Source organism: Oncorhynchus mykiss, chromosome 12 (assembly GCF_057628025.1).
Source record: "Oncorhynchus mykiss isolate SJ-2025 chromosome 12, ASM5762802v1, whole genome shotgun sequence".
Taxonomy (NCBI): Eukaryota; Metazoa; Chordata; class Actinopteri; order Salmoniformes; family Salmonidae; genus Oncorhynchus; species Oncorhynchus mykiss.
In genome coordinates, this window is record NC_143033.1 from 78,836,999 (window position 1) to 78,980,569 (window position 143,571).

At 43.9% G+C, this 143,571-nt stretch overlaps 6 protein-coding genes and 1 pseudogene across 26 annotated transcripts; 2 read left to right on the top strand and 5 right to left on the bottom strand.

Annotated features, from left to right (window-relative positions):
• The first annotated feature begins 2,907 nt into the window (after positions 1–2,907).
• Positions 2,908–22,271, top strand: LOC110538378 (chromobox protein homolog 7). 9 transcript variants are annotated; one of them, XM_090193477.1, is made up of 6 exons: positions 2,913–3,297; positions 4,398–4,441; positions 7,276–7,341; positions 7,432–7,498; positions 19,863–20,157; positions 20,299–22,271. In XM_090193477.1, the coding sequence occupies exons 1-6, from the start codon at positions 3,229–3,231 to the stop codon at positions 20,970–20,972; spliced, it is 1,215 nt and encodes a 404-aa protein (XP_090049603.1). In that variant the 5' UTR covers positions 2,913–3,228; the 3' UTR covers positions 20,973–22,271. The 9 variants fall into 9 exon arrangements, with proteins under 9 accessions (XP_090049606.1, XP_090049603.1, XP_090049604.1 ...); XM_090193478.1 differs by having other exon boundaries at positions 2,924–3,297; positions 19,845–20,110; XM_021625158.3 differs by having other exon boundaries at positions 2,924–3,297; positions 19,863–20,175.
• A 1,605-nt stretch (positions 22,272–23,876) lies between these two features.
• On the bottom strand, positions 23,877–59,074 carry LOC110538375 (histone acetyltransferase p300). Of its 11 annotated transcripts, none has more exons than XM_090193470.1 (29): positions 56,807–59,074; positions 52,818–53,428; positions 51,306–51,482; positions 50,472–50,757; positions 50,044–50,157; positions 49,662–49,877; positions 49,379–49,481; positions 47,150–47,284; positions 46,815–46,932; positions 46,478–46,661; positions 42,299–42,376; positions 40,486–40,571; positions 40,211–40,351; positions 39,632–40,111; positions 39,118–39,348; positions 38,763–38,955; positions 38,371–38,489; positions 35,756–35,995; positions 35,504–35,592; positions 33,901–33,981; positions 33,323–33,379; positions 32,958–33,035; positions 32,591–32,667; positions 30,966–31,116; positions 29,432–29,692; positions 29,039–29,204; positions 28,726–28,893; positions 28,334–28,498; positions 23,877–28,237 (listed from the first exon to the last, which is right to left on the bottom strand). In XM_090193470.1, exons 1-29 carry the CDS (start codon positions 56,898–56,900, stop codon positions 25,052–25,054), a joined length of 8,085 nt encoding a protein of 2,694 aa, XP_090049596.1. In that variant the 5' UTR covers positions 56,901–59,074; the 3' UTR covers positions 23,877–25,051. The 11 variants fall into 11 exon arrangements, with proteins under 11 accessions (XP_090049596.1, XP_090049594.1, XP_090049587.1 ...); XM_090193468.1 differs by having other exon boundaries at positions 28,720–28,893; XM_090193461.1 differs by having other exon boundaries at positions 28,720–28,893; positions 33,901–34,011; positions 38,338–38,489.
• Positions 59,075–59,355: 281 nt separating this feature from the next.
• Positions 59,356–68,609, bottom strand: LOC110538376 (xaa-Pro aminopeptidase 3). The gene is made up of 10 exons (XM_021625151.3): positions 68,297–68,609; positions 67,719–67,841; positions 67,108–67,515; positions 66,707–66,891; positions 66,570–66,632; positions 66,334–66,447; positions 64,484–64,569; positions 64,200–64,383; positions 61,606–61,726; positions 59,356–61,203 (listed from the first exon to the last, which is right to left on the bottom strand). The coding sequence occupies exons 1-10, from the start codon at positions 68,367–68,369 to the stop codon at positions 61,031–61,033; spliced, it is 1,530 nt and encodes a 509-aa protein (XP_021480826.1). The 5' UTR covers positions 68,370–68,609; the 3' UTR covers positions 59,356–61,030.
• Positions 68,505–75,518, top strand: LOC110538377 (hsc70-interacting protein). The gene is made up of 13 exons (XM_036938445.2): positions 68,505–68,906; positions 69,223–69,357; positions 69,796–69,844; positions 69,937–70,021; positions 72,033–72,106; positions 72,293–72,359; positions 72,477–72,561; positions 72,661–72,771; positions 73,575–73,677; positions 73,790–73,906; positions 73,991–74,042; positions 74,265–74,509; positions 74,612–75,518. The coding sequence occupies exons 2-13, from the start codon at positions 69,248–69,250 to the stop codon at positions 74,741–74,743; spliced, it is 1,230 nt and encodes a 409-aa protein (XP_036794340.2). The 5' UTR covers positions 68,505–68,906; positions 69,223–69,247; the 3' UTR covers positions 74,744–75,518.
• A 16,499-nt stretch (positions 75,519–92,017) lies between these two features.
• On the bottom strand, positions 92,018–95,556 carry rbx1 (ring-box 1). Of its 2 annotated transcripts, XM_090191339.1 has the most exons (6): positions 95,533–95,556; positions 94,906–94,996; positions 94,159–94,237; positions 94,013–94,083; positions 92,467–92,552; positions 92,018–92,242 (listed from the first exon to the last, which is right to left on the bottom strand). In XM_090191339.1, the coding sequence occupies exons 2-6, from the start codon at positions 94,981–94,983 to the stop codon at positions 92,230–92,232; spliced, it is 327 nt and encodes a 108-aa protein (XP_090047465.1). In that variant the 5' UTR covers positions 94,984–94,996; positions 95,533–95,556; the 3' UTR covers positions 92,018–92,229.
• An 11,870-nt stretch (positions 95,557–107,426) lies between these two features.
• Positions 107,427–113,224, bottom strand: LOC110538966 (uncharacterized; annotated as a pseudogene).
• A 106-nt stretch (positions 113,225–113,330) lies between these two features.
• LOC110538374 (ran GTPase-activating protein 1) lies at positions 113,331–118,903 on the bottom strand. 2 transcript variants are annotated; one of them, XM_021625148.3, is made up of 15 exons: positions 118,748–118,903; positions 117,930–118,049; positions 117,395–117,522; positions 117,098–117,157; positions 116,816–116,995; positions 116,433–116,567; positions 116,022–116,180; positions 115,785–115,898; positions 115,566–115,665; positions 115,350–115,434; positions 114,964–115,234; positions 114,719–114,824; positions 114,498–114,586; positions 114,281–114,402; positions 113,331–114,051 (listed from the first exon to the last, which is right to left on the bottom strand). In XM_021625148.3, the coding sequence occupies exons 2-15, from the start codon at positions 118,039–118,041 to the stop codon at positions 113,970–113,972; spliced, it is 1,743 nt and encodes a 580-aa protein (XP_021480823.3). In that variant the 5' UTR covers positions 118,042–118,049; positions 118,748–118,903; the 3' UTR covers positions 113,331–113,969. The 2 variants fall into 2 exon arrangements, with proteins under 2 accessions (XP_021480823.3, XP_021480824.3); XM_021625149.3 differs by having other exon boundaries at positions 114,243–114,402.
• Positions 118,904–143,571: the final 24,668 nt, after the last annotated feature.

The following is a 143,571-nucleotide window of genomic DNA, read 5'->3' on the forward strand; positions in this document are numbered from 1 at the left end:
GAAAGAGGAGTGGGAGGCCCCGGTGCACAACTGAGCAAGAGGACAAGTACATTACAGTGTCTAGTTTCAGAAACAGATGCTTCACAAGTCCTAAACTGGCAGCTTCATTAAATAGTACCCGCAAAACACCCGTCTCAAAGTCAACAGTGAAGAGGCAACTACGGGATGCTGGCCTTCTAGGCAGAGTTCCTCTGTCCAGTGTCTGTGTTCTTTTGCCAATCTTAATATTTTCTTTTATTGGCCCGTCTGAGATATGGCTTTTTCTTTGCAACTCTGCCTAGAAGGCCAGCATCCCGGAGTCGCCTCTTCACTGTTGACGTTGAGACTGGTGTTTTGTGGGTACTATTTAATGATTTATGTATTATTTATTTATTCAGCACTTTTGAAATGTACAGTGACAGAATTCAGAACATGGGCCGTTCTTACAGTATTCCAAGTCAGGGGGCATATAAGCAGACAATGAAAGCTCTTACAATATTTGATGATGACATTTCTCTAAAACATGTGTATGTGCATGTACATGTGCACCAACAGATCAGAACAGTAGGCTAAATTATGAGAGGAAAAGTGGCCAAATTATTAGGGTGAGGCACATAGTCTACTAACAGCTTACTACACAACATACGCTTAGAATTATTTATTCGCTACAGTATACATATATCCCTGGCATATTACATCATTTATGCAGCAGCATACAATAAAAAAAATGTCTCACCTTGTTGTGCTGTGCTCACTTGAACAGGAAGGTGGCGCGGCAGTCCTTCGTGGGCAAATTTTATCATCAAAGTCTGGCATTCTCTGGATTTATGGTGCTTTCAAGACAACTGGGAACTCGGAAAAAAGCGAGGTCTAATCATGACGTTAGTGATCTTCAGGGCGGAGCTCTAGAAAGAGGCCTGAGTTCCCGACTTGGAATTCTGAGTTGGATGACCGTTCAAAATGTATTTTACCAGTCAGAGCCTGTTTTTTTTACGAGTTCCCAGTTGTCTTAAACTCACTGAAGTCTGAGATTTCCCAGTTCAGAGTTTCCAGTTGTTTTGAAAGAGGCAGAAGTCATGCTGGATTGACAGCATGGCCAATGTTGAATGTTTATCCTTTTAAGCTTGGAAAAGAGACCCTTAAACCTAGACTTGGATCACACATCCACCCCTGAATAGCATGCTAGTGATTGCTTTGCAATGCTTGCAGTTAGCCACCGATTCCTTCCAAACCACTCATTGTTGAATTTGCGATTTCCAACTTGTTGTGTATTGTTTATGTCCAATGGCCGATGAGCACCAATACGTATTATCTATCATTTCTCTTCATAATTTCTCTTCGTATGACAAGAATTGAAAAGGATTTGCCAGTAGATTGTCGACTTAATTCATGATGATGACTGCTAGCTTGCTAGCTAAGATTTTTTAAATATGATGTAGACATTATCAGTCCAATCAAAGCTACTGTAGATATAACGTGATTTGACGTAATTTTATCTGTGGCCAATAACCTTGAGACTTCTTGGAAGGGCACTTCTAATGTAACTCTATGGCAGCACCCAAGGGGCTTGAATTTTTGAGTTCTCCCTGTAGATTTTGCAAAACAGGCACACACAAAAAAAAAAATAGAGGGCCTGTCCGGAATGGCGGGTCACCACTGTGTGTTGTACATGGCGAAATGAAATAAACATTCTATCAAATTACCCTACAATAAGAGTGTGGTTGGGGCAAGTCTGTGTATGCAGATTTGTGTTAGCAATTAAATGATTATTTAATGAGGCTATACATATTTTGGTTGAAAAACATCATCCTATTTCCTTTAGAAACCATTGTCGTTTTTCCAATCTTGTACTTATCTTGTTTGGTTTTCGGGTTACATGTACTGTAGAAGAAATATGTCTTCTTTTAGTTATTTTAGAAGCCCCTTGCTGTGTAATTAATGGCCGGAGTGCCATATTTGGAACCATTTTTGCATACAGCTGGAGGTGTAGACATTCCCCAGCCAAACTGCAGAAGGCTTTCATTTCCAATTCAGATTCTGATCTTTCCTGTCCTTTCAACTGTTACATAAAACTCTACTGTCCCAGTCCCAGATTCTTGCAATATACTATATAATTGCCTAACCATCACACAAATAGGTGCACAGACACCTTCTGGATATCAGATCCCCAATTATTTTAAGAGATTTAAAGCATGTTATCTGTTGGTTCAATGTTGAGATGAGCCTATGTTTCATGCCATCTGTTGTGTAGATCAAGTTACAGTTTATGCATCAATTCCATATGAATAGGGAAACAAAATAGGTGCTAAAATTATTAAATGAGATGGTGCCTATCTTTCCTATTAATTCGGGATAGAGGCACGTAGCTTGATAACAGATAGCCTAGCATTACATGGGACCTGGAACTATTTTGACATTAGAAAATTCTCCTTGATATTTTAACAAGATGGAAAACAATCATGTGCCAAAAATTCGACAGATGTTCCTCAATGGTATTTAAAGAAAACAACCCATAAAACACATTTAAGAGTTTATAGAATAATACTCATATTCTTGAAATACTGTGTTTTGCAACAGTGAAAGACCCAGGCGTGCTATTGACAAGATAGTCGAGTGACCACTCCAACAATGGAAATACATGTCCTCTAAGATGGAAGGCAGCGGGAGGAGGCGCGATCAGGTGGGGCCATTCTAGCCAATGAGAGGGCAGATACGCGTCTGAACAAGAGGCACAACTTCAATATAAAGTAATTTTTTAAAAGTTGACGGAATATCACGTGTGTCCACTTATATCAGTGCATTTGCAACAACTTAACCATTACGAAAGTTAAATTATATCAAATAATCCTCACGTAGCAATTTAGCAAAAAATACTCACTTCGTGGTCTGATTTTCGTGGGACAGATTTTGAGCGAAGTAAACCCTCTCGCTTAGCCTCTTCTTCTCTGTCCATTATTGGGGACTCGGCGCATCGTACCAGAGTCAGAGGGAGCGCGCTTGACTGAAGCACGCGCCAGGCAGTGATGTGTCGCAGATTTTTAAAACTCAATAAGAGAACCTAAAATACCGCTCAACTATCTAATACTTGCATGTGAGTAAGTGATAAAGACTCCAAGAATAGAACATGGTTGTAGAGTAGGTAAAAAGCTTGTTTTAGCCGCTGCAGTGAGTTTGGGGGATTTGTCTTGGAAAGAACGAGAAACATTCCGCGTTCCCTGTTTTGAGCGTGCGACTAGCAGCCTAGGAGCGATGGAACTGTCATCTATAGGCGAACAAGTGTTTGCAGTTGAATCAATAACCAAGAAGAGAGTCAGAAAGGTAAGCAATGTAGCCGTGCTTCCGAATAGAAATGTAGTCTACCTATCATTGGTGTCTTATGGTTTTAACAGCCAATGTTCTACCTGTACTCTTACAGAGTCTATATCAGCCATTACACAAAAGTATTGCTACGCACTTTCCGTAGTTTACGCAATATATTAAAATTGTCATTCTGTTGCGTGAAAGCTGCTAATTATAACACGCAAAAAGTTGATAATAGATTCTGCACCGAATGTTGCCTGTTGGCTACATCATTTTGAATAAAGAGATTGTGGAATCTTTTCGTTTTCCTTGGTTTGTGTATGTTGTATGTTCTGAAAATAGACTACTACCTCAAGTAGTAAAATGTAGAAGGGGTGTGTTTACCAAAATCGGGTCTCCATCGTGGGGTATCACTGGTGGGATTGTCCGCGCGGCCAATGTGTGTGAGCTACGCAGTTTTTTTGTACGTTACGCCAACAGGAGGAGAACAGAGGACGGGATGATGGATTGGGGTATCTGCGTGAGAACAAAAACTGCTGCGTAATGTTACACCTCGCATGATCCATTCAATATAGTCCAATTATGTTGTTGTAGTATGAGCATCACAATGAGCCTATGTTTTTGTTTTTTATGGTATGAATCTTACTATTAATTTACTTATGCTTTAATGTGGTAAAGTTGGTTTGAAAATTGAAGATTATAATACAGTAATGTTTAATTCTATGTATTGAGTATTCTATACACGCACGCCGTACAATTATATTTTGTCAATGGGTGGTCCAAAGCGGAGACCTTCGATGTGCAGCACGTTGCGCAATACAAGTTGTTTACATGTAAAGTCCTACCTATTTCCATCGCTTTTTGACGTTCAATAAAACTATTTTACATAAAAACCCATCCATGTGCGATGACGTCATCACAATAGTAGAGTTCGAGGCCTTTACATTGACGTCATCTCGTACAATCTCCATTTGAAAATTAAAAATTACCCCAATGATCTCGACACCGAGCCTTTAAAGCGACAGTCATCTTTTTATGCTCCATGAACTACGGTGCAAAGAGTACTAATTGTGTTATTTGCTCTCTTGCTAAATGTGCCTTTCTCTTTTGCTTCTTAGGGTAATGTGGAATACTTATTGAAGTGGCAGGGATGGCCACCAAAGTAAGTATTCTTCTTATTAATTAGTGAATGCATTACAAATGTTTATGAGTCATGTATGTATGACTGATATTTTATCCTCCCACTGACCTGGGTACATATAGTGCCATCAGAAATGATTTACACCCATTGACTTTTTCCATACTTTGCTGTGTTACAGCCTGAATTTAAAAAAAAAAATGTTTGTTCACAATACCCCATAATATCAAAGTAGAATTATCTTTTTTAGAAAAGTTTACAAATGAATTAAAAATGAAAAGCGCAAATGTATTGTGCCAATAAGTATTCAACCCTTTTGTTATGGCAAGCCTAAATAAGTAAACATTTGCTTTACATGTCACATAATGAGTTGCTTGGACTCACTCTGTGTGCAATAATAGTGTTGAACATAATTTTTTGTATTACTACCTCATCTTTGTACTGCACACATACAGTTAGTTATCTGTAAGGTCCCTCCGGTGAGCAGTGAATGTCAAACACAGATTAAACCACAAAGACCAGGGAAGTTTTCCAATGCCTCGCCAAGAAGGGCCCCTATTGGTAGATGGGTAAACAAAAAATGTAGGTGTCCTTCCTAACTTAGTTGTTGGAGAGGAAGGAAACCGCTCAGGGATTTCACCATGATGCCAATGGTGACTTTAAAACATTTTAATGGCTGTGATAGGAGAACTAAGGATGGATCCACAACGTTGTAGTTACTCCACAATACTAACCTAATTGACAGAGTGAAAAGAAGGAAGCCTGTACAGAATAAAAAATATTCCATAACATGCATCCTGTTTGCAACAAGGCACTAAAGTAAAACTGCAAAAAATGTGGCAAAGCAATTAACTTTTTGTCTGGAATACGAAGTGTTATGTTTGGGAAAAATCCAATACAACACATTAATGAGTACAACTCTCCTAATTTCAAGCATGGTGGTGGCTGCATCATGTTATGTGTATGCTTGTAATCGTTAAGGACTGGGGAGTTTTTCAGGATTAAAAAAATGGAATGGAGCTAAGCACATGCAAAATCCTTGAGGAAAAGCTGGTTCAGTCTGCTTTCCACCAGACACTGGGAGATGAATTCACCTTTCAGCAAGACAATAACCTAAAACACAAGGCCAGTGGCCTTAAGTTTTGACTTAAATCTATTGCAAGATCTGAAAATGGTTGTCTAGCCATGATCAATAACCAATTTAACAGAATTTAAATAATTTTGAAAACAATAATGGGCAAATTTTGCATAATCCAGGTGTGGAAAGAGAAAGAATCACAGCTGAAATCGCTGCCAAAGGTGATTCTAACATGTATTGACTCAGGGGATTGAATACCTATGTAAATTAAAATGTCTAAAAACATGTTTTGTAGGGTATTGTGTGTAGATGGGTGAGAAAATATATTTAATCCATTTTGAATTCAGGCTGTAACACAACAAAATGTGGAATAAGTCAACGGGTGTGAATACTTTCTGAAGGCACTGTAATGTTCCCTCTGCTTCTGATGTCTTAGTAAAAACCTCATATCATTGGTTAAAGTGCATCTTATATTTAACACCCCTAATTCCGATTTCCTTAATCAAGGAAGTACACTGACAGGAGAACTGGCAACCACCGTACGCCATTTGGTGCATTTTCGTAATGTGAAGAGTCCGTCCAGATCCAGCGTTAATCCGATTCCGCACGCATCTAAAACTGAAGGGTACCCTTGTTTACCAACACTTTCAATAGAAATAGAGGGGTATACTACGACGCTAGCTAGATCTACTCAGGATTTTCCAAAGCTAGCTAGCTTCACTAAGCTTCACATTCCAGCTCAGGCTTCATCCATGTTACGACCATGCATTTAGATTCTTCAGCTGCCGCTAACTCCAGCCAGGTTTGTAACTGCGCTTGCATGTCGCACGTGACTAGTCGAACGCCGAAATCTTCATTGATAAAATGCTGAAACAGGAATCCATCAGCAAGTCTGTGCCACATTTGACGTTTTTGCTGAAATTAAAGAACTTATCCTGCAAATTCAGCAGGCTATGGTGTGAAATAGGTTATTAGAAGTGGTGTCTTTTATTACACAATTGTTAATGCGGTCTTTGTGTGCACGAGCACCTTTTTTCCCCCCACACCTATCGATAAAATTATTGTATTAAGTCATGTGAAAATTGTACTGTGTGTGACGTTTCAAATTCTCACTACACATTACTAAATGTGTAGTGAGATACTGTAGGGTATTTGAATATTATTAACACAATAAAAAAAATTATCAGTCCTCTTAAATGGTTTCGGAGAATGAAGAGGATGATGACTTGCTCTTTGCGAGAGGGAGGGAATCTGATTTGATTGGTCCTCAACTCTCAGCTCAAGCACTTCATTTAGGATAAAGTGAAGTTAGCCTGCCCCAGAGCAGGTTAGAGCTAAAGTATTCGTTGCCATATAAATTTACCTGGCTAAAAGGTGAGCCACCTTCGTGTCAACAGTTATCGAGAGTTGAACTCAGAATTGACCAAAGTTAGCTCGCTAACTCCTCTATCCCGCTTAGCAGTATACCCCTCAGGAGTCAAGACAAGTGGGGAAACCATAACAAATTCCAGAACGACTCACTTGCGCAATAGAGGTTGACATTTAAATGTGTCTGGTGATTGATTTGGTGTATTTGTAATGATATCTATTGACAATTTACAATCTGCCAGGGTTTTAAAAGGTAAGGTATAACCGCTAGCAGTCGCTATACATAAATTAATTGAAAGTTCACATATGATTCTATAACAACTCCTGTCATTGTACCTCCTTGCCTTATTCAAGGGATCATGCCATGATGGTCCTGCATAAACAGTGCTTATAGAGCGTGATTGTTTTACAGGTATAGCACCTGGGAACCAGAGGACCACATACTGGACCCACGCCTGGTGCTGGCTTATGAAGAGAAGTGAGTAGTACTGAGAGTGCTGTTAGTATGAATACTGCATACTACTTTTGCTCCAGCCATTGCAATTTCATATTCTCTGTGTCTTATCAGGGAGGAGAAGGACCGAGCCCTGGCATACCGCAGGAAAGGACTCAGACCACGGAGACTCGTCTTGCGGGTACAGCGCTTACCTTTCTCCTTGTCCAGAACATCCACTTTCTTAATCCATTTTTATGTCCCTTACATTAACATAGCAATTACAAAAATGACTAAACTTAACTTAATATACTTTTATCTTAAGCCTGCGTCACACAAAGCAATTTATGTGTCATCTCAAGTAACTTTGCTGATACATGAAGCAGTTCAAACGCAATTGAAATTGCATGCAATGTCCAATCTTGTCATCACGGTTGCATAAATTATTTGATAATCCAAATGTTTACTAATTGTAAGAACATCGATATACAGTGCATTCGGAAAGTATTCAGATCCCTTGACTTTTTCAACATTTTGTTACGTTACAGCCTTATTCTAAAATTGATTAAATAAAAACATTTCCTAATCAATCTAAACACATACCCCATAATGACAAAGCGAAAACAGGTTTTTAGAAATGTTTGCAAATGTAATAAAAAACAGATACCTTATTTACGTAAGTATTCAGACCCTTTGCTATGAGACTAGACATTTTGCTCAGGTGCATCCTGTTTCCATTGATCATCCGTGCTAGACATTTTGCTCAGGTGCATCCTGTTTCCATTGATCATCCGTGAGAGGTTTCTACAACTTGATTGGAGTCCACCTGTGGTAAATTCAATTGATGGGATATGATTTGGAAAGGCACACACCTGTCTATATAAGGTCCCACAGTTGACAGTGCATGTCAGAGCAAAAACCAAGCCATGAGGCAAAGTTCTGGAGAAGGGTACACAAAAAAATGTCTGCAGCATTGAAGGTCCCCAAGAACACAGTGGCTTCCATTATTCTTAAATGGAAGAAGTTGGAACCACCAAGACTCTTCCTCGAGCTGGCCGCAAAGCCAAACTGAGCAATCGGGGGAGAAGGTCCTTGGTCAGAGAGGTGACCAAGAAGCCGATGGTCACTCTGACAGAGCTCCAGAGTTCCTCTGTGGAGATGGGAGAACCTTACAGAAGGACAACCATCTCTGCAGCACAATCAGGCCTTTATGGTAGAGTGGCCAGATGGAAGCCACTCCTCAGTAAATGGCACAGCCCACTTGGAGTTTGCCAAAAGGCACCTAAAGGACTTTCAGACCATGAGAAGCAAGATTCTCTGGTCTGATGAAACCAAGATTGAACTCTTTGGCCTGAATTCCAAGCGTCACGTCTGGAGGAAACCTGGCACCATCCCTACGGTGAAGCATGAATGTGGCAGCATCATGCTGTGGGGATGTTTTTCAGTGGCTGTGGGGATGTTTTTCAGTGTAGCGACTCTCCCCATCCAACCTGACAGAGCTTGAGAGGATCTGCAGAGAAGAATGGGAGAAACTCCCCAAATACAGGTGTGCCAAGCTTGTAGTGCCATACCCAAGAAGACTTGAGGCTGTAATCGCTGCCAAATTAAAGGATCTGAATACTTATGCAAATGTTATATTCCCAAAAACCTGTTTTTGCTTTCTCATTATGGTGTATTGTGTGTAGATTGATAAGGGGGAAAAAACTATTTAATACATTTTAGAATAACGCTGTAACGTAACAAAATGTGGAAAAAGTCAAGAGGTCTGAATACTTTCTGAATGCACTGTATATTTACAGCCCTCTTTTACCCAATAAAACGAAATGTGCAACGTTGATTCAAAGTCTCTGAGGTGACCAGGACATGGGTGTGTCCTAACAGGGTGAGGAGACAAAGTAGCCAGTGGTGGTTGTAGTTCTGGGGCAGCCACCATAAACAATCACATACAGCAAGTTTTACCATCCAGGGGTTCCTCTTGTTTGCCATAAATGGCATATTTTCTTTATAGGTATGTTGGAATTACTGCACAGTTTTCCAGACCAATGCATATGTCACCCCAGCATGAGAGCTCGTTCTTTACGATTCAGCCCATTTCAGGTGTCACATGGGCTGGCCAGCCATGGTTGTTAGCTAAATAGGTATGAAGGCAATGCACGCCATCAATTTCCAGACAGCATGTTGGCTGTTGAATGGCCTCCTGACATGAGGCAGTCCAGTTCCATGGTGTCTCTGTCTCTAGTAACTGCCTGAGAAGAGGACGGATGGTGGAGTGGGCCTATCAGTGCAATTCCTATGACATGCCCACTAAGTTGATGGCATTTCTTGTCAATGAGTGTCAGGTTGTGTTGGCTCATTGTAGTGAACCTTATGTGCTTGTGACGTGTGGTTGCATCCTCCCCATACACCATGATGTCAAAAAGTCAACATATACGGCAACTCCGGGGCAGACAGCCAGGATGGTGGACATGATTGTCTGGAAGAAGCAGCTCAACCTGAACAGTATAAGAGTGCACTGGAACATCCCAATGTGCATCACAAATGCAGTGAGCCAGAGGAAGGTTTTGTTCGATTCGAATTTTGCTAGACAGCCATTTTCAAGTCTTGCTATAGATTTTCAAGCTGATTTAAGCAAAAACTGAAACTAGGCCAATGAGGAACATTCAGTATTTTCTTGGTAAGGCTCGTCCAAACTGGCATCAAATCACCTCTATCACCTGTGGCTGGATACGCCACTCCGCAGACTGAGGCTATCCTCTCGACAATACAGTGCCTTGCGAAAGTATTCGGCCCCCTTGAACTTTGCGACCTTTTGCCACATTTCAGGCTTCAAACATACTTTGACTTGGCCATTCTAACACCTGGATATGTTTATTTTTGAACCATTCCATTGTAGATTTTGCTTTATGTTTTGGATCATTGTCTTGTTGGAAGACAAATCTCCGTCCCAGTCTCAGGTCTTTTGCAGACTCCATCAGGTTTTCTTCCAGAATGGTCCTGTATTTGGCTCCATCCATCTTCCCATCAATTTTAACCATCTTCCCTGTCCCTGCTGAAGAAAAGCAGGCCCAAACCATGATGCTGCCACCACCATGTTTGACAGTGGGGATGGTGTGTTCAGCTGTGTTGCTTTTATGCCAAACATAACGTTTTGCATTGTTGCCAAAAAGTTCAATTTTGGTTTCATCTGACCAGAGCACCTTCTTCCACATGTTTGGTGTGTCTCCCAGGTGGCTTGTGGCAAACTTTAAACGACACTTTTTATGGATATCTTTAAGAAATGGCTTTCTTCTTGCCACTCTTCCATAAAGGCCAGATTTGTGCAATATACGACTGATTGTTGTCCTATGGACAGAGTCTCCCACCTCAGCTGTAGATCTCTGCAGTTCATCCAGAGTGATCATGGGCCTCTTGGCTGCATCTCTGATCAGTCTTCTCCTTGTATGAGCTGAAAGTTTAGAGGGACGGCCAGGTCTTGGTAGATTTGCAGTGGTCTGATACTCCTTCCATTTCAATATTATCGCTTGCACAGTGCTCCTTGGGATGTTTAAAGCTTGGGAAATCTTTTTGTATCCAAATCCGGCTTTAAACTTCTTCACAACAGTATCTCGGACCTGCCTGGTGTGTTCCTTGTTCTTCATGATGCTCTCTGCGCTTTTGACGGACCTCTGAGACTATCACAGTGCAGGTGCATTTATACGGAGACTTGATTACACACAGGTGGATTGTATTTATCATCATTAGTCATTTAGGTCAACATTGGATCATTCAGAGATCCTCACTGAACTTCTGGAGAGAGTTTGCTGCATTGAAAGTAAAGGGGCTGAATAATTTTGCACACCCAATTTTTCAGTTTTTGATTTGTTAAAAAAGTTTGAAATATCCAATAAATGTCGTTCCACTTCATGATTGTGTCCCATTTGTTGTTTATTCTTCACAAAAAAATACAGTTTTATATCTTTATGTTTGAAGCCTGAAATGTGGCAAAAGGTCGCAAAGTTCAAGGGGGCCGAATACTTTTGCAAGGCACTGTAGGTCGGCACCTAGATTCAACTGGCCTGGAATGTGCGCTGCTGACAGTGAGCGCAGGTGTGTGTGTGTGTGTGTGCCCACAGATGATCCGTGATGCCACTTGTCTGAGCGGACTCCGCCCTGGCGATTGACGTACGTGATCGAGGTTGAGTTGTTGGAATGAATCAGAACGTGATTCATTCCGAAAAACACATTTTGCCTCTCTCCTGGGGGCAAAATGTAATAGAACCAGCCGAATCGCTTCCAGCTCCAAAACATTTACATAAAGATTTGTGTTCTTCCCACTGACTGTTCGTTATGCGTCCATCGTAAACTGCACCCCCATCCCTTCAGGGAGGTGTCGGTCTTTATGACAACCTGCAAGACTACTGGACCCAGCTGGACCCCAGCTGAGAGTATCCTTGGGATTTGCCAGAAGGATAGGCTTTGGTGACATTGCCACGTAATGGTTATCATTCGATAACGGTCTCTGTTCGGATGAATGCGTTGGCTTATAAACCATTGTTGGATAGGTCTCATGCGTAATAGGCCAAGTGGTAAAACTGCTGATGCCACAACCATCAGCCCCTGTAAAACCATAACCCGGCAAGCCCTGAAAGTACGGCTCCGGTGGAGTGTGCATGCTGCAGTCAGAATGCACCTCTGTCTGGTGACTGTTAGACGTGAGTTCAGTTCCAAGCCTAAGAAGCTTGTCTGTTGGTGAAGAGTGAGAGAACTCTTTTCACAGTTTATCAGGAAAACCAGATTGTGGATATGATTTATCACTATCCTGGTGTGTGTCTCGACCAATTCTCTCGACTTCGCTATTATAAGACAGTCGTCTAGATAGCACAATATCCGTATCCTGTCTGTCTGACTACTTTGAATAGACAGTGTGTTAACATGCGAAAAGTTTTTGTAATGATTTATTCAACAACCTCAAATCTAAGATCAGTCTCATGCCACTGTCTTTCTTGGCACACGAAAATATGGCTGATAATGATCCGTCATTTTGTCTGCTTCCATAACTGGGCGAATAGCTCCTTTTCCTACAAGGTTATTTCCTGTTCTAGAATAGGGGCCGCTTGAGCTGAAACTGTCGTGGGCGTGACACCAGCAAACTGCAACGCGTAACCCTTCCAAATTGTATTCATTACCCAAGGGGAAGCTGTGCATTCGTGTTTCCATACACTCAGTCTGCTGGACAGGGCAGGGCTGTCATTTGATTTGGAATAGCTAACTGGGCTACAGGCAGAGGCTGCTGTGCAGTTTGACGATTTATATTTTGGACTGTTTAGCCAAGTCACAGGCAGAGGCTGCTGTATGACTGGAAACTGTGTGTCTCTGTGAAACCTAACTGTCCCAGCCCTATGTTTTGCCTTGTGCTCATAGAATCTTTGTCTAAGGCCATGGCGCTCATAAGAACGAGTGGAAAGGAGAATGGATGGGAGACACAGGAGTGTGTACACTTAGTGTGCGCTGGAGGGATGTGTGGAAGTGTGTGTCTTGTGTGCACATATACCGGGCGGCTTTTGCTGGCAGTCCGCAATGTGTAGCTAGTCTTCTCTTTCATGTTGCTACCAGGCGTGGAGCAGGATTCTCTGACTGTAGAATACAACACAAAGTCCCTCACAGGAAGGCTCACAGGCCCTCAGTGGTTTATCCACTCTGTACGCCTGGGCAGCGTGCTGTTGCTGAGGGCGGAAAGGATTGCAGTTCGAGCCTCTCGCACCAGCGTGGGACACCTCAGGCGTCTGAGTGGGTCTGTCCTGGGCCTGGGAACCACTCACAGAGCAATGGCGAGCCTCCCCTGTCTTGGTCGAGGCTGGTTGGGATGGGGCAGGGAAAGGAGCCCGGGGCCTGAGTGGCATGATAGCCTTGAAGGCTGCAGAGCCCTTCTGTTGCTGCTCAAACTTGTGTGTGATGGTCTCCACGATAGGCCTGAATAGCCCAAATACTGTGACAGGAGCATTCAGCAGCACGTTCTTCTCCCTTTCTGACATTTGGGTGAGGTTGAGCCACAAGTGACGGTGTATCATGACCAAGAATCCTATGATTCTGCCCGTGTCCTGGGCAGCACACCTCGTCATGTGTAGAGTGAAGTCTGTCGCCTTCTTGAGCTCAACGTACATCTCTGGAGTAGCCTGCCGTTCCATGTCCCGGAGGAGCTGGGCCTGGTAGGCCTGGAGGATGGCCATGGTGTTCAACATGGCTGCTGACTTGGCCGGCTGCCTTGTAAGACTTCTCCGCCAGGCAAGCGATAATACGTCATACTCTGGATGGTAGCTGCGGCTTCACTGCCGCAGAGGCTACTGAGAGGTGTGAGGCTATGTTTTCTTTGAGCAGGGGCATGGACAGATACCCCAGCTTGGGCTCTGTCGATCCTGGACCATGAGTTGAAGCTCTGGATGGAAGAGCGTATCTGTTGTGGCTTCTCCCAGGATCGCCTCACCTCATTCCTGACATCTGAGAACAGGGGAGGGTCTAGGGCGGGGCTGGGTATCTGGCCAGAGACTGGGTGACTGACTGTGGGAAGTAAGCCCCTGCCAACATGGTTTCAGGGGCTGGTTGTGGATAGGCCTAGCTTAGTCCTAGCTTAGTCACAGCCCTGCACAGGACCTCCATGAACTCCTTGTTGTAAGGGTCCTTGTCAGAGATCGGAGGGGCAGCCGGCGTCTCCTCATTGTCCTCTTCCTCTATGTCTCTTCCTCACTCTGAGCCCTTTCATCTGAGCCAGGATCTCCATAGGCGTCCCATTGGCTGGCATGGAAGTCTCTCAGCTCCCGGTGTGCCGCATCCTCGAAATAAGCAGCAGGTTCGGGAAGGGCAGAGGTGTGGAGACTGTCGAGTATTGGAGAGCTACACCTCACCTCCTCGTCTGTAGGCTCCCGGGAGCTATACGGGACGAGCTGTGTGGTGGAGAGCTAGAGACCAGCTGCACTTGATGATGGAGGGAAGACAGAGGAACCCCGGAGCAGTGGATACATAAGAAGGGGTCCGTAAGAGCCAGCTCCGTGCTCTGGTCCAAGCAATTGGGCGCAGTCTCTGTGACGTCCCTCCCCGACATGTGTGCCTTGCACTTGAAGCACTATTTTATCCCGGGAGGGAACGACATCTCTGCCTGAGGAGAAAAAATAATTGAAAAACCTGATGGAATCCCTCTGGTACCTTCACTCAAAGCTTACGAACACTCTTTGAGTGTGATTGGGAAGGCGATTATTTAATAATTACCTCAGAATTTTTGGTCTCCTGCAAGTGCGACGCATTAGCTAGCTAGCTAGAAGGACCACTAGCAAAGAGTGGCTAGCAAGCTAGCTGACTCAGGCTACTAAATGGACAAACGGACCGATGTTGAAAGAATCTAAAGAAAAAAATATATATATACAGTACCAGTCAAAAGTTTGGACATTCAAGGGCTTTTCTTTATTTTGACTATTTTCTACATTGTAGAATAATAGTGAAGACATCAAAACTATGACATAACACATATGGAATCATGTAGCAACCAACAAAGTGTTAAACAAATCAAAATATAATTTTGATTCTGCAAAGTAGCCACCCTTTGCCTTGATGACAGCTTTGCACACTCTTGTTATTCTTTCCACCAGCTTCACCTGGAATGCTTTTCCAACAGTCTTGAAGGATTTCCCACATATGCTGAGCACTTGTTGGCTGCTTTTCCGTAACTCTGCAGTCCAACTCATCCCAAACCAACTCAATTGAGTTGAGGTTGGTTGATTGTGGAGACCAGGTCATCTGATGCAGCCCTCCATCACTCTCCTTCTTGGTCAAATAGCCCTTACACAGCCTGGAGGTGTGTTGGGTCATTGTCCTGTTGAAAAACAAATCATAGTTCCACTAAGCGCAAACCAGATGGGATGGCGTATCGCTGCAGAATGCTGTGGTAGCCATGCTAGTTAAGTGTGCCTTGAATTCTAAATAAATCACAGACAGTGTCACCAGCAATGCACCATCACACCACCTCCTCCATGCTTCACAGTGGGCACCACACATGTGGAGATCATCCGTTCACCTACTCTGCGTCTCACAAAGCCATGGCGGTTGGAACAAAAAATGTGTACTCATCAGGCCAAAGTACAGATTTCCACTTGTCTAATGTCCATTGCTCGTGTTTCTTTACCCAAGCAAGTCTCTTCTTATTGGTGTCCTTTAGTAGTGGTTTCTTTGCAGCAATTCACCGATGAAGGCCTGATCCACACAGTCTCTTCTGAACAGTTAATGTTGAGATGTGTCTGTTACTTGAAACATTTATTTGGGCTGCAATCTGAGGTGCAGTTAACTCTAATGACCTTATCCTCTGAAGCAGGGGTAACTCTGAGTCTTCCTTTCCTGTGACGTGTCCTCATGAGAGCCAGTTTCATCATAGCGCTTGATGGTTTTTGTAATTGCACTTGAAGAAACTTTCAATGTTCTTGAAATGTTCCGCATTGACTGACCTTCATGTCTTAAAGTAATGATGGACTGTCATTTCTGCTTGCTTATTTGAGCTGTTCTTTACAAAAAATGGACTTGGTCTTTTAGCAAATAGGGCTATCATATGTATACCACCCCTACCTTGTCACAACACAAATGATTGGAAAGAAATTCCATAAATTAACTTCTAACAAGGCACACCTGTTAATTGAAATGCATTCCAGGTGACAACCCCATGAAGCTGGTTGAGAGAATGCCAAGACTGTGTGCAAAACTGTTATCAAGGCAAAAGGTGGATACTTTGAGGAATCTGAAATATAAAATATATTTTAATTTCTTTAACACATTTTTGTTTACTATATGATTCCATATGTGTTATTTCATAGTTTTGATGTCTTCACTATTATTCTACAATGTAGAAAATAGTAAAAATAAAGAAAAATTCTTGAATGAGTAGGTGTGCCCAAACTTTTGACTGGTACTGTATGTTCTTCGCCATTTGCTCGAAGTTGTAGGGCGTCTGAAATTGCTCAGTTTAGACGAAAAATAAGTACAGATGAATTTACAGATGATAAGAATGGTGGCTTTGATAAACAACAGTGGCTGAATAAAGCAAGAGTGACACTCTCCGACAGGGCAGTGCATATTATACCCTTGTGGGAGGGGCCAATCACTGCCTGCCGTGGCAAAGACAGGACTTCGGTGGTTTCATAGTTGAATATGATTCAGTGGTGCTGTCTTACCACTTATAGCATAGTTAAGAACTCGATTTCAAGATTAAGTGAAACTCAAACTGTTTTACATTCACCATTGGCCTCATGGTGAAATCCCTGAGCGGTTTCCTTCCCCTCCGGCAACTGAGTTAGGAAGGACTACTCTTCTCTTTGTAGTGACTGGGTGTGTTGATACACCATACACAATTTTTACCCATCTACCAATAGGTGCCCTTATTTGCGAGGCATTGGAAAACATCATTGGTCTTTGTGGTTGAATAGTTGTTTGAAATTGGATTTGGAGGCAAATCTAGGGGGGCTCCCTAACATAATTGCAAGAGTAGGGTCTGAATTCATTCCTCATTCATAGTTGATATTTCCGCCTATTGTACCTGTGATATTTCCTAAATGCTTTAAGATGTCCTAATGTTTTTTTGTTGTATGTAGGGCAGATAATTGACTGCTCATATTCCAAATGTTAGCAATATCAGAGCTTGCAATATTGGATTAAATGAGTTTATGTGGCCCACCACCCCTCCAGCCAGTCATTATTCTGTACTGTTTGAGTTTAGGGGTCCCAAATTATAAATTTAACTACTTTTGCAGTAAAATATTTGTACACAACCATCCATTTCATATACAGTGTCTTCAAAATGTATTCAGACCCCTTGACTTTTTCCACATTTTGTTAGGTTACAGCCTTATTCTAAAATTGATTACATTGTTTTCCCCCCCTCATCAATCACATACATTACTCCATAATGACAAAGAAAAAATTGATTTTTAGACATTTTTGCTAATACGAAAATAGTATTCAGACCCTTTACTCAGTACTTTGTTGAAGCACCTTTGGCAGAGATTACAGCCTCGATTCTTCTTGGTTATGACGCTACAAGCTTGGCACCATCTAGCATCACTACTCTGGATGGTTCTGACTTAGAATATGTGGACAATTACAAATACCTAGGTGTCTGGTTAGACTGTAAACTCTCCTTCCAGACTCACATCAAGCATCTCCAATCCAAAATTAAATCTAGAATCGACTTCCTATTTCGCAAGCAAAGCATCCTTCATTCATGCTGCCAAACATACCCTTGTAAAACTGACCATCCTACCAATCCTTGACTTCGGCGATGTAATTTACAAAATATTTTCCAACACTCTACTCAGCAAATTGGATGCAGTCTATCACAGTGCCATCTGTTTTGTCACCACAGCCCTATATACTACCCACCTGTATGCTCTCGTTGGCTGGCCCATATTCGTCGCCAAACCCATTGGCTCCAGGTCATCTATAAGTCTTTGCTAGGTAAAGCCCCGCCTTATCTCAGCTCACTGGTCACCATAGCAGCACACACCCGTAGCACGCTCTCCAGCAGGTATATTTCACTGGTCACCCCCAAAGCCAACTCCCCCTTTGGCTGCCTTTCCTTCCAGTTCTCTGCTGCCAACGACTGGAACGAATTGCAAAAATCACTGAAGCTGGAGACTCATATCCTCCTCACTAACTTTAAGCATCAGCTGTCAGAGCAGCTTGCAGATCATTGCACCTGTACATAGCCCATCTTTAAATAGCCCACCCAACTACCTCATACCCATATTTTATTTATTTTTTGCTCCTTTGCACCCCAGTATCTCTACTTGCACATTCATCTTCTGCACAGCTATCACTCCAGTGTTTAATTGCTAAATTGTAATTATTTTGCCATTATGGCCTATTTATTGCCTTACCTCCCTAATCTTACTTCATTTGCACACACTATATAGACTTCTATTGTGTTATTGACTGTACGTTTGTTTATTCCATGTATAACTGTGTTGTTTGTGTCGCACTGCTTTGTTTTATCTTTATCTTTTTTATCCATAAAAAATAAATAAAAACATTTGGGGAATTTCTCCCATTCTTCTCTGCAGATCCTCTCAAGCTCTGTCAGGTTGGATGTGGAGCATTGCTACACAGATATTTTCAGGTGTCTCCAGAGATGTTCGATCGGGTTCAAGTCCGGGCTCTGGCTGAAACATTGAGACTTGTCCCGAAGCCAATCCTGAGTTGTCTTGGCTGTGTGCTTAAGGTCATTGTCCTGTTGGAAGATGAACGTTTGCCCAAGTCTGAGGTCCTGACTATTCTGTTTTCATCAAGGATATCTCTGTGCTCCATTCATCTTTCCCTTGATCCTGACTAGTCTCCCAGACCCTGCCGCTGAAAAACTTTGCCACAGCATGATGCTGCCACCATGCTTCACCGTAGGGATGGTGCCAGGTTTCCTCCAGACGTGACGCTTGGCATTCAGGCCAAAGAGTTCAATTTTGGTTTCATCAGACCAGAGAATCTTGTTTCCCATGGTCTGAGAGTCTTTAGGTGCCTTTTGGCAAACTTCAAGTGGGCTTACATGTGCCTTTTACTGAGGATGGTTGTCCTTCCGAAAGGTTCTCCCATCTCCACAGAGGAACGCTAGAGCTCTGTCAGAGTAACTATCTGGTTCTTGGTCACCTCTCTGACCAAGGACCTTCTCCCCCGATTGCTCAGTTTGGCCAGGCGGCCAGCTCTAGAAAGAGTCTTGGTGGTTCTAAACTTCTTCCATTTAAGAATGATGGAGGCCACTGTGTTCTTGGGGACCTTCAATTTTGGTACCCTTCCCCAGATCTGTTCCTCGACACAACCCTGTCTCAGAGCTCTATGGACAATTCCTTCTACCTCATGACTTGGATTTTGCTCTGACATGCACTGTCAATTCTGGGACCTTTATATAGACAGGTGTGGGCCTTTCCAAATCATGTCCAATCAATTGAATTTACCACAGGTGGACTCCAATGACGTAGAAACATCTCATGGATGATCAATGGAAACAGAATGCACCTGAGCTCAATATCGAGCCTGATAGCAAAGGGTCTGAATACTTTAGCAAATTTTTGCAAATACCATATTTACAAACACCTGTTTTCCCTTTGTCATTATTGGGTGTAGATTGCTGAGGATTTTTTTTCTTTCATCTATTTTAGAACAAGGCTGTAACAAAATGTGGAAGAAGTCAAGGGGTCTAAATACTTATCGAAGGCACTGTGTGGGAGACCTTAGAGATATGGAAAAACATGGTTGTGCTTTGTTATACCTCGGGTAGCGGTATCTCAAAGACTAAATCCCTTTTTGAAGATTGGCCATTAACGTACTGGGTTGGAGTTCCAAACGGAACAATATGACCACTCATGTAAACTTTTTTCTGCGCCCTGATTGGACATTGCATACATTCAGTTGCGTGACAGGATTGATTTCTATCTCTTGCGTTGCAACTAAGTTGCTGGCAACTTTTGGGGTGACACACAGCATCATAAATGCCACTTTGTTGCAATCAACAGAAATTGCGTCCAGATTGCTTCGTGTGACATCGGCTTTAGTCTTCTCTTCTCCTACAGAATATCTATGCCATGGACCTCCGTAGTGCACACAAAGTCCCAGATACCCCTCGTCTGCGCCTCTCCCTTACGCGCTCCATGGGTTCCGAGCTGGACCAAGGCAGTCTGCCATACAGGGCGGGGGAGGGAGGGAGCGTCTACCGCCGCCTGGCAAGACGCAAGAACAAGCAGAGGGTGTCCAAACCTGTGTCTGACAACAATTCCCTCCAACCACTGACCCGCATACAGGACCCCATGGAGCATGAATGGCAAGGCGCAGAGGAGAGACCGGAATCAGAGTTAACAACAGACACACGTGAAAACAGTCAATTCAGTTTGTTTTCTATCAAACATTTAATGAAATATTTGATCATCTATTTTTTATCTCGGTTTGAAGGTCAGGATTGGTCCTATTTGTGGTATATTGATCTCATTTCCTGTCTCTTTCTCTCTTAAGGGCATAGCCGGTCAGAGTGCAGCTCTCCCATGATGGAGCAGGAAGTGGAGGAGCCGACTGACAGAGTGGAGAGTTGTGGTTCCGCACTGGGATCTGGAGATGAGACATTGGGGGGTGGGGCCTTGTTGAGGGTGACAGGGGCATGGTACAGGTCAGAGGGTAGGACCTCTGAAACTGGACAGGAACAAATAGATAGGACTGACCAATCAGAGAGATGTGTTTCTGCAGAGGGACCAAAAGACAACATTAGCAATAGGTTGGTGGACAGTGCCACCGAAGTGGAATTGGGGACAGATACCTTGATTGACAAGGTAGAAAGGTTAGGCACAGATAATGTTATTGAGAGGGTAGAGGAGTTGGGGACAGATTATTTTATTGACAGGGTAGAGGAGATGGGGGGACATATTTTGATTGACAGGGATAGCACTTCAGTGGTGGATGTTGGAGATGAAACCGTGGCTGATGGTTCAGTGGTCTGTACCGATGTTGAGGTTGCAGAGGAAGTGGTGGAGAATGACACAAAACAGCAAGGTGAAGAGGTTGTGACACAGTGTCCAGACAGTAGTGGCGCAGAAGTGAATCCTGGCAAAGTGATTGTGACCGATGTGACTATCAACTCTTTGACCGTAACTTTCAAAGAGGCCTTGGCAGCTGAAGGGTTTTTTAAGAGCTGAAGGACAGAGTTCTGAGAGAGGATTAGAGATCATGTGAGGTTATACATGAAATGCAGCCCATATGTTGAATTTACCACTTTGGAACATGTTTAGATAAACAACCACAATATAATTTGTCATTAAAGATGTTTACAAAGCCTATGAAAATAAATTGATACCAATTACTAGGGTTTTGGTGAGGTATTGTACCTTAGAGAATTGGGTGGTAATTTTCACATTGTGTTTGGTTCTGGAAAGAAGATTAGTAAGAGAGGATGAGGGAGAGAGCAGTTGACTCCTGAATGTCATATTTATAACATTACTACTTCTCCAACGTCTCTTATTCCAGGAGGCTCATTTCGGTTGCTCTTTTTTCTAACGCTTTTGTATTGTCGTCTGTCTTCCTCAGTATTAACAGTAAGTTGTGCATGTCCTGTATGTCATGCACACCCTTGTCCTCCATTCAATTTGTTAGTTTGATTTCTATAACAAAGAAATAGAAAGGAGAGAAGGAATGCCTGGAGGGATAGAAGTTTAAGCATTTAAAGATGAAGGCTGGCTGCGTTGAAGTATTGTTTTTCTTTATTTTACTTCTCAAATTAAAAGAGCCTACCTGAATCTATTTTTGTATTACCATTTGATAGTCCACCCCTCTTGCTAAAGCCTTTGTGCATTTCTAAAGAGGGGATATCAGTTTACACCACTCATTCCCAAATGTGTTTTTTAGGTCTCATTTCATTTACTCCTTTTTCTAACGCTTTTGTATAAAGTCGACTGTCTTCCTCAGTATTTACAGTAAGTTCTGCATGTCTCCTGTCAATCACGCACAGCCTTGTCCTTCATTTCATTTAATATGTTTATTCCTATGACAAAAATAGAAAGGAAAGAAGGAATTCCTAAAAGGATAGAAGTTCAGCATTTCAAGATGAAGACTGGCTACGTTGAAGTATTGTTTTTACTTCCAGGTAAAAAAAAAAAAAAAAGGCATATTCTTTTATTACCAATTGATAGTCCACCCCTCTCACGAAGCCTTTGTGCATTTCTAAAGAGGAGATATCAGTTTACACCATTGTTGCAGTAGGAAATGTGCAAATTGAAGCAAATGTTCTCGGTTGTATTTATCGCATGTCACATGTAAAAGCTAAATTAAATGTCACGTGTTGAAAAAAATGTATCTTTGGTCACAATGACATGTCAAATGTCTTCTCTATACCATATGCCTAGAAATACAGTGTAAAATCTACTTGTGTTTGAGATTCATATAAACAGGATGGATATTACCTCAACATTTTAGCATGGAATAAAACATGTTAGCAGTAACAGAAGTGTCCTCACTGGTCCATTTTAGCAGCCGTTTTGGAAATGCATTTGCAGCAACTTGTGCCTCTTATCACCACTAGGGGTCAGTCTCCTCAGGGAACCATGTACAGTGGGCAGAACAAGTATTTGATACACTGCCGATTTTGCAGGTTTTCCTACTTACAAAGCATGTAGAGGTTTGTCATTTTTATCATAGGTACACCTCAACTGTGAGACAAAATCTAAAACAAAAATCCAGAAAATCACATTGTATGATTAAGTAATTAATTTACATTTTATTGCATGACATACGTATTTGATACATCAGAAAAGCAGAACTTAATATTTGGTACAGAAACCGTTGTTTGCAATTACAGAGATCATACGTTTCCTGTAGTTCTTGACCAGGTTTGCACACACTGCAGCAGGGATTTTGGCCCACTCCTCCATACAGACCTTCTCCAGATCCTTCAGGTTTCGGGGCTGTCACTGGGCAATACGGACTTTCAGCTCCCTCCAAAGATTTTCTATTGGGTTCAGGTCTGGAGACTGGCTAGGCCACTCCAGGACCTTGAGATGCTTCTTACGGAGCCACTCCTTAGTTGCCCTGGCTGTGTGTTTCGGGTCATTGTCATGCTGGAAGACCCAGCCACGACCCATCTTCAATGCTCTTACTGAGGGAAGGAGGTTGTTGGCCAAGATCTCGAGATACATGGCCCCATCCATTCTCCTAAGGTGTAGTCGTCCTGTCTCCTTTGCAGAAAAGCATCCCCAAAGAATGATGTTTCCATCTCCATGCTTCACGGTTGGGATGGTGTTCTTGGGGTTGTACTCATCCTTCTTCTTCCTCCAAACACAGCGAGTGGAGTTTAGACCAAAAAGCTCTATTTTTGTCTCATCAGACCACATGACTTTCTCCCATTCCTCCTCTGGATAATCCAGATGGTCATTGGCAAACTTCAGACGGGCCTGGACATGCACTGGCTTGAGCAGGGGGACCTTGCGTGCGCTGCAGGATTTCAATCGAGGGCGGCGTAGTGTGTTACTAATAGTTTTCTTTGAGACTGTGGTCCCAGCTCTCTTCAGGTCATTGATTACTGCCGTGTAGTTCTGGCCTGATCTCTCACCTTCCTCATGATCATTGATGCCCCACAAGGTGAGATCTTGCATGGAGCCCCACAGCTCCCTGGTCTTGGCCATTGTGGAGAGGTTGGAGTCTGTTTGATTGAGTGTGTGGACAGGTGTCTTTTATACAGGTAATGAGTTCAAACAGGTGCGGTTAATACAGGTAATGAGTGGAGAACAGGAGGGCTTCTAACAGGTCTGTGAGAGCCGGAATTCTTACTGGTTGGTAGGTGATCAAATAGTTATGTCATGCAATAAAATGCAAATTAATTAAAAATCATAGTGATTTTCTGAATTTTTGTTTTAGATTCCATCTCTCACAGTTGAAGTGTACCTATGATAAATATTACAGACCTCTACATGCTTTGTTAGTAGGAAAACCTGCAAAATCGGCAGTGTATCAAATACTTGTTCTCCCCACTGTATTTAGGTCGATCCCCCCCACCCCAAAATAACATGCACTCTTAATTTGACTAGCTACAATAAAAAAATATTCAGCACATCATTCATTTTCATTTTATTATAAAAAACAGTATTTGAGTCCACAGTTCTTTGTACAGTAAAAAATATTAAATTAAACTCTCAAAGTTCTGAGCAGAAAGATAAATTGGGGTTGGGAGGAGGGACAGCAATTATTTTGGGGCAGGAGAAGGGGACCAGTGCATTGGGCTCTTGAGCTGCTGGGGTTAAGTCCAGAGGGAAAAGTAAGGGTGAGGCAGAGTGTGACTGGTCACAACTCTCCCCTTCCTCAGTTCTATGCAGCACAGTTCATTTGGATCCATTCCCTCTGTTTTACAAGAACCGTAATGTCCTATGCACTGGCGGACCCCCCCCCCCCCATACCTCATGTACTCTAAACTTTACAGGCATATAGGTATGTGCCCCCCACCTCCAATACTAAGTGTCTTACAGGAGTGCTCACACATGAGGGTGAGGGAGGGCATGTGTGTTCAGTGAGAGGGATGGCCCTTCCAGTATTGATGTCCAATGGCTAGGCATTTCAAATGTAGTCTCCATTGGCCACTGAAACTTGCAGCAGGCCCTCATCCACAAAAACACTCATTTTCTTCCAGATTGAAAGCCCAACCCAGACATCAGTGAAATGAAATAACCCCACCCCCATTTCAATAACAAAAATATATTCTATGTGAATTGTAGCAGTCTTCGGGTATATGCCAACAAACCATTAAAAAACAAAAATAAATAAAGTAAACCCAAACTTAAAAGAAAGATATGCATGATGTTTGGATTTATAATAATATTAATCCAAATCACTCTGCTAAACTGATTTATGGATAAATTACAATAAGTCCATTGCATTAAATCATTTGCTCTTACATTTTTATTTTGTATTTTTTTTTTTTTTTTAATCTTAAACATTTCTTAAAAAGGCAAATACTCCCATAGTCCCAAACCCCAAAAATATTACCTGCGTCGTATTCTCTAAGGGAGATACCATCCCCCTATTTGTACACAATTGGCAAAAAATATATTAACAGCAATAACTTACCATTCATTTATTAATTAATCGACGTGTTGATTTATAGTTGCATCTCCCATAGGAAGTTCACTTCAATGTATTTTTTATTGAAAACATTAAATAATATTAATAGTAAAAAAAAAAAAAAAGAAAAGGCTAACACTGTCCCAGGTGCAGTCCCGAAAGCACGGCGAGGCTACATGTCTAAAGTGTTATGATTAATGTTCTGCCCAAGGTCCTGGCTGTTCCCAGACAGCATGTCAGGTCCTCCAGGCCCATGGAGACCACCCATCCCACTGAGTTGAGACAGCATGGCATTCTGGTCTGACCCAAAGTGGTCCATTGAGTTCTGCTGCTGAGGCGGCTGTTGAGAGGGGACCACCATACCAGGGTGGTGCTGGGGTAGCTGGCCCGGGTGCGGGGAGCCTGTCTGGGTCTGTGGGGAGATATGGTGAGGGGAAGGCTGGGGCTGCATGCGCGGGGAGGGGCTAGAGTGTGGTGGCTGGGACTGGGGTCGCGGGGAGGGCTGTGGCGAGCGCACTTGGTTGCTGAGGGACGTAGACAGCGTCTGGCCCTGCAGGTGAGGGGACTGGGCCATCTGCTGCTGGGGGCTCATGGGGCTGCTGTGCTGGGCCGGAGAGCCCCCACCCAGGTGCTGCTGCTGTTGTTGAAGCAGCCTCTGGTGCAGTGCCTGCTGGAGCAGAGCCTGGGAGGACTGCGGCTGGGGGGCGCACTGCGGGGGCTGGGGCTGCTGAGGGGGGCCGCCTACTCCAGGACCCGGACCCCCCTCAGCCCCCTGGTGGCCCACCATGGCATTCTGGTGTTGTTGCTGCTGCTGCTGCTGCATCTGAAGTTGGTGCTGATGCTGGAGCCTCTGCTGGAGCACTGCAGCAGCCTGCTGCTGGGCCACCGTGCTGGGGTAACCCTGCTGCTGCTGCTGCTGCTGCCCTGGCTGGGCTCCAGGCTGCTGCTGCAGTCCAGACTGGCCCTGACCAGGCTGCTGGGGGGCCATGCCCGGCTGGCCCATGTAGCCCTGCTGCTGGAACTGGGCATGGTTCCCAATCTGTTGCTGCTGCTGTTGCTGTTGTAGTTGGAGATGTCTCCTCATAAGGAGCTCTCTGAACTGGGGATTTATGTTGGCCATGTTAGGTGCCTGCTGGCCTGGCATCCCTCCTTGCTGATGCTGTTGATGCTGCTGAAGTGCTGCCACCTGTTGCTGCTGCAAACTACTAAGCAAAGGACGCTGCTGCTGCGGTTGCTGTTGTTGTTGCTGCTGCTGCTGCTGTTGTAGCTGCTGTAGCTGGGTCATGGTGGGCATGTTGACTCCCTGACCCATGTGCATACCTGGCTGACCAGCCACAGCATTCACATTGACCTGTTGGCCACCCATACCTCCTGGAACTCTGCCTGGACCTGGCCCGCCAGGGGCTCCTGGGGGTCCTGGGCCCCCCTTATACTTGGAGGCTCTCTGCTTGATAAAGGCAGCCATTAGCTGAGGGTTTGAGCGGAGGATGTTGAGCACCTGCTGTTGCTGCTCGGGTGAGCTGGGGGAGCGAAGGGTACGCAGCAGTTCCTGAAGGGCAGCCTGCGGGAGGTTCCCACCCCCAGCCGCACCACCTTGCTGCACCATACCAATCAACCCACCAGGTCCCTGAGCCTGCTGCCGCTGCTGAGGCGCCACCATGCCTGGATGTCCCATCATGGCTTGCCTCTGTTGGGGTGGCATTCCCTGGCCGGCCCACTGTTGCTGGGGGTTCTGAAGCGGGGGACCAACCCTCTGCTGCTGCACCTGTGGAGGCAGCTGGCCCTGGGGGTTAGGCTGCTGGGGCTGCTGCTGCATGGGGCCAGGGCCCACCATCATACCTGGAGGACCCTGCTGCTGCTGCTGCTGTTGTTGCTGCAGCTGCTCCATGTGAGCCCTGGCAGCAGCCTGAGCCTGGGGAGGCAGCCCCTGGGCCCCCACCATGCCCACCCCAGGGTGGGCCATGCCCATCTGGACCTGGGGCTGTTGGTGGTGAGGGTGCGGAGGCATCATGCCAGCTGCCTGCGCCGCCTGCCTCTGGAGGGACATCTTCCTTTGGGCGTCTGCCACTTGTTGAATCTTCATGGCGATCTCCACAGCCGCTGGAGGAGGCCCTGAAGGAGGTTGCTGCTGCTGCTGGGGCATAGAAGGCTGGCCAGGGTTGGGCTGCTGTTGTGGTGGTTGCTGCTGAGGTGGTGTGGCTGGTCCCAGGCCCGGTTTGCCTTGGGACGGAGGGTGCGGTGAGGAGCCTGGAGGCCTGTTGGTGTAAGGGGACAGGCTGTTGGGGTGTTGCTGGAGCTGTTGAGTGTTTGAGGCTTGGGACTGCTGCTGGACCTGAGGAACCATCTGCTGTTGCTGGGGGGAGTTCATCATCCCCCCTCCTCCAGGCATCTGCTGAAACTGGTGGTGAAGCTGGTGGTGCTGCTGAGGCATCCCACCTTGCTGCAAAGTTCCTCCACCACCCATCCCTGGCTGGGGCCCAGGAGGCATATTGGGCTGGGTGGGTGTCTGTGGTGTTGGGGGCTGGGTGCCTCCTGATGTGGGTGTACTGGGTGCTGTGGTGCCATTGTTACCTGGTGATGGCAGCCCCCCAGGAGGTCCTCCTCCACCGCAGGCAGGCTGGCCCACCCTTTGCATACTGGCCATCCTTCTCCGAAGCATCTGAGCCTGCTGGAGACGGTGCTGGAGTTGCTGCTGGCGGAGCTTGTGCTTGATGTTGAGGCAGAAGGGTACGGGGCACTTGTTCTCCTGGCAGTGTTTGGCATGGTAGCAGCACAGAGCAATGAGTTGCTTGCAGATGGGGCAGCCACCATTGGTCTTGCGCTTGCATCCCTTGGTGTGTTGCACCACACGTTTCATCTTCTGGCAGGACGGCAGGGAGCAGTTGGCATTGCGGCATTGGCAGGCGTGGACCAGGGACTGAATGCAGCGCTGAATGCTGAGGCGGCGGGAGTCCCCGGGGCTCTGAGTGGCAGCGGCCGCTGCGTTGTTGCTCTCGTCGTCCAGGCCCAGGCCCAGCTTCTCCATCTTGTGTTCATGGCCCTTAGTGTTATAGCAGGTGATACACAGGTCGTAGTCCTCGCAGACGGTGCAGTGGAAGCGTGTCTCCACGCTGGCCTTGCACTCGTTGCAGGTGTAGACGAAGCGGTCCTGGCTCTGATTGTGTAGCTCCACCAGCATGCACATGGAGCTCCACTTGGCTCTCCTCAGGGAGGAGAACTCCAGGTGCTTGTCCCGGGCCAGCGTCAGGAAGGCGTCACGCCCATCCATCAGGTCGCAGGCCATTAGGGGGTCCGGGTCCGTGATGGGGGGCAGGGAGTTGGCAGTGGGGCCAGCGATGAGACGGATCACAAAGAACACCTGTATGGGGCAGAGAAGAAAGGATGAGCACTGGGACTGAGAATATGTGTTTGTGTGTGTGGCTTTTGTTTAGAAGATGGCGACAGCATCAAATACCTCCTTGTGTTTCTCCATACAAGCGTAAAGCTTCTGGGAGAGGTCATTGGACACATTGGGCATCCCTGGTTTCTTCTTATTGGCTCGGATCAGGCTGCTGTTCTTGTTCTTGCTCGTCTTCTTACTGTTCTTCTTTTTGGCATTCTTGCTGTCACTTTTCGGGGCCTATGTGTGGAGAACACCAGATTAACGCCAATACATTCCATTAAAGCACTGAATCTGAAGCAGCCTCGAAATTGACCCAATTAGCAATGGTTCAATGTCTATCTTCTAAGCAATACTTAACATCTACTCCTATCATGTTATTATTGAGGACAACCAATATCCCACACCATGTAGCATATTCACAAAAACACTCCTCTCTTCTGTTGTATTGAAGTCCTTACACTCACATCTACGCTCTCGCTGGAGGTGCTGTTTTCCTCCCTCTTCCTCTCCTCCTCCTCCTGCTCCAGCTCCTTGATGCTCTCCTCCAGCACGTTGGGCCAGAAGTCCCCCTCAAAGTATGGTAGTTCGTTGGCACTGGTGAGACGGTCCTCTGTGGCCTGCTTGAAGACATCCTGAAACAGAGCACGAATAAGATGTGTCAAGGGGGGGGGGGGGGGGGGCGACTCCATGCATACAATTACCTCAGAAGAAAGCAGTTGGATTTCTGCCTGGCACAGCCTGTGCTATGTCTGACAAAACAAAACTGATTGTAGTCACCTTGTAGTCATGTACAATGCGCTCAACTACGGCCTTGTCCAGCATCTTCTTGTACCACTCCTGTAGACGCTTGGGCTTGGGGATCTTCTGGTCCACAGGATGACAGTGGAAGATGTAGTCGTCCCCTTCACTTGGGGGACAAGCCCAGATGTGCCCCGTTGTAAACCTGCCATGGGAGAGGTAGGGTTGAAGAATCAGAACAGCAACTGGAAAGAGTGAATCTTATTAGAACAGTAAAGTAGAATGAAATCTGCAACCGACCCTTTAGAGATTTAGTACATATCATTACACTATGTTTAGAGTGATGAGGTCAAGTCATGTTCTCAGGAATCTATGCCCACTAATAGGTTGAGCTTAGTTATAAAAAAATAAAAAAAGGGCCTGGTCTCTTACCCCAACTTCTTGACGTACTCCAGGTACCCTATGAGTATCTCATGGTAGACACCTGTGCGGAGGTGTCGAGGTTGGAAGAAGTGCACGCTGTCCAGGTAAGAGATATACACGCGTCTCTGGTTGGGCGGAGGGCTGTCTGAACCGTACTCCTGCACATGCATGCCGAAGAAGCAGACGTCAGCCCCGTCTATGTCCTCGAACGCAAACAGCGCCTTTGTCCTGTAGGGAAAGGACTCGGACATCTCCCCGGTGTCCACAAACCTGTATCAGTTAAAAGGAGAGCGTAAGTAGACACAAACCTGTATCAGTTAAAGGAGAGCGTAAGTAGACACAAACCTGTATCAGTTAAAGGAGAGCGTAAGTAGACACAAACCTGTATCAGTTAAAAGGAGAGCGTAAGTAGACACAAACCTGTATCAGTTAAAGGAGAGAGTAAGTAGACACAAACCTGTATCAGTTAAAGGAGAGCGTAAGTAGACACAAACCTGTATCAGTTAAAGGAGAGAGTAAGTAGACACAAACCTGTATCAGTTAAGAGGAGAGCGTAAGTAGACACAAACCTGTATCAGTTAAAGGAGAGCGTAAGTAGACACAAACCTATATCAGTTAAAAGGAGAGCGTAAGTAGACACAAACCTGTATCAGTTAAAAGGAGAGCGTAAGTAGACACAAACCTGTATCAGTTAAAGGAGAGCGTAAGTAGACACAAACCTGTATCAGTTAAAGGAGAGCGTAAGTAGACACAAACCTGTATCAGTTAAAGGAGAGCGTAAGTAGACACACCCACACAAACCTGTATCAGTTAAAGGAGAGCGTAAGTAGACACAAACCTGTATCAGTTAAAGGAGAGCATAAGTAGACACAAACCTGTATCAGTTAAAGGAGAGCGTAAGTAGACACAAACCTGTATCAGTTAAAGGAGAGCGTAAGTAGACACAAACCTATATCAGTTAAAAGGAGAGCGTAAGTAGACACAAACCTGTATCAGTTAAAGGAGAGCGTAAGTAGACACAAACCTGTATCAGTTAAAGGAGAGCATAAGTAGACACAAACCTGTATCAGTTAAAAGGAGAGCGTAAGTAGACACAAACCTGTATCAGTTAAAGGAGAGCGTAAGTAGACACACCCACACAAACCTGTATCAGTTAAAGGAGAGCGTAAGTAGACACAAACCTGTATCAGTTAAAGGAGAGCGTAAGTAGACACAAACCTGTATCAGTTAAAGGAGAGCATAAGTAGACACACCCACACAAACCTGTATCAGTTAAAGGACAGCATAAGTAGACACACCCACACAAACCTGTATCAGTTAAAGGAGAGCATAAGTAGACACACCCACACAAACACTGTATAGGCGCTGTCCCACGAGAACAGATAACGTTGTTAGGATAAGTCTAACTCTCCAGTCTACAATGGGACTAATTGAAATCCCACATGAACCGTGAGTCCATTTACGCTAGGATCAATTTGACATCTTCCTCGGTAGTGTATATTTGACTCCATATTAAAGGATCACTACCCCTCAAGACTCTCACCTGGACTTCATGCCTGGCTTGACCTCCACCACCTTGTCGGAGACATGGACCACACGGATAGTGACGTCACCAGACTCTGGATGGTTCTGCCGCCTGAGGTAGTCATTCACTCGCCCCTCTAGGAAGCTGCCCAACTTAGTTTGAGGTAGCCCTGTGAAAATTAAGTAGGGGAAGAATAGAATGGGAGAGGGAGGGAGAAAGAGGAGGAATGATGGAGGACGGAAGGAAGAGAGGAAATGGGTGATAGAGATTAGAGGAAAGGTCACATGGTTTCGGTAAAAGCCAACCCAGTCTGGGGTGGTAGGTGGGTGTATAGGGGTTATGTCTGTTAAGTAGCTCAGAGCAGAGAACTTCACTAGTGACATTAAAGACGGAAGAACCACTGGGCTCTAATCTGACAGTTAAAAAATGTTTTTATAAAAGGGCAAGTCAGAAGCATACAAACTCAACCCCTGACTGCTTCTAGTGTTTCAGAGTACTCTGGAGTCAGTCTAAGGCAACAAAAATGCCCTGATAGCTTTGTCAATTTGGCAACTAACAACATATGAGACTAATCGACTTGGACTGATCCTCTGAACACTCAATAAACCAAAAGAGATGACAAGGTGTAAACTAGATCTGACACCATATAAGGACATTTCCTCTTCTTCCATTCAATACATATTTCATTGAGATCCTTGTATGAGTCTAGGCCAGTTGGTCCTTTTAATTTGCACGCCTGCTCGCCTACCTGTGGCTCCCTAAAAACGTTGCCTTCATTGAGGGTGTGGAGAATGGGATGGGGGAGGTAAGAATTTCCACACGTGGAAGGATTTTAGGCTCGCAAAAACAGGACAACTGTCAAAAAGTTGTGGGGAAAAGCGTGAGTATCGATGCCATTGCAAACTGAAAACAATTCACCCAAAATATGATGATTTCTGGACAGTGGACACCCACTGAGGAAAAAAAGATGACATAAATAAGGCTCCAACAATAAAAAATAAATAAAAAGGAGGTCCATGACTGCCTCGGTGACACATAAACCTTAAAAACAGCAAACAGTAAACCGAGAAACCCTAAATGACAATGTTTTGCCATGGCCAGTGTGTACAGGCCTGGGATAAGAGTGAAATCGAACCAGAAAAAGCTGCAGCGGACTGGCAGCGGCAACTATTGTCTGAGGACTGGCTTCTGAAATACAAAAATAGGGTTGGTTACATATAACATTTTCATTGGGGAGGGAGGGGGAGATACAAAAGGGTTGGGTCATGGAAATGGAAAAAGGTAGAATGTGTGTTAACTGGAACACTCGTCCTCTCGAGTAGTGTATCAGTGCGTAGGGAATTAAACCAGACTGCCTCGGAGGAAATAAGAAAATTATTTGGAATACACAGTGCACCAAATCATAAATTTAAACGATTTGAAGGGGGAAAAAGTCAATTGTGTCTTCACATGAAAGTACGGTGTTATACTTGTGGGATGTGTGTTTAGGAAATTAGCATGTGTCAGTAACAGCACCAAAGGAGAAGAGGGATAAAGAGAACACCGAAAAGAAACGGCTGAGTGACTGGAGAGGGGAGGGGAGACACAGACTGACACCCCAGATGAAGATGACGGTAGATGAGCAACCCCCTTTTTATACTTACTCCACTTACTTCTGGCCGCGTATTTGTTCTCTTTCCGCGTCTTATTGGCCTTCTTAAGGCAGCTGTCACATACAAAGCTGTGGAGAGGAAAAGGAACACACTTTATTTCATTACTTCAAATACATCAATACATGCATTTGTTATTTACCATTTCTCAGTGGCCTTCAGCTTCACTTCTTTGCCCTACTGAATAAGTTGTCTGCAATGAATGTTGTATGGTATTGCTGAGGGTCATGATGGCAAACGGGCAACACAACCACGGTAAGATTGAACCTGGAACTGCACCTTGGAATAAAGTGGGCGGTTTCACAGTTCTAACAGTCTCATTAACATAAGATGTACAGAATGTGTATGCAAGTTGGCTCACCCTGCCGGCCATATGGTGTCATTATGCAGGACACAGATTTGGTGCATTTTACGCCCGCAGTCGGTACATTCCACAAGCCTACAGAAAAGAGAGAGGTGGACAGAGAGAGTCACAGGTTATTGATACCATGTGTCACACATGGAAAAAGTCATTATCTTCTCAACAGGAGGTTCAACTAGCAGAACAGTTCAAACACAAAAGCCATGACAATAACCTAGAGTAACTGACTAAAGCACAGTAAAGATGAAATATTACAGTTAACAAATATTTCACAGTATCTAAAGTTTCTGCAAATGTACCACATGGAAAACGTATGGTTTGACACCAAGCACAGATCAAATGTAAAGGGGAAAAAGAGTAGGTACCATTCTGGGTCGAGCGTGTCATTCTTCTTCCTCTGAAACTGATCTTTGCTGATGGACCTGTGAAGAGGAGGGAGAGAGGCCCACGAGTGTGGGAGGTAAGAACAGACTCAAGCCAATCACTGGGCCAGAAATGCAATGTACTATATTACAGCCACAAAGAAGTCACAAGCAATAAGAGCAGGCTCTGGCTTTATACAGGCTAGGATTCAGACATTTTGAAAACATCATCTAACACTTTTGGAACATTAGGAGCCCTCAGTATGTTGGGGTTTTGGCTGAAGAGAGAAGAGGCAGAAATCAAGTAAAAGGATGGAGACGGCAGTTGAGGTGAACTGCCTTAAGAGGTAGAGGAGAGAGAAATGCATTTGATCTTTATTTTAAGTTGACCATTTCACTAAGGGAGAGACTGAAAAGGTATTCAGTGATGGGGAGAAAGAGAAGTCCCATTGAAGAGCTTAAACATTTCTCAAACGCATTGATAAATCAAGGGAACCAAACAATATTTACATGTCATCAAAATGAGCAATAGAAGAACCATGTCAGTATTAACATGGTGGGGGGGGGGGGCTGGTACTCACGTCTGAGGCTGAGAAGGATCATCCCCCAGGGACACGCACTCGCCCTGGATTTCGTTGAAACACTTCTCACAGAAGTGGTACCTGTCAGCAAGAAGCCCAAATTGTGGTGAACTAGACCATTCGCCAACCGCACAGCCAATCACAGAGAAGGCACGAGGAAGCAGTCACCAATCAGGCAGGGCAGGACAGGCCAGGAGAAGAGCAGAGGGCAAGGTCGTCGCCAGGTAGCAGCCAATCATGATGCAGGGTTTTTGTGTGGGCAGGTGTTTTGATTTTGCGGTTAAATTTTGGAGTGGATGATTGGTCACACCAAAGCAGGCCAATGCAGACATCACAAGCGTTAAAAAAGGAGGGAGAGAAGGGAAGAGATGGGGGAAGGGAGGGCAAAATGAATATTAAAAAAGCGTGAAATAAATCGTTACAGGTCAGACGAGGACGATGGAGGGATGAATAGGATGGGAAGAGTGAGGAACATGTAGAACATAACATCAACGAGGACAGAGATCCAATGCAAAGCACAGATTAGTGTCAGTCAGTGAGTGGACGAAAACATAATTAAAGGGATACTCCGAGATTTTGGGAGCGAGGCCCTTTATCTACTTCCCTAGAATCTGATGAACTGGTCGAACATTTTTATGCCTCAGTGTGTTTAAGAAAGTTAACTAGCGAAAATGCTAACTAGCGTTAACACAATGACTGGAAGACTATGGGTAATTGTGCTAATGCTAGTTAGCATTGCCACATGAAACTACCTCTCTTCCTTCATACTCGACAGACAAATTTAATCCACAAGTTAATTTGCCAAAATCCCAAAGTATCCCTTTAAGTTAACACAGTAACAAAGGGGGGGCTCAAAAAACAGTGTGGCTGAGGAAAAGCAAGTGGTAGTGCAACAGCGACCCATCATCCTTCTGCTCCATTTATAAAGAGGGTTCCTTTCTTGTGTTGGAGGGGAATTATCATACATGTAGTGAGGTTGTTAATACTATGTTGCCCTAACGTAACTACACTATAGTGATTCTGTCCTCACGGTGAAATGAATCAAGCCAATCAGCTCCACAGCTTTGTTCACTGAAATGTTCTGCAGATCAAAGTGTTCACTGCAGCAATATCGCCCTGCGTCTTATTTGAAGTATTGTGTCCAAAAGCAATTATCTATCCATTTGCCAAATATCAGTTTGATTCAATTCCTTACCTGTAATTAATCAATACATTTCTCTATATATTCTAAGTAGACTAGTGAAAACATGTAGATTTCAAAATAATCTCAAGACAGGGAACCCACTTTGTAAATGTCAAAAGTGAAAATTAAATTGGTGAAGGATGAAGATGAAAATGGTGGCAGGGTGTAACCATTTAAAGCCAATTAAAACTCATCTGTGATTGAACAATGCTATATTGCAGAGAATATCAGCATGCACAATAACATCACAATAAGACAATCACTCAAGTAGATTTGTGAAATGTGGATTTATATAAAATATGTAGAAAACATGACTTGTGTATGTGTGTGTGTGAGCGAGAACGCTTGAGGGTATGAATGACCCTGTTCCTTTCAGTGTCTGGGTATGTGAGTTTGTTTGTGCTTCTGTACGCCCCTTACCTGTTCTGGTAGCTAAAATAAGCAGCGTCGCGCGGGATGGTGCATAACTGTTTCCCATAGCAGCATAGTGTTTGGGGGGAAAACTCAAGCTGCAAACATAAGAGGACATAGTAAGAGATAGTCTATGTACTGAAAAATACTTAACCAGGAAGCCAATTATTTTGTACGATAGTATGTTTAACAGGCAGTGGTAAGGAGAGAAGGTGAAAGCTGTGCTGTCTTCAATGACTGATGTTACACACATCCACTCACCTTCCTCCCGCAGCAGTAGCCAAGGCCCTGCATGACCGGGTCGATTTCAGCTTCGAACACCTCGGCCAGCTTGGAGCAGTACTTGTACACGCGGGACGTCTTGCGGTTGTACAGCCAGGCGTTGTTAAACATGAGCCAGATGTCATCCACATATTGCCAGGGCTCCTGGTACTGTCCCGTGTCCAGCTTACGCTTTATCGTCGACAGGTCTATGGGGTTCTTTACAATGTCAAAGTAGTCCTGGAGACCAAGACCAAGTCCAGGTGTCAACAAGGTTACAGTTCAGTCCGGAAAGGAAGGTGGGGAGAAAAGGGATGTGGTCATTGATGCAGGGGGGGTAGAGAAGACCATGGTTGTCATCATCATCATCATCATTGTAGTTGTTGTTGAAGTAGCAGAAGTTGTGGTGGACATCCAGGTGGAACCAGAGCAGGGGAGAGAAGAGGGTGCAGGGGACAATGTTGATGGCTGCAGAGAGGTTCACATGCAGACAGAGAGACATGACAGCTTCTCCCCTTCACCACTCAAACTTTGCACCATTTCTACATTAAAATGGGGAACAGGCCAAGGAAGGACACTGGGGTGGCCAGGCTTGTCCCCTCCCATTCTGCCCAAAATCAAACTTCTCCTCAAATCAAGACTAGATTAGTACTCTGAAGGCAGACCAACTTTTACATCCAACAGTTATCAGAAATGACAGGAAAAGCACCTGTTGTGCACTGTAAATTTGTGTTTGTTTTTCAAGCAGTGAGACGGTTCCAGAGCAACCGCTTTCTCCTCTACAGACTCTCCTGAAGGAGAACATTTTCAGGGCATGAGTCAGGGTGCAAAGCTGAGGTGAACAGAGCAGTAACATCAGTCAGTCAGGCAGTAACAACACACACGCTGGTAAACTGGCAGCATGGAGGTTGGCAACACGGCAGTCAAAGCCAAGAGCACTGAGACAAAGGGGCAAAGCCAAGGATCTCTCTCCGTCTCCAGGGAAACACAAACAGGAAATGAGACCCTTCACTTTGACAAATAAAGGACACAGCAGCCTGTGATGCATGAACACATGGCACAAAGTATGCTGCATTCCATTAATCTGAGCTCAATTACAACAACTAGGAGTGTTGTTTCTACAAGTGTATTGGAAATTGAGGTGTGATAATCCCATTGTGGATGGATAAATCCCTGCACTTATAAAAGTGTGGTATTGCTAGTTATTAAAGCATGTTAAAAGTATTTGAGCAGTTTCTGAGCCTGGTTGTGTGTTCATGTTGAATACCCAGGTGGTGTTCTGGGGTCAGGTGCATCACTGGGGCTATTGAGGGTTACTGAGGAGAAGCGTGCCAATGACCTCTGAGAATAGAGTAAGTGTGCCCTAGCACTGCTTGAGGAGAATTAAAACTATGGTGAGGACCATACGATATTAAATCCCCCTCTCAGGCTGCATTTACAGTCAGCCTATAGTTCTGATCTTTTTCTACTAATTGGTCTTTTGACCAATCAGATGAGCTCCTCTGCCAATAATTGGGGGAAAAAGATCAGAATTGGGCTGCCTGTGTACATGCAGCCTCAATGGCGTACAAACAATTATTGTAATTAGTGCCAGACATTGCCTGGGTATCTCTTCACGGGTGTTCAATAAGAGGTCTGAGATATTTGATTTGCTAGCTATTAGCATTATCTGAGATACACTACTGCTACATACAGGCATTGGCACAACTCTTCACATAACTCACAATCAACTTCAACAATACTTATTACTGGCGAGGAACTGTCTAGAAAGCTTCTATGAATAGGCATATGTGGGAGAAAAAAAAATGCAATTGAAAGAATAAAAGTAATGGGCTATGAACATTTTTGGCTAGTAAATTTCCCTTTTAGGGCATGTTACTTTAAACGCAGAACGGTGATGTGCCACTGATAAAATGGCTGCTTATTTTCGGCCTTTTGAAGTCTGATAAAAGGCAAAAACACAAGCCGCCATTAACAAGGCCCAGGGGTCTAACATTCATGGCCAGGGCCAAACCACCTCTCAAGTGTTGATTTTAATCAAAACTGACCGGTAGAAACCAATCCAAAAATATTTTTGTTAAATTCTAACAGACAGAAAGGTTTAAATTTGCATCTCTTAAATGTTACTGACAGACTTATTGATTTCTGCTAACTTGGTTTACAAGCAAAACAATTTTTAAAAAAATGTACATAGCATTGATGTTTTTTTTTTTGTGGTGTAAGAGAATTCGAGAGAAGCAAGCATGAGCTGACACACGCACACACGCACACCTACCCAAGAACCTACAGTAAAAACCAACTGACCTACGTTTGATGTATAGTATACTCTACCTGAGCAGAGACATAACACTAAAATTCAGGATTGAGACAGCTTTCTCTAACACACACACAGTATCACTACAACTCCCCTAGCCAACAGTCACTCCCTCAACCCACTCTTGCACACATGTGGCAGTGGTAAGGATGAAGAGAGGGATGAAAGAAAAAGGAAAATGAAAAAGGAATGAGAGAAAAATGAACTAAAAAGAACGGTAAGAACGTTTTTAGAGGGAAGCAAAATGGAAGCCAGCGCAGTCCCTTACCAGGTTAGTTTTGTTACTAGTTCGAATACGTACGGGTATTCCCAGTAACTGGGGGTCCACCGGTTGGCGGAAGGGCAGAGACTCAGGGTCTTGGCGGTACAAGGCCTCCAGGGTGGGCATCAGAGCCTGACGCAGCTCCTCAGGCTTAAAGACTGGGGTAGTGGAAAGAGGAGGAGAGAGGGAGCGACAGAGGAGAGGAAGTGGGGATGTTGGCAGTGCAAGTAGTGGAAAAGGAGGAGCAAGAAAGATGTGACATTTTTTTTGTTGATTTAGGCTGTTTATCGGTGAATACACACGTCGCTTCAAAGATTCATAGCCCAGATCTATACACCATGTCTAGGTGAGAAACAAATGTTGAGGTACATTACTCCAGGTACATTACTCCTATGAAGAAGAGAGGAAAGAGTAAGGGGTGGGGGTCTTACTTTTCCTCTTGTTTTGAGCGCTGGCGGGGGAGCTGTGCGTGCCCGATGCCCCCGACCTTTCCTCTTCGTCTTTGGGCTCAGTCTTCACCTCTGGCTTCCTGTCTCTGTCCTCCATCTTCGGCGTTGCTACCGATGACGATGTGTCCATAGGCTCGCCCTTACAGCCGTCGCCTGAAGGCTTCTCCTTCTTAATCTGAGAGGGGACATCATGTTCAATATCCTATACACATTTCCAGACATCATCCTGAATGTAATAAAATCTGTTAGCTGTGTGTAAAATAATCTTCACCACGCTGGCTAGCTAGCACTGTCTTTTGCTTTTGGACCCCTGCCTTAGAAAAACTGGAAGCCTCACCTCAGGTTTCTCCTCTGACTTGATGTCTGCCTGTCCCTTGCCCATCTTCCCAGAGGCCTTCCCCTCACCCTGGTCCTCGGCATCCTCATCGTCCTGCTGTTTCACCTCCATCTTGGGCTCAGCTGGGGCAGGGGCGTCAGACGAGGTCAGCTGGGAGCTAGGGTCCACGCTGCTCACCGAGGCCGGAGTGGAAGCCTGGCCGTCTGCCGTCAGTGAAGACTTCTGAGACAGCTGGGAGGACAGAGAGAGAAAAGTTAATGGAAAGGAAATGAATAACAGAACCAGCCAAGAAAGATAATGAAAAGAGTGAACAGGCAAAGACGTAGACGCACAAGGAACAGAGGGCAAGAGAACGGCTAAGGTGTCTGTCCAGGCAACGAGGGAAATCTCAGAAACGTGACGGTATATGGGAGGTATAGCCAGAGATCAGGGATCAGCTTAGAAATCCAAAGAAAATAACTTCTGACAACCACAAGGAGTTGGGTTAGTGAGACTATGGGGGAAAACTACTCACTGGAGTTCGCGGAAGCTGGGTTGGCACATGGGCATTCTGGGTAGGCACAGACTGAGCCAGACTGAGGACTCCAGAAGCTCCACCACCGTTTGTCTGCTGTTGGAGCTGACTGGGCTTCTCCGAGTTCATTCCTTGCCCCATTGGCTGTGACGATGCTAGCTGCTGCTGCGGGAGCGGAGCGGCAACCTGGGGCGGGTTGGGCGTGTGAGGCTGGGGGGTTTGCGAGCCTGGCAGACCAGGCGGCGTCTGATGAGGGGTTGGCGTGAGGCTGCGTGCCGGGGAGGGGGAGTTCTGTCGGATGGGGGGGCAGTGCAGGTGTGAGTTGAGCTGAGAGGAGTTTGGCAGTTGCAGGTTGGAAGGAGGGCCTCCACCTACACTGCCTGGCCCCATAGAGCCCTGGGAGGGCCCTGATCCTGCCACTGAGCCTGGCTGGGCTGCAGGGCTGCTGACCGGGAGCGTGGGCGGCGTGGGCATCTGGGCCTGCTGGAAAACACCATGGAGGAGACGGTTAGAGTCTATAGCCAACAACTACTTTACTGTCACCCTTTACTTATAGCATCGGTTCCAGTATCTATTTACCTGTGCCACGCCTCCTTGTGGCCCTGGATGGTTCATGCCGACTGTGCCAGCCCCGAGGCCAGGACTGGACCCAGGAAACTGACCAGGAGGGAGGTACTGGGCCACGTTGGGCTGCCCCATCCGCGTTGGCCCCATACCCATCTGAGTGAGACCGAACAAGATAAATTACTCAATTTTGTTCTAATGAGACCATGGTTAAAATATAATACATTTCTATCAATATTGAATGCAGTTAAACTTAATTTGGATATTTGTAATGAGAGATGGCGACGAACCTGATTTAGAGGTCCACCAAGTGGGAGGGGAGGCGTTGACCTCTGACCTAATGACTGCATACCCATTTGTCCAAACTGATTCATCCCTGAGACAGACGAGAGAGAGCAAACCAGTAACACACATTAGCCACCATTATATGTCCACCCTTCAGACTGGTTTGGTTTGTGCCAAGCAGCAAACTAAGCTGAGCATATACAGTTGAAGTCGAAAGTTTACATACACTTTGGTTGGAGTCATTAAAACATGTTTTTCAACCACTCCACAAATTTCTTGTAAGCAAACTAGTTTTGGCAAGTAGGTTAGGACATCTACTTAGTGCATGACATGTAATTTTTCCAACAATTGTTCACAAACAGATTATTTCACTGTATCACAATTCCAGTGGGTCAGAAGTTTACATACACTAAGTTGACTGTGCCTTGAAACAGCTTGGAAAATTCCAGAAAATTATGTCATGGCTTTAGAAGCTTCTGATAGGCTAATTGACATAATTTGAGTCAATTGGAGGTGTACCTGTGGATGTATTTCAAGGCCTACCTACCTTCAAACTCAGTGCCTCTTTGCTTGATCATGGGAAAATCAAAAAGAAGTCAGCCAAGACCTCAGAAAAAAAATGTAGAACACCACAAGTCTGGTTCATCCTTGGGAGCAATTTCCAAATGCCTGAAGGTACCACGTTCATCTGTACAAACAATGGTACACAAGTATAAACACCATGGGACCACGCAGCAGTCATACCGCTCAGGAAGGAGACGCGTTCTGTCTCCTAGAGATGAACGTACTTTAGTGCGAAAAGTGCAAATCAATCCCAGAACAACAGCAAAGAACCTTGTGAAGATGCTGGAGGAAACCAGAACAAAAGTATCTATATCCACAGTAAAACGAGTCCTATATCAACAGAACCTGAAAGGCCGCTCAGCAAGGAAGAAGCCACTGCTCCAAAACCTCCATAAAAAAACCCAGACTACGGTTTGCAACTACACATGGGGACAAAGATCGTACTTTTTGGAGAAATGTCATCTGGTCTGATGAAACAAAAATAGAACTGTTTGGCCATAATGACCATCATTATGTTTGGAGGAAAAAGGGGGATGATTGCAAGCTGAAGAACACCATCCCAACCGTGAAGGACGGGGGTGGCAAAATGTTGTGGAGGTGTTTGCTGCAGGAGGGACTGGTGCACTTCACAAAATAGATGGCATCATGAGGGAAGAAAATTATGTGGATATATTGAAGCAACATCTCAAGACATCAGTCAGGAAGTTAAAGCTTGGTCGCAAAAGGGTCTTCCAAATGGATGACCCCAAGCAAACTTCTAAAGTTGTGGCAAAATGGCTTAAGGACAACAAAGTCAAGGTATTGGAGTGGCCATCACAAAGCCCTGACCTCAATCCTATAGAAAATGTGTGGGCAGAACTGAAAAGGCGTGTGTGAGCAAGGAGGCCTACAAACCTGACTCAGTTACACCAGCTCTGTCAGGAGGAATGGGCCAAAATTCACCCAACTTATTGTGGGAAACTTGTGGAAGGCTACCTGAAACATTAAACAATTTAAAGGCAATGCTACCAAATACTAATTTGGTGTATGTAAACTTCTGACCCACTGTGAATGTGATGAAAGAAATAAAAGCTGAAATCATTCTCTACTATTATTCTGACATTTCACATTCTTAAAATAAAGTGGTGATCCTAACTGATCTAAGACAGGGAATTTTTACTAGGATTAAATGCCAGGAATTGTGAAAAACTGAGTTTAAATGTACTTAGCTAAGGTGGAAGTAAACTTCCGACTTCAACTGTAGGAACAACTTACCTGCAGGGTTCTGCATCCTGTTCATCATCAGATTGGGTCCGGTGGGTCGAACCATGGAGGGGTCAGCATGAGAACCATCTGAGAGTGAAGAGAAACACATTCATTAGCTTTGCATCTATGGCTTCAGTAACCAGGTTTCCATCCAACCATTGCATGCGGATGAATTAACTGACGGCCTGATGGAAACAGGAAATGTGTCGGTAAAATATCCTCATTTCCAAAAACAAAATACGCTAGACAAGGGTGGATAACTGATTAAGCGACAATTCCGGTAGAAATATTGATATAATAACCATCATATCGAAGTAATCTCAGAGTAACGCAATGATATGTTACATTGTAGGCCTACCAGCACAACACGACGTGAAAAAGCATGAGTTTATATGCAGATTAAACAAGCTATGATCAACTTCACATGGTGGTTAAATGCACGGTGATCTTGCAAGTTTCCCCAAAATATTGACGGTAGGCCATTATTTGAATGTTGGTGACAAGATGATTGGTGCTTGGCTGCCAATTAACAAATAAAAGGATCTTGTTCTTATTCATATCATATAACCCACCCTGTCCACTTTACCAGCATACTTGTGTAATTAACAATTTCTGTGACAAACCCATCAGTAGAGTTGAAAATGTGATTGAAACACATTGAACTTCTGTTATTAGTTACCGTACCTGAGAATTAACCGCAAAAGTACATTTTATATGCATTCTGTCATTACACATACAATTTCATGCAGCTTAAAAGCTATTTGTCACATGTGCAGAATACAATGGGTGTAGACTTTACAGTGAAATGATTGTTTTCAAGCCCTTCCCAATGAAGCGGTTTAAAAAAAACAGAGAAATCAACTAAAAAAAACAAACAAGAGGAATAAAATAAGTTTGATGGACACAAACCTCTGCTGGGAGAATGCTAATTTAGTTTTTATGCTGATTTTTGAAGTCTTGAAAATCTGTTGCCCATTGGATGGAAATCTAGCTATTGAAGTAAATAGAGCCAGGCAATTGGGATCAAGCAGTGCAAATCACACCTATGTTGAAAGAGAGTAGCGACAGCTGAAGTCGGAAGTTTACATACACTTTCGTTGGAGTAATTAAAACTCGTTTTTCAACCACTCCACAAATTTCTTGTTAACAAACTATAGTTTTGGCAAGTCGGTTAGGACAATTTTTCCACCAATTGTTTACAGACAGATTATTTCACTGTATCACAATTCCAGTGGGTCAGAAGTTTACATACACAAAGTTGACTGTGTCTTTAAACAGCTTGTAAAATTCCAGAAAATGGTGTCATGGATTTAGAAGCTTCTGATAGGCTAATTGACAACATTTCAGTCAATTGGAGGTGTACCTGTGGATGTAATTCAAGGCCTACCTTCAAACTCAGTGCCTCTTTGCTTGACATCATGGGAAAATCAAAAGAAATCAGCAAAAAGAATTGTAGACCTCCACAAGTCTGGTTCATCCTTGGGAGCAATTTCCAAACGCCTGAAGGTACCATGCTCATCTGTACAAACAATAGTACCCAAGTATAAACACCATAGGACCATGCAGCCGTCATACTGCTCAGGAAGGAGACGCGTTCTGTCTCCTAGAGATGAACGCACTTTAGTGCGGAAAGTGAAAATTAATCCCAGACCAGCAGCAAAGGACCTTGTGAAGATGCTGGAGGAAACAGGTACAAAAGTATCTATATCCACTGTAAAACGAGTCCTATATTGACATAACCTGAAAGGCCACTCAGCAAGGAAGAAGCCACTGAGCTAAAACCACCATTAAGAAAAAGCCAGACTATGGTTTGCAACTGCACATGGGGACAAAGATCGTACTTTTTGGAGAAATGTCCTCTGGTCTGATGAAACAAAAATAGAACTGTTTGGCCATAATGACCATCGTTATGTTTGGAGGAAAAAGGGGGAGGCTTGCAGGTTGAAGAACACCATCCCAACCGTGAAGGACGGGGGTGGCAGCATTGTGTTGTGGGGGTGCTTTTCTGCAGGAGGGACTGGTGCACTTCACAAAATAGATGGCATCATGAGGACGGAAAATTATGTAGATACATTGAAGCAACATCTCAAGAAATCAGTAAGGAAGTTAAAGCTTGGTCGCAAATGGGTCTTCCAAATGGACAATGACCCCAAGCAAACTTCCAAAGTTGTGACAAAATGGCGTAAGGACAACAAAATCAAGGTATTGGAGTGGCCATCACAAAGCCCTGAGCTCAATCCTATAGAACATTTGTGGGCAGAACTGAAAAAGCGTGTGCGAGCTAGGAGGCCTACAAACCGGAAACTTGTGGAAGGCTACCTGAAACGTTTGACCCAAGTTAAACAATTTAAAGGCAATGCTACCAAATACTAATTGAGTATGTAAACTTCTGACTCACTGGGAATGTGATGAAAGAAATAAAAGCTGAAATAAATAATTTTCTACTATTATTCTGACATTTCACATTCTTAAAATAAAGTGGTGATCCTAACTGACCTAAGACACTGACTTTTTACTAGGATTATATGTCAGGAATTGTCAAAAACTGAGGTTAAATGTATTTGGCTAAGGTATACAGTGCCTTGCGAAAGTATTCGCCCCCCTTGAACTTTGCGACCTTTTGCCACATTTCAGGCTTCAAACAAAGATATAAAACTGTATTTTTTTGTGAAGAATCAACAACAAGTGGGACACAATCATGAAGTGGAACGACATTTATTGGATATTTCAAACTTTTTTAACAAATCAAAAACTGAAAAATTGGGCGTGCAAATTTATTCAGCCCCTTTACTTTCAGTGCAGCAAACTCTCTCCAGAAGTTCAGTGAGGATCTCTGAATGATCCAATGTTGACCTAAATGACTAATGATGATAAATACAATCCACCGGTGTGTAATCACGTCTCCGTATAAATGCACCTGCACTGTGATAGTCTCAGAGGTCCGTTAAAAGCGCAGAGAGCATCATGAAGAACAAGGAACACACCAGGCAGGTCCGAGATACTGTTGTGAAGAAGTATTGAAATGGAAGGAGTATCAGACCACTGCAAATCTAGCAAGACCTGGCCGTCCCTCTAAAGTTTCAGCTCATACAAGGAGAAGACTGATCAGAGATGCAGCCAAGAGGCCCATGATCACTCTGGATGAACTGCAGAGATCTACAGCTGAGGTGGGAGACTCTGTCCATAGGACAACAATCAGTCGTATATTGCACAAATCTGGCCTTTATGGAAGAGTGGCAAGAAGAAAGCCATTTCTTAAAGATATCCATAAAAAGTGTTGTTTAAAGTTTGCCACAAGCCACCTGGGAGACACACCAAACATGTGGAAGAAGGTGCTCTGGTCAGATGAAACCAAAATTGAACTTTTTGGCAACAATGCAAAACGTTATGTTTGGCGTAAAAGCAACACAGCTGAACACACCATCCCCACTGTCAAACATGGTGGTGGCAGTATCATGGTTTGGGCCTGCTTTTCTTCAGCAGGGACAGGGAAGATGGTTAAAATTGATGGGAAGATGGATGGAGCCAAATACAGGACCATTCTGGAAGAAAACCTGATGGAGTCTGCAAAAGACCTGAGACTGGGACAGAGATTTGTCTTCCAACAAGACAATGATTCAAAACATAAAGCAAAATCTACAATGGAATGGTTCAAAAATAACCATATCCAGGTGTTAGAATGGCCAAGTCAAAGTCCAGACCTGAATCCAATCGAGAATCTGTGGAAAGAACTGAAAACTGCTGTTCACAAATGCTCTCCATCCAACCTCACTGAGCTCGAGCTGTTTTGCAAGGAGGAATGGGAAAAAATGTCAAGTCTCTCGATGTGCAAAACTGATAGAGACATACCCCAAGTGACTTACAGCTGTAATCGCAGCAAAAGGTGGCGCTACAAAGTATTAACTTAAGGGGGCTGAATAATTTTGCACGCCCAATTTTTCAGTTTTTGATTTGTTAAAAAAGTTTGAAATATCCAATAAATGTCATTCCACTTCATGATTGTGTCCCACTTGTTGTTGATTCTTCACAAAAAAACACAGTTTTATATCTTTATGTTTGAAGCCTGAAATGTGGCAAAAGGTCGCAAAGTTCAAGGGGGCCGAATACTTTCGCAAGGCACTGTATGTAAACTTCTGACTTCAACTGTATGTTGTCAAATGTGTGTGTGTGTTTAAAGTGTCTACTCACTGGACGGCTGTCCGGGGGCCAGAGGTGACTGGCCCATGCCAAGGGGTCCCTGTGGCAGGCCTGAGGGGGGCATGCCGGGTTGCGTGGGCATCATGCCCTGCTTCTGTAACCGCGTCCGCCGCTTCTCCTCCAGTTCCTTCTGGATTTTATAGATCTTCTCAGCCAGGAGGTGGTAGTACTCCGCCTGGTAGCGATTTAGGAAATTCAGTAAATGTATATACACCCTCTAGTCCGCCATTACTTGTTGTGGTCAGTTATTGAATACGGTGATTTAAACTTTCTGGTATACTACTGTAATACCAGTCTTCACCCACAACATTGAGGAGTCAGTTCTCACCCTGCTGTTGGCCGACTCGTACATGTCCCCCTCTACTTTACGAGCGTAAGCCACCAGGTTCTCCATCCGCCGGTCCTTCAGCGCAGCCGGGTCCGGGGTGGGGAAGATGGCCTGCACACTGCTCACCCAGCAGACGGATAAAGAGATACAGAGAGATAAGCCAAAAGACACTGACAGCCTGCAATGAACCATAATTGTGTGGTGTGGGTGCAGTCCAGAGTCACATATACAGAGTACCCGTCTAATAGCAACAGCAGATAAAACACTTTTTAGTTTAAACTGCAATGGCCTACGTGTCCCCCTCTGTGACTCTGGTGCAGTCAGGGCAGACTCACAGCTTGTGGACGAGGTGGTTGCGCAGGTCCTGAGTGATGTCCTCGTGCCAGTTCTTCCTCATGCCCGCGGCTGAGGGAGGGGTCGCCATGGGCATGGAGCCCAGGCTGCCCACCCCGCTGCCGTCGTTCATCAAACTGAGAGACGACGAGAGAGGGAAGGAAACGACAAGCTGGAAGTCATAATTTTGCTCAAGGTAGTCAATGAAGTAACTTTGTGAACTTGTGAGTGTGTTGCTGTGTAAAATAATGTTTTTAGTCTTTAGAGCTGGCAGGACCATAAAAATCAGTATTGAATTCCAGAGATAGTGAGTTCTTACCTCGATTAACCTGTACCCCTGCACATTGACTCAGTACCGGTACCCCCTGTATACAGCCTCATTATTGTTACAGTGCCTTGCGAAAGTATTCGGCCCCCTTGAACTTTGCGACCTTTTGCCACATTTCAGGCTTTAAACATAAAGATATAAAACTGTATTTTTTTGTGAAGAATCAACAACAAGTGGGACACAATCATGAAGTGGAACGATATTTATTGGATATTTCAAACTTTTTTAACAAATCAAAAACTGAAAAATTGGGCGTGCAAAATTATTCAGCCCCTTTACTTTCAGTGCAGCAAACTCTCTCCAGAAGTTCAGTGAGGATCTCTGAATGATCCAATGTTGACCTAAAAGACTAATGACGATAAATACAATCCACCTGTGTGTAATCAAGTCTCCGTATAAATGCACCTGCACTGTGATAGTCTCAGAGGTCCATTAAAAGCGCAGAGAACATCATGAAGAACAAGGAACACACCAGGCAGGTCCGAGATACTGTTGTGAAGAAGTTTAAAGCCGGATTTGGATACAAAAAGATTTCCCAAGCTTTAAACATCCCAAGGAGCACTGTGCAAGCGATAATATTGAAATGGAAGGAGTATCAGACCACTGCAAATCTACCAAGACCTGGCCGTCCCTCTAAACTTTCAGCTCATACAAGGAGAAGACTGATCAGAGATGCAGCCAAGAGGCCCATGATCACTCTGGATGAACTACAGAGATCTACAGCTGAGGTGGGAGACTCTGTCCATAGGACAACAATCAGTTGTATATTGCACAAATCTGGCCTTTATGGAAGAGTGGCAAGAAGAAAGCCATTTCTTAAAGATATCCATAAAAAGTGTTGTTTAAAGTTTGCCACAAGCCACCTGGGAGACACACCAAACATGTGGAAGAAGGTGCTCTGGTCAGATGAAACCAAAATTGAACTTTTTGGCAACAATGCAAAACGTTATGTTTGGCGTAAAAGCAACACAGCTGAACACACCATCCCCACTGTCAAACATGGTGGTGGCAGCATCATGGTTTGGGCCTGCTTTTCTTCAGCAGGGACAGGGAAGATGGTTAAAATTGATGGGAAGATGGATGGAGCCAAATACAGGACCATTCTGGAAGAAAACCTGATGGAGTCTGCAAAAGACCTGAGACTGGGACGGAGATTTGTCTTCCAACAAGACAATGATCCAAAACATAAAGCAAAATCTACAATGGAATGGTTCAAAAATAAACATATCCAGGTGTTAGAATGGCCAAGTCAAAGTCCAGACCTGAATCCAATCGAGAATCTGTGGAAAGAACTGAAAACTGCTGTTCACAAATGCTCTCCATCCAACCTCACTGAGCTTGAGCTGTTTTGCAAGGAGGAATGGGAAAAAGAATTCAGTCTCTCGATGTGCAAAACTGATAGAGACATACCCAAGCGACTTACAGCTGTAATCGCAGCAAAAGGTGGCGCTACAAAGTATTAACTTAAGGGGGCTGAATAATTTTGCACGCCCAATATTTCAGTTATTGATTTGTTCAAAATGTTTGAAATATCCAATAAATGTCATTCCACTTCATGATTGTGTCCCACTTGTTGTTGATTCTTCACAAAAAAATACAGTTTTATATCTTTATGTTTGAAGCCTGAAATGTGGCAAAAGGTCGCAAAGTTCAAGGGGACCGAATACTTTCGCAAGGCACTGTATGTATATGTCTAGTTACTTTTTGATTGATTCAATTATTATTTATTATTTTACTTAAGTTAATTTAGTAAATATTTTCTTAATTCTATTTCTTGAACTGCATTATTGGTTAAGTGCTTGTAAGTAAGCATTTCATGTTAAGGTCTACCTACACCTGCTGTATTTGGCACGTGACAAATAACATTTGATTTCAGGGGGAGGGTATGAGTGTGTTGTTGTACCTTTGCACATTCATATTGTTGTGAAGCATGGCGTCTGGTAGCAGGTTGGATTGATTGGGGGGCTGCACCCCCACCCCTCCATTCATCCCCATGGGGTTCCCTCCTACAGGGGCAGATAAGGTTCAAAGCAGTTCCTTTCCTCGGAATCACAAACATTCACTTTAAAAATGTTCTCCTGCTCAATCAATGACTAAACTAAGAAGTCTGCTACACTGCCCCTGGTCGTTGTTCATTTTTCCTCCTCTTCACCAACACTGTTGTTGACGAGCCAATGCCCACTCACCCATGGCGTTTAACGACCGCATGCCAGGCTGGTTGGACTGCGGCGGTTGCTGAGGCATCTGGTTGCCCTGGTAGGTGAGGCCCAGGGCGGCATAGGCCCTCTCAATGGAGCTGGGGTCGATCTGGCTGGGTGGGGTGAGGTTAGGGGTGCTGGGCTGACCCCCTGGCACTGCCCCTAATGAGTTGCCCAGGCCAACCCCAGCACTGCTTAGTAAAGCTGTGGAGATGGAGGGAGAGGGAAAAGAAGTGAGAATGAGAGATAATCAACTTGCCATGATCGATGACGGGAACAGATGCTGAACAGGTAGCCATCTTGGTTCAAACACACGTAGTACATCACAATGCAGAGGACGGACACATAGCTCAATACAAACCACACTCACACTGCTGGTTCCTTTTGTCTCCAGCGTTCTTTAGCGGCAGGCAGACAGGACAGTCGTGCCGAGTACAGTTCTTCCAGTGAGAGATGATCTGTCGTGACGAGGCACAGTGTGCCACTGAGGGGGAAGAGAGAGAAAGAAGGAGAGAAAGTGAGACAACTGACAGCGCAACACAATGACCGTGTCCCAGTAGAGACCTAATGTCAGCAATAAGGCGGGAAATCTAACTGTAAAAACAAAGGAACCCCCAGAGCATGATTGGCCTGATTGTTGAAAAGCAACCTACAGAAACATGAATGAAATGAAGCTCAAACCAAGATGAAGGATGCATCTCAATAGTCTAAAGTAGCTTCCTCTAAGGAGAGAGTGGAAGCCACTTCAGAATATTAACAAACCAAGAATAACAGTATTGAAAAGGACTACCAACTCACCCTGGCAGGACTTGCCAGCCTGGCAGTGGGTCATGTGGTTGAGGACGTTCTTCATGGTGCGGCAGTGGGGCAGGCTGCACTGGCGCACCTCCCCGTTGGCCTGCTCCCGCCGCTGGCACTTGTGGGCGTGGAGCAGGAGCACCAGCTGCTGCTGTATCAGCTTGCGCTTCTCCGGGTCGGCAGTGGGAGGCGCTGCCCCCGGACCTGTTGCCACAGTACCAAGGCCAGCCTGGGCCCCGGCTCCAACCACCGACACTGGCCCTACTGCAGAGGTCTGCTGTGAGGCCTGATGACACAGAGTGAAAAGAGAGTGCGTTAACCAGAGGGGATAGGGGGATGTAGAAGGAAGATGGCTGGGATAGAGGGGCTGTATGGAGGATTAAAGACAAGGGAGGGCCTTTAAAAAGGGAGATCAAGTTGACAAGGTGGGATTGGCCGAACTAAGGGCAGTGGGTTGTGAGTTGATTACCACTTAAGTCCAGAGGGTCTTTAATCTAGTATTTTAGTAGGACTGACAACACCAATATCACAATGTTTTTTCCATGGCAAAAATGAAAACACAAAGCAGACCAAACTCTTTAGTTCTTTAAAAACCTGCTGTATGTAAAATAGTGTGTTATAGCTTGGGAAACAAATAACTGTGACTCTGGATGACAACATAATGACACTTGTTTCCAACACTAGGGCTGTTAGCCTAAAGAAGTTAAATCCACTTCATGTTTTGTTTCCTTGCCACGACACGTATTGCAATACTAGTATTGTCTCGGGCCCTATATTTTTCACTAAAATAAGAGGAACAGAAAAAGATAGAAGACTGAAGGAGCATGCCCTCACCATCCCAGCCATGCCCTGTATAGGCGGTGTCTTCTTGTCCAGGTTGAACTGGGCCAGGCTGTTGGCCAGACCAGCCTTGTTCTGGTGCTGTGGGCCCAGCCCAGCACCACCCAGAACCTGGCCTGCTAACTGACCGTACGGACCACCATAGGGGCCCGCATTAGCCATCATATTAATCTGAGAGAGAGACGGGGGCAGAGGAAGAGATGGGGAGAAATTAAGGGAATGTTATGTGAGTGAGATCTAGTTTACACATGTTCCTGGTTTTCTTTACTGGACAAAAATAGAGCAGATTAAACGACACTAATGAAGCTTCATTAACTTTAAAATCACTAGCAACCTGAGATAAGTTGTTGACAGATAGAGTTCAATCTCTGGACCATTAGGCATTACACTGCTTTGAGCAGTAGTCAGTCTTGTTCACAGAGGTTGTTAAGAAAGCATTAACGCTGACATACTTACAAAAACATAATTCAACAAATAGCTTGAATTGTCCTAGCCTTTTCACACAAACACCAAGCTCTGTTGAAGACAATAGTGATCTAGGGGTGACAATGAGAGAACAGCTGCTTGCTAAGGGGGAGAAAGACCAAATCAGCTCTTGCTCCAGCAGCTTTCCATCATCTGTTAACCCTTATCCTTACAAAATATCATCAGCCTAAAGGAATGTAATCAACTACTTCCAACAAAAGACAGATACGGCCAACAGATAAATAAGCTGGTCACTGCTCAGCTGGGTCCCATCAGGATCGTTCTGGATGGAACTTTACGGCTGTAAGTCTGCACCCTTCTTACTCCCCACTGTTTTAGACTTTAGACACCTTATGGAAACGCATGTAGACACTCCCCATCTGACAATGAACATCTATGTTCTTAGCTGCCCAAACACTAAAAGAGAACATGCACTGATGGTTTGTGCTTTTAGCCTCAGCCAGTCTACAGCTCTGGAGGTGTTAAGCAAAGCAACATCAGCCTGAACATGACAGCATCCACTGCACCCAGCAATCCCCGGCCCTCGTGAAAACAGCTCTGACAACTGATTGGATTGTCATATATACAGCACCAACAAACAAGCATTTAAACTGAAAAGCACCAACATACTGATCCAATTATTTTCATAGCAATGTGAAGTGCGTATTTAAAATTAGCCTATGGCAACATGATAGCTGGGATACACAATAACAGGGTAAAGGTTGATGAATCTGCTCTGCTGCCGTCAGACATACTTGATCAGTTCCGAAAGAGGCACTTCACGGTTCACACACTAAATACTCTTCTCCATTCTGGTCAATTAATGTTCATTCAGAGCAATCTTGAAACCATCTAATGACATATTAAACATAGCATCTCACTGTTGTCTGGTGTCAAGACAGCTAGCATAGCCAGATGCACTGAACACCAAGACCAGCACAGAGCTAAAGTGCAGTAACGTCAATATGTGTAAAAGAGGATCCTGCTCCTATAGATATTTATGAACACAAGTCCATCTACAAAACAATTAGCAGGTCTTACCTTGTTCAGTGCTCCAGGTTGCTGTGGCCTCATCCCAGCCTGCCCCCCTGCCCCCAATTGCTGCCCCCCTGTCCCCATTTGCTGCCCCCCCTGCTGCTGCAGGGTTTCTGCCAGCAGGTTACTGTTACTTCCCATGCCCGGGTTGACCTGGTAACCCATTCGGGGCGAGCCATTCATCACCTGGCCTCCCATCATGCCCTGGGGCGTGGGCCCTTGCTGCTGTCCATTGCCCTTCTGGGCCCCCATCATGGCCCTGTTCAGTCCACCCACCATACCCGCCTGCTGCATCATGCCAGCCTGCTGGGGTGAGGGGTGCTGCCCCTGGGGACCCATACTCTGGGGCCCAGGGGAGGCATTCATGCTGCCCAGGAGTCCCATGGAGCCACCGGGGCTGTTGGTGGCTCCCTGTTGACCCGAGGGTGGCAGCGCTCCAGCCCGGAGAAGCTCCGAGAGCTGTTTGTGTTTGGCAGCAGCGTCCTGGCCTCCTCCCATTCCTCCTCCCAGGCTGGTGTGCAGCTGGCTGAGGTCCCCTCCGTTGACCAGGCCCAGCTCCGACGAGTTGATGAGCTCATCAGGTAGGTCGTGCTCCAGGTCAAAGAGTGAACCGAAATCTGGGAGGGTGTAAGAGGAGGAAAAAGAGGGCAGGGTAAGTGGGATATCCTGAGGTGTACATTGAGAGCAGTAGCAAATAAATGCACTTGTGCCCCTTGACATTGCAAGCTCACTAACAAAGCTCTAACCTCCTTCAAAATGTAGGTGCAGCAATAATTCATTCTGGAAAGAGAAATAACTAAATCTAAAAAGAACCAACTAAATGAATCCCTTCTCTATCTGGACCCCAACGGCGTCTGCATACTATGTTCCGTTTTCTCCTAGCAAAACTTGGTTAGGTGAGATGAACGTCTGTGCCTCGCATACTCCCTTAAAAGATATTTGCTTAAAAGACATTAGCCAGTATACACTTCCTCAAAATGGCCTGAATTCATTTAAGATATCGCAAGAAATCTGTAATTCACTTTGATGTTTTTGCTGAGGTGGTCTTAGTCATGCAATTTTACATCTAACTAAGATGTTTGTTGCAGTATTTCGCAAGTGAAAAAACATGCATGAAAACAATTAGTCTCTCGTTTAATGACAAACACTTTATTGAAGAATCCTTACGGTTGACCAATCAGCGACAAAGGGGCGTAGACTTCGGTTACGGGACTTCGGCTTGCCTCATGAAAAACTGTGGTGTGCACAAACAGCTGAACAAACCCTTGCCGAACACAAAATGTCATCATAATATATGCACAAACTGTTTCAGATGGGAAGCATGAGGACGCCTTAAGTCAGTGCAGCAGCTGGCTGCAACCAATTAAATGAATCCCTCCCCTTTCTGGACCCTAAGTCAGTGCAGCGGCTGGCTGCAGCCTCCCACCAAAGAGTTTCCTCTCCTGAGCCAGTTTGTGGTTTGATGGGGTGCCAAACAGGGTGGACAGGGTAGGGTCAGAGTGCGAAGCCACAGAAGTAAACACTGACTGAACAGCAGGTGCATGTGTGTGTATAGAGGACATTTCTCTGCCTCTTCATATAGAAAGGGAAATAGCAAGAGCTAAGTTGCGAGACCTACTTGAATTGCCCCTGTCTGAGACACGTGCATTCACTTACAGTGCATGGTGGATACCAAACTAAGGCAAACCTTTGTGTCCTTTATGACTATCATATGGCAAACAAACACCTCTGGATATAGAACTTCAGAAACAGGGGGGCAAGTGGTCCATTTATGACACCAGGTTGAGGATGTACTTGGCAGAGACTTGAAACGCCTACGGCACCAGAAGCATCTCACAATCTCACCTCTTGCCATCTCTAGCTTAGAGCAGCAGCAGACTGCAGCCATCTTAAAGGGGGGGGGAAAAATCTAACATGAAACACACAAGAGCTGATCCGCTCAAATATGCAAGCATGCATCCTCAGTCAAGCTCAAGTCTCTTTTAGAGAAACAGGTGGGTGTGTTGATATTTCTACACTATCCTCCAAGTTGCAGTGACTATAGCACAGGCAACACTCAAATTGTTCTTCTGCACGGCATGGATACAACATCCGTACGTGTAGTTTAAGAGGAGCTACATACAGACGTTGAACCCCGTCAGTCTCAAACAAGAAAGAGAGCCTTCTCAATTACCTCATATCTCCCGACTCTTACTAAAATGAAGCTCTAGGCTAATCCCCCCCACCATGACCAATGAGACACATGGTAAGTTGTGTACACTTGTGTCTGGGGGATGATGAATGACAGAAACTACCTCTAAAGAAGTGATTTTGCAAATGCTTGGTTGTGCAAACACAAGATTCAGTCCAGCACCAACGCCTCAGACTCCCATCACAATGCGAGGCAACAGACAGCAGAGGTTTACTGGACTGACATCACCATTTTCACAGCCCAACCGATTGATCCTTCACAGGGTGAAAAGTATTCTTTTTTTTGGGAAAGGAGGGGGGGTTGCATGTTGCATTTGCTCTTCCCTTTCCAAACAGAATCAACTTTTCACCACAGAGTGGTTTGTTAGACCTGTGCAGAGCCTTTCTTAGAATTCCAGTAATGACTCAGTTGGTACAACAGAACTTGGATGACACTTAAATCAGAGCTGTATGTTGAGAGAACATGCATGTACAAGGCATATGATTGTGTAATGGCGACTTGGTTGAGCTAGTACAGTACAGATTCTGATCTTTTGCCGAATTGTGTCCATAGTGCTCCAAAAAAGTTACATCTCGACTTCGTGTCATGTGAGAAATTGCATTGAAACGAAAGCTACAATTTATGGAGGGACCTAATTTGGGCAATCCCGAACTGTTTAATTTGTGAATAAAAGCATCCTGATGACATACATAACATGGAGAAACAAACAAAATGGGGAATCATGGGTGCCAACTACCAGCTAATTTAGCATACCAATTGAATAAATATGAATTGCATGCGTCAGGGAGTGTTTTTCAATCTGGCCTATAATTTAAGTTTGACATTGAACTTTTACCATGTTATCAAAGTATTCAAAGGAGTTAAGATTGTAGCAGTCCTGCAAATTAGGGGCAAAAAACAACGACAGGACTCAATGGTAGGAATAACGTCCAAACAATTCAGACTTTAAAACAACGGGTATGAAAAAGCTAGACACATGCATACAAACGCATAAAATAACATTACGCTGCCACATATGTAGCGACAAAAGGCACTACAACTTTCGTCTGCTCACGAGCAACTTGACTCTCGCTATCAAGTGTAGCCACTAGACAACAATGCAGCAGTACACAATACACAGAAGTGGTGATGGCTCGGTCACAACGCTAACTAACTGCCGTAAGTATAACAACACTTCAGACACCATGTTACAGCGAAGTTGTCTGAACAGGTTCAAATAAATGAACCCCTACACCAATCCAATACTGAAAATGTACATGGTGTCACCTATCTGATAAACTAGCTACCTAAGATAAGAGCTAACGTTCAGCTAGTTAGCTACCGACACATCAAAAGCATACATCTTTATTGCTTGCACCGCTCAAGTTAAATATCTAACGTTAGCTAACTAGCTGGCTATCCATAAATGGTAGCAAGCTGCAGCTAGTTAAATAGGAGAAGTAACGTTAACTAGCTAAATTGGCTAACTAGCTACTGTAGCTACCTAATATATTCCAATACTGTGAGTTCACAACTTGCTATACGTGGACTATCCCATTGTTACAAGCGGGCATATAACTTTAAACTTTCACTTCAGACCATCACACTGGGAGGGCAATTAGCCAGTCAACTTTACTTTGACCAGTTGGGTAACAAGCAAACCTTTACTACTACCTAATTGGTAGCTAACGTTGGCATCACAACTTGGCCGATGATGGATGAGGCTCATTCTTGTGAACTTAGTAAAACAAGCAGGTTAACTTGCTAGGTAATATAACATCCCTGAACAGCTAGGTAGGACTGTTATAGCATTTAAAATGTTTACCGTTTCCATCACTGGCGGAGACTGAGAGAGCAGGGGATGATAGTTTAGGCCTCTTGGCTGAAGGCGGGCCGGACTCCAGAACATTATCGGCCATATTTTTTCAAGAATTAAAAAATAGCTATATATCCACAAAGGATTGGCTTATTCCCTGGTTTGTGTCTGAGTTCTTTCAAACTTCCCTTCTGTAAATGTTTGTGATTCTTCCCCCACCGTTTAGGGACGGTAGGGGAAAGGAGGCAATTGCGATACTCTTCCTTTCAGGGTTCCCACTCTCGATCTATGCTTAGCCGTCGCTATCAATCCCCCTCCCCTGTCGGAGATGTTGTTCCTTTATAGATTTCTCCGAGTTTAGAAGGAGGGAAGGTAGAGTCGATGAAAAAGACAAGCAAGTATGCCTTCGACAATCTCATTTAGCCTCTTTGGCGTCGGAAAAATTGTCCCAAGACCTGTCCTCCATGGCAGCATCAGTCTTTTCCGCCATAGTCGCCGGCGAAATCGAGTGTTTAATTCAAGAGCACTCCACTGAGGGGTCGTGTCCAGGGAAGCAAAATGGGAAACGCGATAAAGACCGCAAGCAAACCGGACCCCAGTGGTACCTTTGGGGGCCTCGTCTCATGCAACAGTTATGAGGGACCCGAAAACGGATAAATCTTCCACTTTGTCTGAATTGCCATTGCAGTCAATGCAATTTGATCCCAACATTACCACAAAGTAATGAGTTGTCAAAGAATACAATTATGGCGTTAGGTCCTTAGTTTAATAAAAAAAAACACGGATGAATGTGTCCGACAGTGACAGAATATCAAAATCATCCCCATACGTAAATTGGGATCGTCAAGAAACAAGAACTGGATAGGCTTATCTATATTTGGGGCTATGAAACCGGGATACCCAGTCCCAATGAGTGATAGTGGTTTAAGATGCATTTAAAGCATGGGTTAAAAACCTCATTCAACATTGAAAACAATTCGCATTGTCTTTTAGATAAATACCATTGTATAGGGGTGCAATTCAGATCTGAAAAAATAATACAGTGAAGCTGACTGATCAAGTTCTGTTCTCCAATAGACTGTACTACACCTATGGGCTCCTATTCGATCAATTAATTCCATGCATTTAATACATTTCCCTTACCATCTACTTGTAGTCTACATCGTGTCATTAGTTTGTTATTTTTTCCAATTCAGTGCCTTGCATTGACAAACTAACGGACATGTGAATGCACATTTGGATGTTGCAACCTTTGCGCGATTATGCCAATTACATGCAATGAGGTTAAATTTAAGCAATACAATTTTGAGCAATTAGTTTGTGTTCTGACAAATAATTTAGGCTAAATTCTGAGATTTGATGTTGCAAAAATCGTTTGAGTTATAGCCCAGTGTGCCAATTAATGTCCTATCAAATTGATTCAATTAGTCCTAGTTTTATTTTGCAGAGGACGTTTGGTTTACTTGCCCAAGTGTTGAGATTTAAAGCTTACCCAAGAAAGCTCTTCAAAGGTAATCATATAACCTACTGCAATAAGATCACCATTGATTAGAAATATGAAATTGGTTGATAAATATAAGAAATCGGTCACTGCGTATACTGATTTAGGTTGCAATGTATGTGAAGAAAAAAATCCCGACCAAGAACAAGAGAACACAGCGATGAGCGAAAATCTGATAAAGCGAGGGGGTCGCTACAATATTATGGCTATTTTAGAAAAGTGTCAAGCTTCGTCCATAAAATAATGATAGCAACACCCCCAAACATATGTGGTCCACCAAATCCTTTGAGTCTTTGTGGTGGTAAATGCCCCCCTTCACGATTATCCTAATTTATATTTTCCTTTAAACCTTCCTTTTTACTCCCCCCTCAAATACCCAATATACAATTATCGGTATATTTGTCTATGCGGGCATTTTTTCATCTGTGGCGATGGGTAAATTATGATTTTTTTTCATGTTGTATTTTTCTTTCGCTCGCAGGTTTTTTCTTCGTTAAATATATTGCCTTCTTCCGCCTCTCCTCTCCACTCCGTAAAAACACCCCTTCCTTGGATTTTCAGAGAATTTCCTTTTTTCACTCCCTCAGTCTTCTTCTGCCTTATCTTTTATTTTTACTTTCTTCCCTCTTTTCGCACCGACACGACATTGCCACTCTTTCACCGGCGGGTCTCGGAGTCGCTATTATCGGTGCTGAAGTCGCTTTCTTTCTCGGTATCTCCTGCCTCTCTCCGTCTGTCCGCACAAACAAAATGGCGGCTTGTTGTTTCTACTCCTCTGATACGGGGGAGGGTTGAGGTACAGCAACATTAGGCGTGAAGGGGGTTGGTACTCGGGTTTGCCCGGAAAATCCTTTCGTATTTTTTCGGAGCGGCAATCCTAGTGCTATCATCTGTAGAGGGAAGTCGTGTTCCACCAACATATCAGAATATATTTAAGAGGGCGCTTCGCTTCTATCGATACAAATAAGATTATCATTGCGGCAAACGATGCTCATATAGGCTATATCAGGTGTCTCATTTAGGTAGATTTAGGACCACCTGTTACAAATAATAGAACTGAATATTCTGTTATAACAGCATTTTCAATTAGACATGACTACGTATAAAAACACACACACAAATATACATTTTGTTTTCATCAATAAACTCATCTCAAAGCCCAATATTCCTAATAAATGAGACAATTCTTGCACAATAGAGCCATTATCCAATGCTCTCCTATCCAGCAAGGAACCTGTGAATTGTATTAGTTTGTGAGAACAGACATTTTCTATTTTTATAATAGAAAAGACAATGAAAACATTACCACATTCAGATCCATGAGGAATAATCAAGCAGTCCTCCAGAAACCCATATAAATAATTGGGAAAACAAGTGATGCTAGTGAATACATGGTAGTGGATGTACCACAGCCTGTAGTAAATGTTTGCTGCCAGTCAAAAGATACCCTGTGTTAAAAATGTGGATTTTGTGGTGCTTATTGCCAGTTATAAACTGTGGCTCAACTCTCAAAGAAGTCTAAGAAACTGGACATTATTGTGGCTTGCAGCAGAAACGTTTTTGGGACTTAAGGATTTTATACTGAACAAAAAATATAAACGCAACATACAACAATTGCAAAGATTTCACTGAGTTACAGTACATAGAAGGAAATCAGTCAATTGAAATAAATTCATTAGGCCCTAATCTATGGATTTCACATGACGCGGCAGGGGCACAGCCGATTGGGAGCCAGGCCCACCCACTGGAGAGCCAGGCCCAGCCAATCAGAATGAGTTTTCCCCCACAAAAGGGTTTTATTACAGACAGAAATACAACCTCCCCCTTCTCAGACAATCCCCCGGCAAGAAGCCAGATGTGGAGGTCCTGGTCTGGCATTGTTAAACGTGGTCTGTGGTTGAGGCCGGTTGGATGTACTGACAAATTCTCTAAAACAACGTCGGAGGCGGCTTATGGTAGAGAAATTAACAGTAAATTCTCTGGCAACAGCTCTGTTTGGACATTCCTGCCGTGTCAGCATGCCAATTGCACACTCCCTCAACTTGAGACATCTGTGGCATTGTGTTGTGTGACAAAACTGCGCATTTTAGAGTGGTCTTTTATTGTTCCCAGCACAAAGTGCACCAGTTTAATGATCATGCTGTTTAATCAGCTTCTTGATATGCCACACCTGTCAGGTGGATTGATTATCTTTGCAAAGGAGAAATTCTCACTAACAGAGACTTAAAACACATTTGCACACAAAATTTGAGAGCAATAAGCTTTTTGTGTCTATGGAACATTTCAGTAATCTTTTTTAGCTCATGAAACATGGGACCAACACTTTAGATGTTGCGTTTATATTTTTGTTTAGTATACATCTGAAGCACTTGGAAGGGGTATTGGCGCCGGAAGACAGCCCGCCCTCCCAGGCTCCCCCTGAGCCTGTGTAGGGATCAGATTAGTTTATTTTTTTAACAGTGAAGTTGTTTGATATTTATTTTTGGTAGTTTGTTAGTTTTTGTTGGTAGTTCCATTTTTTGGGGAAACCCCGTTTCCATCCCACAGTAGGTGGCGGGATGCACATTAAATTGTGCAATCGCCAATATACTGAAGACGAACCCACTGAAATGTGACCAGTCACTCAAGAGGGATGAACACTCACTCTTGCTCACACTTAGCATTTTGAGGAGTGTATACAGTCACACTCCAGTTGGGAGCAAGGTATATACCCTCCCCATGTCTAGTCTCTCTCAGCCCCAACTCTGTGCACAGGCTCTTTCAACATCAGCAATGGTTTTGGGTGTGTCAGAGGACAGGATCAAGGGGTTTATCTCGTCTTGAATCACAACGTCGTCCTCTATTCTCACCCCAAGTCCACGGAATCGATCTGGAACCTGGTCATCGTCCTCACATATGTACAGCCCTGAAAGAGAGAGATGGACTGGAGTGTAGTCACTTGATGTACTCATGCACACACATGCATTAAACACTGGAACAGTAGTGCTTCAGTGTTTGTATAGGAATCTCTGGCTGTTTCACTGGGAAGGCTGGGTTTACACTACACAAAACATTCTCCTTAGTAAACATAAATGATGCTTGTGTAAAGTTACAAATTCTACCATGCAAACTATGTGGAGCCCACCGTGCTTGCGGTGAGTGGTGCAGTAATAAAGTGTTGCCTCTAAGGCAGAATACCCCTAGTGGAGTGTTAATCCAGCCTAAAAAGTGCACAATTTTTCAAAGTGTGTCAATCAGTTGAATATAACTAATATGAAGAACTGCGTGAGTGAGAGAGAGATTGTACCCTGGCTCATGGATACAGTACCTGGCTCTATTGTGATTGCCATTCCAGGCTGGAGGGGCTGAGAGCGGGAAAGCTCAGGGGTATCGTGTACATCCATGCCCAGGTAGTGACCAACATGGTGGGGGCAGTAGCGCCGTGCCGCCTGGAAGCAGCAATACAGGTCACTGAAGCAACAAAGTACACTGCATGCTCAAGCGCTGAACTGAATGTGACTGTTTGATAGGGTCCCTTCTTTCAGTTCTGTGTCTGCCTTTTATTTTGACATATTTGGCACATACACCGGATAGGTGCAGTGAAATGTGTTGTTTTACAGGGTCAGCCATAGTAGTACAGCACCCCAGGAGTAAATTAGGGTTAAGTGCTTTGCTCATCAAGGGCACAGTCAGATTTTCACCTTGTCGTCTCAGGTATTTGAACCAGTGACCTTTCAGTTCCTGGACTAACGCGCTGATCGCTAGGCTAACTGTCATCATGGGTAGGCCTAACACTTTATAATAACGGTCAGTAATAAACCATTTACAAACAGTTTGTTCAACATTTATTAAATCATTACTCCAACATTAGTACATCACACTACTACAACAGTGTGATTGTTCTGGAATAAAATGTTCAATATATTTCCTTAAACATCCTGTGTTGTGTTCTTATTCCTTTAACATTGACATGTTCTAGGCCAGGTTTTCCCAAACTAGGGGTCACGACCCCATGTGTGGTCACCTGATTTGTAGTGGGGTCGTGAGAGAATTCACATTTAGTTAACAGTAACAGAAACAGTAACCACCGGTATCCGCTAAATGCAGTTGTAATGAACAGAGCGGTTTCTGTTTTCTACAACCGAGTGGACAAGATTAGGCACTAAATCAGACTTGAGGGGGTGATGTTCTCTTCTACACAGAAGATCATAACATTATTGCCTGATAATCTTCTGAATTTCCCAATACCTTTCTGATGCATTTCAGTCATTTCAAACCATACCGATTGAAATACTGTCAAAAATACTGTCAGACTGATATGACTGACTGTCATAGCCCAATTTAAAAAAGTTTACATTGGCCGTTGATTACATCTTTTTTTTGTTTTTTTTTTTAACATGGTGGGGTCACTATTTATTAATTTTTTATCAAAATGGGGTCGCAGGCCAAAAGTTTGAGAACCCCTATTCTAGGCCATTTTGAGACTATCTGGTACTGCTAGAATGCCTAACATGGCAATGGCATGTCCATCTTTTGCTGAGAAATTACACGGGTCACTCTAAACATTTATAAAGAACTATAAATCGAGAAAACAAACAGATATCAATCACTTCGGTGGCATTGCTGAAAGCTCCTCCACCACGCACCAGTCTTGCTGAATGCCTTCTCTCCTACCCAGCCTCCCAACACAAGCGTCACCCAAGCAGGTGTGATACCTAGGCTACTCCTGTGGTGTGCTGCAATCCTTGTCCCCCACCTTTCGGTCACCCAGGCCTGATTATTTTGCAACCTCATAGGCCTAATATTTTAAATCGGAGTCTTAGAAAACGTATGGCTGTTTCTCACGTTGATCTGTAGGCTACAAATGAACATGTTGCTATTGTCTACCCTAGACTTACACTGAGGATGATGAATTTAGGGCCCGATGCCTCATAAATGCGGAGAGATTTGAGTGTTTTTACAATGTTGCATCCTGGGAGAAACAATACGCTTGCCCAAGTATTGCACTAAAGAACTCTGCGTGTTTTTCATGTCTCTGGAATGTACGCACCTTTTGAAATCAGTGGTGTTAAAGACTGATTCTAGTACTGTCTGAATCCAAATGTAAAATCCGAACTAGACTTGCCATTATTTTTGCTGCTTTTAAAAATGTTTATTTAACCTTTATTTTATTGGGTCGGCAGATAGCTTAGTGGTTAGAGCGTTGGACTAGTAACCGGAAGGTTGCAAGATCGAATCTCTGAGCTGTCGTTCTGCCCCTGAAAAAGGCAGTTGAAAATAAGAATTTGTTCTTAACTGACTTGCCTAGTAAAATAAATAAAATACATTTAACTAGGCAAGTCAGTTAAGAACAAATTCTTATTTAAAATGACAGCCTACCCTAACCCAGACGATGCTGGGAAAATTGTGCGCCACCCTATGGGACTCCCAATCACGGCCAGTTGTGATACAGCCGGAAATCAAACCAGTGTCACCTCTTGCACTGAGATGTGCCTTAGACCGCTGCGCCACTCGGGAGACCATTTACTGTCAGGAAATGTGCAATCAAACTCAGATCCTGACATTTCTTACCCATCTGAATTAAAAAGGTCAGCACATAAATTTAAGGATTATAAAGCACCTGAACGTTATTAGTATTAAAGTGTGATAAACAGCATTAACCTCTACTACCCTTTCCTAGCCATTGAGTCTACGTGGTTAAGTCCCCTTAAGCCACAAAATATAACCTATTACTTTCAGTTAAATATTACTATTAAAACATCTGAGTTAATAAGTGATATATTATAATTTACGTTGATGCAAAACACCCTTCAGTTATCTATGCATGCATTTGATACCATTATCAGTTAACCTGGACATGGAGTTATTTTCTCCAACCATGGAACTACTTTGAGCAGAAGGACAAAGCGACACTGAGCGTACCTTAAGTGCATCAGCATCACTGGTGGAGCCCTTCACGATACCCAGCTGTTTGAGTTGGCGTCCCAGCAGAGCCAACATGGTGCTGTATATGTGGTCCAGACTGACTCCTGGGGAGCACAGAGACAGACAGGCCTTCTGCACCTCCAACACCCCCTCATACAACTCTGCCTGGGCAGGGCTGAACCTGGGCTCAACATGCAAAAGAGAGGGGTAGAAAAGGAGACTTAAAAGAATGGAGAGAAGGAGTGAATATCCAAAATGGTATCTCTGTTGATGCAACTCACTTTCCGTTCACCGGCCAGGTGCGAGTAATATCACTGACATAACAGAAGTATTCACACCCTCCATCAAGTAGCACCATCTCCCCATTCTGAGAGAAAGAAAAGACAAGGAATTGGGAATTGGGAAGTCTTGTTTGTCTGGACACAGACAGAGAGTTACTGGTATAGATGTAGTATGTACCATCGTGGCAAAGCTGGGGTGTTAATAATTTTACTTAATTCTGACCTCAGAATTGTGGGCGCACATTCAGCAGCAACATTACATACAGTGGGGCAAAAAAGTATTTAGTCAGCCCCCAATTGTGCAAGTTCTCCCACTTAAAAAGATGAGAAAGGCCTGTAATTTTCATCATAGGTACACTTCAACTCTGACAGACAAAATGAGAAATCACATTGTAGGATTTTTAATGAATTTATTTGCAAATTATGGTGGAAAATAAGTATTTGGTCAATAACAAAAGTTTCTCAATACTTTGTTATATACCCTTTGTTGGCAATGACAGAGGTCAAACGTTTTCTGTAAGTCTTCACAAGGTTTTCACACACTGTTGCTGGTATTTTGGCCCATTCCTCCATGCAGATCTCCTCTAGAGCAGTGATGTTTTGGGGCTGTTGCTGGACAACACGGACTTTCAACTCCCTCCAAAGATTTTCTATGGGGTTGAGATCTGGAGACTGGCTAGGCCACTCCAGGACCTTGAAATGCTTCTTACGAAGCCACTCCTTTGTTGCCCGGGCGGTGTGTTTGGGATCATTGTCATGCTGAAAGACCCAGCCACGTTTCATCTTCAATGCCCTTGCTGATGGAAGGAGGTTTTCACTCAAAATCTCACGATACATGGCCCCATTCATTTTTTCCCTTTCACGGATCAGTCGTCCGTGTAAAAAACAGCCCCAAAGCATGATGTTTCCACCCCCATGCTTCACAGTAGGTATGGTGTTCTTTGGATGCAACTCAGCATTCTTTGTCCTCCAAACACGACGAGTTGAGTTTTTACCAAAAAGTAATATTTTGGTTTCATCTGACCATATGACATTCTTCCAATCTTCTTCTGGATCATCAAAATGCTCTCTAGCAAACTTCAGACGGGCCTGGACATGTACTGGCTTAAGCAGGGGGACACGTCTGGCACTGCAGGATTTGAGTCCCTGGCGGCGTAGTGTGTTACTGATGGTAGGCTTTGTTACTTTGGTCCCAGCTCTCTGCAGGTCATTCACTAGGTCCCCCCGTGTGGTTCTGGGATTTTTGCTCACCGTTCTTGTGATCATTTTGACTCCACCGGGTGAGATCTTGCGTGGAGCCTCAGATCGAGGGAGATTATCAGTGGTCTTGTATGTCTTCCATTTCCTAATAATTGCTCCCACAGTTGATTTATTCAAACCAAGCTGCTTACCTACTGCAGATTCAGTCTTCCCAGCCTGGTGCAGGTCTACAATTTTGTTTCTGGTGTCCTTTGACAGCTCTTTGGTCTTGGCCATAGTGGAGTTTGGAGTGTGACTGTTTGAGGTTGTGGACAGGTGTCTTTTATACTGATAAAAAGTTCAAACAGGTGCCATTAATACAGGTAACGAGTGGAGGACAGAGGAGCCTCTTAAATAATAAGTTACAGGTCTGTGAGAGACAGAAATCTTGCTTGTTTGTAGGTGACCAAATACTTATTTTCCACCATATTTTGCAAATAAATTCATTAAAAATCCTACAATGTGATTTTCTGGATTTTTTTTCTCATTTTGTCTGTCATAGTTGAAGTGTACCTATGATGAAAATTACAGGCCTCTCATCTTTTTAAGTGGGAGAACTTGCACAATTGGTGGCTGACTAAATACTTTGTCCCCACTATATGTCCCTTCACCTTGACAATCTGGTTGTTGTTTATGTAATGAAGTGTATTGGCTCGGTTTCCACCGGCAACCACAGGAGGATAGGCCAAGAAATTGGCTCCATGGGCACGGCACTCAAAATCAAACTAGGGTTGAGAAAGAGATTCACATTAACATTTCATCATTATCGTTGCTACCATAGGTGTTAAACCATATTTTCAATGACAACACACCATAATTATAAAGTGTCTAAAGACCTGTAACTCACCTTAGCATACAGTAGAGCTTCATCAATGTCCCCTTGAGACATACCCATAGTCTTCTTGAATGCCTGAAAGAGGGGATGCAAAGGGTTACGTGAACAGTGGAGAGTACTTCATTCATGGCGTGTGTGAGGTGACTCACCTGTGCTGTGATGCGACCAGCCTCCTTCATGAGAGCCACCTCGGCTGGGCTCTTGAGGGCCCTGAGGGAGTGTGTAAGGGGTCTGAGAGAGCGCACCATGGGCCCCCCTTCCAACAGGGGCCGAACATGGGTCTGGTGGAGCCCAGGGTGGCAGGGCTTGGAGCCATCATACCACACAGTGCTACCTGAGAGGGAACAATCAAAGTAGAATTGTTAGTGATATAGTTTGTCTAATTTCTTTACATCACTTTAAAATGGTTCAAACAGTTGCATTTGTTCGGAATTAAAATTTGATCCACAATTTGGAGCTATGTTCCTCAGGCTTTTAATCCCTAATCTTTCATCCCAAGAGTAACATTTACTCTAAAATATGTATGTTCAAATGACTTTCTCCTAGTTACCTTTAAGGCTTTTGAGTACAAGTCCCAACTCTTCTGTGCAGTGGACCCTCTCCACCCCCGTCAACGCTGCCGCCCCGTCCTTCCCTGACCTGGGCCCGTCCCACAGCTCCCTGGCCGGGTCCCTGCGGGGTACAAAGAGGATGGCTTGGTCCGGGCGGCCGGTACCACACAGAACCAGGGCGCTGTCTGGCTCAAGGATGCCTGTGAGGTAGAGGAAGTCCTGGTTCTGGTGGAAGGGGTAGGGGATGTCATTGGTCATGTAGCGGATTGGGTGGGAGAGGACTATGACGAGATGTTTGTTGGACGAAGCAGTGGGTCCCAGCCGATCTGCCTGAACCTCAATGAGAGAGGCCAGTCTTTGCCGACGGAGATCAAACTCTGTTTGGGTTAAGCCAGGGGTCACCTCACCTGTGACAGAGAGCAAGGGAAAGAAGTTATAAACTCACCCTTCAAAACTCCCTGAAGTGACTGCTCTGTACTACACAACAGTATTCATAGCCATAGTTTGTGGTTGTGAATAGGATAACAATGAGCTTTGATTTCGGATAAATGCTGTAGAGTAACTGATTGGCAGAAATGGGAAATAGCTGTATTCCCATGAGTACATAAACCATTTTTTATGAGGTGTGGATGAGTGAAGGGGCTTAGCTGGCCGAGGTATCTTGGTGGAACCTTCTGCGGTTTCCATCCTTCTGGTTTAACGGAGACATTCCGGCATGGGCACCACAGATGACCTGCAGAGAGGTTACCAGTGAGGGAAAAGTTTGCTAATAAATTCACAGTTCTTTTTCACCTAGGTCTTAAAGAATCTTCCACAATCAGCTGGCCATACAAATCTACCTTTTTAAGACCTATAATAAAAGTATGACATTATTGGGGAATAACATGCATTATGCCTTCCATCTTACCATGTGAAATTAGCTTGCATAAATCATGGGGAAGATCTCAATTGCATACTCCATGCGTCCTCTCTAAAAACCCATTGGGTGAGAAAGCAAGAGGTCCCGCCCCTCGGACCTTCTCCTCCAATAGGATTTGAGAAAAGGACGCCAGAAGTACACAATTGTGATCGTGACCCTGACTACAGTAGTTAGATAAGCTAATTTGTCTGTACAGTGGCAAGATATAAAAATGACTTTCTACCATTGTAATAAATTAAATACAAATAACCAAATATTTCACCACTCACCTTGACTCCAAAACTTTGAGTATGACACCAATTGGGTAGCGGATCTGGTCAAAATGTTAGGTGAGGGCAACATTGTTGCAACTCGGTCAGACTATCAGCGACAGTTAACTCCCATCATCATGATGTCACAAGTGGTGTCACTAAATTGTATTGAGGTATATACAATTACATCAAATATAAATACTTTAGCAGACTAAAAACCAAACATAAACTATATAACACAACTACCTCTTCATACCACAGCCAACATTTAGGAATCTGTGACTATATCATGTCGCTAAATGCGTCTGTCCGTATGCCGTGCTTGTGATGTGACAAGTTTCAACCTCCCCTGTAAAGACAATCGTTACCATTGGTGGAAGGACAATTTTACGTTTTTTGATTGGATAGCAATTATATGACCTCTTTTGTTTGCGACTTGATCCATTCACGCAGGACCTCATCGCTTGTTTTGTTTGTCATATGTTTCTATCTAATTAATGCCTGCGTTAAAGAAATCTACGGAACAACATCCCCATCGACTAGTATTTTAAAGCGATTGTTGTGGAGGCTTGATTGCACCCCCTCTACTCGAAGCTACCCGTCGTTGAAGAGCTGTCTGGGCATACAGGTAGCTAATCTAACCCTCATATGCTGTGTTTTATTGGAAATAATTAACCTTTCTGGTTTGTTTTCTCTGATTTTATCATGCATTCAAATAATCCCCACGGCATGACTAACTCGACAGAATTCCAGAATATTCTATCCTCACAATCCATGCTACATTTATGCACGTGCCTTGGGACAAACTATGTTTTCTGAGATAAAGGAGTTAGCTAGTTTACTAATAATACTAAATGAGGCTGTGCAGCACAAGTGTATGCTATCAATGCTCATATTTAACTAGCAGTTTCATTTTTACTTCCTCGTACTTTCTTGTTATGTAGCGTGTTCTGGACCTGTGAAGTGAGAATGGACCCGCGGAAAGTGCATGAGTTGAAGGCCTTCGTGAAGTTGTGCGACGAAAATCCCTCCATATTGCACCTTCCCGAGCTCGGTTTCCTCCGGGCCTGGTTGCAAGGGTCAGTTGATAATCCTTCTGTTTATCGCATAGAGTCAAGCGTGCACTTGCTCTTTATCGTTAAAATTAGCGGGCCACTATCTGTTAGGAGTCGAATCAACCCATGTTCAAAACCCGGTTTATTCCCCGGATATCAAGAGTATTAGAGTTAAATGAATGAATTAATTGTTAATGCATTTTCGTGTGATTTTTGTTGTTGCCAATTCTCCAACTACCCTGAACGAGAATGCCGCAGTCACACCCACTCGCTGCTGCTAAGTATCAGGCATATTTCTCTGTCTGATATAAATCAGTACAACGTACTTTATTAATTGAATAAAAAATAGAAATTCCTACTGTACTAAGTAATACACCAACATGTACTGGCAGCAGTTGGCAAAATTGAAATGCTTATATTGGAAAGAATGAAAAATTGAAAGAAGATATTTTTTTTTTTCAGAATGGGAGCTACAATTCCACAAGCCCCCCAAAATGACTCCTCATGCAAGGTATAAGTATGACTTGTTTCATATATCCATCCAGTTGCTATATTTGACAGCCTACCAGTACAGTTCAGCCAATAAAAATTCATTCATTTCAGGGTGGGTGTCCATGTGCTGGCTCTCCTCCCCCTGCCTCTGCTCCTGAGCCCCATGCCCCCTCTGAGAGTGAGGAGAGTGAACTAGGTATGTCCATGGCAGCTTTCTCACACCTGGCCCACACATTTTCCCACAGTCACCCATCGAGTTCATAAAGAAAATGGGTATACAGGTCAAAGGGTTATTGTCCTCTGAAAAGGAAATTATTTTTTAGACTCGCACACCATACCAATAAATCATCACCCAGACATTTAGTTCCATTCCATCTAATACATTCAGTGATACAGTGAAGACCGCAGATCAACAAACAATACGTTGCATGACCACACAGTTTGTAACGCTGCCTTATAAACTGATTGCCAAGCTCTTGAGCAGTGCTTATACAACCAGTGGCGATTACAGCATGTACATCTTGGTGGGGCAAAAAAAAGAATGTTGCTCCACTAAACGATACATTAATTGCACTATAATGGTGACAAATGATGCCCACAAACTTTTAGGGCCTACATAAAGCTGTCCCTACAGCAGTTCCAACACCTTACCACTACTACACTTGGCTATCAGCAGAGCCTTGTCTGGCAGCAAAACAGTTCATTCAGCCTAATTTACTGCCTTTTAAAAAACAGCTGATATGACTTGAGATTTGAGATGTACAAACTATGGCATAAGGGGACAAGAGGATAAGAGGTAATCGGTCATTTCGATTAAGACAATGAGCGAACCAGGACGGATGTAGTCAATATAACTATTTGTTCTGCACTTTTGAAATGTACAGTGACAGATTTCAGAACATGGGCCGTTCTTAGTGTTTTCCCTGTACACCAAATCAGAACCGTAGGATAAATAAAAGGGGCATATAAGCACACAATGAAAGCTCTTACAATATTCAATGATGACATTTTATCAAAAACAGGTTATAGGCTACATTTACACCACAGAGTCAGAACAGTAACTTCAGGTGAAATTAAGAGGTGAAAATAGACCAAATTATTACGGTGAGGCGCATGGGCTACTAACAGCTTACTACACAACATATACTTAGTATTACTTTCATAGCTACAGTATACATATCTCCCTGGCATGTTACATCATTTATGCAGCAGCATATAAGACATTTTTGGACTCCTTGTTGTGATTTGCTCACTTGAAAAGGAAGATGGTGTGGCAGTCCTTCGCAGGCAAATTTTGTCATCAAAAAAAAGACCTAGGCTGGATTTACAATTCCGATTTGGATGACCGTTCAAAACTTATTTTCCCAGTCTGAGCTCGTTTATCCCCAACTTCCCAGTTGCAATGCTTGCAGTTAGCCACTGTCACAAATTCCTTCCAAACAACTCATTGATGAATTTGCGATTTCCAACTTGTGTAATGTTTATGGCCGATGAGCACCGATACGTTTTATCTATTAAAGGTTACATATAAAAAAATATATACATTTAACTATAATTTCTCAATTTATTTTCATATGACAACAATTAAAAGTGATTTGCCAGTAGATTGTTGAATTGATGACTGCTAGCTAAGATTTTGAAAGCAAGATGTTGACATGATCAGTCCAATCAAAGCTACTGTACATAACGTGATTTGATGTCATTTTATGTGTCGACAAAGACCTTGAACCTTCTTGGAAGGGCACTACTAATGTAATTCTATGGCAGGACCAAAGGGCTTGAATTTTCTATGTCTACCCTTACTACTTGGTTGTGACGTAGTATCCCTGTGAGTGACAGAACACTGAGCCAATCACGGCGCAATGCTCCTCTATTTTCTGCATGCTTTCCCCACCGCCACAGAAAGCACTGAGCTAGGCTGAAAGACCATATTTGTATGCGGCTTTATTAACTCAATGACATATATTTATTTTTACATTGTTTGCGAACTGATATGTGACTCGTATTCATGCTAAAATTAAATTATAAAACAGGCAAGCCCACAAAAAAATGTAGGGCTCAAAACAGGTTGGCCTCTGTCCCACCTGTCCTGAATGACGGGTTGCCACTGTATACAACATACAATAACGGAATTAGAGGCGCAAGCTTTCAGTGTCTCATATCTGCTAAAATTCTGAAGTCCTTGATGGATCCCCTTGCTACTTCAGAGATCGACCAAGATGGGGTGATTGAGCCAGACACAGACGAACCTCAGGAGATGGGAGACTTTGAAAATCTGGAGGTGAGAATATTTACTCTACTGAAGACAAATACTTTATTAATATAACTTAAGGATGGGAGAGTGCATGAAGTGATTTTCATTTGGGGAGTTTCTGCAGATGAGAACTATTGAGAAATGCCAGCCAAAGCAGAAGGCAACATGGCATCTCATGTCTTGCAGGTAAATAGTGTGTTATTCTTCCTTTAGGTGACAGAGGAAATGATGGACCAGGCCAACGAGAAGAAGATGGAAGCTATCGAAGCGTTAGGAGAAGGTGGGTTGGTTGTTCTAAGGTTCTTGCATTGACCTTGCACTGACCTTGTAGTAAATCGGGAAGACATTTTAATGACCAGTGGTTATAATTATCACTTTTTGGTGCTGTCAAATACAGGTGACTTGCAAAAAGCCCTGGACCTCTTCACTGAAGCCATCAAACTCAATCCACGGGTAGCTATCATGTATGCCAAGAGGGCTAGGTGAGTCCCGCGGCTAGACTTAACAATGTCATACCACATGATGTGCTCTAGTACATGATCACGTAGTATTCATACAGAATGACGTATGTTCTTTGCCAGCGTCTACATCCGGATGCAGAAACCCAATGCAGCTAAGCGGGACTGCGACAGAGCCATTGACATCAACCCAGATTCTGCACAGCCCTACAAGTGGAGGGGGAAAGCTCACAAGTATGCTGCTAGATAGGCTGCATATTCAATCTCCTCAGACACAATGCAGTTGTATATGATTTATAAGTAATACAATATAGGGGGGTGCCAAGTAGTCGGACAAAATGAGGATCGTAAGGGATATTGGCAATTTTCTGGAAACGATTGTGATCACAGCATTTTTATTATTTGTGATTGGAAAAAATACATTTGAGTGTCAGCCACATCTTTCAAGTTAGTCAGTCATGTGCAAGGTTCTAAACTAAATAACTCAACTGGCTGGCTGTCTAAAGATAAGGCCTGGCTGTACGTTGATCATGATGTTCTGATTGGATAGAGTGAAGCTGTATTTCTCTGTCCACTCAAGTCATAATTTCACCAGATCAGTTTTTCTTGCATATTTTTCAGGCTGATCATTTAGATTGCTGCTGCCTGCTACTATGATAAATCACATGGCGAGGACATTTGCTATGAAGATGTACATAATATCTAACATGTGAGGCATGGGGGGGGGGGGGGAATATGAAACACTGATGGGCATTCTGAATGAGTGTCAGCAAACTTGGCAGCCCACTGCAAGTTGAGGACACAGACACACCGCCGCACGCTGCTCCTAATCTGCAGCTTTATTTTGCAGTGAATATGCAGGGAGGTATTTTGCCAACATCTAATAAGTCCATAGTTAAATAAAATATTAAAACACTTCTGTTTTTTCCAGTCACGAGTATCATCTGTCAATTTACAGATACGATTACGAGTATGGCCATTTTGGCACACCCCTAATACAGTACTTGGATTGAGTCTCTCTCCTTCCTGTGTGTTAGGTTGCTGGGGCACTGGGAGGAAGCAGCTAAGGACCTGGCCACTGCCTGCAAACTGGACTACGATGAGGACGCCAGCGCTATGCTGAAAGAGGTCCAGCCCAAGGTACCCAGCCCCAGCCACTAACTGTCTTTTTGAAACCAGAGCAGTTTCAAGGTTGTCTGGTCAATCAGTGTCTTCTGGTCTGACTTTCAACTTGTGCTCTTTCTCTCCTCAGGCTAACAAAATCATTGAGCACCGGCGCAAGTATGAGCGCAAGAGGGAGGAGCGAGAGATCAAGGACAGGAAGGAGAGGGTAAAGAAAGCGAGGGAAGAGCATGAGAAAGCTCAGAGGGTGAGTGTTTGGTGCAAGAACAGAGAGGAGAATAAGAATTTCAAAATAGTGTCTCAACGTAAAAATGTTTTAAACTCTGCACAGGAGGAGGAGGCTAGACAAGCAGCAGGAGGAGGTGGCTTCCCAGGTTTCCCAGGTAAGAGAGGGAATATGGGTTCATGAAATGTCTTCACGATAAGTTGATTAGCTAAATCAGGTTTGTTAGTGCAGGGCTTGAACAAAGGCCTGTAATCCCTGGCCCTGCAATTCTCCAGTACCTGGGCTGGTGACCACTGCTCTACATTATCTGACCATCACCCAAGGGTCCATTGGAGCTCTGTATTCGCATTAATCCTGGGTTCCTTGTCTCATGCTGTAGGTGCTGGCGGTTTCCCAGGGGGTGCTGGCGGTTTCCCAGGGGGTGCTGGCGGTTTCCCAGGGGGTGCTGGCGGTTTCCCAGGGGGGGCTGGCGGTTTCCCAGGGGGGGCTGGCGGTTTCCCAGGGGGGGCTGGCGGTTTCCCAGGGGGGGCTGGCGGATTCCCAGGGGGGGCTGGAGGCTCTCCTTTCGGCATGCCTGGTCTGGGAGAGCTCTTTAACGACCCAGAGGTGCTCAACGCCATGAAGGTACGATGCCCCTTAAATTGAAGTGTTTGCAGTCTTACATTTAGCCCTTGGATTCCATGTCAGTATCCATATCTAATCCCATCTCCTGTGTTTTTTCTCCAGGACCCTGAGGTGATGGCAGCTTTCCAGGATGTGGCTCAGAACCCAGCTAACATCGCCAAGTACCAGGGTAACCCCAAGGTCATGGCCCTCATCACCAAGCTGAGCGCCAAGTTCGGGAGCCCTTCGCCCTAGAGGAGAGGAGGTGAAGAAAAAAGAGGGGCAATTTAAAAAGAGGGGAGCGGGAAGAAGAACGAGTGGCAGGAGAGTAGCAAATGGATGTCAGGTGTTGGGAGAGCTAAAAAGCTTATTTGAGATTATTCCACTGTGTATGGATCAAATGGGTAATGTTGATTGGCATATGGGTAAAGAGGAGACTAGAGGCATGCAGCAAGTTTTACACTAGACAAGGGTTTGTGGAGGGGGGGGGGGGTCAACAGCAACTCTTATACTGTATGTTCTTAAATGGAGCCCACCTATTTGGGGCTGTTAGCTCTTAGTGGTTACTCAAGCCAACTCATGGATACTGATGGGAACACTACTGGTTAATGATGGGGAATCAAAACAGCCTGTCAGAGCCTTCTCATTCAGAATTCCCATCAACTCCTCTTCCCACCCACCCCCATCCCTTGTTGTTTTTTACCTGAATCTGGAATAGTCAAACAGGACTCACACATTAGACACCAGCTCAGAGGAACATTTTAGAGACATTATTATATGGAGTTGTCATCTTCTGTGTTTTCTACTGAGCCAACCAAATCAATGGCTATTTGTTTTCTATCAGGAGTGGATGTGGTAAAGCTATTTACCTCAGGTTTTCTGTTTTACTCACTTTTACTGTAACGTACATTATTTTAATGTCTGACTCTCCTTCCAAATGCAAAAAAACAAGTAATATTACTATTTTGTTTGATTTTGAAACCACAATGGAAATATCAATTCGAATCAATAAATATTTGGTTGTTGCAAATTATTTTGTCATGGTTGTTTTAATCAGATGAGTTGGTCATTAAAATGTAAGTTCCCATGATGAACACAGATCATGGCATTAGGAAAACGTTGCTTCATTTCACCAGTTCTGAATGTCCTTGGTGCATTTGTCAATTAATTCCCATCAATTTATCATTCAACAACTTGTCAAGAGGCACAAGGCGTGTACATTTTTGGCTACAATCAGTGCCTCATATCACATTTATTTGTATATATCCACCAGTGGAGGCTGGTGAGTGGAGGACGGCCAAATTAGTAGCTGGAATGGAGTAGATGAAATGTAATGTGTGGATGGAGTGTTTCATTACATTCCAGCCATTACTATGAACTGTCCTCCCTTCACCAGCCTCCACTGATATCCACTGTATGAATCGCGTTGGTTCCTATTTCAGTCATGCATTTGTTCACGTGGGTCAAACACCCTAATATATTGGTTGACAGTAGAGCCTCCCACAGTGCAGGGTATGGTAGCAGAATGATGTTGAAGAGCAACTACAGAAACTTGCAGGGATACTGTATATAATGGTGAGATAGATGGCTTGCCTCCGCCCTAACAAACATGTAGGCAGGCGCAAGTCAGACAATTGTCTCCATTATACTTCGAAAGGCAGTGGCCATCACTGGGCGCGTTTGTCATTGCTGACGATTTTAAAAGCAAGGCGTGACTGACTAATTTACAAATCACCTTGCATCATAAATAACTATTTAATGTTATTTGTAGATAAGTCCGTCGGTCACAATTTACCCATGATATATCACAGTTTTGATGCTATAGAACACGTTTCCAACCACACTTTTACGTAAAAAATAAATAAATGAAGACCGCTCTGATGGAAACGAGGTTTCGGTATAATTGTAAAAATGCTAATGATAATGTATTAGTATGACATGGTGGATCTTGTTGTGAAAATGGTGATTGAAACGCCTTTATGCGCAAATATTGATATAAAAACCATCAAAGTAAACTTGGAAACCCGATGATACGATGTGTGGTCCTCCCACTACGACCCCAGAAACCATGCAGTTTATTAGGCTAAAATGAAATAATTTATGATGAACTACAAAGGGTGATGAAAGTGCACGGTGATCTTGATGCTCCTTTCCAATAAATATTGAGGTTCTGGTGAGATGGTGATAAATGCTTGACTGCTGTTTAAAATAAAATAGTATCGCTCTTATCCAGAAACAGATCCCACCTTGTTTAGCGTATTTTTAGGTCTACATTTGGACAGTTTAACGTAACATTTTCAGTTTCCATCAGGCCTGTCATTACACTTTACTCACTTAAAGTTGTACGGAAACCTGGTTACTGGTGGGAAAATGCGCATATTTTCTTTATGCAGATTTTAGAATATAAACATTAAAATCTGTCGCCAATTTGATAGAATCCTAGCTACTGACTAATTGGGCCTTGTGGCCTCCAGCCTGTACCACAGGTGATCTCACTGCTGTGGCCGGGATTTTCCCTGGCTATTTGTCTTCCTGCTGGGGATTACCATCTGTTCTAGTACTGTCGGCTGTTCGTGCACACACTTTTTTGTTTGTTGTTGAGGCAAATCGAAGTTTGGTAGCTGAAATCTATCTGCTTCCTCTGTGATTGGTCAACAGTACTACTCAGAGTAGGACGCAATCACCTTTCACCCGGTTTAAACTACTCATACTTTCCCGGTTTAAACTACTCGGAGTAGGAGCCTGTTTGCCTCCTGAGCGTGAGCGTGAGCAAGATGCCCGCTCTGGCTGACAGCAAAATCGTCTCAAAACAAAAGTGACATAATTAAGCACATGGAGTGATGAGTAGGATTCTGTGATTTTACTCTTTTAAAAAAAACGCTTAATCTGCCATCAAAATTAAAAGTAGTTTGAAAATTCAAAATGTATTTTATGTAAAGAGATGTTTCTGGAAGATGCACCATGCTGCCTTGTTGGCAATATGACCGAGCGGGCGCAGATTACTGTTTGATTTCAAAAGTGCCTCCTCCCTCCCTGTTTCCGCCCCAATGACAGGCCATTGCCCGGTTCAACCTGGGCCAGGGTAATATAACTCCCTCAGTGGGAAATATGTACAGGAATCTTTAATGAAGTGTTTGTTGTCATTAATTCAATGAGAATACTTGTTTTCGTGCAAATGTTTCCATTTGAGAAATACTGCACCAAACATCTTAGTTAATGTAAAATTTCGCGTCTAAGACCTCTTCGGCAAAAACATCTAAACGAATTCCAGATTTCTTGATTTAGTTTAGATTAACTAATTTGAGGAAGCTATGTTATCGCAAGAGGGACACTGTAATATTGCCACTTAACAAAAACTTTAAAAAGGACTACCTTTTGAAAAGCAACGAATCCCTTTGAAAACGGCCTATGTTGCATCGAGTTGAGTCAAACAGTTATTCTAATGTCAAAATTGACTACAACGTATAAATAAAATTATTTTGGTAATAATAATTAACATCCCTGCGTCACAACGGATAAGTGAAGGTTGGGTTTTGATTTGAAGATGGCCATTTGGCCACTAACATGGCGTGAACAGCTGCAGTGATTGCTCTCTATCCAATAGTATAGACCAGGGTTTCCCACACTGTCCCCGAGACTCCAAGGGGTGAACGTTTTTTTTTTGTTGCCCTAGCACTACACAGCTGAAGGGAGTATACGTTGTCTTCGCCTAGCCGAGTTCTACTAAACTCAGCAAAAAAAGAAATGTCCTCTCACTATCAACTGCGTATATTTTCAGCAAACAACATATGTAAATATTTGTATGAACGTAACAAGATTCAACAACTGAGACATAAACTGAACAAGTTCCACAGACATGTGACTAACAGAAACGGAATAATCTGTGACTGAACAAAGGAGGGGGGGTCAAAATCAAAAGTAACAGACGTATCTGGTGTGGCCACCAGCTGCATTAAGTACTGCAGTGCATCTCCTCATGGACTGCACCATATTTGCCAGTTCTTGCTGTGAGATGTTACCCCACTCTTCCACCAAGGCACCTGCAAGTTCCCAGACATTTCTGGGGGGGAATGGCCCTAGCCCTCACCCTCCAATCCAACAGGTCCCAGATGTGCTGAATGGGATTGAGATCCGGGCTCTTTGCTGGTCATGGCAGAACACTGACATTCCTGTCTTGCAAGAAATCACGCACAGAACGAGCAGTATGGCTGGTCAATCAATCAATCAATCAAATGTATTTATAAAGCCTTTCTTACATCAGCTGATGTCACAAAGTGCTGTACAGAAACCCAGCCTAAAACCCCAAACAGCAAGCAATGCAGGTGTAGAAGCACGGTGGCTAGGAAAAACTCCCTAGAAAGGCCAGAACCTAGGAAGAAACCTAAAGAGGAACCAGGCTTTGAGGGGTGGTCAGTCTTCTTCTGGCTGTGCCGGGTGGAGATTATAACAGAACATGGCCAAGATGTTAAAATGTTCATAGATTACCAGCAGGGTCAAATAATAATAATCACAGTGGTTGTAGAGGGTGCAACAGCACCTCATGAGTAAATGTCAGTTGGCTTTTCATAGCCGATAATTCAGAGTATTTCTACCGCTCGTGCTGTCTCTAGAGAGTTGAAAATAGCAGGTCTGGGACAGGTAGCACGTCCGGTGAACAGGTCAGGGTTCCATAGCCGCAGGCAGAACAGTTGAAACTGGAGCTGCAGCACGACCAGGTGAACTGGGGCCAGCAAGGAGTCATCAAGCCAGGTAGTCCTGAGGCATGGTCCTAGGGCTCAGGTCCTCCGAGAGAGAGAGAGAAAGAAAGAAAGAAAGAAAGAAAGAAAGAAAGAAAGAGAGAAAGAGAGACAATTAGAGAGAGCATACTTAAATTCACACAGGACACTGGATAAGACAGGAGAAATACTCCAGATATAACAGACTGACCCTAGCCCCCCGACACAAACTATTGCAGCATAAATACTGGAGGCTGCGACAGGAGGGATCATTGTCTGGTGGCATTGTCATTGTCATGCTAGAAGGTTATGTCAGGATGAGCCTGCAGGAAGGGTACCAAATGAGGGAGGAGGATGTCTTCCCTGTAAACGCACAGCATTGAGTTTTCCTGCAATGACAACAAGCTCAGTCCGATGATGCTGTGACATACCGCCCCAGACCATGACAGACCCTCCACCTCCAAATCGATCCCGCTCGGTATAACGCTCATTCCTTCGACGATAAATGCAAATCCGACCATCACCTCTGGTGAGACAAGACCGCAACTCGTCAGTGAAGAGCACTTTTTGCCAGTCCTGTCTGGTCCAGCGACGGTTGGTTTGTGCCCATGGGCGACGTTGTTGCCGGTGATGTCTAGTGAGGACCTGCCTACCAATAGGCCTACAAGCCCTCAGTCCAGCCTCTCTCAGCCTATTGCGGACAGTCTGAGCACTGATGGAGGGATTGTGCATCCCTGGTGTAACTCGGGCAGTTGTTGTTGCCATCCTGTACCTGTCCTGCAGGTGTGATGTTTGGATGTACCGATCCTGTGCAAGTGTTGCTACACGTGGTCTGCCACTGCGAGGATGAGCAGCTGGATCAGCTGTCCATCCTGTCTCCCTGTAGCATTGTCTTAGGCGTCTCACAGTACGGACATTGCAATATATTGCCTTGGCTACATCTGCAGTCCTCATGCCTCTTTGCAGCATGCCTAAGGCACTTTTATGCAGAAAAGCATGGGCATCTTTCTTTTGGTGTTTTTCAGAGTCAGTAGAAAGACTTCTTTAGTGTCCTAAGTTTACATAACTGTGACCTTAATTGCCTACCGTCTGTAAGCTGTTAGTGTCTTAATGACAGTTCCATGTTCATTAATGGTTTATGGATCATTGAACAAGCATGGGAAACAGTGTTTAAACCCTTTACAATGAAGATCTGTGAAGTTATTTGGATATTTACTAATTATCTTTGAAAGACAGGGTCCTGAAAAGGGGACGTTTAATTTTTTGCTGAGTTTAGGAGCAAACCGAACCTAGTATGCGGGGCAACTTTAGTATTCCCCACTGGTCTCCCAAGACCGAGGTAAAGTTGGTTTTATATTCACACATTCGGACATTCAACAGACATTCGCCAAAAGCCATTTAAAAATGTAAAAATCAATAACTAATTCACCATTTGTCACAAAATCATAAACCTATGTATGATTTATTCTATAATTGTTGAGCATACTTTACAACCTTTGTTTTGAGGAAAAAATCCTGTTTTAATTTTATAGAAATACATTCAACAGACATTTGCCAAAAGCTATTTAAAATTTTAAAATCAATAACTAATTCACCGTTTGTCACAGAATCATCAAGCTAGATATGATTTATTCTATAAATGTCTAGCATACTTTCACAACCTTTGTTGAGGAAAATTCCAGTTTTGATTTAATAGAGGGCATGTAGTCCGTCTAGAGGGCGTGTGGTCAAAGTTCTAACGAGTCTGGTATACCATATACGAAGGGGTCTGGCATAAAATTCTGTATCTTCAGTCATATTAAATTAGATTACAGGACAAAAGTACAGGATGAAGGGGTCAGGCCTGACTAACAAAGAAGACAGGTGGATGGATCAAGAGGACCAAGACAACCAAGAGGATCAACATGGACATTCCACAGTGGAAATAAGGAAAACTAAGAGTGAACCATAACGCGTACAGTTGAAGTCGGAAGTTGACATACACTTAGGTTGGAGTCATTAAAACTCGTTTTTCAACCACTCCACAAATTTCTTGTTAACGAACTATAGTTTTGCCAAGTCGGTTAGGACATCTAGTTTGTGCATTACACAAGTCATTTTTCCAATAATTGTTTACAGACAGATTATTGCACTTATAATTCACTGTATCACAATTCCAGTGGGTCAGAAGTTTACATACACTAAGTTGACTGTGCTTTTAAACAGCTTGGAATATTCCAGAAAATGATGTCATGGATTTAGAAGCTTCTGATAGGCTAATTGACAACATTTGAGTCAATTGGAGGTGTACCTGTGGATGTATTTCAAGGCCTACCTTCAAACTCAGTGCCTCATTGCTTGACATCATGGGAAAATCAAAAGAAATTAGCCAAGACCTCAGAAAAAAAATTGTAGACCTCCACAAGTCTGGTTCATCCTTGGGAGAAATTTCCAAACGCCTGAAGGTACCACGTTTATCTGTAAAAACAATAGTACGCAAGTATAAACACCATGGGACCACGTAGCCATCATACCGCTCAGGAAGGAGACGCGTTCTGTCTCCTAGAGATGAACGTACTTTGATACGAAAAGTGCAAATCAATCTCAGAACAACAGCAAAGGACCTTGTGAAGATGCTGGAGGGAGCAAGGAAGAAGCCACTGCTCCAAAACCTCCCTAAAAAAGCCAGACTACGGTTTGCAATTGCACATGTGGACAAAGATTGTACTTTTTGGAGAAATGTCCTCTGGTCTGATGACACAAAAATAGAACTGTTTGGCCATAATGACCATCGTTATGTTTGGAGGAAAAAGGGGCAGGCTTGCAAGCCAAAGAACACCATCCCAACCGTGAAGCATGGGGGTGGCAGCATCATGTTGTGGGGGTGCTTTGCTGCAGGAGGGACTGGTGCACTTCACAAAATAGATGGCATCATGAGGACAGAAAATTATGTGGATATATTGAAGCAACATCTCAAGACATCAGTCAGGAAGTTAAAGCTTGGTCGCAAATGGGTCTTCCAAATGGACCATGACCCCAAGCATACTTCCAAAGTTGTGGCAAATGCTTTAAGGACAACAAAGTCAAGGTATTGGAGTGGCCATTACAAAGCCCTGACCTCAATCCCATAGAACATTTGTGGGCAGAACTGAATAGGCGTGTGTGAGCAAGAAGGCCTACAAACCTGACTCAGTTACACCAGCTCTGTCAGGGGGAATGGGCCAAAATTCACCCAACTTATTGGGGGAAACTTATGGAAGGCTACTTGAAACATTTGACCCAAGTTAAACAATTTAAAGGCAGTGCTACCAAATACTAATTGAGTGTATGTAAACTTCTGACCCACTGGGAATAAATCATTCTCTCTACTATTATTCTGACATTTCACATTAAAATAAAGTGGTGATCCTAACTGACCTAAGACACAGTATTTTTACGAGGATTAAATGTCAGGAATTGTGAAAAACTGAGTTTAAATGTATTTGGCTAAGGTGTATGTAAACTTCCAACTTCAACTGTATATACAGTATGTATATATATTAGCGTGTGTATTGAAAAATACTAGAGGGTGGATAACAAAAAAAAGCACTAATATAAGAAGTAGAAGATACATGTATGGTTTTTGGCCTGAATGTATACTTAATGATTTGTTTCTGAACTGTATGTGAACCCCTCTGCAATCTACTGGCACTAACCATTAGAAACTAGGACTTCAACCAAGCTGTCCCTCTGCTATTTGCTCTCTTAAACTGCTAGCACAAAACCTATGTGAAAATGTGTTTTTTTTCTCACAAAAGTTAATGAAAAAAATAAAAATAAACTGGCCCAAATCAGCTCTACATACAGAAGCATGGGGGTGGCAGCACGTATTTGATACACTGCCGATTTAGCAGGTTTTGCTTTGTTTTCCAAAAAAACAAAGCATGTCTGTAATTTTTATCATAGGTACACTTCAACTTTGAGAGATGGAATCTAAAACAAAAATCCAGAAAATCACATGGTATAATTTTTATGATTTTTTATTTATTTGAAATGTTACCCCTTTTTCTCCCCAATTTTGTGGCATCCAATTGTTTTAGTAGCTACTATCTTGTCTCATCGCTACAACTCCCGTACGGGCTCGGGAGAGACGAAGGTTGAAAGTCATGCGTCCTCCGATACACAACCCAACCCGCACTGCTTCTTAACACAGCGCACATCCAACCCGGAAGTCAGCCGCACCAATGTGTCGGAGGAAACACTGTGCACCTGGCAACCTTTGTTAGCACGCACTGCGCCCGGCCCGCCACAGGAGTCGCACAGGAGGCCACATTGTATGATTTTTAAGTAATTAATTTGCTTTTCATTGAATGACATAAGTATTTGATACATCAGAAAAGCAGAACTTAACATTTGGTACAGAAACCGTTGTTTGCAATTACAGAGATCATACGTTTCCTGTCGTTCTTGACCAGGTTTGCACACACTGCAGCAGGGATTTTGGCCCACTCCTCCATACAGATCTTCTCCAATTCCTTCAGGTTTCGGGGCTGTCGCTGGGCAATACGGAGTTTCAGCTCCCTCCAAAGATTTTCTATTGGGTTCAGGTCTGGAGACTGGCTAGGCCACTCCAGGACCTTGAGATACTTCTTACGGAGACACTCCTTAGTTGCCCTGGCTGTGTGTTTCGGGTCGTTGTCATGCTGGAAGACCCAGCCACGACCCATCTTCAATGCTCTTACTGAGGGAAGGAGGTTGTTGGCCAAGATCTTGCGATACATGGCCCCATCCATCCTTCCCTCAATACGGTGTAGTCGTCCTGTCCCCTTTGCAGAAAAGCATCCCCAAAGAATGATGTTTCCACCTCCATGCTTCACGGTTGGGATGGTGTTCTTGGGGTTGTACTCATCCTTCTTCATCCTCCAAACACGGCGAGTGGAGTTTAGACCAAAAAGCTCTATTTTTGTCTCATCAGACCACATGACCTTCTCCCATTCCTCCTCTGGATCATCCAGATGGTAATTGGCAAACTTCAGACGGGCCTGGACATGCGCTGGATTGAGCAGGGGGACCTTACGTGCGCTTCAGGATTTTAATCCATGTCGGAGTAGTGTGTTACTAATAGTTTTCTTTGAGACTGTGGTCCCAGCTCTCTTCAGGTCATTGACCAGGTCCTGCCGAGCAGTTCTGGGCTGATTCCTCACCTTCCTCATGATCATTGATGCCCCACGAGGTGAGATCTTGCATGGAGCACCAGACCGAGGGTGATTGACCGTCATATACAACTTCTTACATTTTCTAATAATTGCGCCAACAGTTGTTGCCTTCTCACCAAGCTGCTTGCCTATTGTCCTGTAGCTCATCCCAGCCTTGTGCAGGTCTACAATTTTATCCCGATGTCCTTACACAGCTCCCTGGTATTGGCCACTGTGGAGACGTTGGAGTCTGATTGATTGAGTGTGTGGACAGGTGTCTTTTATACAGATAACAAGTTCAAACAGGTGCAGTTAGAACAGGAGGGCTTCTTCAAGAAAAACTAACAGGTCTGTGAGAGCCAGAATTCTTACTGGTTGGTAGGTGATCAAATACTTATGTCATGCAATAAAATGCTAATTAATTACTTAAAAATCATACAATGTAATTTTCTGGATTTTTGTTTTAGATTCCGTCTCTCACAGTTGAAGTGTACCTATGATGAAAAAAATTACAGACCTCTACATGCTTTGTAAGTAGGAAAACCTGCAAAATCGGCAGTGTATCAAATACTTGTTCTCCCCACTGTAATTCAGCAGGGAGGTGTGAAATTGCCATTTGACCCATTATACCAGTGTAGAAGCTACATCACCTAGATAGGTATTACCAAATCGCTTTCAATTCACATTCCTTGCAGAAATACAGTGCCTTGCGAAAGTATTCGGCCCCCTTGAACTTTGCGACCTTTTGCCACATTTCAGGCTTCAAACATAAAGATATAAAACTGTATTTTTTTGTGAAGAATCAACAACAAGTGGGACACAATCATGAAGTGGAACGACATTTATTGAATATTTCAAACTTTTTTAACAAATCAAAAACTGAAAAATTGGGCGTGCAAAATTATTCAGCCCCTTTACTTTCAGTGCAGCAAACTCTCTCCAGAAGTTCAGTGAGGATCTCTGAATGATCCAATGTTGACCTAAATGACTAATGATGATAAATACAATCCACCTGTGTGTAATCAAGTCTCCGTATAAATGCACCTGTGATAGTCTCAGAGGTCCGTCAAAAGCGCAGAGAGCATCATGAAGAACAAGGAACACACCAGGCAGGTCCGAGATACTGTTGTGAAGAAGTTTAAAGCCGGATTTGGATACAAAAAGATTTCCCAAGCTTTAAACATCCCAAGGAGCACTGTGCAAGCGATAATATTGAAATGGAAGGAGTATCAGACCACTGCAAATCTACCAAGACCTGGCCGTCCCTCTAAACTTTCAGCTCATACAAGGAGAAGACTGATCAGAGATGCAACCAAGAGGCCCATGATCACTCTGGATGAACTGCAGAGATCTACAGCTGAGGTGGGAGACTCTGTCCATAGGACAACAATCAGTCGTATATTGCACAAATCTGGCCTTTATGGAAGAGTGGCAAGAAGAAAGCCATTTCTTAAAGATATCCATAAAAAGTGTCGTTTAAAGTTTGCCACAAGCCACCTGGGAGACACACCAAACATGTGGAAGAAGGTGCTCTGGTCAGATGAAACCAAAATGGAACTTTTTGGCAACAATGCAAAACGTTATGTTTGGCGTAAAAGCAACACAGCTGAACACACCATCCCCACTGTCAAACATGGTGGTGGCAGCATCATGGTTTGGGCCTGCTTTTCTTCAGCAGGGACAGGGAAGATGGTTAAAATTGATGGGAAGATGGATGGAGCCAAATACAGGACCATTCTGGAAGAAAACCTGATGGAGTCTGCAAAAGACCTGAGACTGGGACGGAGATTTGTCTTCCAACAAGACAATAATCCAAAACATAAAGCAAAATCTACAATGGAATGGTTCAAAAATAAACATATCCAGGTGTTAGAATGGCCAAGTCAAAGTCCAGACCTGAATCCAATCGAGAATCTGTGGAAAGAACTGAAAACTGCTGTTCACAAATGCTCTCCATCCAACCTCACTGAGCTCGAGCTGTTTTGCAAGGAGGAATGGGAAAAAATGTCAGTCTCTCGATGTGCAAAACTGATAGAGACATACCCCAAGCGACTTACAGCTGTAATCGCAGCAAAAGGTGGCGCTACAAAGTATTAAGGGGGCTGAATAATTTTGCACGCCCAATTTTTCAGTTTTTGATTTGTTAAAAAAGTTTGAAATATTCAATAAATGTCGTTCCACTTCATGATTGTGTCCCACTTGTTGTTGATTCTTCACAAAAAATACAGTTTTATATCTTTATGTTTGAAGCCTGAAATGTGGCAAAAGGTCGCAAAGTTCAAGGGGGCCGAATACTTTCGCAAGGCACTGTATATTTCTAAATCCCACATGGTGATGTTGTGGAACCTTGCTGTTTTTATGTCTTAGCCAGAGGAGGTGTTATTTAAATTCTGCATTAGGCTAACAGAAAATACAGAAAAAAAGGGAGGGAAATGCTCAGACTTACAGTAGCTTACAACAAGGTTGACTAGGTGTTTTCGAGGTAAACTTTTGGCTCCAATGGGTCATGTAAAGCAGAAAAACAATATTTCGGGAACCCTTTGCTACAGGGTGTGGGAAGGAGGCAAAGCAGACAGTGAGAGAACAATGTAGTATGTAACTGTGAGTGACATTTTTGTCTTTGAAGCACAACCGTTCGACCTATGGGCTCCAGAAAGTGTCTTTAAATGTGTCAACAATGCATAAAAATGGTCCTCTTTCTCTTTTATTTTTACAGTCTTCAATGCGAAGGAAGACTGCAAAGCACACATTGATCATCCGACCAACTGTGTTTGTCATGGTGTAATATAATGGTAGGCTATGAAAACTCATGTAGTTTCATCCTTCAAGACATTTAGAAGTATGAAACTTTGTCTTGAAACTTTTTATCAGGTTGATCCTTGTGTTATTACTAGGGTTGCACATTTTGGGGAATATTCAGGTCGAAACTTTCCGTGGGAATTAACAGGAAAATATGGGAATTAATGGAAATATGTGAAAATGAATATTAATACCATTTAAATGTAGATGTCTTTTGCATTGGATATATTTACCATATCATATGGAGACAGAAACAAACATTTTATCTTATCATAAATAGACATAATAGCAAATGATTAAATCCTTCCAATAGAAATAAAAATCAATTTAGTTACGAATTGAAGTTTAATTAAATTAGTTGACTCTTCACATGGGATGATTTCACTGAACAACAAAAGAAAGGGAATATTGAATGATCCCCAATGACCCATCGCATCTCCCAAAAACGTTTAACATAAATCTGTAAAATGATAACAAAAGCTTTAGTTTCTAAACTGTCTTCCTCTCAGGCTTCCATGTCTTCTCCCTGGACATCCTCAATGTCCACCTATTGAACATCAGACTCTGAGGCCTCATCTTCACTGTCACTTTCCAACCATGTTGAGGATTGCTCGTTGTCAGGCTCAAAAATTCTCAAATTTGCCCAGTTGGCCACCAATTTTTCAACCCTTGTATTGGTCAGCCTGTTGCTTGCTTTGGTGTGTGTTCCCAAACAAGGACCAGTTGCACTCTGAGGCGGCTGATGTCGGTTGGATTTGGAGGATGATGGAGGCAACAGGGGAAAGAGCCTTAGATCCACAAAGTCCCTTCCACCAAATGGCTGATGAGATATGTTTCCACGACTGCTATATTGCATCTCCATCCCAAAGCCCTTGCTTGAAGGTGTACTTCACCAGACTGCCAAGAACCCTGCCCTCATCCAGGCCAAGGTGGCGAGACAAGGTAGTGATGACACCATAGGCCTTGTTGATCTCTGCACCAGACAGGACTTTTTGCCAGCATACTTGGGATCCAACATGTACGCTGCAGCGTGTATGGGCTTCAGGCAGAAGTCTTCACACTTTTTGATGTACAGTATTTAAGAACTGCAGTTTCCTCTGCTTGGAGCAACAGTGAAGTGGGCAGGGCAGTACGGATTTCTTCTCTTACATCTGCAAGCAGAGTCTGAACATCAGACAGGGTGGCATTGTCTCCCTCAATCCATGCAATGGCTACTGCTATAGGTTTCAGGAGTTTCAGGCTCCTTACCACTCCCAAAATACATCATCCAGGAGGATCCTCTTGATGGGGCTGTCCATATTGGCAGACTGTGATATGGCCATTTCTTGGAGAGACTCCTTCCCCTCCAGGACACTGTCAAACATGATGACGACACCACCCCTACGGGTGTTGCTGGGCAGCTTCAATGTTGTGCTCTTACTCTTCTCACTTTGCTTGATGAGGTAGATTGCTGCTATAACTTGATGACCCTTCACATACCTAACCATTTCATTGGCTCTCTTGTAGAGTGTTTGCATTGTTTTCAGTGCCATGATGTCCTTGAGGAGCAGATTCAATGAATGAGCAGCACAGCCAATGGGTGTGATGTGAGGGTAACTCCTCCACTTTAGACCAAGCAGCCTTCATGTTCGCAGCATTGTCTGTCACCAGTGCAAATACCTTCTGTGGTCCCAGATCATTGATGACTGTCTTCAGCTCAACTGCAATGTAGAGACCGGTGTGGTTGTTGTCCCTGGTGTCTGTGCTCTTGTAGAATACTGTTTTGAGGGGTGGAGAGTGTAGTTAATTATTCCTTGCCCACAAACATTCAACCCCCCATCAGAGATGATTGCAATACAGTCTGCTTTCTCTATGATTTGCTTGACCTTCACTTGAACTCTGAACTTTGCATCCAGCAAATTAGTAGATAAAGCATGTCTGATTGGAGGGGTGTATGCTGGGCGAAGAACATTCAGAAATCTCTTCCAATACACATTGCCTGTGAGCATCAGAGGTCAACCAGTTGCATACCCAGCTCGAGCAAGACATCCATCAGCATTTCTGACTACGTTCCCCCATCGAGTGAAAAAAACTTCTGATTATAGGAGGACCATGAGCTGTTACTATCGATAAGGTATCTGATTCATCATTTTCACTTCGAATAGAAGTAGAGGGACTTTTGTCAGAGGTTGCTTGTTGTGATCACTGAGGGAACTTTATGCACTTGGCCAGATGATTCTGCATCGTTGTTGCATTCTTCACATATGATTTGGCACAGTATTTGCAAATGTACACAGCTTTTCCTTCTACATTAGCTGCAGTGAAATGTCTCCACACATCAGATAGTGCCCGTGGCATTTTCCTGTAAAGATCAGAAGAAAAGGAGTAAATAAAAACAAATACAATTCCATGTACAGATATAGAGTTAAGCAGTTAGATTAAACAACTCCTTCGTAAGATAAATGGTTTAAGATTAAACATGTATGGAAACAGGTGAATTAACACTCCTCAGTTAGCAGGCTCAAGCAAGCTAACCCCCACATGGTAGCAAAAACTAACTAGCAGAAATTGTTAATAAGTTAGAAATGATTTAAACATACTTTACTATAGGCTACTATTTACTAGTTAACAAAAAAATCACGTATGTCATAAAATATATTCACCCCACCCAGTATTGTAATCAAAACTTACCAGAAAGCATGTAGTCATTGGCTCAGACAGTGTAGTAGTGTGGGCTCAATAGCATGTCATTAGTGTGCAAGATCTTGAGAATCAGCTGTACATGTGATGGAAGAATTCACTGTGCATGCAGAGGTTTGCAATTCCATTAAATTGGGGATGGTTTAAGCAAAATATGCCATATGACCTAGAATTGCCTTATGTGTATCCCACAAAAAAGGTTCACTGTTATAAGCTAACTTTTTTTGATGAATTTAAGGAAAATTCCCCAAATTCCTGGGCTTAACTTCCCATGGAAAATTTCCGGCCCTTTGCAACCCTAGTTATTGCTCTAATGTTATTATTTTACTATGAGAGATACTATGACAGCAATTACCTGTAATAGGTACACACGTATCTGGCACAAGTGACGATTAAACTGATTTGGATTTCAAAGACTGCTATTATTGTAATGTTTAATATTACAACATTGATGTGTGATACCTTTTTTATCAACACATAAATGTTTTGCAAATGTATGCCTTTATTACTATGATTTATATTGCCAGAATACTCAACGATGATTAACACTGCAGTTGTGTGTGCTGCTGTCAGGGTTGTGGTCAAATGCATGTCATTTCAAGTCAATTTGGCAATTGAACAAAAATCCAATTCAATTTGAAAATGTTCCTCATTGTAAAAGCATGTAACAGAATTAGGGTATTCCAGAACTGTAATTTACATGTAAATAAACATAACCATGTTTTATGTTTTTAATACTTCAGATAGAATGCTCTGTGTGTCAGAGATGGTACCATTCAGCTTGTCTGGGGATGACAAAGGACTTCAACAAAGCGAAAATAGAAAATGATTGGAAGGAGCGTCTTCGCTGTTAAATTAGAGACGTGTAAATAAATGACTGTTGTGCCTTGTAACTACTTTAACATGTGGAACTGTTGCACTAATATATGCAAACATTGATTTGGCATACAATTTAAGATAGACATTGTTTACATAAAGTTGTACTAATTTCATATAGAACAAATTGCACTTGAAATGAACATTTCTTTTAAGTTATTGCAAATCAATGCATATTTTCACTTTTTTCTGGGACAATCACTGAATTAGATTTCTTCATCTGTAAATGCAATATGAGATTTTATGTATTTCTATCAAATCAAAACTGGAATTTCTACTCAAAACAAAGTTTGTTTAAGTATGCTAGACATTTATAGAATAAATCATACCTAGTTTGATGATTCTGTCATAATCAGTGAAAACGTTGATTTCCACTTGGCATTTCATAGATTTTATGTATTTCTACTAAATCAAAACTGGAATTTTTCCTCAAAAACAGAGGTTGTAAAAGTATGCTAGACATTTAGACTAAATCATATCAAGCTTGATGATTCTGTGACAAACAGTGGATTAGTTATTGATTTTTACATTCTTAAATTGCTTTTGGAGAATGTCTGTTGAAGGTCAGAATATTATTTTTTTTTAAACTTTACCTCGGTCTCACAAGGTCATCTTCTGCCGGTAACTATTAGTGACCAATAGTGGGTCAGCTCCTCACAGTCCATGCTCACTCCATTGATTATCCTCTTCAAAATTGTCTCCCGCAATAAATGGCTCCATTTTGGGGACGAGAGGTTCTGGAAGGGTCTACCCTCCATCCAGTCCGATAACAAACCACATCGACCACTACTGTAGTCTCAGCAGTATAACCAATGTAGCATTATGACTGTCATTCATACCAGAGAATCATAGCAAATAGAAGATGGGACTGCAAATTAGTGCTGGATGTGGTAATTTGTGTTAAAGTGGCAATATGTAACTTTTTGGGAGGCCTGACCCAATTCAAAGAAATGTGAGTTATAGATGTTTTAGTCTACTTGAAAGCAAGTCTTGTTTTTTTACTAACTGAAATTAGGCAAACTATTAGTTTTATAGCAACCAGGAAATGAAGGCACAATTTCTGCATAGTGCAACTTTAAGTTATGAACCACTTCATCTTACAAAACTGTTTAGTCAATTTGGTCTTTCAACCAATGATCTGCAACACGAAAAAAATAAAATTTCTAAATAATATTAGAAAAATACCCTCATTTCATCTATTTAACTAGGCAAGTCAGTTAAGAACAAATTATTATTTAAAATGATGGCCTACATGGTTTCTAAAATTGTATTTCCATGTCTAGTCATCCATTCCAAATCAAGACAGCTACACAGAACATTGTTTATTTATAATTTACAACATTGCAAATTCAACTTAAAAAAACATTGTTTTCCAGCGAGCCTAAAACAATGAGATGTGGGGGTGGATGTCCTCAGTATTTGCAATGTACTCAAAGTGGAGTCTATCATACGAAGAAAGAGAAAGCAACAGAAAGCATGAAACTTGCAGAAGCGCAAGTAATGGTCTAGAGTCTTCCACCTAGTGTCCATATCTGTAAGAGAGGGAAAGGGAGTGTTAGTTATTAACTGTTTGACATACACAACTCATCTACAATGGAATTAGTGGAATAATGCATTAGCACCAGTAAAACGGACGCATGGCTGTTGTTTTTTTTAGCCATCTACTTCCCCAAAAGGCAAGCATACTGCAGCTCTGATTTACTGCAGTTTAGCTAGGACCATGGAGTAGTGTTTTGAATAAAATGATGACACTCACTTCTGAAACTCCCACTCCCTGTTGTCTAGGGGGCACACCTGCCTGGTCTTCAACCAACGGGAGATACAGTGGAAATGGAATGCATGCTGGGAGAGAAGATATTATTTACATAACAGCAAACCAAGACAATAGCCGTGTTTGAATACACATACTACATACTTAGAGTATATACACTATTAGCTCATTTTAGTACACTGTAAACAAACGCTATTCTTTCAGTTGATCACACTAGCCCTTCGCCTGTCTACTTGGAAGTTAATGCTGTTGCTATGCAACCTCTCGCTAGCTTGTTAGCATAACAATTGACTAGCTTGACATTTTACAATTTTGTGTGTGTTTGTAAATTCAATCTGGAGTGCCAGAGTGCACTCTGGGTGTTCGGAAATCCAGAGCGTTGTCAGATTGTCCGTTCATAAATTCAGAGCGTTTCGCCCCCGGAGTGCGTCACTGGACACTCTTGCTGAGGACTAGGGTTGATCCGAGCATTCTGACCTCACAACGGCAGTCAAGCACCCAAGCTGACTGGCAAATGTTGGCTAGCTTGCAAGCCATATCCAGACACAAATGAGAGAACACCACACTGACCATTTTACTCGCCGTGGCAGAGCTGGTTAGTCTGTTTTCATGTTATCCAGAGCGTTGGTGACTAAACGTGCTGCTGGCAACAATTTATTTGACTCTTTTTTTCCTGAAGTTAACTGACACCGGCCATATATTCACCGGGTGTTGAGCATTCGTAAATTCATCAGTTATTCTGCACTCTGGCACACTCAGAGTGCTCTGAAATCGGAGTAGATAGCCATAATTAACTATGTCCATTGAGAAAGCACACAACTATAATACTTAGCTAAGAATTACGTGAATAATCTAGTCAATAAACATCGTGTAGTTCGTTAGATTATAGTTAATATACTGCCTGGCAAGATCGATGTATTAGTAGCCAACTAACTTTCGGTAACTAGCTAACATACTAGTACATACTGCTGTAATGCTATGCTGTTCCTAAGGAAAGTTAAGCTAACAAATTGTCTGCCAACATAACATGAAAAGTCATGACTTTATTACATTGCTCAACATTTGTCATAATTAGTTAAAACAAGGAATTTATATATACACTCTCGGACACCGGCTGAATATTTTCCCAACATTTTCTTCAAATCTGAAAACGCTGTCAAGCCACGCCCATTTTCTAAAGAATTGCCTTATGGGCCAAAAAAGCAAAGAAAGAGTGTTTACTGCTTGTATACTTTGTATTTTGGCACATTTAGTACAACATCCAGGAACTATATCCATACTATGACCAATAAGCATACTACATATTCAATTTATATCACAAATAGTATGGTTAGTATGGTTAGTGGGTTAGAATGAGTATTCGAACACAGCTCAAAACTTACATTCAAATTCTATACTTTTAGGGTAGTTCAATATAATGCAGATTAGTTTAGATCATGCTGCTGTTATTTCAATACTCTCACACTGAACTTTACAATCTAACTGATCAGGATGCATGCAAAATATACAAAGGCAAAGAAGTCTGACTCACATTGCAGACTCCCCAGGCTACGGTGCACTCCTCTGATGTGGCAGAGGCCTGGTTAGCCTGGCACTCTATGCCTATGGAGAACAAGAGAAATGTGTAACACACAACTTTATTAGCCCAGTAGTCAAATAATGTTAATGCATACTCACAGAGATCCATAATGTGATTCCTACAGATGGCACAGTTGTCCACCACAATGTCCCAGGCCCAAAGTGCCACTGCATTCCACTGTAAAGAAGAAGTGTCACATGAAATTATGAACAGTTAGTGTTTGCTTGATATTGCTGTTGCTTCAAATAGGTATTAACAAATTAGCATATTGTTATTCACAATTTATTCATGTTAATCTGGTGTCAGGAGACAGTCATTCAAATCACTATTGCATTTGGCATTTCATCAGACAAGTTAGGCCTATTTCACTATCCACATTGATCACAAACAAGGCCAGGGTGAAAATGTTAGTGTTTGATACATAATTTTTCACTCATTTAGCGTCAATAAATAGACAACATCACGTGCAACTGGGCCTGTCATTATAGCAAGATAACTAGGAAGCTGACGTTAGCCAGTTGAGCAAATTAGCTAGTCATTGATTTCGTATGTCAATGCATCTCAAGCCGAACCAAGTAGTGGTTGGCTAGCTTCTATCACCACAAACAGTGAGATTAGTTTAACTAATTATGTAGCGATCAGCCCTAAATGTGAAACGCAAACTCACTCCCCCAAATTAGATACAGCCAAACAGGGACTCCGTCTAGTTTCAGCTCGCGAGCTAGCAAGTTATGCTAACTAATCGCCCGTAGATTGTACCCAAACCCGTATTACGCCTATAATAATATCGAACCTTACAGTATGTCTAAAATATAGCTATGATTTATTTAACAAAAAATAAATACCTTCTTCACTTCAAAACGTTTCTTGCTTGCTCCACTATTCGTGGCGCTTGGGGTATCAACATCCATCGCTGCCGCCATGTTGACTATCGAACTTTCGTGTGAACAGAGATATTAGAGGAGGAGATAGACATACCATTAGAATATGAATAGCAAGACGTAACGACCCATACAGCAGAATGTCGACCAATCGTGCTGACGTTGTCATGCTGCGTCACACAGTTGCTAAATGTATCGTCACGCAATCCTTTCTCAAACCGGGATACAATGTCATGTTCAAAACTACCTCGGAACTCAGAAAAAACGAGCTCGACTTGACAAATCGATTTGAACGGGCATCCAACTTGGGAACCTTTATAGAGCTACGACTTTCCGACCTGAAGATCAATGGTGTCATGATTTGGCTTCGTATTTTTCCAAGTTCCAGTTGTTCTGAAAACGACATGGGGACACGGAAAAATACGAGGTCAAATCATGACGTCAGTGATCTTCAGGTCGGAAAGTTGGAGCTCCAGAAAGACGCCCGAGTGGAATTCTGAGTTGGATTACCATTGAAATCGATTTTTTCCCAGTCGGAGTTCATTTTAACCGAGTTCCCAATTGTTTAAATGCTCTGAATTTGGAGATTACCGAGTTCCAATTGTTTTGAACGCTGCAAGAGGCCAGAGTACCCAAGTTGGAATCCCTCGTTCAAAACAACTGTGAACCAGAAACATCCGACAGTGCGTTCAAGACAACTGGGAAATCGGAAAAAACGAACTCCGACTATGGAAAATCGTTCTGAACAGTCATCCAACTCGCGATTCCAAGTCCCTTTGCAAGATGGCGCAGACAGAGATGGTCGCCTCGCTTCAGGTCCTTAGAAAACTATGCAGTTATTTGTTGTTTTTTTATGTACTATTTCTTACATTGTTAGCCCAGAAAATCTCAGGTGCTATTAAATACAGCTGGGAAGAACTATTGGATATAAAAGCGATGTCAACTTACCATCCTTACGACCAGGAATACGTCTTTCCCGAAGCGGATCCTTGGTTTTGCGATTTTATCCCAGAGGCCGACCCAAAACAACATAGTCGCTGCAGGAGAGGCAGACGGAGTGGCCTACTGGTCAGACTCAGAAGGTCTACTGGTTAGACTCGCCAATGTCCAATCTCTAGATAGCAAGGTGGATGAAATTAGGGCATGAGTTGCCTTCCAGAGAGACATCAGAGATTGTAACATTCTCTGTTTCACGGAAACATGACTCACTTGGGATACCAAATCAAAGTTTATTTGTCACGTATGCCGAATACAACAAATGCTTACTTACAGGCTCTAACCAATAATGCTGTAATGCTGAGAAAAGTGTGTGTGTAGGTAAGTAAAGAAATAAAACAATAGTAAAAAGACATTACTTTTTGAAAATAAGAGTAGCAAGGCTATATACAGACACCGGTTAGTCGGGCCAATTGAGATAGTATGTACATGAATGTATAGTTAAAGTGACTATGCATATAAGATAAACAGAGAGTAGCAGCAGCGTAAAAGAGGGGTTGGGGGGGACACAATACAAAATAGCCCGGGTAACTATTTGGTTACCTGTTCAGGAGTCTTATGGCTTGGGGGTAAAAACTCTTGAGAAGCCTTTTTGTCCTAGACTTGGCACTCCGGTACCGCTTACCATGCTGTAGTAGAGAGAAAAGTCTATGACTGGGGTCTTTGACAATTGTCAGGGCCTTCCTCTGACACCGCCTGGTGTAGAGGTCCTGGATGGCAGGCAGCTTTGCCCCAGTGATGTACTGGGCTGTACGCACTACCCTCTGAAGTTCCTTGCAGTTGCAGTACCAGGCAGTGATGCAACCGGTCAGGATGCTCTTGATGTTGCAGCTGTAGAACCTTTTGGGGATCTCAGGACCCATGCCAAATCTTTTTAGTTTCCGGAGGGGGAAAAGGCTTTTTCGTGCCCTCTTCACACTTCCTTTTGTTCACCTGACCTAGAATTCCTTACAATCAAATGCCGACCGCATTATCTTCCAAGAAAATTCTCTTTGATTATAGTCACAGCCGTGTATATCTACCCCAAGCAAATACCTCGTTGGCCCTGAAAGAACTTCACTGGACTCTTTTAAACTGGAAACCATACATCCTGAGGCTGCATTTATTGTAGCTGGGGATTTTAACAAAGCAAACCTAAGATTAATACTCCCTAAATTCTATCAGCATAATGAATGCGCGACACGAGCTGGCAGAATTCTGGATCTGCTCGAACTTCCGCGATGCATATAAAGCCCTCACGCGCCCTGCCTTCGGCAAATCTGACCATGAATCCATTTGGTTGCTCCCAGCCTATAGACAGAAACTAAAACAGGAAATGCCTGTGCTCAGGTTAATACAATGCTGGTCTGACCAATCGGATTCCACGCTTCAAGATTGCTTCGATCATGTGAACTGGGATATGTTCCGGATAGCCTTAGACAACAACATTGATGTATACGCTGACTCAGTGAGCGAGTTCATTAGCAAGTGCATCGTAGATGTTGTACCCGCTCTGACTATTAAAACCTTCCCTATCCAGAAACCGTGGATTAATGGCAGCATTCGCGCAAAACTGAAAGCTCAAACCACAGCTTTCAATCATGGCAAGGCAACCAGAAACATGACCGAATACAAACAGTGCAGCTATTCCCTCCGCGAGGCAATCAAACAAGCAAAGCGTCGGTATAGACAAAGTAGAGTCGTAATTCAACGGCTCAAACACGAGACATATGTGGCAGGGTGTACAGTCAATCATGGATTACAAAAAGAAAACCAGCCCCGTTGTGGAAATCTACGTCTTACTAACCAGACAAATTAAACAACTTCTTTGCTCGCTTTGAGAACAATACAGTGCCACTAACATGGCCCACTGCCAAAGCCTATGGGCTCTCTTTCTCCGTGGCCAACGTAAGACATTTAAATCTGTTAACCCTCGCAGGGATGCCGTATCCTCATAGCATGTGCAGACCAGCTGGCTGGTGTGTTTACGGTCATATTCAACCAATCTCTATCCCAGTCTGTTGTCCCCACAAGCTTCAAGATGGCCACCATTGTTCCAGTTCCCAAGAAAGCTAAGGTAACTGAACTAAATTACTATTGCCCCATTGCACTCACTTCTGTCATCATGAAGTGCTTTGAGAGACTAGTCAAGGATCATATCACCTCCCCCCTACATGATACCCTAGACCCATTCCAATTTGCTTACCGCCCCAATAGGTCCACTGATGATGTAAAAGCTCATCAATAAGCTAAGGACCCTGGGTCTCGACCCCACCCTGTGCAACTGGGTCCTGGACTTCCTAACGGGCCGCCCCCAGGTGGTGAGGGTAGGTAACAACATCTCCACCCCGCTGATCCTCAACACTGGGGCCCCACAAGCGTGCATTCTCAGCCCTCTCCTGTACTCCCTGTTAACCCATGACTGTGTGGCCATGCACGCTTCCAACTCAATCATCAAGTTTGCAGACGACACTACAGTGATTACCAACAACGACGAGACGGCTTACAGGGAGGAGTTGAGGGCCCTCGGAGTGTGGTGTCAGGAAAATAACCTCTCACTCAACGTCAACAAAACAAAGGAGATGATTGTGGACTACAGGAAACAGCAGAGGGAGCACCCCCCATCCACATCAATGGGAGATTAGTGGAGAAGGTGGAAAGTTTTAAGTTCCTCGGCGTACACATCACGGACAAACTGAAATGGTCCACCCACACAGACAGCGTGGTGAAGGTGCAACAGCGCCTCTTCAACCTCAGGAGGCTGAAGAAATTTGGCTTGTCATCTAAAACACTCACAAACTTTTAGAGATGCACAATCGAGAGCATCCTGTCGGGCTGGAGCACCGCCTGGTATGGCAATTGCACCGCCCTCAACCGCAAGGCTCTCCAGAGGGTTGTGCAGTCTGCACATTGCATCACCGGGGGCAAACAACCTGCCCTCCAGGACACCTACAGCACCCGATGTCACATGAAGGCCAAAAAGATCATCAAGTGCAACAACCACCCGAGCCACTGCCTGTTCACCCAGCTATCATCCAGAAGGCAAGGTCAGTACTGGTGCATCAAAGCTGGGACCGAGAGACTGAAAAACAGCTTCTATCTCAAGGCCATCAGACTGTTAAACAGACATACAGACTCAAATCTCTGACCACTTAAATAAACTAGGTATCACTAGTCCCTTTAAATAACGCCACTTTAATAATGTTTACATATCCTACATTACTAATCTCATATGTATATCCTATATTCTATACCATTTACTGCATCTTGCCTATGCAGCACGGCCATCGGTACGACCTGGAAATCACTAACGTCATGATTTGACCAAGGTTTTTCCCAGAGTTTCCAGTTGTAACCAAGAGTTGAGAAACCTGCTTATTTTCCTCGGAAGTACATAATGTAACAATTCCAAAGCTATATGATATTACAGAGAACAAGTGAATTATCTCACATCTCGGAAAATATTTGTAATGTTGTACTTGTTGTTGACGAAATTCATGCTAATGTTTTTTTTTTTAGCCATCGCCCAATTGGGGTCTATTCCCTTCTTAAAGGAGAGCTCTCCTTGTCCAAGAATCACCCAGAATGCACCATGCAACCCAGTGACGACATAATACAGCCACAATGTTAGAATTGACTTTTTCGTAAAAAGTCATGAAAACAAAAAATGAAAATGAAAAATAATTTTTGGTCTCAATTCAAGATTAGGCATAATGTTAGCAGTGTGGATGATGGTCACATTTTGGGTGATGACCAAATTAAGAGTAAAAAGCAGATCTGTAATTCTCATGTGAAAGCAAGTCTAAGAAGCGGCAGATCAACCGATAGAACAACGAGTCAGATATTTCACCAGATGTACAAATGTGAAGTAACCGGTTGGCATTTACACTCACTAGCAAATATGATGATGAGAGGAAGTCTAGTGGCCGGCAGTGGGAGAAGACGAAGCAAGATGGATTTTGGCCAATATTCTTATAATTTTCTCATAGATTAACATTTGACCGTTTTGTTTCCAAAACTAGAATATGTTACGAACAGAGCGGACTAGGTTTTGTAGACTTTACCCTTTGCCAAAGTTTAAAGAAATTTGTGTTCTTCAGAAGGAGCACAGGGGCGAATTGAGTTATTGCACACACACACTTCACAGAGTAGGCGTTCCCTAACGGAAATAACCAAATACATGCTGAAATATGCTAATAAGATCTCACTAGCTCGTTCTTGGCTTTACCCATCATGTTGCTTCTTCTGCCCTCTGTGATTAATTTTCTCCCATTGGAAACGTCAAGCTGTGGTCTATCTTGAGTAGATATGTTCTATGTGTGTTATTTCTATGCTTCCCGTTCTTAAGTTTTGTTTTTGCGTCTTTTACTTTTGTACACCAGCTTCAAACAGCTGAAAATAACAATATTTGAATTTTAGGAACCAAGAAATTGCGGGGCGATTTATTTTCTTATTGCACCTTTAAGAAGATACATTTTAGAAATAGGTGGGGTTTAAAATCCAATCAAATGTTATTTGTCACATGCGCTGAATACAACAGTGAAATGCTTACTTACAAGCGCTTAATCAACAATGTTTTAAGAAGTTAAGAAAAAAAAGTGTTAAGTAAAAAACAGAAAGTAAAAAATAGAAAATAAAAGCAACAAATAATTAAACAACAGCAGTAAGATAACAATAGCGAGGCTATATACAGGGGGCACCGGTTTTTGAGGTAATTGAGTAATTGAGGTAATATGTACATGTAGGTAGAGTTAAAGTGACTATGCATAGATAATAAACAGAGTAGCAGCAGCGTAAAAGAGGGGTCTGGGTAGCCCTTTGATTAGCTGTTCAGGTAGTATTATGGCTTGGGGGTTGAAGCTGTTAAGAAGTCTTTTGGACATAGACTTGCCATGCGTTAGCAGAGGATAGTCCATGACTAGGGTGGCTGGAGTCTTTGACAATTTTTAGGGCTTCCTCTGACACTGCCTGGTATAGAGATCCTGGATGGCACGAAGCTTGGCCACGGTGATGTACTGGGCCCGTACGCACTACCCTCTGTAGTGCCTTGCGGTCGGAGGCAGTGATGCAACCAGTCAGGATGCTCTCGATGGTGCGGCTGTAGAACCTTTTGAGATCTGAGGACCCATACCAAATATTTTCAGGCTCCTGAGGGGGAATAGACTTTGTCGTGCCCTCGTCACGACTGTCTTAGTGTGTTTGTACAATGATAGTTTGTTGGTGACGTGGACACCAAGGAACTTGTAGCTCTCAACCTGCTACACTGCAGCCTTGTTGATTGAGAACTGGGGCATGCTCGGTCCTCCTTTTCCTGTAGTCCACCATCATCAAATCAAATTTATTTATATAGCCCTTCGTACATCAGCTGATATCTCAAAGTGCTGTACAGAAACCCAGCCTAAAACCCCAAACAGCAAGCAATACAGGTGTTGAAACACGTTGGCTAGGAAAAACTCCCTAGAAAGGCCAAAACCTAGGAAGAAACCTAGAGAGGAATCAGGCTATGAGAGGTGACCAGTCCTCTTCTGGCTGTGCCGGGTGGAGATTATAACAGAACATGGCCAAGATGTTCAAATGTTCATAAATGACCAGCATGGTCAAATAATAGGTCTGGGACAGGTAGCATGTCTGGTGAACAGGTCAGGATTCCATAGCTGCAGGCAGAACAGTTGAAACTGGAGCAGCAGCACGGCCAGGTGGACTGGGGACAGCAAGGAGTCATCATGCCAGGTAGTCCTGAGGCATGGTCCTAGGGCTCATGTCCTCCGAGAGAGAGAAAGAAAGCAAGAGAGAATTAGAGAGAGCATACTTAAATTCACACAGGTCACCGGATAAGACAGGAGAAGTACTCCAGATATAACAAACTGACCCTAGCCCCCCAACACATAAACTACTGCAGCATAAATACTGGAGGCTGAGACAGGAGGGGTCAGGAGAAACTGTGGCCCCATCCGATGATACCCCCAGACAGGGAAGGATATAAACAGGTAGGATATAACCCCAACCACTTTGCCAAAGCACAGCCCCCGCACCACTAGAGGGATATCTTCAACCACCAACTTACCATCCTGAGACAAGGCCGAGTATAACCCACAAAGATCTCTGCCACGGCACAACCCAAGGGGTGGTGCCAACCCAGACAGGAAGATCACATCAGTGACTCAACCCACTCAAGTGACGCACCCCTCCTAGGGACGGCATGAAAGAGCACCAGTAAGCCAGTGACCATCATCTCCTTTGTCTTGATCACTGGAGGGAGAGGTTGTTGTCCTGGCACCACATGGCCAGGTCTCTGCCCTCCTCCCTATAGGAGGACTTTGTGGCTGTGATAACTACTGATGACACATGGGCAAAGTACACAATGGGCATTAATAGTGGTGCTTTCAAGACAACTAGGAACTCAGAAAAAAACGAGGTAATATCATGACAGTGATTTTCAGGTAAGAAAGTCAGTTATTTTTTATAAATTGTTATTTATTTAACCTTTATTTAACTAGGCAAGTCAGTTAAGAACAAATTCTTATTTACAATGACATTCTACTCCGGCCAAACCCGGACGATGCTGGGCCAATTGTGCGCCGCCCTATGGGATGTGATACAGCCTGGTTCTAGAAAGATACCGACTTGGAATTCCAAATTGGATGACTGTTCAAAACGATTTTCCCAGTTGGATCTCGTGTTTCTCCCAAGTTCCCAGTTGTCTTAAATGCACTTAAGTTGGAAGTAGGAGATTTCCGAGTTCCCAGTTGTTTTGAACGTAGCATACAATTCCAATGGAGTTTCCCATCTTGTCATAAGTATCTGTTAACAGTGGCCAAGGTTCTGTCCATGCAGGCCCACTCTCTGAGAAGATAAGTATCACCAAAAGAGCAGAGAAGGTGAAAAGTCAGGTTCTACCGAGATTTGAATCAAATCGCTGGATTCAGAGGGCTGGAGTCCAGAGTGCTAACCCTTACACCATAGGCCTGTTCTGGCACCTGGTGGCAGTCGATGGGCTCTGCAAATAGAGATAGTGCCAGTGCAAATAGAGACAGTGCCAGATTATATTTTACAGTCTAAATGTAAAATGCAACAAACTGCAACAGCCATAGACTGTAAAAATGGACAAAGAGACAACTGCACACAAGATACCAAGAACTAATGAGATTGCACCTGGAATGTGATGATACCTTTACCACAAGACAGTCCCACTGACTGGCACATACATGTATTGCATGGAGCCACATTACATAAAATACTTTGATGGCGTACTTACCCAGAATTGTTATGTAGAGGATTAGATAAAGCATGCAATGGACCAATCCTTGCACACCTCTGTCAGGAACATGAAAATCAAACAAAACTGTTAGACACTGACTTAGTGTTGTAGGAGATTTAGTGAGCAAGAAGCCAATGTGCATTGATGTACATGCATCTAAGCGCTATGTAACAGCTGAAAATGCAGCAACCTTATATATATATATATATTCCGCCTTGTTCTTCATTTGCACAAAGGATATATATGAAACATAACATTGTGTGTGTAATAGAAAAGTTGGTCGAACTAGAGCAGAAAAATCTAATAGCATCATGTGACACTTGGTGGAAATGTATGGTACTGCAAATAGGGCTTTGGGTCTCTTGCATCCAAGTTGCATCCAAGTTCTAAAATAGACTGAAAATCAATCAGAAAATGAACTTACAGACTCACAAATAAAACATTTAAAACACATTTCTGCATGCTCAAATTACATTCAGTGAGGTGAGATGAAATAGCACTTGTCCGTTTGGGACATATAGAGCTCTGTCCAAGCAGTAGACTTACAGCCATTTACATCACTGATTTCCTACTTTTTATTACAGTCTTCTTGTTTTTTGGGGATGCTGGTGCCTTAGGGTTCTTCAGAGGCTTTGCTTTGGGCTTGGTTGGCATGGGTTTAGCCTTTCCTGGCTTGGCCTTTGTCATTGTCACCTTGAGGAGAGTGAGTTTGGGTTCGATTGATTTTGTATCCTTGAATCATTTGAGGGTCTTGCTAGGAGAAGCACTCTCAACTTCCGGCGCCGACAGAGATGGCCGCCTCGCTTCGCGTTCCTAGGAAACTATGCAGTTTTTTGTTTTTTTTACGTGTTATTTCTTACATTAGTACCCCAGGTCATCTTAGGTTTCATTACATACAGTCGAGAAGAACTACTGAATATAAGATCAGCGTCAACTCACCATCAGTACGACCAAGAATATGTTTTTCGCGACGCGGACCCTGTGTTCTGCCTTACAAACAGGACAACGGAGTGGATCCTATGCAGCGACCCAAAAAAACGACTCCGAAAGAGAGGGAAACGAGGCGGTCTTCTGGTCAGACTCCGGAGACGGGCACACCGTGCACCACTCCCTAGCATTCTTCTTGCCAATGTCCAGTCTCTTGACAACAAGGTTGATGAAATCCGAGCAAGGGTAGCATTCCAGAGGGACATCAGAGACTGTAACGTCCTTTGCTTCACTGAAACATGGCTCACTGGAGAGACTCTATCCGAAGCGGTGCAGCCAACGGGTTTCTCCACGCATCGCGCTGACAGAAACAAACATCTTTCTGGTAAGAAGAGGGGCGGGGGCGTATGCCTCATGGCCAACGTGACATGGTGTGATGAAAGAAACATACAGGAACTCAAATCCTTCTGTTCACCTGATTTAGAATTCCTCACAATCAAATGTAGACCGCATTATCTACCAAGAGAATTCTCTTCGATTATAATCACAGCCGTATATATCCCCCCCCAAGCAGACACATCGATGGCTCTGAACGAACTTTATTTAACTCTCTGCAAACTGGAAACGATTTATCCGGAGGCTGCATTCATTGTAGCTGGGGATTTTAACAAGGCTAATCTGAAAACAAGACTCCCTAAATTTTATCAGCATATCGATTGCGCAACCAGGGGTGGAAAAACCTTGGATCATTGTTACTCTAACTCCCGCGACGCATATAAGGCCCTGCCCCGCCCCCCTTTCGGAAAACCTGACCACGACTCCATTTTGTTGATCCCTGCCTACAGACAGAAACTAAAACAAGAGGCTCCCACGCTGAGGTCTGTCCAACGCTGGTCCGACCAAGCTGACTCCACACTCCAAGACTGCTTCCATCACGTGGACTGGGAGATGTTTCGTATTGCGTCAGATAACAACATTGACGAATACGCTGATTCGGTGTGCGAGTTCATTAGAACGTGCGTTGAATATGTCGTTCCCATAGCAACGATTAAAACATTCCCTAACCAGAAACCGTGGATTGATGGCAGCATTCGTGTGAAACTGAAAGCGCGAACCACTGCTTTTAATCAGGGCAAGGTGTCTGGTAACATGACCGAATACAAACAGTGCAGCTATTCCCTCCGCAAGGCTATCAAACAAGCTAAGCGCCAGTACAGAGACAAAGTAGAATCTCAATTCAACGGCTCAGACACAAGAGGCATGTGGCAGGGTCTACAGTCAATCACGGACTACAGGAAGAAATCCAGCCCAGTCATGGACCAGGATGTCTTGCTCCCAGGCAGACTAAATAACTTTTTTGCCCGCTTTGAGGACAATACAGTGCCACTGACACGGCCTGCAACGAAAACATGCGGTCTCTCCTTCACTGCAGCCGAGGTGAGTAAGACATTTAAACGTGTTAACCCTCGCAAGGCTGCAGGCCCAGACGGCATCCCCAGCCGCGCCCTCAGAGCATGCGCAGACCAGCTGGCCGGTGTGTTTACGGACATATTCAATCAATCCCTATACCAGTCTGCTGTTCCCACATGCTTCAAGAGGGCCACCATTGTTCCTGTTCCCAAGAAAGCTAAGGTAACTGAGCTAAACGACTACCGCCCCGTAGCACTCACATCCGTCATCATGAAGTGCTTTGAGAGACTAGTCAAGGACTATATCACCTCCACCCTACCTGACACCCTAGACCCACTCCAATTTGCTTACCGCCCAAATAGGTCCACGGACGATGCAATCTCAACCACACTGCACACTGCCCTAACCCATCTGGAATACCCATAGGAATACCTATGTGAGAATGCTGTTCATCGACTACAGCTCAGCATTCAACACCATAGTACCCTCCAAGCTCGTCATCAAGCTCGAGACCCTGGGTCTCGACCCCGCCCTGTGCAACTGGGTACTGGACTTCCTGACGGGCCGCCCCCAGGTGGTGAGGGTAGGCAACAACATCTCCTCCCCGCTGATCCTCAACACTGGGGCCCCACAAGGGTGCGTTCTGAGCCCTCTCCTGTACTCCCTGTTCACCCACGACTGCGTGGCCACGCACGCCTCCAACTCAATCATCAAGTTTGCGGACGACACAACATTGGTAGGCTTGATTACCAACAACGACGAGACGGCCTACAGGGAGGAGGTGAGGGCCAGGAAAATAACCTCACACTAAACGTCAAGTGTGGTAGTGTGGTAGTGTGGGAGTGTGGGAGTGTGGTGTCAGGAAAATAACCTCACACTCAACGTCAACAAAACTAAGGAGATGATTGTGGACTTCAGGAAACAGCAGAGGGAACACCCCCCTATCCACATCGATGGAACAGTAGTGGAGAGGGTAGCAAGTTTTAAGTTCCTCGGCATACACATCACAGACAAACTGAATTGGTCCACTCACACAGACAGCATCGTGAAGAAGGCGCAGCAGCGCCTCTTCAACCTCAGGAGGCTGAAGAAATTCGGCTTGTCACCAAAAGCACTCACAAACTTCTACAGATGCACAATCGAGAGCATCCTGGCGGGCTGTATCACCGCCTGGTATGGCAACTGCACCGCCCTCAACCGTAAGGCTCTCCAGAGGGTAGTGAGGTCTGCACAACGCATCACCGGGGGCAAACTACCTGCCCTCCAGGACATCTACACCACCCGATGTCACAGGAAGGCCATAAAGATCATCAAGGACATCAACCACCCGAGCCACTGCCTGTTCACCCCGCTATCATCCAGAAGGCGAGGTCAGTACAGGTGCATCAAAGCTGGGACCGAGAGACTGAAAAACAGCTTCTATCTCAAGGCCATCAGACTGTTAAACAGCCACCACTAACACTGAGTGGCTGCTGCCAACACACTGACACTGACTCAACTCCAGCCACTTTAATAATGGGAATTGATGGGAAATGATGTAAATATATCACTAGCCACTTTAAACAATGCTACCTTATATAATGTTACTTACCCTACATTATTCATCTCATATGCATACGTATATACTGTACTCTATATCATCGACTGTATCCTTATGTAATACATGTATCACTAGCCACTTTAAACTATGCCACTTTGTTTACATACTCATCTCATTTGTACATACTGTACTCGATACCATCTACTGTATCTTGCCTATGCTGCTCTGTACCATCACTCATTCATATATCCTTATGTACATATTCTTTATCCCCTTACACTGTGTACAAGACAGTAGTTTTGGAATTGTTAGTTAGATTACTTGTTATTACTGCATTGTCGGAACTAGAAGCACAAGCATTTCGCTACACTCGCATTAACATCTGCTAACCATGTGTATGTGACAAATAAAATTTGATTTGATTTGATTTGGACAGCTCTTAAAGACATGGACATCCCTCACACTTTGGCCCCGGAACTCAGGAGGGTGACCACAGGTGGCTGTCATCTTCAGGCTCACATTCTCCATCCACCTGAGCAGAGAGAGGGGACGCAAAGTAGTTAGAGCCTGAGGGTTAGCAGAGTGAAATAATTTGTGTGTACCTCTCCCTGACCCAGTCTGTAATACCTACATGTTTCAAGCAGACAACTATAGTCCCTATGCCCAAGAACGCCAAGGTAACCTGTCTAAATTACTATCGCCCCGTAGTACTCTTGCTTTGAAAAGCTGGTCATGGTTCACATCAACACCATCATCCCAGACACACTGGACCAACTCTAATTTGCATACTGCCCCAACAGATCCACAGATCTATTGCATGCCACACTTCTATCTCCCACCTGGACAAGAGGAACACCTATGTGAAAATGCTGTTGATTGACTACAGCTCAGTGTTCAACACCATAGTGCCCTCCAAGCTCATCACTAAGCTCAGGACCCTGGGACTGAACACCTCCCTCTGCAACTGGATACCTGATGGGTCGACCCCAGGTGGTGAGGATAGGCAACAACACAACCGACACACTGACCCTCAACACAGGGGCTCCTCAGGGGTGAGTGCTTAGTCCCCTCCTGTACTCCCTGTTCACCCACGACTGCGTGGCTGCGCACGACTCCAATGCCATCATCAAGTTTGCTGAAGACACGACGGTGGTTGGCCTGATCACCGATGGTGATGAGACAGCCTATATGGAGGTGGTCAGAGACCTGGCAGTGTGGTGCCAGGACAACAACCTCTCCCTCAATGCGAGCAAGACAAAGGAGTTTGTTGTGGACTACAAGAAAAGGAGGGCCGAGCACACCCCCATCCACGTTGACCGGGCTGTAGTGGAGTGGGTTGAGAGCTTCAAGTTCCTCGGTGTCCACATCACTAAGGAATTAACATGGTCCACTCACACCAACACAGTTGTGACGAAGGGTCGACCATGCTTCTTTCCCCTCAGGAGGATGAAAAGATTTGTCATAGGCCCTCAGATCCTCAAAAAGTTCTAAAGCTGCACCATTGAGAGCATTTTGACTGGCTGCATCATTGTTTACTAATGCAACTGCTTGGAATCCGACTGCAAGGGACCACATTTTTATTAATTTATCAGACATTTTAAAATGTAGATGTTCCAAAGGCATGTATTCAGCCTCTTATATGCAGCTTGTATGCATGGAGGCCTGGAGATGCTAAACGTGTTTATGTTAATTAACAGTAAATTACAGTGAGAGCGACAGTCTTTTGCTTGACAATAACCGGCTGACAACCCCATCTCTCTTAACTTCTCCAGACCCATGTCATCCATATACAGCTACCTTAGGCTCTTGGACACAGGAAGGAACGCCTTTGGTTCGACCCAGCGAATGGAATTTCTGGAGAGGTAGAGCTCGGGCCCTTCATGCCCTGGAAGGCACCGCCTTCGATCTCACGGACCTTGCAGTGCTCCAGATGCAGAGAGACCACCTGGTCTGTACCAGGGAAACTGTTGCTAGGGACGTAATGGAAGTGGTTGCTGCGAAGGTCCAGGAGCTGGGTATTAGAGGGGAAGCCGTAGGGAACTTTGGTGTGACCACGGTTCTCACATGCGGCGTGCTAAGCCACCTAAGCAGGGGACAGAGAGAGGGAGATGGGTTCAGAGGGACATTTTCAAACAAGAATTGGAGAGCAGTTTGTATATGGATGACTGAATTATCAGTCCAATTCTTCTCTGAGTATGATGGCAAGTGTGCTGTCATGGCAGCAAGTTTGAACATCATTTGTGGCACAACATTGCATCATCCCTCAGCACCCCATACGCCATCTCAGTATTAACAACAACAGCAACTCACATCGCAGTCACAGTTATCCGGACACTTGCTCTTCTTCTTAGGCTTGGCTGTGGGCAGTGCACGCTCCCTGCTCTCCTCCTGGTCTTTTAACTCCTCCTTTATCATGTCCTCCCTGCTTCGGCAGCGCAGCTCCATAGGCCCCACTGCCTCCAGGGGCTCGTCAGAGAGGTGAGGGGGACCTGCGCAGACCCCAATCAACTCCACCTTCCCATTCTTGGCCCACTCCTTCAGGGGCCTCAGGTAGCAGTTACAGTGGATGGGATTTCCTGTTAGGTTGAGGCGGGCTAGCACCATGGGGCCAGAGAGGGGCTCCAGGTAGCGCAGCTGGTTGTGGCTGAGGTCTAGGTGGGAGAGGAGGGTGGCCTGGGACATGGCTGTGTCTGCGAGGTCCTGGAGGGACATGTGGTCCAGGTAGAGGTGGGTGAGCTTCGGCATGGAGACAGTATCCTCACCCAGGTAGGTCATGGGGTTGTAACTCAGGTCCAGGTGGGTGACTTGAGCCAGTCTTAAATAAAGGAAAGAAAATGGACAGAGCATAAACAGGTCAAGTGTCATCAAGTTTAAATACTATTGGACCAGGGCACCATTGCACAATAGTGTCAGACATCTGCACAGTTTCCCACCGGGTCATAGTCTGTGTGGGGAAGAAATGCAGCTCATTGTGGTCGAGGCTGAGGCTTGTGACGGTGAAGAGGCCAGCGAAGGCCTCCATGGCCAGGTTGTTGAGGGAGTTGCGACTGAGACGCAGCCACTTGATGTTGTGCAGGCCCTGGAAGGCCATGTTGGGGATGTAGACCAGCTGGTTATGTGTGAGGGACAGCATGTTGAGGAAGCCCAGCTGAGTGAAGGCCCCTGGCTGGATCTCTTCAACACGGTTATGGTCCAACGTCAGCTGCTTTAGGGATGACAGGCCATCAAAAGACTCCTGTTGGATGGGGAGAGAGGGAGAAGGCATGATGCATGTGACATTAAACGGCTAAGAAAAGTTGGTGGATGGGAGTATGGCCTTTGTGCAAGAAGTGACAGCTATGTGTATGTAACAATTTAACTTAGGCCATCCCCTCACCGGGCTCGAAACAGGGACCCTCTGCACACAGACAACTGACACCCTCGAAGCATCATTACCCAACTAGCTAGCCATTTCACATCGATTACATATACAACATAACTTGCACCTGAAAGGTACCATGTAGGTATCAATGTTACTAGAGTATTCTGCGCCAATCTGATCTGGTGCTCCACTCACCAAAACTGACATTTATTTGTTTACCCCATGTCCCCAGTGACTGTGCCAGCCACTACCTCACCTGGTAAAGGATCTCAATGTTGTTGTTGGCCAGGTTGAGGGAAACCAGGCGGCTGTCTCCCCATCTGTGGGGGTTTTGGGAAAAAGACATCAAACACAAACGGGATTTGACTGTAGGCCTAATGTAATGACAGTTATGCCATTTTTTTACAGTCTCACAACTTTGAATACATATTGTAAATACAGTGAAAATAGTAGAATAGACTACTTCTTATAGCGACAATGGAACAAAAATATTCAAAGACATGGAGAATCCCGTCTCCAACTTGGAAACCTTTACGCACCGAAAGGCTTTCCCTCGGGACTCATAAAAACACTTTTCCAATGCCAGGAGGATTGTAAGTTTTTATTTAACGCATATTTAAAGACTTAAATTGAATCTATTGAATCTAAAAATACGTATCTGGTTGTTATTCAGCAGCATTCCATAACATTTGCTATTTTATAAATATTGTAACTTTTTAGAATGTTCCTATTGTACATTTAAGAGGATAAACGTACCTTTATGGTTGAATTTGTCAAATTTGACATCCAATGCTTTTGGTATGTAGCCTTCCCAAATAGCTTTATAAAGTTTCCTACTCAAGGAAGTGTAGGTCTGTATATAATTGTTCCACTGTGTAGGAGCTGCGCGCAACGGAGAATATGAGCGCCAAGGGGTTCACGTACATACTAGACTTCTACATTGCTAGAATGACTGAGCACTTGCAACAGTGAGGGGTCTCACAAACACTGCTTTGATAAATTATTTCGTCGTGTCTCTCGGCCCCTGCGAAACCTAACCTCAAATGAACACTTTGGCAATACATTTTTTGATAGATTAGAGGTCAAAGGTAGCCAACTGTCCCACTGGCATAGACGTCAATTCAATGTATATTCCAAGTTGATTAAACAACATTGATTCAACCAGTGTGCGTGTCCTACATAAAATAAATTTAGAACATGATTTTAACGCCAAACCTGCCAGGGTTATTTCTAAATACGTAAATTACTCTATAATTTGACAGCTTTTTTTGTGTAGCTTTTAAAATCAGAGGTCAAATAACAGTAGTCTGCTTCCACAACCTGGTCTCTGAGCATTTCTTATTATTCTGTATGTAAATCCGAGACACTCCATTTGGTATGATATGTTACACTTTGTGTGGTATGTATTAATTTGTGGATGTCATCAACAATTTCGTATGATATGTTATACAAATTACAATTTGTATTAAATGTTATGAATTTGCAAAACGTACAAGATGTAACAAATTTGCTAAATGCATGATATGTTACGAATTCTAGCTAGGTGGCTAACATTAGCTAGCTTGCTGACATTAGCTAGGCTAGGGTTTAAGTTCAGGAGTTAGGTTAAAGAGTTAAGATCAGGGGAAGGGTTAGCTAAAATGGTTAAGGTTAGGGAATGGTTAGTTTAAAGGGTAAGCTTTCATTCTAAGTAGTTGTTAAGTAGTTACAAAGTAGCTAAAGAGTGGTTGAAGGGCTGTTTTTCTATGCTTGAGAAGAGGCAGCAAACTGTGCCCAAGAATGGGTCTGGTGAAAGCATTGCTCTAACCTTAACTAGCTTAAAAGTGTAGAGCAGCTTGCCATTAAATTGGTTAATGCAATTAACAAAGATCAAAGACTGATGTGGTGTACTGATTTAATATTAGAAATACTGTATGAATCTGTTATGGATATGTAGTTTATCTATGACCTTTTCAGTCCATTCAACTGAGTTAATGTCCAACAAACAGTTTATTCATTCAAAAGCACATCCCAGGCCTAATCTCTTTCCCAGATGAAGTGGCAGGTCCCCATACAAGTGGATCAAGTACAGTGGTCTGCTGCTTCCTTGAATAGTTGGCTTGCTCTATGCATTTTAGCCCCAACACATTCTCCCTTATCTGAGAATATTTCCAGTAAAAATGAAGGTTGAACAGAAGGTGTTGTGTGCACCTTGCTCAGTATTAGCCACAGGAGCATTATACACTGAACACAATTATAAACACAACATATAAAGTGTTGGTCCCATGTGTCATGAGCTGTAATACAATATCCCAGAAATGTTCCATACTCACAAAAATTTTGTGCACAAATGTGGTTAATTTTATCCTTTGTCAAGATAATCAATCCACCTGACAAGTGTGGTAGATCAAGAAGCTGATTAAACAGCATAATCATTACACAATGACAATAACATACCACTCTAAAATGTGCAGTTTTGTCACATAACACAATGCCACAGATGTCTCAAGTTTTGAGGGAGCATGCAATTGGCATGCTGACTGTAGGAATGTCCACCAGATCGGTTGCCAGACAATTTATTGTTAATTTCTCTAACATAAGCCACCTCCAACATAATTTTAGAGAATTTGGCAGTATGTCCAACCGGTCTCCCATCTGCAGACAACCACGCCAGCCAAGGACCTCCACATCCGGCTTCTTCACCTGCGGGATCGTCAGAAATGGTGGGGGGTGCTGAGGAGTATTTCTGTCTGTAATAAAGCCCTATTGTGCCGAAAACTCATTCTGATTGGCAGGGCCTTGCTCCCAAGTGGGTGTGCCTATGCTCTCCCATGGCTGCACCCCTGCCCAGTCATGTGAAATCCATAGATTAAGGTCTAATTAATTTTTCAATTTACTGATTTCCTTAGAACTGTAACTAAGAAAAATCTTTGAAATTGTTGCGTTTATATTTTTATTCAGTGTAGGTTTCAAAATTTGGGATGAGAAAGAACCTACACCCAGAACAATAGTTTCTTCCCACTGTAAAAAGTAAATATGGTTGAACTAGATCCTTATTCAGGGTAGTGCTTGCTAAATTGTAATGTTCCCAGGCCATTCAGTATACGGAGACACTGAAATAGTCTGTTTAATAGCTGCAACAAAGAAATCAACACATTTATTCAGTTCTTCCCTTTTGATTCAAATCAAAATTACATTTCCACAGCAGCCCATATCACACATTTATATTTTACATCCATTTAACCCTTTTTTATTTTAATATAAAACCATTACTTATTGGGTAAATATGGAGAGAGAACCTGTGTTTAAGATCACATTTCAGTCCTTTCACTGTGGGTGAGGCAGGATACACCATTCATCTCCCAAATGTTTATGTCTGTAATATTTCAAATCGGTCCATCCATAAAATAATGTACGTCCATAAGATGATGGGCAAGGCTCCAGCTGTGAGTCTTCTGAGCTGGCGAAATAGAGTGCAGTGCAACAGTTAAGTCTGTGTTGTATGCGCGAAGGGCCCCCTTATGTCTGGGGGTGGGAATTGTTCTGTTCATAAATCCGAGTGTGTGGTCCGGTGTGACTCAGTTCTCAGGCCTGAAATGCTCCAGCGTGGACTTGAGGATGTTCCTGGCGCTGCTGCACGACTCCAGGGCCTGGATGTGTCTGAAAGTCACAAATATACAGTTATACACCTGCAATGATGGACAGTTTCCCCTTTCATCTTTACTGTTTTTAGACACAGCAGCCTGACAACATAGGAACATGGGTACAATGTGCAATTTGGAGCATGTTGGCAATATCCTTGGTGAACTTTGTGCCAATGTGGTGTGTTAATCTGCAGTCGGAGAGGGTACCTGAGAGCTACGCTGCCGCCCATCACTCATGCCCTTACCGGGACATGAAGGCCTCCAGCACAGCGATGTGGTCCTGGGGGAAGTAGTCCTGACGCACGACGTACTCCAGGGCCTGCAAATGACCAGGCACCACATGTACCGGCTTCACCTTGTCCTCACTCTGAATGAGACAGAGAGAGGGGGAGACATGAGGACTACAATAATACAAGGCAGAAGAAAACCAGGCGTTTTTCTACAAATTCATAGAACGTGTACCTTGAGGAGTCCCAGCATTACTAACAGCGATGATACAAAGTTGTAACCTTGGAAGGAGGGGCTTGCGAAGGCTTTCCTGAGAATTGCATCTGCATAACAAAGAGGACATATACTTAACATTCGGTCATACAGATGAACGGAAACAGTCGCATATCCATGGACTCAGTCATCTGGCCCCATGTCTTCAGTAAGTACTCAGAACTAAGATAAGTGGCCCTTACCAATACTGTCTAGGACAGCACTCTTAACCTGTTCATCTTCCTCATTGTACACAGAGGAGATTTTCAGGAAAGCCTCCGCTGTCTTACCAGCATCAGCCACATCTACCTGGAAAGAGAAGAACAAGGACAAAAGGTTAAACACGTCACCATCAACCTGTTTCAGCCTACTGACACACACTGTATGTCACCTCAGGTTTCCACTAAGTAGTTTGCTGTGTAAGGTATTCATGACAGGGTGTGTTAACCTGCTGTTCAAAGAGCAGGGCCCTCTTGGTGCCCAGTTTGAGCAGCTTGTCGGGGGAGGGGAAGCAGAGGAAGGAGGAGGCATCTGGGGATCGGGGCACTGACGGAGGAGAGGAAACCTGATTCACACTGCTGTCATCTTCTTCCTCCACATCATCTTCATCAGCCTCCTCATCTTCATCATCCTCCTCCTCGTCTTCATCATCCTCCTCCTCGTCGTCTTCATCATCCTCCTCATCTTCATCATCCTCCTCCGGCTCCCCTTCATCGTCGCTGCAGGTAGAGACAAAGATTTTCTCATGGAGGCTTGTGATAAAAGATAGGATGGTTGAGGTCCAGTGTGGGTAAGTCTAAAAGTATAAACTCATTTAATATTTCAATCCAGTACCTGAGTGATCCCAGCAGGTCTCCCATGTTCAGGCCATCCATTACCTCTCTGAGATCATCACAGCCCTCCTCCCCCAGGCAGTTACCTGACAGTACAAACACAACACAACAAAGTCACACATGAACTCTACAGATCCTACGAAAACATTACTAGCCAATGCAACATTTTCAATCCAGTTTTCATGTGTTGTAAGTCAAGTGTGTATCCATCATGTACCATTTAGGTCCAGTTTCTCCAGTGTGGCTTTGCCCTCAACTGATTGTGCCACCAGCAGTGCAGCTTCTCCTGTGATCTCCCCAAATGACAGATTCAGCTCCTGACAAAGACATAACAAAGAAATATGGGTATGAGTCAGGTGTATGAACACGCATGAATTAACAATCAAGTGCAGTAGATGTTCCTGCAGCCAAGGGTGGGACCAGTGCTACCCTGTACCTTGAGGATGGGAAGCCCCTCAGTGACTGCCTCTGCGATGGCTATAGCCCCCTCGGAACGCACCAGACAGTCTCCAAAGTTTATCACCTGGATACTGCGCAAATGTTTCAGAGCCTGAAGGTGGAACAAAACATTCAGTGTCAGTCATAGTATGGCAAGTGCATTTGAGCATACATCAACTTCATGAGGGTTTCATTGTCATGCGGCCTTCGTACACAAGGCAAACCACTACTGTACCTGTGCCATGGCGATAGCTCCTTTCTTGGTGAAGGTGTTGTCGTTGAGGTTGAGGACCCGGAGCTGGGGGTTGTGTTGCATGGCAGTGGCCAGAGCAGTCACCCCAGGGTGGTTGATCCCATTCTGGGGCACGTGCACCTCCTCCAGACTACCCATCAGCTGAGGTCATACAGTAGCATCAGACAGAGATAGCTAATATAGACAGTATATGGCTTGTCACGGTCAGTACAGTTTAATCATAAACTCAGTGGCATTACGTTGGGAGTGTTCGAGGAGCTTTTATCCATGCTGCTGCCAGTACTAATGCTAAAGAGCTCCATGTGAACCACTGTGGTGATAAACTGCATATACTCTACAAGTCCAGACTGTCAGAAATTCTGATATGTTCAGCTCAGGAGCCAGTGTCTGTACCTGGAAGGCCTGGGCAAGGGCAGTGGCCCCATCGTTCTCCAGACGGTTTCTGCCTGCGATGAACACCTTCAGCCCAAGGGGGGTGCCCTGTGCACTGGACTGCTTATAGCACTCTGTCAACGCTGCAGCTAAGATCTGAGGAGACCACACATACAGAGCACAGTGAAAAAACGATGTTGGAAAAGTTATGATTGTTATTAAAGTTATGATAGATATTCAATCATGATATCATTATTCAACCTTAACACAAACTATATATTTCATGAGAAGTTAAATTAGCTTTAGATCTTCTCTGAAATTATACTGAGGGGGGCAACTTTATGTTGTGGAGTCTGCTCAATAACACAATGCAGCTCCTATCAAACTGGAGACATTCTGCCCACCTTGCCTCCACCAATGCCCATGCCGCAGTTGTTGAGCCTCAGTTCCTGCAGTGTGTGACAGGCAGTGCTCTTGAGCAACTTCTCGATGCCCTTCACCCCGTCTGGTCCAAAGGCGTTGTCACTGAGGTCCAGCACGGTCAGTCTGGCGCCTGCTGTCATTAGCGCCGCACCCAGGGAGTTCTGAATAGGGGTGATGAAGGCTGAGTTTACAATCCCAGACCACATTTCATCTATCAAAAGGGAGTAAGTATTTTTTAAATATTTTTAAAAATGAAGTCTCACCAGGGCTGGAGGGATCTCAGAACGCAGTCTCCCAGTAAACATGTCACTCCAGTAACAGTACTGAGGGAGAGAGGGTTATATAAAGGGTCAGCTAAGTATTGTCTAGATAGAGAGATATATATGACAGATATGAAAGCAAGATGGAACAGAGCCAAAAGCGGGTATCTCATCAAAATCAACATATGAGATCATCCATCTTTCTCCGTGTGGCAGTCAGTGGAATGAATACCTGTCCTCTGTACCATGAACAATGCAATCAAAACACACTTCATCTCATAATCACTCTGTGACTGGTACCTTAAATTCACTCTTTGTCTCCAGGGCTTTAGCGATGGCCTGTGCTGCCTCCACCCCATAAGTGTTCCCCTCCAGCCTGAGTGCTTGCAACCCCTTGAACTCCTGGATCTCTTTCACCATCTCTTCCACTGGAAAGAAAGAGAGAGGGAAAGATTGAAGACAATTGTTTGAAGAACAATACATTGAGCTCCCGAGTGGCACAGTGGTCTAAGGCACTGCATCTCAGTGCAAGAGGAGTCACTACAGTCCCTGGTTAGAATCCAGGCTGTATCACATCCGAATGTGATTGGGAGGCCCATAGGGCAGCGCACAACCGGCCCAGCGTCATCCGGGTTTGGCCGGGGTAGGCCGTCATTGTAAACAAGATTTTTCCTAAACCGACTTGCCTAGTTAAATAAAGGTTACTTTTTAAAAAAAATACAACAAAAAACATTTGGCATTGATTGGATACCACATTGTACTTGAACAACCTATTGGATGACAATTGGAGGAGCATAAGCATAATGAGTCAATGGACAATGGTTGGAATACTTACCAGATTGTGCATTGTCGAATTTGCGTCCTTGGCCTTTATAACTCAACTCTCCCTCAGTCACCTGAGTTTTTGCCAGAGAGTCTGCCAACTGTGCAACAGCATCGGTCGCCATCAGGACACCTGGGGAACATACTAACTTATGAACAAGAATATGCACTACTTACTTAAGCAACACATAATATATTATCAATTACCACCTAGTAGAGTACCTGCCAAAGACCTAGCGTTACCAAACACACATGCAGTTTGAAGTGACGTTATAAACATTCAGTTAGCTAGCTAGTTAACTTTGGCAAATATACACAGGGGGTGGAATGTTGCTCTGTCTGTAAACGTTGCTATCTTGCCATCATTGTGCTACCCTCTGGAAGAAGTGGAAACCCTTGCTAACTAATGTTATCCAAGTAGCAATATATGTTTATAGTGTCGTAACTATCTGCCAACGAGTTATAAACACTTGGCACACACCATCTCATGCTAGGATAGTTGAGGCTAACTAGCTAGGTAGAAAAAGCTGAATATGGTTGATCATTTCCAATGGTGTGATAAAGCTGGAAATGTTCTACAATAATACAGCCATCAAAGCAAGTTACTTAACGTTGTTCTGACTTGACAAAGTCATAACATACTAGCTATAGTTAGTTAGTTAGTTAGCTAGCTAGCTTAGCAAGAGCAGGGCATGCCCTGGTACGGCATCGACCAATTTGATCTGATAAATATGGCACCTCCCCTCACGTGTGACCTTACTAACGTTTCCCTGAATACATTTGCAAGCGAAAATGTCTCTGAAGTAGTATGAAACGTGTATCAATGCTTACAAAATCGAAAATTCTGCGTATAACTAGTTGTTTCCAGAACAGCGCTATCTGTCACACAAGCTGTCTCCCGCTCGGTTCTGACGTTTAAACACTTCGAGGACCATGGCTGACGCGGGACACACGGGACTTGTAGTTCCAGGCACCTTCGATGCCTCATCTTCTTCTATTACATCATGGCGGTCCGCAAACAAACGTTAAAGTGTATGCCGCCACCTACTGTGCTGGAATGTACGATTAATCTGCTCAATTCTGCACTACCATTAAAAAGTAATACAAATACAAATACAATAAAAAATAAATCCCTACTAACTTCTACCCCCCCCCCCAAAAAAAAAACACTCCCCAACCCCCTACCCCATTAAACTTCTACCACCCTCCCCCCCAAAACAACTCCCCAAACCCCTACCCCGTTAAACCATATCATGCTGAAACACTCCACCCTTAGGATTGTTCAGTATGCCAACAACCATTTCAACAGTAACATCTGTTACACCCAATATCTCTTTTGCCGTCTCCACAATGACCTTCAACCTTGTATTTCTGCTTTCCACAACCTGAGTAGCATTGCTAACCTTACCAATAAAAGCTATGAAGTCTACTTTTGCTCCCACATTCACCGTAATCATGTTCCCCTCCACACTTGGCACATGTTTTCCTTCCTTTACATTGTACAGCTACATGTCCCATTCTTTGGCATTTGAAACACTGCAATGGGGATGGGACAAATAACTCTGACATTTAAACTAAGGAATCCTATCTGTACTTTTCCAGACAAAACCTTATCATCAAACCTCAGCAGCACTGAAGAGCTTTCACTTCTGATCAACCGTTTGTCCTCAATCACTCCTTTCACATTTTCTTTAATATAATCTATGGGCATAGGTATTGGGACCCCAGTGATGACTCCTCATAACCTAGCATAAGCACCTGGAACATGGCTTTGAATTTTATTCTCCTTAAGCGTTTCTACAGTATTTTCAGAATCTTCTCTTGCTGAGCCTGGCTACCACAAAATATGAACAATCTACCATTTCCAATGAACCAAGGTAATTTGACTTCTTTTTCTAATTTGACTTATTTTAGTCAGATAGGGTGGAAATGAGGCCCTGTGGTCTCCTCAAACACCATCACCACTTCCCACTCCAACACAAAGTTACTCTTGCTTCCTACCTTTATGCTTTCTTTACCAGATGCTCCACTGCTTTCTGTATCATGAGCCCTCTTCTTCCTATATCTTTCCACTACCGACCATTCTGGCCCTCTTCCTCCCGCTCCATACCATCAGAACGGTCATCCATATTGTTCGCATTCCAGCACAGCTGTTGCTTCACTAACCTTCTCTCCATTTCGTCCGCACTACTCGCTGCCATCGCTCTCAACAATCAAAATAGCCTCTTTGGCTAATCTCATCTGAAGCTTTATTTTATGTCAAAAAGCAAACACACTTTAAAAAATCCTGTGATACTGAACAGTGTAGCTATATTTACAGCTTTATTTGATCAGTTCTCTGAGTTATCAGTGCTTGGGAGAACTCCAGTAGCCCAAAGGCTGACAGATGGTGATATTCAAGTCATAAACCACGTTTCAATCCACAGTTTTTAATGTGAGTAAAGTCATACATATAAAATAAAATCCCGAAAGCTACGATGAAAATAGGAAGTTTCGGTACAATTTTATAAATGCCAACAAATAATTTGTTCATTCGACATGGTGGGATCCTTTTGTGTCGGTAAAATTAATAATGCGAGAAATGGTGGTGGAAACCAGTGGAGGCTGGTAGGAGGAGCTATAGGAGGACAGGCTGATTGTAAATGGGTGGAATGGAAAAAATGGAACAGAGTCAAACGTGTGGTTTCCATATGTTTGATGTGTTTGATACCGTTCAATGAAATCCATTCCAGCCATTACAATGAGCCTGTCCTCCTATAGCTCATACCACCAGCCTCCTATGGTGGAAACTCATTTATGGGCAAATATTGATATATACCTCTTTTATGTCCCACCTACCATGTGGGGTGACTGGCAATAGTGTTGGCCAATCACCAGTCAGCACCACATTCATGTTCTGTGTAACTTTCATTTTGGGGCAGTTGACTTGACGTATGGCTACAGCATAAAACCCAGATTGTTCTGTGCTAAAGTTAGTCAGTCTTTAAATGCGTTTGTTGTTTGTGTATAATAAACATCAGGGAAAGAAGGTTTGTTAGGGTCCTCCACATTACTATATTAATATTATTATTATTATATTATTATTATACTATATATTAACTATATCTATTGTTCTTATTTTTGTTGTTGTTGTGTGATTTGGATTAATCCCCTCTACCTCACGGAACCCCACTAATCTACTGACCGAACGCAAGAGGTGGCTAACAACAGACTCCATCCTATGCTAGCTTGCTACCGGTTGGCTTGGCTAGCTGTCTAAATCGCCGTGACCCTCAACCAACCTCTCCACTCACTGGACCCTTTTGATCACTCGACTAAGCATGCCTCTCCTTAATGTCAATATGTCTTGTCCATTGCTGTTCTGGTTAGTGTTTATTGGCTTATTTCACTGTAGAGCCTCTAGTCCTGCTCACTATACCTTATCCAACCTATTAGTTCCACCACCCACACATGCAATGACATCTCCTGGTTTCAATGATGTTTCTAGAGACAATATCTCTCTCTTCATCACTCAATACCTAGGTTTACCTCCACTGTATTCACATCCTACCTTACCTTTGTCTGTACATTATACCTTGATGCTATTTTATCGCCCCCAGAAATCTCCTTTTACTCTCTGTTCCAGACGTTCTAGACGACCAATTCTTATTGCTTTTAGTCGCACCCTTATTCTACTCCTCCTATGTTCCTCTGGCGATGTAGAGGTGAATCCAGGCCCTGCAGTGCCTAGCTCCACTCCTATTCCCCAGGCGCTCTCTTTTGACGACTTCTGTAACCGTAATAGCCTTGGTTTCATGCATGTTAACATTAGAAGCCTCCTCCCTAAGTTTGTTCTATTCACTGCTTTAGCACACTCTGCCAACCCGGATGTTCTAGCTGTGTCTGAATCCTGGCTTAGGAAGACCACCAAAAATTCAGACATTTTAATTCCAAACTACAACATTTTCAGACAAGATAGAACTGCCAAAGGGGGCGGTGTTGCAATCTACTGCAAAGATAGCCTGCAGAGTTCTGTCCTACTATCCAGGTCTGTACCCAAACAATTTGAACTTCTACTTTTAAAAATCCACCTCTCTAAAAACAAGTCTCTCACCGTTGCCGCCTGCTATAGACCACCCTCTGCCCCCAGCTGTGCTCTGGACACTATATGTGAACTGATTGCCCCCCATCTATCTTCAGAGCTCGTGCTGCTAGGCGACCTAAACTGGAACATGCTTAACACCCCAGCCATCCTACAATCTAAACTTGATGCCCTCAATCTCACACAAATTATCAATGAACCTACCAGGTACCTCCCCAAAGCCTTAAACATGGGCACCCTCATAGATATCATCCTAACCAACTTCCCCTCTAAATACACCTCTGCTGTCTTCAACCAAGATCTCAGCGATCACTGCCTCATTGCCTGCATCCGTAATGGGTCAGCGGTCAAACGACCTCCTCTCATCACTGTAAAACGCTCCCTGAAACACTTCAGCGAGCAGGCCTTTCTAATCGACCTGGCCGGGGTATCCTGGAAGGATATTGACCTCATCCCGTCAGTAGAGGATGCCTGGATATTTTTTTTAAATGCCTTCCTAACCATCTTAAATAAACATGCCCCATTCAAGAAATTTAGAACCAGGAACAGATATAGCCCTTGGTTCTCCCCAGACCTGACAGCCCTTAACCAACACAAAAACATCCTATGGCGTTCTGCATTAGCATCGAACAGCCCCCGTGATATGCAGCTGTTCAGGGAAGCTAGAAACCATTATACACAGGCAGTTAGAAAAGCCAAGGCTAGCTTTTTCAAGCAGAAATTTGCTTCTTGCAACACTAACTCAAAAAAGTTCTGGGACACTGTAAAGTCCATGGAGAATAAGAACACCTCCTCCCAGCTGCCCACTGCACTGAAGATAGGAAACACTGTCACCACTGATAAATCCACCATAATTGAAAATTTCAATAAGCATTTTTCTACTGCTGGCCATGCTTTCCACCTGGCTACTCCTACCCCTGTCAACAGCACTGCACCCCCAACAGCAACTCGCCCAAGCCTTCCCCATTTCTCCTTCTCCCAAATCCATTCAGCTGATGTTCTGAAAGAGCTGCAAAATCTGGACCCCTACAAATCAGCCGGGCTAGACAATCTGGACCCTTTCTTTCTAAAATTATCTGCCGAAATTGTTGCCACCCCTATTACTAGCCTGTTCAACCTCTCTTTCGTGTCGTCTGAGATTCCCAAAGATTGGAAAGCAGCTGCGGTCATCCCCCTCTTCAAAGGGGGGGACACTCTTGACCCAAACTGCTACAGACCTATATCTATCCTACAATGCCTTTCTAAGGTCTTCGAAAGCCAAGTCAACAAACAGATTACCGACCATTTTGAATCTCACCATACCTTCTCTGCTATGCAATCTGGTTTCAGAGCTGGTCATGGGTGCACCTCAGCCACGCTCAAGGTCCTAAACGATATCTTAACCGCCATCGATAAGAAACATTACTGTGCAGCCGTATTTATTGATCTGGCCAAGGCTTTCGACTCTGTCAATCACCACATCCTCATCGGCAGACTCAACAGCCTTGGTTTCTCAAATGATTGCCTCGCCTGGTTCACCAACTACTTCTCTGATAGAGTTCAGTGTGTCAAATCGGAGGGTCTGTTGTCCGGACCTCTGGCAGTCTCTATGGGGGTGCCACAGGGTTCAATTCTTGGACCGACTCTCTTCTCTGTATACATCAATGAGGTCGCTCTTGCTGCTGGTGAGTCTCTGATCCACCTCTACGCAGACGACACCATTCTGTATACTTCCGGCCCTTCTTTGGACACTGTGTTAACAACCCTCCAGGCAAGCTTCAATGCCATACAACTCTCCTTCCGTGGCCTCCAATTGCTCTTAAATACAAGTAAAACTAAATGCATGCTCTTCAACCGATCGCTACCTGCACCTACCCGCCTGTCCAACATCACTACTCTGGACGGCTCTGACTTAGAATACGTGGACAACTACAAATACTTAGGTGTCTGGTTAGACTGTAAACTCTCCTTCCAGACCCATATCAAACATCTCCAATCCAAAGTTAAATCTAGAATTGGCTTCCTATTTCGCAACAAAGCATCCTTCACTCATGCTGCCAAACATACCCTTGTAAAACTGACCATCCTACCAATCCTCGACTTTGGCGATGTAATTTACAAAATAGCCTCCAATACCCTACTCAACAAATTGGATGCAGTCTATCACAGTGCAATCCGTTTTGTCACCAAAGCCCCATATACTACCCACCATTGCGACCTGTACGCTCTCGTTGGCTGGCCCTCGCTTCATACTCGTCGCCAAACCCACTGGCTCCATGTCATCTACAAGACCCTGCTAGGTAAAGTCCCCCCTTATCTCAGCTCGCTGGTCACCATAGCATCTCCCACCTGTAGCACACGCTCCAGCAGGTATATCTCTCTAGTCACCCCCAAAACCAATTCTTTCTTTGGCCGCCTCTCTTTCCAGTTCTCTGCTGCCAATGACTGGAACGAACTACAAAAATCTCTGAAACTGGAAACACTTATCTCCCTCACTAGCTTTAAGCACCAACTGTCAGAGCAGCTCACAGATTACTGCACCTGTACATAGCCCACCTATAATTTAGCCCTATCAACTACCTCTTTCCCAACTGTATTTAATTTATTTATTTATTTTGCTCCTTTGCACCCCATTATTTTTATTTCTACTTTGCACATTCTTCCATTGCAAAACTACCATTCCAGTGTTTTACTTGCTATATTGTATTTACCTTGCCACCAAGGCCTTTTTTGCCTTTACCTCCCTTCTCACCTCATTTGCTCACATTGTATATAGACTTGTTTATACTTTATTATTGACTGTATGTTTGTTTTACTCCATGTGTAACTCTGTGTTGTTGTATCTGTCGAACTGCTTTGCTTTATCTTGGCCAGGTCGCAATTGTAAATGAGAACTTGTTCTCAACTTGCCTACCTGGTTAAATAAAGGTAAAATAAAAAAATAAAAATGACCTGTATAGCAAATTATTAGCTAGTTAGATTCACAGTGCCAGCCAGGTTAGCTAGTGTACTGAGGTGATTGAGCATTAGCTAACATTAGCTCACAATCAGTAAAGATCTCAAACCACAACACCGGTGTCAGAAGTTATTTTTGTTGAAATGTGTTGTTACGGAGTCTAGTTGATAGGTAATCGACTAGCCGGACTGTTCCCCGGGACTCCAGTTGTAGGGATTTGTACAATGCACAAACAAGGCTATTGAACCTGACATTGGTGTCTGTCTTTATTCCTTTATCTAGCATATCATACTGAAACATGGTATCAGAAGTGGCTCGGAAAACACACGTTTGTTATTTTTGTAGCTAAGTACAGTATAGGCGCAGTTACGTTCCATATGCGAACACACGCCGTTTCCTACTCACAACACTGATCAACTCGTTGTTAGCTGGCTAGCTAGCATCACTACCTACGTCGATGACTGAAGGCAAAGAAATCTCATATTCAATTGCTATGGCAGCAAACATTCCGCCACCAAATCCCATGGTTCTCACAGGGGACTGGAATACTAATTGGGACAACTTCAGGGATGAATTCGAGGACTATGCGCTGGCGACCGGTCTACATGAGAAAGCCAACGAGGTACAAACTGCAACTCTGAGGAGTTTAAAGGGCAGCGAATGCAGGCATATCTACCGGCACAATCTCACCCTCACAGCACGACAACAGTGTGATGTAAAGGCTATGTTGGATGCATTGGAGAATTACTTCAAACACGCCAGAAACATAATTTATGAGCGGTTCGTTTTCGGAAGCTGTAAACAGGAAGAGGGTGAGTCAGTACACAACTTTGTAACCCGTTTGAGAGAGAAATCCGCCATTTGTGAATACGGGGGATTGAAAGATGAATTGATTCGTGACAAAATAGTGCTGGGAATTGCAAATGAGGATACACGCCGGCGTCTACTGAGAGAGAGAGAGACTTAACATTAGTAACTGCCATCGAAATGTGCCGCACTGCTGAAGTCACTGACATGAGAATGAGAGCAATGGAAATCGAAACCCCACGCTCCGACGTTGATACTGTTCACGCTGTTGCTAGGCAGACATTCAGACTAAACCAATCGAGGCAGAGCAATTCACCACGAACGGTGAACACAGAGAGCCCCGTAGCTTGTAAATACTGTGGGAATACACACACACACGTGGCAAAGAGCACTGCCCTGCCTACGGAAAACCATGCAGAGCTTGTGGAACTAATAATCATTTTGTAAAAGTGTGTCTCAAAAGCAAAAGAAGGGTGAGTGAGGGCAAGATTCACTGTGTTGATGATGTCACTCAATGTTCAGAGCTGAAAAGTGAAAGTGACATTTACATGCATGAATCCATTGGGGCTGTACACTCGAGGGAAGAAATGGTTTGTGACACTACGATTACACAACAAGCAACAACAATGTCAACTGGATTCTGGTGCTACATGCAACGTAATGAGCTACAAAGACAAAATCAATCTGGCACCTGACACACATCAATTGCCCAGCGATACTAGACTAAAGCTGTACTCAGGAGAGCTAATGAGCTCTATGGGCACCTTTGAGACCGAATGTGTTATTCGGGGACGCAAACACAAGCTGGAGTTTGAGATTGTAAAAACCAGTCAACATCCTCTCCTCTCAGGCTCTACATGCGAACGCCTGGGACTGATGCAGTTCACTGTACCAAATGACCTGCACATTGTGGATCATGTCCAGCATGGACCCCTGTCCAAAGAACAACTTCTCAGCAGATATGACAATGTATTCAACATGCCCGTTGAATCTGTGCCTGGGGAGGTACACTTTGAAGTGGATGAGAGCATCACTCCAGTCCAGTGTGCTCCTCGCAATGTGCCCATTGCAATGAAAGTGGCTGTGAAGGCCCAGCTGGACAAGTATGAGGCCGATGGCCACATGACATCTGTGACTGAACCAACTGACTTGATCAGCAATATGGTCATAGTGAAAAAACCAGAGAAGCTGAGGGTCTGCATCGACCCAAAGCATCTGAACCAAGCACTGAAACGATCCCACTACATCATGCCGACACTGGAGGATGTCCTCTATAAGCTTCCCAAGGCCAGGATTTTCACCTTGGTGGATGCCCGAGATGCATTCCTTCAATGCAAGCTGGATGAAGAAAGCAGCCTCATGACTACCTTCTGGACCCCCTGGGGTCGGAAACGCTGGCTCAAGCTCCCGTTTGGTGTCTCAGTGGCGCCTGAGATATACCAACGTAAGCAGCACGAGTTACTGGCTGGGCTCAAGGGCATTGAACCCATCGCCGATGATGTCCTGATCGTAGGCTGTGGTGACACAGACGAAGAAGCAGAACGCGACCACGATGTGAAGCTTCTGGCACTGATGGAGCGCTGCCGATCAGTTAAGCTTCGCCTTGGCCTGAAGAAGCTGCAGTTCAAGGTGAAAGACATCCACTTCCATGGCCACATTCTCTCGGCAAAAGGCCTGAAGCCGGACCCAGACAAGGTCAGAGCGATCCTCGACATGCCAAACCCGTCTGATGCAATAGGAGTACAGCTTCTCATCGGCTTTGCAAACTATCTTGCAAAGTTCATGCCACACCTATCAGCAGTCTGTGAGCCTCTGCGCCGGTTGCTGGACAAATACATACCATGGCACTGGCTACCCAAGCACGAGGCCGCAGTGCAGGAGATGAAATCTGTGGCTTCATCCATGCCAGTGTTGCGCAACTACGACGTCATGAAGCCTGTCACAATCCAGAGCGACTCCAGCCAAAGGGGACTTGGATGCTGCCTTATGCAGGAAGGCCAGCCCGTTGCGTTTGCCTCGAGAGCGCTCACCCCCACCGAACAAAACTATGCACAAATTGAGAAAGAGTGCCTCAGCATCGTCTTCTCCTGCCAGCGATTCCATCACTACTTATATGGGCGAGACCTGGTCATCGCTGAAACTGACCACAAATCACTCATTGCCATATTCAGTAAACCTCTCCTCAACGCACCCAAGAGGCTTCAAAGCATGCTCCTGACTCTGCAAAACTACAACCTGAAGGTCATTTACAAGCCAGGACCAGAGATGTACATCAGCGACACACTGAGCAGGGCAACAACACAATGTACAGGCAGAGGCACTGTCTATCAGCGGCAGGCCATCTGTTCGCTACAGCAGGAACAACAAGATGTTCAACAGATCAATCAGGCAGACTACTTAAACGTCACAGATCACCGCCTAGCCCAGATAAGGCAACACACTGACAAGGACGAACACCTACAGTCACTGAAGTCCATGGCTCTCGCAGGTTGGCCATACCTGAAAGAGGAGACACCTTTCACAGTGAGAGAATACTGGACCTTTCGAGATGAGATCAGCGTGCAAAATGGCGTCTTGTTCAGAGGTCAGAAGGTCATTATTCCCAAATCACTACGTCCAGAGATGCTTACCCGCATACACTCCAGTCACGTTGGAGGTGATGCATGCTACCGCCAGGCTCGTGAAACATTATACTGGGCAAACATGCAAGCAGAAATTAAAGACTTTGTCAGCAACTGTACCACATGCAACGAGTACGCTCATGAACAGCAAAAGGAAACCATGATGTCACACGAACTGCCCACAAGGGCCTGGCAAATCATCAGCATGGACTTATTCAGCCACAGACAAAATGACTATCTTCTCATCGTTGATCACTACTCTGACTTTTGGGAAATTTAACTGCTCCCTGACTTGTCTGCAGAGACGGTCATAAAGCGATGCAAGGCGCAGTTTGCAAGGCAAGGTCAGCCTGACAAGGTAATCACGGACAATGGCCCACAATTCACTGCACAGTTCAAGCGTTTTGCCTCAGAATGGGAGTTTGACCACGTGACCTCCTCTCCAAGACACCCAAAAGCAAATGGCAAGGCAGAATCAGCTGTCAAGATTGCAAAAAACATGTTAAGCAGGGCCTTGCGCGACAGCAACGACCCATGGAAAGCGGTCTTACAGTGGAGGAACACACCCACCGAAAACATGGACAGCAGCCCAGCACAACGCCTTCTGTCCAGACGTCTGAAGACTACCATCCCCGTAGCTAACAAGCTACTTGAGCCCTGCGTCATGGTTGGCGTCACGGACAAACTGCGTCACAGAAAGCAGCTCGCTAAGTGCTTCTACGACCGGACTGCTCGGGACCTACTTTGGAGGCTGGGCACATGCCTGCAGAGAGTTGCACCTGGTGGATGTTGGTGGCTCCCTCTATCGTCGCAATCGGTGTAGCAGAGCAGACAAACCAGAACACGCCATACACTCACCTAGATGAGCTGGATCACAGTCCAGGCCTAAGGGTAAGGTGCGCAGAATTGAGACATGGGCCAACTGAAGATGAGGCTTCTACCTCACCAAGCTCTCCAGCTCGTGCCCCTAATCCTACCCCTGTCAGAGCCAATACGTGCAAGCCACCGGACAGGCTTACTCTGTAAGCAAGGGACTGTTAACTTGCCCTCGGTTAATTAAAATCTATATTTTTTTCTTAAATAATTAAATTACAATTAAAAAAGGAAGATGACAACTGAAGTAAAAAAGAAAATGTAATGCTTTTTCTATTGTTATGACCTGACTGTTAAGAACTTAATGTTGTGCCTTTTATGTTTGCACTTTCTATTGAAAAGGATGATGTTACGGAGTCTAGTTGATAGGTAATCGACTAGCCGGACTGTTCCCCGGGACTCCAGTTGTAGGGATTTGTACAATGCACAAACAATACTATTGAACCTGACATTGGTGTCTGTCTTTATTCCTTTATCTAGCATATCATACTGAAACATGTTCTTTTTGTGAGCCATCCAATCTTTTCTGTGGACTTTCTGACATTTTTGGGTGTTCTCACTGATCATGACATTGCTAGCTAGCTTGTTAGCTAGCTAGATTCAGTTGCTGGATTCAGGTCTCCCCTCCCTCTCCATGTGCTGCAAGCCAAATATTTTCATAATGTTATATCTGTGTGCAAGCCCTGAACGTGTTGCTATGGCAACCCAAAGGCAGCTAGAACTGTGAAAACCAGACCCTGCGCTGCAGAGGCACAGCCAGGCCTATTTTTGTTCAAGTTATTATTTTTTCCTCTTCTGGATTTTTAGTTTTTCATTTTATTTTCAATAAAAGTTTGGACCAGTAAGAGAGGAGAGAGGTGCAGCAGCTACCCAGTCCTAACAGCAACGCCGGAGGAGAGGGGGAGAAGAGAAGTGCCAGTGCTGCCCCCGGCAATGTTGTACCCAGGGATGGTGAGCCCTCCAGTGACGGTGACCAGCCCAGCGACAGTGACACCAGCGATGGGGATCTCAGCGGCAGTGACTCAGTGATGGTGACCTCAGCGACATTGACCAGACCAACGATGGCGACCCCAGCGGCGGAGATCCCAGCAGCGGTGATCCCAGCAGCGGTGACCCCAGCGATAGTGACCTCAGCGGCGGTGACCAGACCAACTATGGTGACCCTAGTGGCGGTGATCCCAGCAGCGGTAACTCCAGCATCCTGCAGCCCACTCTGAGGTCACTTCCCTCAACACCGGGCAATGCCCGCATCATGCCTCAAATTTCCCGGCGGCATCGACGGCCATAGGCATTGCAGCCCCGGTGTGGCTGTAATGCCCCCTAAAAAAATCTATTCCTTTTGGCCATTGTGCCGGAGTCACCACAAATTTGATGACTTGAGACTCGACTTGGAATAAAATAAAATAACTTGAGACCTGACTTTGACGTGGAGCCTCAAGACTCGGGACTCGACTTTGATTTAAGACTGGTAACTTGAAATGATCTGTAATGTTTTGTCACTCATTTTCAGTGGCAATTTTAGCATATAAATCTTGGTGTGGGAAACTCAACATTTCTTTTTAGAGGCAGGCCAGCAAAGCCACTACACAGCACAGCAGAGCACAACACAACACTAAACAATACAGTGCCTTGCGAAAGTATTCGGCCCCCTTGAACTTTGCGACCTTTTGCCACATTTCAGGCTTCAAACATAAAGATATAAAACTGTATTTTTTTGTGAAGAATCAACAACAAGTGGGACACAATCATGAAGTGGAACGACATTTATTGGATATTTCAAACTTTTTTAACAAATCAAAAACTGAAAAATTGGGCGTGCTAAATTATTCAGCCCCTTTACTTTCAGTGCAGCAAACTCTCTCCAGAAGTTCAGTGAGGATCTCTGAATGATCCAATGTTGACCTAAATGACTAATGATGATAAATACAATCCACCTGTGTGTAATCAAGTCTCCGTATAAATGCACCTGCACTGTGATAGTCTCAGAGGTCCGTTAAAAGCGCAGAGAGCATCATGAAGAACAAGGAACACACCAGGCAGGTCCGAGATACTGTTGTGAAGAAGTTTAAAGCCGGATTTGGATACAAAAATATTTCCCAAGCTTTAACATCCCAAGGAGCACTGTGCAAGCGATAATATTGAAATGGAAGGAGTATCAGACCACTGCAAATCTACCAAGACCTGGCCGTCCCTCTAAACTTTCAGCTCATACAAGGAGAAGACTGATCAGAGATGCAGCCAAGAGGCCCATGATCACTCTGGATGAACTGCAGAGATCTACAGCTGAGGTGGGAGACTGTCCATAGGACAACAATCAGTCGTATATTGCACAAATCTGGCCTTTATGGAAGAGTGGCAAGAAGAAAGCCATTTCTTAAAGATATCCATAAAAAGTGTTGTTTAAAGTTTGCCACAAGCCACCTGGGAGAAGGTGCTCTGGTCAGATGAAACCAAAATTGAACTTTTTGGCAACAATGCAAAACGTTATGTTTGGCGTAAAAGCAACACAGCTCATCACCCTGAACACACCATCCCCACTGTCAAACATGGTGGTGGCAGCATCATGGTTTGGGCCTGCTTTTCTTCAGCAGGGACAGGGAAGATGGTTAAAATTGATGGGAAGATGGATGGAGCCAAATACAGGACCATTCTGGAAGAAAACCTGATGGAGTCTGCAAAAGACCTGAGACTGGGACGGAGATTTGTCTTCCAACAAGACAATGATCCAAAACATAAAGCAAAATCTACAATGGAATGGTTCATAAATAAACATATCCAGGTGTTAGAATGGCCAAGTCAAAGTCCAGACCTGAATCCAATCGAGAATCTGTGGAAAGAACTGAAAACTGCTGTTCACAAATGCTCTCCATCCAACCTCACTGAGCTCGAGCTGTTTTGCAAGGAGGAATGGGAAAAAAATTCAGTCTCTCGATGTGCAAAACTGATAGAGACATACCCCAAGCGACTTACAGCTGTAATCGCAGCAAAAGGTGGCGCTACAAAGTATTAACTTAAGGGGGCTGAATAATTTAGCACGCCCAATTTTTCAGTTTTTGATTTGTTAAAAAAGTTTGAAATATCCAATAAATGTCGTTCCACTTCATGATTGTGTCCCACTTGTTGTTGATTCTTCACAAAAATTACAGTTTTATATCTTTATGTTTGAAGCCTGAAATGTGGCAAAAGGTCGCAAAGTTCAAGGGGGCCGAATACTTTCGCAATGCACTGTACATGAATTACACTATAACAGTGACAAACAGTGCCCACAAACTTAGGGCCTACAAAAGTTGTCCCAACAGCAGTCCCAACACCGATACGTTTTAGCTAGAATTTCTCTTCATTATTTGTCTTCATATGACAAATATTGAAAGGGATTTGCCAGTAGATTGTCGACTTATTTCATGAGGATGAAATTCTACACAGGGACACTCAAAGTCAATCTTAAATGAATCATCCTTTATTAACAGAAGCTGGAGAGATCACAGTCAAACTTAGATGCATAAAGTACCAGTCTGAAGTGAGCTCCACCAAGGCAGTCCCGTTAGTTCTCTTATATACTGCTTACACAGACAAGTTATATTTGCATGATTCAGCTTATTCCTTATTCATAATTCATTAATCATTAAGGTTTGGTTCATGCATGTGACCAACCAATACTGGTTCATGCATGTGATCGACCAATACTGGTTCATGCATGTGACCGACCAATACTGGTTCATGCATGTGACCGACCAATACTGGTTCATGCATGTGACAGACCAATACTGGTTCATGCATGTGACAGACCAATACTGGTTCATGCATGTGACAGATCAATACCTCACAAGGCTTCTTCTCTCCAAGCTGAGACCTTGAAACTGAGATATCCTTTCATTCTCAAAACAAGGTTCTGGGCGTACTGCCAAATTGCAAATGCTGATAGTGAGGATTCGTTCAATCAGTCACTTGCATGAAGACAGAAATTGGTTATTAGTGAAGCAAAAACATAAAATGTTCCATCACACATGACCAGTATGATCAAAGCTACAGTAGATATAACGTCATTTGACGTCATTTTATCTGTGACCAATGACTTCTTGGATGGGCACTTCTAATGTAACTCTATGGTAGCACCCAAGGGGCTTGAATTTTTGAGCTCTCCCCGTAGATTTTGCGGTGACGTAGTGTCCCCATGAGTGACAGAACACTGAGCCAATCACGGCGCAACTAGAGAGAACTGATATGTGACACGTATTAATGGCAAAATAACATGCAAAACAGGCACACCCCCCCCCCAAAAAAAATATTTTATTAAATTTTTGTTTTCCAAACCTTTCCCTTGCGACATAAAAAAAGAGGGGAAGGAAGTTGTGTTTGGGACAGAGTTGAGTTATTGACTAGACTGGGGGGGGTCGGGCGTGCAGGTGGCTCGTGCTGGCTGGGCGGACTGGCTGAAATTTGATAGAGGATGTCTTAATAAAGTCAAAAGTTAAATCTTTGTACTTTATTTGTACGAGTTGTTCATTAGTTAGGCTATTGGTTAAAGCTGCAACACAATATTGATTATTGAATTATCATTGATCTAGTTCAGTCTTAACTTAAACCAACTGTCAATAACTTAAACATATTTAAAAATAATCTCTTACCTAGCTTGATGACTGTGAGCATTTTTGCTTACCTATTGTTTTTCTAAATCAGGCATCACCAACCCGTCGATCGTGGTCGACAAGTCAATCTTGGAAGCATTCCAAATCGATCGGAAGAGTTTAAGATCAGAGAAAAAAGGGGGTATATCTGGCCAATCATATACAGTTTCTAGGACCAAGATGCAGCGTGGTAAGTGTTAATCATTATTTTAATAAACTGAACACTAAATACAACAAGGAACAAAAGAAACAACCGAAACAGCTCCGTCAGGTGCAAAACACACTAAACAGAAAATAACTACCCACAAAACCCATGTGGGCAAGAGCTACCTAAGTATGGTTCTCAGAGACAACGACAGACAGCTATCCCTGAATGAGAACCATACCTGGACAAAAACAAAGAAATACAAAAACATAGAAAAAAGAACATAGAACGCCCACGCCCAAAATAGAGAATAAAAAGCCTCTATGGCCAGGGCGTGACAGTACCCCCCCCCCCCCCCCCCTAAAAGGTGTGGACTCTGGCCGCAAAACCTGACTCTAAAGGGGAGGGTCTGGGTGGGCCTTCTTACGGCGGCGGCTCGGGGTGTGGGACGTGGACCCCGCTCCAGAGGCGCCACCTAAGTGTGCCAAGACTGAGGTGGAGCGGGGTCCACGTCCCGCACCCGAGCTGCCGCCGTAAGAAGGCCCACCCTCGCAGTGGGCCCCAGACTGAAGATCCTCATAGAGGGCGCCTCTGGACCAGGCTGTAGAGCTTGCAAAAAGGGTTAATGTGGAGCGGCACCACAACAACATCCACCCTAAGTTCAAAGAGCCATCTTTGTTCAAAGAAAGTTGATGATCTCAAGTCTGTACTGAAAGCACAGCAGTCGCTTTTTACCAAACCGACAGCTAAAAGTTAGGCTGCAACAGAGGCATCCTTCCATGTCAGCCATCCTTTGGCTAAACATAAGAAATCGTTCACCGATTGAGAGGACATTTACAACGAGTTTAAATGTTATGTGCATGATAACAGCATTCCCATTCATAAGCTGGTAGCGATCACTACAGACAGGGCACTGGCAATGCGTAGGGTGCATTTGGGCTTTGTTGCACTGTGCCGTCGTCCCGATTTCCCAGAGTTTTTGAACTATCACTGTGTAATCCATCAGCAAGGACTAGCTAGTAAAGTAGTGGACTTGTCTCATGTCATGACACTTGTCGCTATGATTGTTAATTAGATTTGCGCAAAAGGACTTCAGCACCGCTTGTTTAAATCTTTATTAGATGAGCTTGATGCCGCATACAGTGACTTGATTCTCCACGCTTGCATAAGGTGGTTGAGTCCTGGGAAAGTACTGCAGCGATTTGTTGACTTGCTGCCCGAGATCAAATAATTTCTGGAGTCACAAAATGAGGAGCATGAGGAACTGTCTGATGATGCATGGCTGCTAGACTGTTTCCTCACGGACATAACAGCCAAACTGAACCAGCTCAACTATGAGCTTCAGGGAAAGACAAAGACGTGGCACACATGATCAGCGCTGTCTATGCCTTTAAGGCCAAGGTGGGTATGTGGGTCTCTCAGCTGAGGAATAGAAGGCTGGTGCACATCCCAAACCTGGAGAAAATGTCACAAAAAAACATCAGAAACAAAGATGCTTTTCTCCCGCAAGAATTCTGTGCCCACCTGGAGAAACTGGCATCTGAATTCAACAGGCGTTTTCAGAAGTTAAATGACACAGGGGAGGTTGTTGAATTTATCTCAAACCCTCTCCCCCCCATTGAGATCGAGGAGGTGTTCACCAAATTCCAGCTAGTATTTGCTTTACCAATTGGAGTTGATATGGCGATAATTGAATTGCATAATGACATTGAGTTGAAAGCAAGATCAAGAGACAGTAACTTTTGAGATCTTGTAACAGTGAAAAGTTTCCCCTCCTTTCATCCTGCTCACTTAATAAGGTGAAGGCCTACTTTGGATCAACATATCTCTGTGAGATGGCCTTTTCACAAATGAAAAGAATCAAGTCAAAGAACAGGTCTTGTCTAACTAATAGACATCTCACAGACAGTGTTAGACTTGCTGTGTCAAACTATGAGCCAGACTACAGAGCACTTGCTGATGGTGTGCAATCACAGCCATCACATTGAATGTGTATGTGGGGAGGGGATCTCATCCACAGCCATCAGAGTGAGTGAGCATTGCCAGTTTGAAGTCTGTTGTAGGCTATATTGTTTACAAAAGGATGTGACTTGTGTCGTATGTTGTTCAAAAATATAAAGTGAAACAGTACTGTACATGATTGGCTTAGGCCTGTAATTGACTGATTGTTGAGGTTATATACAGTATGAAAGGTGAATGAGTAATAGGCCTGTGGAAATATTGAAAAATTGAATATGACTGTTATAAAATGTTGAATGATAGTTGCACTTACTTCTGATTATACTATTTGTATAATTGAATGAATTATTTGCTTGTGACTTACAGGTAACAAAATAAAGAATGTCAAAGTGGAACCACAATGTGGCCTTTTTTTGTCATTTTTTGCAAGTGGTAGATCTTGGTTTACATTTAGACTTGGGATTGTCACGCCCTGATCTGTTTCGCATGTCTTTGTCTCCAGCCACCTACAGGTGTCACCCGTTTTCCCCATTAGTCCCTGGGTATTTATTCCGGTGTTCCCTGTTTGTCTGTTGCCAGTTTGCCTTGTCAAGTCAACCAGTGTGGTTTTCCATGCTCCGTCTCCGACCATTCTCTTGCCTGCCCCTAAATATCAGAGACTCTAACCATCTGCCTCCCGTTTCTGCATCTGGGTCTCGCCCTGTGCCCTTATAGTACGAACTGGCCATGACAGACCCAGCAGACTTGGACCAGCTCCGCCACGCTTTCGCCCTGCAGGGAGGCATGAGGAGCTACTGCTGGACCTTTTGGAACGGAATGCCACTACTGTTGATGATTAACTACAGGAGAGTGAGACCAAATCATGGACGCTGGACAGAGTGGATTTCAGTTGTAACAAAAAGGCAGTTTATTGAGTCAAAATATATCTTGTCCTGCAGTTTAACGTGCACGGACCTGATTCATATAGCTCAGAAGGAGTTAGCTGGAAAAGGGACCTAGACAAAGGTTGTAGCAGATTATATACATGGAATAATGTAGGTGGAGTCTTGTCGTGGTGGTCTTCTGACTGGTCCCGAAGAGTTGGAGGCGGGCCTGCTCCAGCCAGAGCAGGAGCCCCAATGGTGCACAGCAGAGTCCTCTGCTCTTGGCACCCGACCAGTAGAGGGGGGTGGAGTGTGAGTGTGCAGTGCTCATGAAATGTTTGTGTGTCAAGGAAGCGTGAGATAGGGGGAACTAAAACTGGCAGTTTATGGCTTGGGGTAGGGTGCTTCCTGTTTTGACAGGGGTGCGTGCAATGACTTGAGTCAGGCGGCTTAATATATGTGCTTGATATATGAGCTATGTATATGAATATGTGTATATATGACACTAACAAGGGTTCAAGGCTATTATGGAGCAAATCAGGGAGCCACCTCTGAGACCCCCCAACCACACAGTAACCTTTTTACTATTAGTGGGGAGTTTGTACAGCCTACCCCGGCTCCCTGAGAACCCTGCTTACCTCCTCCGGAGTGATATTCTGGGGATCCTGGAACCTGCCAGGGTTTTCTTTCTCAGTGCTCCCTCATTTTTGAGCTGCAGCCATCTTCGTTCCCTTTGGATTGGTAGCGTATATTTTTACGCTAATGTCGGGAAGGGCGCTCTCCTGGGTTAAGGCAGTATGGGAGCAACAATCCGCTATTTGTCATGATCTGGAAGACTTTATGGCAGAGGTGAGAAGGTTTTCAATTCTCCGGTATCCGGGAGAGAGGTGGCCCAAAAATGTGAATTACATCAAGACTCCCGTAGTGTGGCAGACTACGCTGTAGACTTTTGCACCTTGGCCGCCGAGAGTGCCTGGAATCCGGAGTCCTTATTTGATACCTTCCTTCACGGATGATCAGATGTGCTAAAATATGAGCTAGCTGCTCTGGAGTTACCGGTGGACCTCAATTCCCTCATTGCCCTCACCATAAGGATTGATGGACATCTACGGGAATGCAGGAGTGAGAGTACCATAACCTCCTGGAGGTTTTCAGCAAGGCTCGTGCTACCTCCCTTCCTCCACATCGTCCTTACGATTGTGCAATTAACCTCCTCCCGGGCACCACACCGCCTCGAGGCCGGCTATATTCCCTGTCTGGTCTTGAGACCAATGTCACGGAGGAGTCCATTGAGGACTCACTTGCTGTTGGGAGCATTGGTCCTTCTGCCTCTCCTGCTGGCGCAGGATTATTCTTTGTGTGGAAGAAGGACAAGACCCTGCGTCCATGCGTTGATTACCGGGGCCTCAATGACATAATGATCAAAAATCGGTGCTCTCTACCACTTCTCTCCTCGGCTTTCAAACCTCTCCACGGGGCTACCACCTTTTCCAAACTGGACCTTTGGAATGCCTACCACCTTGTGCGGATACGCGAAGAAGATGAGTGGAAGATGGCTTTCAACAGATGGCCCGCTGTTTTCCTGGTCAACGATGTGCTCCGGGACATGTTTAATAATTTTGTTTTTGTCTACCTCAACGACATTCTGGTTTTCTATTGTTCTGCCCAGGAACACATTCTCCATGTTTGACAGGTCCTTCAGCGCCTCCTGGAAATTCAGTTGTTTGTAAAAGCTGAGAAGTGCGAGTTTCACTGCTTCACTATCTCCTTTCTGGGATACATCATCGCTGAAGGCAATGTTCAGATGGATCCGGAAAAGGTGAGAGCGGTGGTGGCTTGGCCCCAGCCCATGTCCAGGGTACAACTAAAACGGTTTCTGGAGTTTGCTAATTTCTACCTCAGTTTCATTCAGGCCTACAGCAACCTGGCGGCCCCTCTCTCTGCACTCACCTCTCCCAAGGTACCATTCACATGGTCTCCAGCAGCGGACAAGGCTTTTGGGGATCTAAAGCAGCGACTCACAACTGCCCCCATCGTCATCCATCAAATCAAAATAAAATCAAACTTTATTTGTCACGTGCGCCGAATACAACAGGTGTAAAATGCTTACTTACAGGCTGTAACCAATAGTGCAAAAAAGGTATTAGGGGAACAATAGGTAAGTAAAGAAATAAAACAACTGTAAAAAGACAGGCTATATACAGTAGCGAGGCTACATACAGACACCGGTTAGTCAGGTTGATTGAGGTAGTATGTACATGTTGATATGGTTAAAGTGACTATGCATATAAAGTGGGGCAAAAAAGTATTTAGTCAGCCACCAATTATGCAAGTTCTCCCACTTAAAAAGATGAGAAAGGCCTGTAATATTCATCATAGGTACACTTCAACTATGACAGACAAAATGAGATTTTTTTTTCCAGAAAATCAAATTGTAGGATTTTTTATGAATTTATTTGCAAATTATGGTGGAAAATAAGTATTTGGTCACCTACAAACAAGCAAGATTTTTGGCTCTCACAAACCTGTAACTCTGTCCCCCACTCATTACCTGTATTAATGGCACCTGTTTGAAATTGTTATCAGTATAAAAGACCTCAAACAGTCACACTCCAAACTCCACTATGGCCAAGACCAAAGAGCTGTCAAAGGACACCAGAAACAAAATTGTAGACCTGCACCAGGCTGGGAAGACTGAATCTACAATAGGTAAGCAGCTTGGTTTGAAGAAATCAACTGTGGGAGCAATTATTAGGAAATGGAAGACATACAAGACCACTGATAATCTCCCTCGGAGGGGAATCCAAGGGAGTAGTAAAGTGGGGAATCCAGGACAGAGTAGCAGGATGACGAGACGTGGGACTGGAGACAGGGACCAGAGTCAGAGCGGGCAGAACTGTAGTGGAGAGGAAAACAAGATCTGAATAGTAACAAACGGCTAGAGACGTAGACTGACTGAGCAGAGATTACGATCTGGCAGCGTGGAAGTGGCAGGGCTGAGTATTTGTAGAGGTCTTGATTATGAACAGGCTCAGCCGGTGGGGATCTGCTCTGACTCCAGCACAACTGTCTCTGCCCACACAATCACAGACACAGAGAGAGAGGGAGAGAGTACTGGGCGAGTGGCAGCAGGTCAAGGAGAAACAGGATGAGCAGTAGAAAGCGTTGCAGGAGCAGATGTGACAGTAAGGACATAGGAGCAGGGAAGGCAGCACGTGATTCATGAATCACAGTGCTACCCTAATATTCTCTCAGTTCATCACAATTACATACAGTGCCTTGCGAAAGTATTCGGCCCCCTTGAACTTTGCGACCTTTTGCCACATTTCAGGCTTCAAACATAAAGATATAAAACTGTATTTTTTTGTGAAGAATCAACAACAAGTGGGACACAATCATGAAGTGGAACGACATTTATTGGATATTTCAAACTTTTTTAACAAATCAAAAACTGAACAATTGGGCGTGCAAAATTATTTAGCCCCTTTACTTTCAGTGCAGCAAACTCTCTCCAGAAGTTCAGTGAGGATCTCTGAATGATCCAATGTTGACCTAAATGACTAATGATGATAAATACAATCCACCTGTGTGTAATCAAGTCTCCGTATAAATGCACCTGCACTGTGACAGTCTCAGAGGTCCGTTAAAAGCGCAGAGAGCATCATGAAGAACAAGGAACACACCAGGCAGGTCCGAGATACTGTTGTGAAGAAGTTTAAAGCCGGATTTGGATACAAAAAGATTTCCCAAGCTTTAAACATCCCAAGGAGCACTGTGCAAGCGATAATATTGAAATGGAAGGAGTATCAGACCACTGCAAATCTACCAAGACCTGGCCGTCCCTCTAAACTTTCAGCTCATACAAGGAGAAGACTGATCAGAGATGCAGCCAAGAGGCCCATGATCACTCTGGATGATCTACAGCTGAGGTGGGAGACTCTGTCCATAGGACAACAATCAGTCGTATATTGCACAAATCTGGCCTTTATGGAAGAGTGGCAAGAAGAAAGCCATTTCTTAAAAATTTCCTTAAAAAGTGTTGTTTAAAGTTTGCCACAAGCCACCTGGGAGACACACCAAACATGTGGAAGAAGGTGCTCTGGTCAGATGAAACCAAAATTGAACTTTTTGGCAACAATGCAAAACGTTATGTTTGGCGTAAAAGGAACACAGCTGAACACACCATCCCCACTGTCAAACATGGTGGTGGCAGCATCATGGTTTGGGCCTGCTTTTCTTCAGCAGGGACAGGGAAGATGGTTAAAATTGATGGGAAGATGGATGGAGCCAAATACAGGACCATTCTGGAAGAAAACCTGATGGAGTCTGCAAAAGACCTGAGACTGAGACGGAGATTTGTCTTCCAACAAGACAATGATCCAAAACATAAAGCAAAATCTACAATGGAATGGTTCAAAAATAAACATATCCAGGTGTTAGAATGGCCAAGTCAAAGTCCAGACCTGAATCCAATCGAGAATCTGTGGAAAGAACTGAAAACTGCTGTTCACAAATGCTCTCCATCCAACCTCACTGAGCTCGAGCTGTTTTGCAAGGAGGAATGGGAAGACATTTCAGTCTCTCGATGTGCAAAACTGATAGAGACATACCCCAAGCGACTTACAGCTGTAATCGCAGCAAAAGGTGGCGCTACAAAGTATTAACTTAAGGGGGCTGAATAATTTTGCACGCCCAATTTTTCAGTTTTTGATTTGTTAAAAAAGTTTGAAATATCCAGTAAACGTCGTTCCACTTCATGATTGTGTCCCACTTGTTGTTGATTCTTCACAAAAAAATACAGTTTTATATCTTTATGTTTGAAGCCTGAAATGTGGCAAAAGGTCGCAAAGTTCAAGGGGGCCGAATACTTTCGCAAGGCACTGTAAGTGTCTCTAGTGGTGTCTCCTAACCAGCCTTGGACTCCCAGTCGGTCCGAAGGTTATCTTAAGAGCGGGTGAGGTGGCGATGATGGGACTGGGGGTTGGCATCCTCTCTCACATCAAAACATACCTGAAAACAAGAGACACATGGCGAGCGAGAGATAGAATAAAAAAACAAACAAGGCTTAAACATGCTAACACTGTCAGTCATCAAACATCAGGAGTTGAAATGCAAAACTGACCCTTGATCATTAACTCTGGGTCAACTGCATCTCTATCTGTATTTCAATGTAAAGCATCTCTTTAATAATACTTCCTGTTGACCTGACCAAGTGCCCTCTATGTAGCCAGTTCAGATACAGGAGGGGTTCACCGACACAGCTGATATGATTTAGGGAGAAGGGGAGAGAGGGATGAAGTGAAGGAGAGAGGATGTTATTGAGAAAATAAGGTAGTTAAAGAGTGTTCAACAGGAATCTGTGTGTGGGACCTCACCTGGTGTCTACACTCAGTGGCTGCAGAGTATATGCTGAAAAACATGAACGGATACACGAGGACAAACAATATAGTGTAATGATAGAAATAAGTGTTTTACTATTCTCCATGGTTGGCTCACTTGCCTATTCTTTGAAGGTGGAAGAAGCCACAGTTATACACCTGAGCCTGCTTACTGCACAACACAATCCATCAATCAGATTGATACATGAGTGTGTAGATCAGGGTTGGACATTTTGGGGAATATTCAGAGGTGGAAACTTTCCGTGGGAATTAACGGGAAAATATGTGAATTAACGGGAATATATGGGAATTAACGGAAATATATGCAAATTATTATTAATACCATTTAAATGTAGATGTTTTTTGCATTGGATATATTTGCCATATCATATGGAGACAGAAACATAAACCTTTTACCTTATCATAAGTAGACATAATTGCAAATTGTTAAATCCTTCCAATAGAAAAAAAATAAAAAATGTAGTTACAAATGGAATATTAATTAAATTAGTTGACTCTTCACATAGGATGATTTCACTGAACAACAAAAGAAAGGGAATATTGAATGATTCCCAATGATCCATCGCATCTCCCAAAAACATTTTCAACATTGATAGTCTAGAAACTAAAGCTTTGGTTGTCTTCCTCTCAGGCTTCCATGTCTTCTCCATGGACATCCTCAATGTCCACATCTTGAACATCAGACTCTGAGGCCTCATCTTCACTGTCACTTTCCAACCTTGTTGAGGATAGCTCGTTGTCAGGCTCAAAAAGCCTCAAATTTGCCGTTCACCGAACACGGCCCGGAACCGGCGGGTGAACTCGGGGTAGTGATCCCTCGCCGAGTCTGGGCCATTCCCCACTGCGTTGGCCCACTCTAGGGCTCGACCCGTCAGACAGGAGATGAGGACGCTCACACTCTCCTCCTCCAAGGGAGTCGGACGAACGGTAGCCAGGTACAACTCCAACTATAGCAGGAACCCCTGGCACCCAGCCGCCGTTCCACCGTACTCCCTGGGGAGAGCCAGACGCAGGGCACCGGATCCGGATGTCGAAGGAGGGGTAGGTGGTGCTGGTGGAAGAGGAGCTGGAGGTGAGGTAGGGAGGCCACTCCTCTCCCATCGGTCCATCCTCTCCATCATCTGGTCCATTGCCGACCCAATCCGGTGGAGAATGGCTGTATGATGAAGGACTCGCTCCTCCATCGATGGGAGAGGAGGTGCGGCTGCTCCTGCTGACTCCATTCAAAAAGGTGCGGGATTCTGTCAGAGTTTACTAGGAGTGGTGGGTTGGAGTCAGGTGCAGAGAGCAGGGTTGGTAAATCGTAATTTATTCTCCGGCACAAAACAGTCACGCCAACATACAGGG

Coding starts and splice junctions, on each gene's coding strand:
- LOC110538378 (XM_021625157.3), top strand. CDS start 3,229: ATGGAACTGTCATCTATAGGCGAACAAGTGTTTGCAGTTGAATCAATA. Junction 4,442..7,275: donor TGGCAGGGATGGCCACCAAA/GTAAGTATTCTT, acceptor ATTGTTTTACAG/GTATAGCACCTGGGAACCAG. Junction 7,499..19,844: donor CACGGAGACTCGTCTTGCGG/GTACAGCGCTTA, acceptor CATCGGCTTTAG/TCTTCTCTTCTCCTACAGAA.
- LOC110538375 (XM_036938439.2), bottom strand. CDS start 56,900: ATGGCCGATAATGTTCTGGAGTCCGGCCCGCCTTCAGCCAAGAGGCCT. Junction 51,483..52,817: donor AACCTGGAGCACTGAACAAG/GTAAGACCTGCT, acceptor TCTCTCTCTCAG/ATTAATATGATGGCTAATGC. Junction 46,933..47,149: donor AACCACCTCGTCCACAAGCT/GTGAGTCTGCCC, acceptor CTGGGTGAGCAG/TGTGCAGGCCATCTTCCCCA.
- LOC110538376 (XM_021625151.3), bottom strand. CDS start 68,369: ATGTTGCCCTCACCTAACATTTTGACCAGATCCGCTACCCAATTGGTG. Junction 67,516..67,718: donor TCCACACCTCATAAAAAATG/GTTTATGTACTC, acceptor TCTCTGTCACAG/GTGAGGTGACCCCTGGCTTA. Junction 66,448..66,569: donor AAGCTCTACTGTATGCTAAG/GTGAGTTACAGG, acceptor TCTCAACCCTAG/TTTGATTTTGAGTGCCGTGC.
- LOC110538377 (XM_036938445.2), top strand. CDS start 69,248: ATGGACCCGCGGAAAGTGCATGAGTTGAAGGCCTTCGTGAAGTTGTGC. Junction 69,358..69,795: donor CTCCGGGCCTGGTTGCAAGG/GTCAGTTGATAA, acceptor TTTTTTTTTCAG/AATGGGAGCTACAATTCCAC. Junction 74,043..74,264: donor TGGCTTCCCAGGTTTCCCAG/GTAAGAGAGGGA, acceptor CTCATGCTGTAG/GTGCTGGCGGTTTCCCAGGG.
- rbx1 (XM_090191339.1), bottom strand. CDS start 94,983: ATGGCGGCAGCGATGGATGTTGATACCCCAAGCGCCACGAATAGTGGA. Junction 94,084..94,158: donor GAATCACATTATGGATCTCT/GTGAGTATGCAT, acceptor TGTTCTCCATAG/GCATAGAGTGCCAGGCTAAC. Junction 92,553..94,012: donor TAGCCTGGGGAGTCTGCAAT/GTGAGTCAGACT, acceptor CTTCTCTCCCAG/CATGCATTCCATTTCCACTG.
- LOC110538374 (XM_021625148.3), bottom strand. CDS start 118,041: ATGGCGACCGATGCTGTTGCACAGTTGGCAGACTCTCTGGCAAAAACT. Junction 116,996..117,097: donor CTGAGATCCCTCCAGCCCTG/GTGAGACTTCAT, acceptor ACCCCTATTCAG/AACTCCCTGGGTGCGGCGCT. Junction 115,899..116,021: donor GAGCTATCGCCATGGCACAG/GTACAGTAGTGG, acceptor TTCCACCTTCAG/GCTCTGAAACATTTGCGCAG.